Source organism: Loxodonta africana, chromosome 5, assembly GCF_030014295.1.
Source record: "Loxodonta africana isolate mLoxAfr1 chromosome 5, mLoxAfr1.hap2, whole genome shotgun sequence".
Taxonomy (NCBI): domain Eukaryota; kingdom Metazoa; phylum Chordata; class Mammalia; order Proboscidea; family Elephantidae; genus Loxodonta; species Loxodonta africana.
In genome coordinates, this window is record NC_087346.1 from 45,848,665 (window position 1) to 45,992,843 (window position 144,179).

Consider the following 144,179-nt stretch of genomic DNA (forward strand, 5'->3'; position numbering starts at 1 on the left):
TTTTCACTGCTGTTTCCATGAACATTGATTGTGGATCCAAGTAAAATGAAATCCTTGACAACTTCAATCTTTTCCCTGTTTATCATGATGTTGCTTACTGGCCCAGTTGTGGGGATTTTTATTTTCTTTATGTTGAGGTGTAATCCATACTGAAGGCCGTGGTCTTTGATCTTCATCAATAAGTGCTTTAAGTCCTCTTCCCCTTCAGCAAGCAAGGTTGTGTCATCTGCATATCACAGGTTGTTAATGAGTCTTCCTCCAATCCTGATGCCCTGTTCTTCTTCATACAGCCGAACTTCTCGGATTATTTTCTCAGCATACAGATTGAATAAGTATGGTGAAAAGATACAACCCTGACACACACCTTTCCTGACTTTAAACTACGCAGTATCCCCTTGAATTACTCTCTCTTGGTCTATGTACAAGTTCTGCATGAGCACAATTAAGTGTTCTAGAATTCCTGTTCTTCACAATGTTATCCATAATTTGTTATGATTCAGAGAGTCCAATGCCTTTGCATAGTCAATAAAACACAGGGAAACGTCTTTCTGGTATTCTCTGCCTTCAGCCAAGATTCATCTAACATCAGCAATCACATCCCTCATTCCAAGTCCCCTTCTGAACTCAGCTTATTTCTGGCAGTTTCCTGTCTATGTACTGCTGCAACAATTTTTTAATTTTCAGCAAAAATTTACTTTCATGTGATAGTAATGATATTGTTTGATAATTTCTGCATTCTTTTGGATCACCTTTCTTCGGAGTGGGCACAAATATGGATCTCTTCCAGTCAGTTGAGCATTCACACAAATGATTGTAATTTGTATTACATTTATGCAATCAAACCCAGTTTTAGTTCACTATTATCTAATACCTGTTTAAGTCACCTGGGGTATCATGTACAGTTAGCTTCCTGGCATCCTCATACATTTGTACAGGTGCATACACTTCCAGGTTTTAAAAGTAAGAATTCAGGATCCTACTCTAAAAGCTTCTGGTGCGCTAATATTTCCTCTGCCTCTCTCTATACTCCTTCCCTTAGTGGCCCAAGGCTGAGAATTTTGATGTATTTGATGGTTAGAACCCACCAGCCTCTCCACAGGAGAAAGGACTTGGCAATCTGCTCCCCTAAAGATTGTGGCTGTTGTGTACCATCAAGTTGATTCTGACTCATAGTGACCCCACAGGAAACAGTAGAACCACCCCATAGGGTTTCCGAGGCCATAATCTTTACTGGAGCAGATTGCCACGTTTCTCCCACTGAGCAGATGGTGGGTTAGAGCCTCCTACCTTTTGGTTAGCAGCCCAGCACTTAACCACTGTACCACTGGGCTCCATCCCTAAAGATAACAACCTAGGAAACCCTATGGGGCAGTTCTACTCTGTCCTATAGGGTCACTATGAGTCATAATCAACTTCATGGAACACAACGACAACAACATGGTAAAAGAAAGGATGAGAATGAGGAAACCAGCTGACTAAGTTTAGATATTAATAGCAGGATTCAGATTCTAGAGCTACAACGAGCACATTATTCATGAAATTCTTTTAGTGAGGAAACATCCTCCTTAATCATATCTTAAACCTTCCCATTTTTCAAGGCCTAGTGTCTGCTAAGCCTTTCTTTCTTTTTTACTTTTCATTCTATCCTCACAAAGAACTTAAGAGAAATTGACAGAATCTAGTGGGCATAGTATCCCCCTACTCAATTACAGGCTCCCATTTTTCTCTGTACCTCACCTATTCTACTACTCGCACTTGTTTTAGTACATTAAAAAAAAAGTACTGCTAGACTGCAGGCTCCATGGGGACGGAATTCATATCAGCTGCTGGACTGCTGTATCCCTAGTACTTGACAAAGCTCTTAGAAGCAAGTGTACTTGATACATGTCTGAGAAATGACTGAGACAATGAATAAACAATGACCACACAACTGGGATACAGGGAGAGTCTATGTGAGGCAGATCTAAGAAGGAAAGCCATGACCTAGATTGGTCTCTTCCTCTGAAAGAACTCTTTAAGCCCCTTTCATTATCACCACCACCCATTGCTGTCCAGTCAATTCCAACTCATTGTGATCCCATAGAATAAAGTAGTACTGCTCCATAGGCTTTCCAAGGAGTGGCTGGTGGATTTGAACTGCCAACCTTTTGGTTAGCAGGTGTTGTTCTTAACCATTATGCCACCAGGGCTCCATCCTTTCCTTATAAAAAAAAAAAATTTTTTTTTTTTTTTTACCTACTTCTAATTCCATCCTTATTGCTTAGGTTTTTTTGTTGTAACACCTTTGTCCATCTATAAGCCCAATGAAGACAGAACCCAAGGCTTATAATACTCTGTATAGATAAGGAAAGCAACAGTAGGAACTGTAAGAATTTCTTAACAACTAAGTAATTTTACAACTTTAAATATTTCATCAAAATGTACTAAACTGCCTACCTACCACATAATCTATTTTGTAACATTAAGTAAGGAGCTCTGGTGGTGGAGCAGTAGTTAAGCACTGAGCTGCTAATCAAAAGGTCAGAGGTTCAAACTCACCAGCCAACTATTGGGAGAAAGACGTGGCAATCTGATTCAGTAAAGATTATTGCCTTGGAAACTCTGTGGGGACAGTTCTACTCTGTCCTACAGGATTGTTATGAGTTGGAATCAGCTTGATGGCACACAACAACAAAATGTTGAATAAGTGGTATGTGTCACACAAGGGGATTTTTTTTTTTTAATGACCTCTTGGTTTCCTTAGAGAAAAAGAGGTTTTCTTTTGTAACTCAAGTATTTCTAGACGACAAATTGACAGAAAGAAGTGCATTGCCTTTCAAAATGAAATAGTTTAATTTAGAATAAGTAAACAGGAAGTGTGGAATCTTTATAAATTTACCTATTGCATATTTTCACAGGCCTCTCTGGGAAAAAACGGAAATTAATACATTTGATAACTATCGTTTTCAGGATGCATTTATTTCAAAGGAAGGTTGTATCAATATAATTATTATCAGGTTGCCTCAAACTTATTTATATATACTACCCTTTTAGTCATAAAAACTGTAAGAAGGAAAACACTGTTCCTGACCAATCTATGTCCATTTGTGCAATAATCATAGCAGGAGTTTTGAAGACTATGCTCTGAATCTGGAAACTAAAGAATACATACTGTCTACAAATGACAAGCTACCTTCTCTTGAAACAAAATCTATTTTTCCTAAAATTTTTAGGTGAAAAAGCATAATGATAACTTGAAGGATAGATAGGTACTAACATTTATTGAGGTATATTTCCTGCCTGTTTTTATTGATGAAGTCTACTGAAACTACTCAAACCCTTAATTACTCTGTGAATTATATTATTTTTTTTAATCCTCATTTTCAAGTGAGAAAACAAGGGTTCAAGGAGTTCAAGTGTATTCCAAGAGATTGCTGAAAATACATTTAATCCTAATTCCCTATACCTCTGTCCCCAGCAGTTTTTTTTCTCTGGAACACCCTGATAAATCGCCTGTGAGATCAGATCTAAGCAAAGTGTACCACCTCCTCCAGCTTACCCTGCACACAGCACCCTAGCTCACCTGTTTTCAGCTAAAGCTCAGAAGCCAGGCCCACTCATCTACCCTTGGAAATTAAGCTCATTGTTGTGCAGCCTCTCCAGTGTGTTCGGGAGCTCAGTTGAAAACCAAGGCACCAAAGGTTCGGAACCGCATAAATAAGTGGATGTATTTAGAGTCACTCACAGGATACGTTCATCCTAGAAAAACGAAGAAATCCAAGTTTCTTCGCTGTGTTTGAGGAAAACTTGCGTCTTGGGATTTCTGACTCATCCTCAGGGTCTCAGGGCAAGCCAAGAACAATCAGTGGAAACCAAAGTCCCTGCCTGAGGGGAGGCTGAGAGGACTGATTTCTGCGGATTACAGATTACAGGGAGTGGGAAAACAGGTGGACCTAGGAAGTGTAAGCAAGAGGAAGAAGGATCTGAGAATTGAGAATATAAACATAGGAGCAGAAAGTTTAATCAAAAAGCCACTGTTCCCGAAGGGAGAGCGCAGCTCGCTGTGGCCAGAGGCTCCAGCAGGCTAGAGCCACGCAGGCTCTTTGAGAAAAATCCTCTGAACTTCTGCCTTCACCTTACTGGTAAATGAGTTTAACTCACGCAGAAAAACACACAAACAACGTCTGAGAACGAGGACCTCTGCAAAATATTCTGAAGTTAAAACAGGAAAAACAATCTTGGAAAGATTTTCACCAGAGCTGAGAAAACGCAGTCTTCGCCTGCGCGGGTCAGCCCGCCAGCGCTACCTGCAAGGCGATGAAGTAGCGAATGAATGAAATCCGAAGGGCTGGATGGAGGAAGGAGCGTAATCGTAGCCCGCGAAGGGGTTCGTCAGCTCCGCGGCCCCCACGACGTCACCAAAGCTGGGGGATTCACGAGACTATAAAGCGCGCTGCAGCGCCCTAGCTCCAGTGCTCCAGCCGGCGCTCAGAAGCTCTGCGCCCGGCAGGACCCGAGTTCCCCGCTGGGGACAGCCCCTAAGACCTCTCTCTCTCTCTCTCACCATCTCATCCTTCCCGCCTGCCAGAGCTGCAGACTCCTTGGAGAAAGTGTCGCTCTTGCTCCCCATCACCTGCTGGCTCCAAGCATCCCTCAGCCAGCCCAGGACGCGGTATCTTCTCCACTAGCTTCCGGAGGGGGACAGGGGTGCGGAAGACAGCCCCGCACAAAGTGACCAGGAGGCAGAGAAGAACTTCGGAAAACTCGGGTCGGCCTGGCGGCGGGTGAGTAGGGAAGTCCGGGGCTGCAGACCTGCTGCGATGACCTCTGTCCCAGCAGCCGCCAACTGGACCGACAGCGCTGGGGGCATGGGTGCGGACGCCGCGGGAAACCTGAGCTCGGCTCTGGGGGCGGGAGCGGTTGCGGGGACCGCTGAGGCCGAGTGGTTGCAACTGCTGGTCCAAGGCGGCAATCTGTCTGCCTCGTCCTCCTCCGCGCTGGGACTCCCCGCGGCCTCCCTGGCGCCTTCCCAGCCCCGGGCCAACCTCACCAACCAGTTCGTGCAGCCGTCCTGGCGCATCGCGCTCTGGTCCCTGGCGTATGGCATGGTGGTGGCCGTGGCCGTCTTCGGAAACCTCATCGTCATCTGGATCATCCTAGCCCACAAGCGCATGAGGACCGTCACCAACTACTTCCTCGTGAATCTGGCTTTCTCCGACGCCTCCATGGCTGCCTTCAACACCTTGATCAACTTCATCTACGCGCTTCACAGCGAGTGGTACTTCGGCGCCAACTACTGCCGCTTCCAAAACTTCTTTCCCATCACAGCGGTTTTTGCCAGCATTTACTCTATGACAGCCATCGCGGTGGACAGGTGAGTATAAGACGGGGGAGAGGGGGAGCAAGGAGGGAGAAGGGAGCAGTGGGATAGGTTACAAAAGAAATGGACACAGCTTCAATAAAAAGAGATGGCTAAGAAAAAGTTCTTGGAGAAATAAGGTCAGTAGTCCCTGTGTAATCCTCCAATGGGCGAACCAGTTTCTGCTTCCATGGCCTCCCCTGCCCACTGCTGCCCTAAACCCCTGAGACCCATTAAGGGAATCAGAGAGCGACTGGAAAAGGCTGATGATTGGAATTTTGGAATCTGTCATTCCAAGTAGGATAAACTTAAAACTAGGTACAGTAAAACCTGAGAAAGCCAGAACCCGTGTAGGGCGGAAACCTTCAGAGAAGGAAAACGCAAATATTTTCCACTAGTAAAGGACAATAGAAAAATGGTAAGACTCCTCCCTGTCAAAGGCGGAAAGCTTTCTAAACTGAAAAAAAAAAAAAAAAAAAAAAGACAGTTCCTTAGAGTTCCGGCTCTCACAGGTTTCACTGTAGAAACAATACTAGCAAACTTTCTCAACTAACTTCGACCAATTGCTGCCAACTTTATGTTCACTGTGAAATATACTTTTTGGCTTTCTCTCTGTCAGTCATTACACTGGCAGAGAAATGGATGACGAGTTACCTTCCACCTTTCCCTCCTCTCTTTCATCCTCTGGTTCAGCCTCAGGCATCCGCATCCCTTATCTTTGCCCTGAGGCCAACACTGACTTGGCCTCCCAGCTAAGGTTATTGTCAGCCTGCAGTTTTGACTGTGTCCTGGGTTAGGTTTAATTTTCTGTAATAGGCAGGGGCCTTGAAATGGGTAACCCTGTGCCTGGAACGTTTGCATCCACATCTTAATCAACATTAATCCCAAGGAATAAATGGTTTATAAAATAGGCACATTCCTCCACAGTTGACTAAGATAATTTTTTTAAAAATATCTCTACATCTGTTACAGTGGTAATTCTGAGACACTTAAACTCTTGAAAGAGGCTGGGTAAACCTTAGCAATTGTTTCCATGTTCAAGTTTTTAAAAATAAGTGTGTATTTGTTTTGTTATATTAAACAGTATGAAAACTGCATGCTGTGGAAATACAGTGGTGAATTCTCTACCTGTTACTGAAAGTTGATTACACTTTAAATCAGTATAATGCCGAAAATGACTCATACCAGATGGCTCCAGTCTCAGCGTTGTGACTGACACCTGCATGGGGAATGCATGAGGGGGATGCCACTTTAACTTCCAGCCTCCCTCTTCATCTGTGAAAAGAAATAACGCTTTTTTATTTATTCACAAACTTGTTTCAAAATAGATTGAACCTAAATATTCTTACTACTTTCAGCCACCATCATGAAAAAAAAAAAAAAAAAAGTTCTTTCGGTAAGTCCGTCCTCTGTGCTTACTGTTTTGAAATAATGAGTACAGAGGCTTTGAGGACATAGATCTATAAAAAACTATTTTCTTGTGCTAGCCAGATGTTTAAATTGGAGGAGCAGTGGGTAGTTGCCCTGAGTAGAATAAATAAGCACAAATCACACTTCTTAAAAAATCTCTGAAACTGCCAGTCCTCCCTTTCCTCTTTATCTCTGTTCTTCTAAACATATCTTACCTCTTCATTTCTGCTAGAAATACAACTGAGTGAAAAGAACAAACAAAATCAGCCCCAAGCTGGGGAACATTAGAATTACCTTTAATCTTACTCTGCCAAGATAGAAATGAAATGTTCGTTTAATCTGAGCATTTTTTGTTTTATTTAATTTTTGTGTTTTGTTTTGTTTCTTAGTTCTTTTTTAATGTGATCAGAGGGAGAGGCATTAGTACGCTATGTTATAAAATGCTCACAATTTTCTTGAAATGTTAATGATGACTGTGAAATTCCATAAAAATTTTAGTGCATGTCAAATTGGCATTTCTACTTTGAGGAAAAAAAAGGGTATTTTTATAGTATTCTTCTGCCAATACTTATAGAAAATCTGAAGTCATCTTGAAGTTATTTTAAATGACAATGTAATGCTATTATAATACGCCCTTCTCTGAAATTGAACTTATTCTACTACAATATATTATCCAGTCGCTAAAACTTTACAAAACTTATGATGCATACAGTTTGCAGTAAAATCTGAAGCATGCATAAACCAGGTACTGAAATTCACTTTTAAAACTATTATTTAAAGTAATACTCCTATTTGAGCAGATAACTGATAAAAAGAAATGCAGAAATAGAGAAAAACTTGTTTAAAATGAGTTTAGAATCTAAGATTGTACAAATATAACAGTTATTCCAACTCTCAATAGTTCACCAGTCCACAGTCTTTCCATATTTGTGTCTTATCAAACATGAAGTGAAAATAACTGGCCTTCTGATATTTGAAGTCATTTTACAGGTTAAAGTTTGCAAGGCTGACATTTCCTAGGCTGTCTCTTATGCTTGAAGTTCAAGTGAGTCATGCTGCCTTTGGTTATGGTCTCACAGACTTCCTACCTACCACATATAACTGAGAAAATAGTTAACTGCATTTACTCAAAGAAATTACATTTTCCTATATAATTAGTGCTTTATTAAAATGATCATAAAGGTTAACTAGCCTTTATTGAAAAAGGAATACATCATTTGGATTACAACATGAACACTTCCTTATTAAATTGTGTTTTCTATCTCCATTTAATATAAACTGAATTGTATCCTTCTAGACAAAGTGGAAATCACATTCAACTCACTCTGTCTCACCACCTAAAATCAAAAGATTCCTTGAGCTTGAAAACAATTCCAGGTTTGACTCGGATATACATGGCTTTCCTTCAGCTGTAACGAAATGTTTACAACCCGTTATGACTTGTAAAAATTTTAGACCTGAAAAGGATTGTAGCTATCCCCTGTATTCTACAAACGGAGAACCTGAGGTCAATGGCCACGCATTTTGTCGAATAAAAGATATTGAGTTTTCTTTGAAGTGTTCAGTATTCATTCATCTCTAGGAAAGTTGCTTGCTTTATATCTTTATTTTTACCATAATATCAGTAACTCTACTAAAGATTTGAATGTGAGAAGGTAACAGATTTTGTTCTTGTCCTGAATCATGCTACCTTCCACTTTTACTATAAATTCCTGCAAAACTGTTTTCTTAGTAGCCAAGAAGCCTTGTTTCATTTCTATACAACTCCGTTTTCCCTGGAAGGCTACTTATCCCCACCTATAAACACATAAACACATACACACACATACATACACACACCGTGGAGTTAGTTACCAATGAAGGGCTGTTTTTCTCTTTACAAACCTCCCAAAATTCGCCATTATAAAAATATAACATTCAAACGTAATGTTTATCTAAAAGATGCTAAGCTTTCCCAAGATCATGTAGTAGAGCCAGCATGCAAAACACTGCAGTGTGCTTCAGGGCCTTGCTCCTCTTAAAGTTTACACTGTTATGCCACCTAGGAAGTGGATGACTGTAGGTTCAATTAGACGTGATTATTTTTTATTAACTTTAAAGACATTAAAACTCAGCACTTGTACATATAATTCATATGTTAATTGGGGACATAGAAAGTAAAAAATTGTGACTATAACAGTTACTTGAATACAAATATTTTAATTTCAATTCCTTTATGATATATACAACTTGATATATGAGGATACTAGAAGATAGTTAAACATTTCTTCCATTATGTAAGCACATTTTTTAAGTTAAGTTAGAATCTATAGAAAGTTGATTTACATATAGTAAAGGATAATTTCAGGACAAATGGTTCAGTATTGATCTGAATATTGATTTAAGAATTTTACAGATGGCATCACTGTTTCATACTGAGAAACCTTCAGGGAATCATTTATTATGTTTTATCTCATAGTTCAAAAGAATTAACAAAGACAGCAAAAATACTTTAGATGCTTCAAACCCTGATATCCATAATGATCGAAAGTAATATTTAATCTAACTGAACTAAGTAACAATTCTTGGTAAATGGATACAAGTGTATGTTACATGCTACTCTTTGTTTTTTAATTTCTTTAAGAAGATTCTATTTCACTTTTTCACAAAACTGTTATGTATTCATAGGACCTCTGTGGAAAGCTTTTGAAAATTTATTATGAATAAAAATATATGGTGATGAAAAATAGTGAAGCTTCAATCTGGTAACAAATGATCTAAATATATTTTGGTAAATTTGATATCGTTGGTACAGGTATTATAGATATTGTTATCATTAAGGTTGTGTGCCAACTTGGCTGGGCCATGATTCTCATTGGTTTGGCAGTTATGATGTAATTTGGCAGTTGTATAACAATGTAATCAACTCCATGATGAGGTCTGATGTAATGTGATCACTTCCATGAGGGGATCTGCTGTGAGTAGCCAATCATTTAAAAGGGAGTTTCCTTGGAGGCATTGCCTGCATCTAAGGCTCGTGGGCTTTTGTTCACTCTGGATCCTGCAGCTGGCTTCTATTCATCTGACCTTCAGTTCTTGAGACTTGAGGTAGCAGCTTACCCGCCATCTTGTCTGCCCATCTTGGTATTCGTTGGTCTCCTCAGCCTGTGAGCCAGGAGAAGCCTCCAGTCTGACCCACGGACTTGGGACTTTCCAGCCTGTACAACTGTGTGAGCCATTTCCTTGATATGAATCTCTCTATGTATGTGTTTATATGCTTTACTGGTTTTACTTCTTTAGAAAACCCAGACTAAGACAGATAAAAACACTTTAACAAATATTTCAAAATCCTTTACCAGTCTTTAATTTTACTACCCTAAGCCACTCTAATGGAGAGTCATTCCTCTCCACTCTAGGGAGGGTCATGGCCCATGACGTTAATAAACAAGTTAGTGTTTTTTATTAGTGCTACAGTAAGACTTGCATCATTATTTAGCCCAGGTGATGAGCTAGATGAGCTTACCCTAAGATCAGTTGTTTTATATCTTTGAATTCTTCACAAAATAGTTATTAAAACTATGTTTTGGAAGGGTTAGTTTTAGGAAATTTATTATGAACCTTGGATTCTTTCTATAATTTGCAGTTCTTATTTGATAATTAAATAATATCTAATTTCCATCCACTACAAATACTACTGTAGTGAGCTATGACAGTTATTAAAATTATAAAAAATAGTGCAAATTAATTGAAATTAATCAGGAACACAGAGAAAAAGTAGTAAGTATTAGCTGAATGGATGAAATTTAAGATGACCACAGAGTAAGATGTAGTCAGAGGTGGCTCTTATATAACTAGCAGAACTCCAGTTAATATCAAGGTTGCATTAACCACAATAACAAAGAATACGTCAAAAAGAATTTGTAGCATATGTAACAGACATTGTGTCGAAAACCTTAATACATAAAATAATCTAATATACAAATAAAAATTAAAACTCCAATGTAAAAAGAACAAAAGACATGGAATATTTACAAAAGCAGAAATAAAAATGTCTAATATATAAAATTAGGAGTTGCTTATACTCCATGTCTCCGTTTCCTCACCTGCCATTTATAGCTAAAGCCACTTAAATCTGAATTTCTCTCCCAATGCTTTAACCCATGGGTGTATAGCCATACTGTGAAATTCAATGGACATTTCACCCCTTGACTTACTTGACCTTTCAGCAGCCTTTCCCACAGGTGGCTACTGTGTATCTCCTGAAAGCCTCTCCTCTTGGGCTTCAACTTTTCTGGTCTCCTCTTTCCTCCTCAGACTCTCTTTCAAGGCTCCATTTTTGATTCTCTGCCTTGATGTAATTATTGAATACATGGAGTCCTCAATGCTAAATCCTGGGCCTCATTTCCTTCTCACTTCTCTCCCAGGTAATTTCATCTGGACCAATGGCTCCATTTATCACTTTTGGATGAATAGTTAATTTCTTCATCTGTCCAGCTTCATCTCATAACATGATTCAACTGGTCTAATCTCTGAGATTAGCCACTGAGATTCTTTTCGAAATACCTGGATGTATTTATGTATTTATGCTGTCTTTTTACTCTTGAACACATATTGTTCCTTTGCCTCAAATGCTCTTCTTCCAGTTCTTCATTACTTAAATCTATCCTTTTAGATAACAGCTCAAGTGTCACTTTAACAGGGAAACCGTCCATAAGCATCCCAATTTAAATTGGTGTCCCTTTATAGATTCATTTAAAATCTGTGAATCTAATATATGAAAAATATTTTCATAGATTAAATTTAATACTCATATTTAAGAACAGTTGATTAATAATGTCCTCTAATAGACTTGTAATCACCATGAATGCATGTTCGATTCTGTTCTTAGTCTTCTTTATATCCTCAGGCCAGCCACACTGGTTCACACATGGTAAGCACACAACCAATATTGCTGAAAAATGAACCATAGGAGTACTAAAATAAGTAAAAATTAAAGTGATGACATACCACTTGTTATCTATTAAAATTAACAGGTATTGGTAGGTATGCAGGGAAAGGGGATTTTTACACATCCTTTTAGGTTGAACTATATAAAATTATGATTTTGATAGCTTTAAACTGCTAAACACCTATCATTTCATATGTTGTAACCTTATAAAAACCAAAAACCAAACCTGTTGCTCTCGAGTCAATTCTGACTCATGAACTATGAGATGTAACCTAAGAGTTGGTTATAAATTGGCAAAAATCACCTAGGAGTGGAATTTGGCAATGCATATTCCTCTGTGTCATTTATTTTAGTCTTAAGAATTCATCCTAAGACATAGCACTAGATTTTAATAAAAATGTGTGTTCAAGGATGTTCTCAAACCAAAAATAGAAGAATAGAAAACAACTAAAAATCCCCACGAAAGGAACTTATCAAATAAATGATGGGGCATCTATAAAGTGCAATTCTATGTAGAAATAAAAAAATCATGTATTTGAATGTATCTCAAGTCTCCAGGACTATGTGTACAAATGTAATATTAGTATGAACATCCAAATTTCTTTGGTCGGTAATCTATACTTGTAAACCTCTCCCAATTATTTCAAAGAGCCCCCAGAGGGGTCCAATAAGAGTTTATCAGCAGTTCTCTTTAGCACTATCATACTTCCCACTCTATCTCAAACCCCTCAACCCACCCCCAGAAAGAAAAACGAGCAAGGTCAACACTTTGGTAAAGAAGCATGGCAGTTTATCTGAAGGAAGAAGAATCCACCTCCCTCTAAAAGGTGCTGTCTTTTGGTGCAGTGCATCCAAATCTGGAAAACTAACAAGTTACAAATACGACGCCCTCCGTCTGAAATTTTTGCAATGCGTTTTTGTGTTCTAAACAGAACAGGACTTGGAAGAAACCTCTTTTTCCTCATCTTTTGCCCCCCCCCCTTTTTTTTAACCGATTTCTTCGTAGCCACAGTTCCTCAGCTTCTACTTTCAACTGTCTTTCCATGGGTTCAGCTCTAAGCCATGTGTCCAGGATGACGAATTATCCATATTCCCTCTTCCCATGCCTCATCACTCCGAGCGTAAATAATTTTTATTCAGGCTTCTTCACATTAAACAAATGCCGAAAAAATGACGACTGGGGTTTGCATTCCCCCCAACTTCATTAGACACGGTCAGAGTGAATCCTGTTTTAGACTCAGCAGGATCCCTAGCAGGTGAGGAATCTTTAGAACAAGAGTTTAATAGTCTGACATAATTCTATATGTGCAGTAAGGTAAACATGGATTTCATTTGCTCTAAATGGTGAGAGTTTGAGGATTTTTTTTATCCTTTTCTTTTTAAATTTTTCTATAACAAAATTCAATTCTTTTACGTTATTTTATTTTTCTGTTACTTTACAAATAACTTTAAAATATTAATTAATTAAAATAAATACTTTATAAAAACAACAATGACTTGGAGGTGAGTGCAGAAGAGTTTGAACTCCAGAAGAGAACAATTTGATGGAATTTTGTATAGATATCTTGTGGTAGATATTTTATGGCAACATTTTTACATACATTTTTGATGCTGACTTAGAAATGATAAGGACATTTCTGGCAAGAGAGTACTGTGGACATTATAATAGATTATTTTGTAGATTATACCTCTTTCCCAGGAATTGTATAAAAATATCTCACCTGAGTGGGGTAATTTAGAAGCCTGCCTAAAGGTACAGGGATAAATTAGCTCAGTGTTTCTATTAACTTTGGTATGTGACACAGGTTTTTAAATATTGGCTTAAGCTCTCTGTTTCAGTCTTGTATTATAATCTGAGTTTTGTTTTGTTTGCCTTCACCCCTGCTTTAAGCATCTGTGGTCAAATACGTACAGGGACACAACTCACTCTATTTGTTTCTTGAGTACCTTCTAAGTACTAGACATTGTATAATTGGACATACCAGAATAAACAAGCTCATATCTTCATAAAACTGCAGTTCCCACAACTGTATTCCAGAGTCATTCCATAGTCATAAATCCCACAGTCTACTCAATAGCTCCATTTGTGTGTCTAATAGGCATCTCAGACTTCTATGTCCAAAACTCAGTTCCTGACATTGCCCCAGAACTTATTCCTCCTGCAGTCTTCTGATCTCAAAATCTGAGCCCCAGGTCAAAACTCTTGGAAACGTTCTTGCAAATCTCTACTTTCAAAACATCTATGTAGACTCAAATCACTTTTTAAGACCTCTGCTGCCTCCACCCTAATCCAAGTTAGTATCATTTCTCCCCTAATTTAACTACAGTGCTCTTAGCTGGTTTTTCTGCTCCTGCTCTGGTTCTTTATCAGTTTGTTCTCTATACAGCAACCAGAGTGATCCTGTTAAAAATAAGCCAGATCACGTATTCTTTCTATAAATCCTCCAGAGGCTCCCCAGCTCCCTCAGTGTAGAAATCTTAGAATGACCTACAAGAATGTTTAGTAATCAGTCTTTTGTTACCCTCTGACCTCATCTCCTGCTACTCAGCACTCACCACTCTGTTCCACAGTCACTGGTCTCTTCTGTGCACCAATATACTAGACATGTTTTCACCTCAGGGCCTTGCACTCTGTGTGGAACCCTCTTCCTCTAACAGCCATGTTGCTCACTTCCTGTACTCCTGGATTCTGATCACTCTGTTCAAAATTGCTTTACCTTCTTATTTTCCCATGTATCACCTTTCAAAATAGTATATATTTTGCTTATTTGTAATGTTTATTGTGTGTGTGTGTCTCTGCCCACTGGAATGTAAGTTCCATGAGAACAAAACTAGAGCTGTGCCTCAAATGAATGAATGAATAAATGGATGATAAGGCACTATTGAAATGCATAGCAGGGGGACCCACATTTACAGTGTTAGAGCAGAAAAACATAGAAATTTTAGAAATGTTTTTAATGTTCTTCATTTCACAAACATACAAAAGTAGAAATACAGATTATCTAATAAATTGGCTATTGTTAATATTCAAATAAAAATAAAACATTTAAAATACTCTATATTACCCAGTGTATGATGGTCACTTCCACATTAAGCTGAATTATCTATAAAGAAAAATATTTGGGGATTTTCAAATGAGTATAAAAACGATTCTGAAGAAATGAAAAGATGCTATGTATTTAGTATGTACTTACTCCTGAAATTGAATATTTATGTGAATAAGTCATAGTCAGAATACGTTGTTGTTTTTAGGTGCCATCAAGTTGATTTGTGATTCACAGCAACCGCACGTGACAGAGCAGAAGTATCTCCTAGGGTTTTCTAGGCTGTAATCTTTATGGGAACAGATTGCCTGGTCTTTCTCCCGTGGAGCCACGGGGTGGATTCAAACTGCCAACCTTTTGGTTAGCAGCTGAGGACTTAACCGTTGTGCGACCAGGGCTCCTTTCCCAAATGTATATTGCCATTTAAAAGATGTCATAGTACCATATGTATTGATTTTTACCCCCTGAATGATCATATGAAGGGTAGTTTTTTTTCTTTATAAGCTAAATACATGGTATGAGATAAATTCAAAGCTCTTAAACCGTAAGTTTTCATTAGTTTAAAATGTTTTACTTGTAAAATCATAATGATTTGAATATCTCATGTAAAGATTTAGAAAATCTAAATTTCGTGTTGAAGTGTAAAGGGTTTCAGAATCAAACATTAGTGCAATTCAATATTATTTTTAAAAAAGAACAGAAAACATTTGCTATCCAAGAAACTACTGGCAATCCCCAGTCACCAATCACAGAGCCGTTGCTGATGGATATCTGTAATGAACAGGGGTGAAATAGTGTCCTTGGAGACAAATTAAAGGATACCATTTTATAAAATCCTGGCAGCTCACAAATAGAACACAGATGCTAAAGAAAAAATAGATTTACATTTGTGTAAACAGATTATCAATCTTATATAGGCACTCCTCGCTTGCCACTATTCTGATATGCCTGAATTTTAATTACTAATGTTGAGTTAATTAGCATGGTTGTTGGTTGTTGTACGCCATCATGTTGATGCAACTCATAGCAACCCTGTAGAACACAGTGGAACTACCCCGTATGGTTTCCTAGGTTGTAATCTGTGTTTCTCAAAAATGCCGCTCAAGTTTCAGTTACCACGTTATATTAAATGTGAGTTTTTGCATATACTGCAAACTCCCTAGCTAAGCTCTTCAGTCCCCAAACTGCTACACAGATAACAAAAGCACGTCATGATCAGTGACCAGTTACATCCTCTCCTTCAAGGTCTGCCAGTGGTTGGTCACTGAGCACCTGTGATTTAGTTCATGCACAGACAGCAAAGCATGTGGTTACGCTGCCTCCTTTAAACCTACATGACATTTTGCAAAAATGCCAAAAGAGGGAGTTGCCAAGGAAGATGAAAGTGTAATAAAGAAACAAAAAGTGATAATGCTGCAAGAAGATTTCAAATCCAATGGAAATGGAGTTATTATAGAATATTAGACCATGGGAATGTTGACCCTGTCACTGTGAAAGTGACTGTAAATATGCAGCCGGAGGAAATTAGTCAAGGTGAACTTAACATGAATGAAGAAAGTGGTTGTGACAAATGGGTGAAGGGGGTCCAGAGGAAGTGACACCAGCAAATATCTTCACATTAAAAAGAACGCTCAGAGACATTTCACTACTGTGAAATTGCAAAGGTTTGTTTCAGACTTAGAAAGGAGATGACAGTTGGCCAAGGCATAGGAAAGATGTCCACTCTGTATTGTAAGGTATCTGACAAGAAGAAGGCAAACATTGTTCAAACTGCTGATAAAGTTTTTACAAAGAAATAAAGCACTTTAATTCCCAGTGTTTTGAATGGTTTAAATTATTTAGTTTTAAAACTAAATTAATATTAGTTTTAGTTTTTTTTTTTCATTTCCCTATTCTTTTACAACTGAGGGTTTTTAAAATTTTGACAACTTTTTTTTCCAGCACACATCTAGAAATGTTTTAATTAGATTCTGATTCCATAATATTTTTGTTATATGAACAAATGGGGCATCAAAATCCCAGCAACTGCAAAGACAAAGGAGGTTCTTGAGCTCCAGTCTTGTTAGGAAATGGCAATGGCTGATTTTTCAGGCTACATGTTAGTAGGTGGATATGCAAATGCTGTGCTTTTCTTTCTTTTTTTCATTATCTGTTATGCTTTATACTTATCATAGAACACTGGTTATTCTTTCCAGGAAATTTTTGTAATTGGGTTATTAAGTATCAAATGTGCAAAAAAGAATAATAATAACATGCTTAGAAAGGTTTTAATAAGATTGTCACTTTAAAGGAGCACACAGTGTTTAAAAGCCCAATTCTGTGAGGTAATAGTGTCATTAATAGTGCCTGTATTTCACTTTCATGTCATTGCATGGATATGAAGCAGTGAAACTTTGAAGTATTAGCTATCAGCCCATTGTATCTGGGGGGCATTACTCCTAGGATGCTTCTCCAAGCCCATACGCAGAAGTTCAATTAAAGTTAGTGGGAACTAGACACCCAGAGGAGAAGAGATACATGTACTAAGAGAAAAATGTCCATTATCGATGTGATATACACAAGGTCACAGTGTAGTTTGGCCTCTGAAAGCAAGCCGGTGGAGAGAAAGGTTGGCTGGACATCTTCTTGCCTGCCTCTGTCCAGGGAATCCAGGGTACAGGGCCATTTGGAGCAGCCATTCCAGAAAAGCCATCTCCTTTCTATTTCCCCCTGTATTCCGCTTGTGTTCAACATTAAAGAATTAGCTGGGGGATGCCAAGTTGACTGCCCCTGTATTTTGACAGAATTTTTAAAGGTGGTGGAAAAAAATTGTAATCGTTCACATTGATTACCAAGATTGCTTTACAGGGTTTCAATTTGCATGGTCATGTTCCTGTTTCCACACTACTTTGCAAATTGAGGACTAACTGTAGTTCAAATATCAGAACCTAATTGCCTAATAAATAAATGGGTGCTTTTCTCTCAGACAGCTGACCATTATTTAGCTTGTTGACTAATTTAGACCATTATATTAGCCAAATATTATAATTGTTCTGAAAATATATGTGTCAGAGATATGAATTACGTGGCTTTACACATTGAATGGAAAAGGAAAACGGGGAACAAGAACAGCTACTGGGAAAGACAACCAAGAGAAATATGGATGGCTAAATACTGGAAACTGTTAATATGTCATCTGATAAGTAAGCATATAATCATCTAAGTTAACTTTGAAAATGCATCCAAGATAATACAATACTCATTCCTGACAAAATTCTTGGTGAACTACAATATAAAGCATGCTCTTAATACGATAAATAATATCTATCCCCAAACAAAATATGTGAAAGCGGTTTAAAGAAAACTGAAAAGAAAAAAAAATAGTATTGCAACTTGAAAAAATAAAGGACACACAGTAAAGAGACTAAATAGTAAAAATATATCGGTTCTTTTAAGAGTCAATGTAATTTCAGTAAAACTACAGTGGAAGTTAAATAGACCTTGATCAAAATATCTGATGGTTTTCTGAGATTAAGTTGCTGAGACTAACCAAGAAATATTTATAAACATAATAATAATAGTAAATTCGATTATCAGATATAAAAATAATATAAAGTTAAAATAAATGAAAAAGTTTGGTACTAGACCAAGAACCAACAGTTAAATGATTGTTGTTAGCCATCACTGGCTGTTAAGCCGATTCCAACTCATGGTGGCTCCGTGAAAGTATGTGTAATAGAACTTCCTGCATATATGAGTTTATTCGTTGCAAAGAAAGTCTCACAAACCAATAAGAAAAGCATAGATTCCTTGAAATAAGAAATTTGGAATTTAGCTCATTATTAGCAGAAAAACAAAAGAGAGTCTCACTTCACACCATTGTCGTACACTGTTGTTTTTGTTGTTGTTAGCTGCCTCTGAATCAGTTCAAACTTGCGGCGACCTCATATGTGTCAGAGTAAAACAGTGCTCCATAGGGTTTTCAAGGTTATGATCTTTTTCAAAGCTAAGATTGCCAGGCCTGTCTTCCACAGCACCTTCGGGTGGGTTCAAACTGCCAACCTTTCATCTAGTATTAGAGCACTTATTTATTTGCATCCACCCAGGCGCTCTTAATACACTAATATTAGTTTCAGATAAATTAGTTAGAATACAACAATAAAACCGTGGAAAAAGAAAAAGTCTTCTGTTCCACTCCCAGCCCTAGGCAACCACTAAGCAAGTTTCTGTATATATAGGTTTGTCTTTTCTGCAATTTCATATAAGTAGATTCGTACATTATGTAGTCTTTTTGTCTGAAAGGACTTCATATCTTTGTCTCATTTGTAAAATTAGCTTGTATGTCTTCTCTTTAAGTTGCAGAAGTTCTTTTTGTATTCTAGACACAAATCCTTTATCAGGTGTATTTATGATTTGAAAATATTTTCTCCCAGTCTGGTGCTTCTCTTTTTTACTTTCTTAATAGTTTATTTGAAAAGAAAAAGCTTTGCATTATGATGAAGCCAATTTATCTTTTTTTTTTCTCTAATTGCTTGCGATTTTATGGTTATATCTAAGAAAACATTGCCTAACCCAAGACTGTGAAGATTCAATCCTCTGTTTCCTCTGTGACTTTTGGAGTTTTAGATCTTACATATATGTATGCTCCATTTTGAGTTAATTTTTTTGTATGATGTACGCTTAACAGTCTGTCTTAGTCTGGGTTCTCTGGAGGAACAAAACCAGTGAAGAGTATTTAGATATATACACAGAGAGAAATTTACTTCAAGGAAATGGCTCTCTCAATTGTGAGGAAACAGCTCACACAATTGCTAGGGCTGGAAAATCCCAAATCTGTGTATCAGGCGAAAGGCTGAAGACCTCTGCTGGCTCACGTGGTTACAGGGGCTGACAAACCCCAAATCTGCTGGTCAGGCAGTGGGCTAGAAGCCTCTATTGGATCATGGGGTTATGAGGGTTGGCAGATGCAAAATCTACATGTTAGGTGGCAGGCTAGAGACTTCCGCAGGCTTGTGTCCCAAGAACTGGAGGTCATGTGACAAGGTAAGTGCAGAGTCGAGAAAAGGTGCAGCTTTGCCAGAGAATCCATTTGTATATAGGAGGCAGGCTACACCCCCAAGGAAACTCCCCTTTCAACTAATTGTCTGCTCACATCGGATCACAAAATGGAAGGCGATTCCATAGTGTCTGCCAAACCCTTGAGAATCATAACCTAGGCAAGTTGACTCATAAAATTAACCATTACATAGTCTAAATTTGACTTTTTTGAATGTGCATATCCAATTGTCCTAGCACCATTTGTTGAAACAGCTATTGTTTATACCAGTGAATTGCCTTGGCACCTTTGTAAAAAGTAATTGGCCATAAACACAAGGGTTTATATCATTGATATTTCTGGTCCATTTATCAATATCTCTATGCCAGTTCTACGGTTTCTTGATTTTAGTGTAGCTTTGTAGGGAATTTTGAAATGTGAAAGTGTATATCTTTCACTTTTTTCTTCCCCAAAATTGTTTTGGTAATTCTGGGGTCTTTGCATTTCCATTTTTTTTTTTTTTTTGCATTTCCATATTACTTTTAGGATCAACTTTTTTCATTCTGGTCTTGGAATAGGAATTTTGATAAAGGTTATGTTGAATTGTTTGATCAATTTCAGGAGTGTTTTCAGCTTAAAAATATGAATGTTGAACTGAACTTGAACTTTCTCCATTTATTTAGATTTCATTAATTTCTTTCATCAGTGCTTCATGGATTTCCGTGTACACATCTGGCACTACTTTGATTAAATTTATTCCTAAGTAGTTTATTCTTCTTGATGCAGTTGTGAATAGATTTTTCTTTTTTTAGGTTTTGGATAGTTCTTAGCTAGTCTATGAAAGGCAAATTTATCGAACTTGTATCCTGTGACCTTGCTGAACTCATTTATTCACTCTGGTAGGGTTTTTGTGTGTGTGTGTGAGAGTGAGAGAGAGAGAATTCCTTAGACTTTTTCAGCATAGAAGAGTGTGCCATTTGCTAGTAAAGATAGTTTACTTCTTTATAAAAAACTGAATGTCGTTCTATTTTTTATTGTTTTTTTTTTTTTTTTTGAATTTCCTGATTACAGTGTCTAAAACCTCCAGTGAAATATTGAATAGGAGTGGTGAGATTGGATACCCTTGCTTTGTTCTGAATTATACTAGGAAAGCATTCAGTTTTTCACAATTAAGTCTGATATTAACTGTCAGTTTTTTCATAAATGCACTTTATTAGGTTTAGAAACTTCTATTCCTAGTTTGTTCAGAGTGTTTATTATGAAAGGATGTTTGATTTTTGTCAAATACTTTTTCTGCTATTTTATTGAAATAATTATATAATATTTGTCCTTAGTTCTATTTTTTTTTTTTTCATTATATTAATTGATTTTCAGCTCAACCTTGTATTCCAGGGATAAATGCTACTTTGTTATGGTTAATAATTCTTTTCTACATACCTGAATTTTTTTGTTTGATAATATTTTATTTAAGATTTTTACATCTATATTCTTGAATGATGTTGGTCTTTGGCTTACTTTGGCTTTGATATCAAGGTAAGACTAACGTCATACAATGAGATGGTAAGTATTCCCTCTTCTATTTACTGGAAGAGTTTGTGAAAGACTGGCAATATTGTTTATTTAAATGTCTGAAGAAAATCACCAGTAAATCTGGACCGGTTTTTTTTTTGGGGGGGGAGGGTTATTTTATAATAATTTTTAAATTTTATTTCTTTAATTGTTATAGGTATATTCAGATTTTCTATTTTTTCTTAAGTTACTCCCAGTAATCTGTTTCATTCTAGGAATTTCTTTATTCTAGAAAATTTTTAAGTTTTATCAAAGTTGTCTAACTTGTTAGCATAGAGTTGATCAGAGTTGTTGTTTTTGTTGTGAGGTGGCTTCAAGTCATCTCCTAATCATAATGACCTATGTAAAATAGAACAAAACATTGTCTGGTCTTGAGCCATCCTCCCATCTGTTGCCATGTTTCAGCCCATTGTTGTAGCCACTATGTCAGTCCACCTTGTTGAGGGGCTCCATCTTTTTCACTGACCCTCTACCAGGCATGATGTTCTGCTCCAGCATTTGGTCCCTCCTGATGATGTATCCAAAGTAAGCAAGACAAAGTCTTGCCATTCTCGCTTCTAAAGAGCGTTCTGTTTGTACTTCCTCCAAGACTGATTCGTTTGTTTTTCTGGAAGCCCATAGTATAATCCATGTTCTTCCCCAATACTGCAATTTGAATGTGTCATCTGTTCAGTCTTCCTTTGTAATCGTCTAGCTTTCACATGCATATGAGGTGATGGAAAAGACCATGGCTTGGGTCGGGTGCACCTTAGTCATCAAAGTGACATCTTCGCTTTTTAATATTTTAAAGAGGTCTTTGGCTGCAGATTGTCCAATGCAATGTCATTTGATTTCTTTACTGCTACTTCCACGGACGTTGATTGTTGATCCAAGTAGAATAAAATCTTTAACAATGTCAATTTTTTTCACCTTTTATTATGATGTTTATCAGTTCAGTTCAGTTGTGAGGATTTTTGTTTTCTTTATGTTCAGTCGTAATTCATACTGGAGGCTGTAGTCTTTTACCTTCAACAGTAAATGCTTCAAGTTGTCTTCATTTCCGGTAAGAGAGGTCGTGTCATCTGCATATTGCACGTTGTTAATCCTGATGCTATAAAGTCCAGCTCCTTGGATTATTTGCTCAATATACAGATTGAATAAGTAAAGTGAAAGGATATAACACTGCCACACTTCTTTTCCAACTTTAAGCCACACAGTATCCACTTTTCTGTTTGAATGACTACCTCTTCATATATGTACAGATTCTTCTAATCCTGTTAATTTTCATAAGGTCAGTAGTTGTTGTGTGCATGCTGTCGAGTCAATTTTGACTTACAATGACCCCACATGACAGAGCCGAACTACCTCACAAGGTTTTCTAGGCTGTAATCTTTCTGTGGAGACACTGGCTGGGTTTGAACTGCCAACCTTTCAGTTAGTAGATGAGTGCTTAACTGCTGTACCACTAAGGCTCCTTTCCAGATATAATGTTATTGTTGTTAGATGCCTCGAGAATTTTTATTTGTTATTGCACTTTTGAACTAAAAAATTTCCATAATTGATCATTTCTATCTCTATTATAAGTGATTGGCTGATAACTGAAAGATCAGTGGTTCGAACCTACCAGTCACTCCATGGGAGGAAGACATGGGAGTCTGCTTTTGTAAAGATTCACAGCCTTGAAACCCTATGGGGCAGTTCTACACTCTGTCCTATAGGATCATGATGAGTCACAATCAACTCAATGGAAACCGTTTTTTTTTTGTTTTATCCCTATTATAGTTTCTATTTGATGAATCGTTATCACTACACTTTTATTTAATTCTCAAACATGGTTTTCTTTAGTTCTCTGAATATATTTATAATAATTGCCTTGAAGTACTTGTCTGCTAATTGTAACTTCTAGGTATCTTCAAAAACAATTTCCAATGCCTACTTTTATTCCTGTGTAGAGGTCACATTTTCCCGTTTATTTTTACTTTCAAAGTTCAGAGAGTTTAGAAATCTTCCCTACATTCATTCAAAGTTTGCTGTTGCTGTGTGCCATCAAATCAATTCCAAGTCATAATGACCCTATATGACATCCCATAGGGCTTTGTAGGGTGCAGTCTTTACAGGAGCAGATCACCAGGTCTTTTCTCCAGCAGAACCGCTGGTGTGCCCGAACTGCTGACTTTTCAGTTAGAAGCCCAGTGCTTAACCATTGCGCCACCAGGGCCCTTACTCAACGTTTTCTTGTTGTTGTTAGGTGCCTTTGGGTCGGGCCCAATTCATGGCAACCCTATGTACTATAGAATGAAACACTGCCTGGTCCTGCAAGATGCTCAGTTATTGCTGTGTTTCAGCCCATGCAGCCACTGTGTCAATGGCCTTCCTCTTTTTCACTAACCCTCAACCTTACAAAGCATGAGGTCCTTCTACAGAGACTAGTCCATCCTGAGGACATGCCTCGGATCCTGGCTTCCAAGGAGCACTGAGGCTGTACTTCTTCCAAGACAGACTTGTTCATTCTTCTGGCAGTCCATGGTATATTCAGTATTCTTTGCCAACACCATAATTCAAAGGAATAAACTCTTCTTCAGTTTTCCTTACTCATTGCCCAGCTCTCACACGCATACGAGGTGATTGAAAATATCATAGCCTGGGTCAGGCCCACCTTAGTCCTCAGTGACATCTTTGCTTTTCAACACTTTAAAGAGGGCTTTTGCAGCAGATTTTCCCAATGCAATACGTCGTTTGATTTCTTGACCACTGTTTCCACGGGCATTGATTGTGTATCCAAGGAAAATGAAATACTTGCCAACTTCAATCTTTTCTCATTTAATTATGATGTTGCTTATTGGTCCAGTTGTGAGGATTTTTGTTTTCTTCATGATGAGGTGTAATCTATAATAAAGGCTGTAGTCTTTGATCTTCATCAGTAAGTGCTTCAAGTCCTCTTCACTTTCACCAAGCAAGGTTGTGTCATCTACATATCGCAGGTTGTTAATGAGTCTCCTTCCAATACTGATGCCGTGTTCTTCTTCATATAGTCCATCTTCTCAGATTATTAGGTCAGCATACAGATTGAATAAGTATGGTAAAAGGGTACAACCCTGACGCACACCTTTCCTGACTTTAAACCAGGCATCATCCTCTTGTTCTGTTTGAATGACTGCTCTTGGTTTATGTACAAGTTCTGTATGGGCACAATTAAGTGTTCTGGAATTTCCATTTTTGTGATGTTATCCATAATTTATTATGACCTACACAGTTGGATGCCTTTGCACAGTCAATAAAACACGGAGAAACAGCTTTCACGTACTCTCTGCTTTCAGCCAAGATCCATCTGACAGCAGTGATTGCCCTAATTCCCTATTCTCTTCGGAATCCAGTTTGAATTTCTGACAGTTGTCTGTCAATGTACAGCTGCAACTATTTTTTAATTATCTTCAGCAAAATTTTGTGTGTGATAGTAATGATACTGTTCAATAATTTATGCATTCTGTTGGATCACCTTTCTTTGTAATGGACACACATACAGATCTCTTTCAGTCAGTTGGCTAGGTAAACTGTCTTCCAAATTTCTTAGCAGAGATGAGTGAGCACCTCCTGCAAAGCATCTTTTTGTTGAAACATCTCAATTGGTATTCTGTCAATTCTTGGATCCTTGTTTTTCACCATTCCCTTCAGTGCAGCTTGGACTTCTTCCTCTAGTACAGTCAGTTCTTGATCATATGCTACCTCCTGAAATGGTTGAATGTTAACCAACTCTTTTTGGTACAGGGACTCTGTGTATCCTTTCATCTTCTTTTTTTTTTTTTTAATTAACTTTTATTAAGCTTCAAGTGAACATTTACAATTCCAATCAGTCTGTCACATGTAAGTTTACATACATCTTACTCCCTTCTCCCACTTGCTCTCCCCCTATTGAGTCAGCCCTTTCAGTCTCTCGTTTCGTGCCAATTTTGCCATCTTCCCTCTCTCTCTATCTTCCCATCCCCCCTCCAGTCAAGAGTTGCCAACACACTCTCCAGTGTCCACCTGATTTAATTAGCTCACTCTTCATCAGCATCTCTCTCCCCTCCGCTGACCAGTCCCTTTCATGTCTAATGAGTTGTCTTCGGGGATGGTTCCTGTCCTGTGCCAACAGAAGGTCTGGGGAGCATTGCCACCGGGATTCCTCTAGTCGCAGTCAGACCATTAAGTATGGTCTTTTTATGAGAATTTGGGGTCTGTATCCCACTGATCTCCTGCTCCCTCTGTTGTGCTCCCAGGAGTTCTCTGTTGTGCTCCCTGACAGGGCAGTCATTGATTGTGGCCGGGCACCAACTAGTTCTTCTGGTCTCAGGATGATGTAGGTCTATGGTTCATGTGGCCCTTTCTGTCTTTTGGGTTCTTAGTTATTGTGTGACCTTGGTGTTCTTCATTTTCCTTTGCTCCAGGTGGGTTGAGACCAACTGATGTATCTTAGATGGCTGCTTGTTAGCATTTAGGACCCCAGACGCCACATTTCAAAGTGGGATGCAGAATGTTTTCATAATAGAATTATTTTGCCAATTGACTTAGAAGTCCCCTCAAACCATGTTCCCCAGACCCCCGCCCCTGCTCCGCTGACCTTTGAAGCATTCATTTTATCCCGGAAACCTCTTTGCTTTTAGTCCAGTCCAATTGGGCTGACCTTCATTGTATTGAGTGTTGTCTTTCCCTTCACCCAAAGCAGTTCTTATCTACTGATTGATCAATAAAAAACCCTCTCCCTCCCTCCCTCCCTCCCTCCCCCCTTCGTAACCACAAAAGTGTGTCTTCTTCTCAGTTTTTTCTATTTCTCAAGATCTTATAATAGTGGTCTTATACAATATTTGTCCTTTTGCCTCTGACTCATTTCGTTCAGCATAATGCCCTCCAGGTTCCTCCACGTTATGAAATGTTTCACAGATTCGTCACTGTTCTTTATCGATGCGTAGTATTCCATTGTGTGAATATACCACAATTTATTTAGCCATTCATCCGTTGACGGACACCTTGGTTGCTTCCAGCTTTTTGCTATTGTAAACACAGCTGCAATAAACATGGGTGTGCATATATCTGTTTGTGTGAAGGCTCTTGTATCTCTAGGGTATATTCCTAGAAGTGGGATTTCTGGGTTGTATGGTAGTTCTATTTCTAACTGTTTAAGATAACGCCAGATGGATTTCCAAAGTGGTTATACCATTTTACAATCCCACCAGCAGTGTATGAGAGTTCCAATCTCTCCACAGCCTCTCCAACATTTATTATTTTGTGTTTTTTGGATTAATGCCAGTCTAGTTGGGGTGAGATGGAATCTCATCGTAGTTTTAATTTGCATTTCTCTAATGGCTAATGATCGAGAGCATTTTCTCATGTATCTGTTGGCTGCCTGAATATCTGCTTTAGTGAAATGTGTGTTCATATCCTTTGCCCACTTCTTGATTGGGTTGTTTGTCTTTTTGTGGTTGAGTTTTGACAGAATCATGTAGATTTTAGAGATCAGGCACTGGTCGGAGATGTCATAGCTGAAAATTCTTTCCCAGTCTGTAGGTGGTCTTTTTACTCTTTTGGTGAAGTCTTTAGATGAGCATAGGTGTTTGATTTTTAGGAGCTCCCAGTTATCTGGTTTCTCTTCATCATTTTTGGTAATGTTTTGTATTCTGTTTATGCCCTGTATTAGGGCTCCTAGGGTTGTCCCTATTTTTTCTTCCATGATCTTTATCGTTTTAGTCTTTATGTTTAAGTTTTTGATCCACTTGGAGTTAGTTTTTGTGCATGGTGTGAGGTATGGGTCCTGTTTCATTTTTTTGCAAATGGATATCCAGTTATGCCAGCACCATTTGTTAAAAAGACTATCTTTCCCCAATTAACTGACACTGGTCCTTTGTCAAATATCAGCTGCTCATACATGGATGGATTTATATCTGGGTTCTCAATTCTGTTCCATTGGTCTATGTGCCTGTTGTTGTACCAGTACCAGGCTGTTTTGACTACTGTGGCTGTATAATAGCTTCTGAAATCAGGTAGAGTGAGGCCTCCCACTTTCTTCTTCTTTTTCAGTCATGCTTTGCTTATCCGGGGCTTCTTTCCCTTCCATATGAAATTGGTGATTTGTTTCTCTATCCCCTTAAAATATGACATTGGAATTTGGATCGGAAGTGCATTAAATGTATAGATGGCTTTTGGTAGAATAGACATTTTTACTATGTTAAGTCTTCCTATCCATGAGCAGGGTATGTTTTTCCACTTAAGTATGTCCTTCTGAATTTCTTGTAGTAGAGCTTTGTAGTTTTCTTTGTATAGGTCTTTTACATCCTTGGTAAGATTTATTCCTAAGTATTTTATCTTCTTGGGGGCTCCTGTGAATGGTATTGATTTGGTTATTTCCTCTTCGGTGTTCTTTTTGTTGATGTAGAGGAATTCAAGTGATTTTTGTATGTTTATTTTATAACCTGAGACTCTGCCAAACTCATCTATTAGTTTCAGTAGTTTTCTGGAGGATTCCTTAGGGTTTTCCGTGTATACGATCATGTCATCTGCAAATTGTGATAGCTTTACTTCCTCCTTGCCAATCCGGATACCCTTTATTTCTTTGTCTAGCCTAATTGCCCTGTCTAGCACTTCAAGTACGATGTTGAATAAGAGTGGTGATAAAGGGCATCCTTGTCTGGTTCCCGTTCTCAAGGGAAATGCTTTCAGGTTCTCTCCATTTAGAGTGATATTGGCTGTTGGCTTTGCATAGATGCCCTTTATTATGTTGAGGAATTTTCCTTCAATTCCTATTTTGGTAAGAGTTTTTATCATAAATGGGTGTTGGACTTTGTCAAATGCCTTTTCTGCATCTATTGGTAAGATCATGTGGTTTTTATCTTTTGTTTTATTTATGTAATGGATTACATTAATGGTTTTTCTGATATTAAACCAGCCTTGCATTACTGGTATAAATCCCACTTGATCAGGGTGAATTATTTTTTTGATGTGTTGTTGAATTCTATTGGCTAGAATTTTGTTGAGGATTTTTGCATCTATGTTCATGAGAGATATAGGTCTATAATTTTCTTTTTTTGTAATGTCTTTACCTGGTTTTGGTATCAGGGAGATGGTAGCTTCATAGAATGAGTTGGGTAGTATTCCGTCTTTTTCTATGCTTTGAAATACCTTCAGTAGTAGTGGTGTTAAGTCTTCTCTGAAGGTTTGGTAGAACTCTGCAGTGAAGCCGTTCGGGCCAGGACTTTTTTTTGTTGGAAGTTTTTTGATTACCGTTTCAATCTATTCTTTTGTTATGGGTCTATTTAGTTGTTCTACTTCTGAATGTGTTAGTTTAGGTAGGTAGTGTTTTTCCAAGAATTTATCCATTTCTTCTAGGTTTTCAAATTTGTGAGAGTACAATTTTTCGTAGTAATCTGAAATGATTCTTTTAATTTCATTTGGCTCTGTTGTGATGTGGTCCTTCTCGTTTCTTATTCGGGTTATTTGTTTCCTTTCCTGTATTTCTTTAGTCAGTCTAGCCAATGGTTTATCAATTTTGTTAATTTTTTCAAAGAACCAGCTTTTGGCTTGGTTAATTCTTTCAATTGTTTTTCTGTTCTTTTTTTAATTCATTTAGTTCAGCTCTAATTTTTATTATTTGTTTTCTTCTGGTGCCTGATGGGTTCTTTTGTTGCTCACTTTCTATTTGTTCAAGTTGTCGGGACAGTTCTCTGATTTTGGCTCTTTCTTCTTTTTGTATGTGTGCATTTATCGATATAAATTGGCCTCTGAGCACTGCTTTTGCTGTGTCCCAGAGGTTTTGATAGGAAGTATTTTCATTCTCGTTGCTTTCTAAGAATTTCCTTATTCCCTCCTTGATGTCTTCTATAACCCAGTCTTTTTTCAGGAGGGTATTGTTCAGTTTCCAAGTATTTGATTTCTTTTCCCTAGTTTTTCTGTCATTGATTTCTAGTTTTATTGCCTTGTGGTCTGAGAAGATGCTTTGTAGTATTTCAATGTTTTGGACTCTGCAAAGATTTGTTTTATGACCTAATATGTGGTCTATTCTAGAGAATGTTCCATGTGCACTAGAAAAAAAAGTATATTTGGCAGCAGTTGGGTGGAGAGTTCTGTATAAATCAATGAGGTCAAGTTGGTTGATTGTTGTAAGTAGGTCTTCCGTGTCTCTACTGAGCTTCTTACTGGATGTCCTGTCCTTCTCCGAAAGTGGTGTGTTGAAGTCTCCTACTATAAATGTGGAGGTGTCTATCTCACTTTTCAATTCTGTTAAAATTTGATTTATGTATCTTGCAGCCCTGTCATTGGGTGCATAAATATTTAATATGGTTATGTCTTCCTGATCAATTGTTCCTTTTATCGTTATATAGTGTCCTTCTTTATCCTTTGTGGTGGATTTAAGTCTAAAGTCTATTTTGTCAGAAATTACTATTGCTACTCCTCTTCTTTTTTGCTTATTGTTTGCTTGATATATTTTTTTCCATCCTTTGAGTTTTAGTTTGTTTGTGTCTCTAAGTCTAAGGTGTGTCTCTTGTAGGCAGCATATAGATGGATCGTGTTTCTTTATCCAGTCTGTGACTCTCTGTCTCTTTATTGGTGCATTTAGTCCATTTACATTCAGAGTAATTATAGATAAATAAGTTTTTAGTGCTGTCATTTTGATGCCTTTTCATGTGTGTCGTTGGCCATTTCATTTTTCCTCATACTTTTTTGTGCTGAGACGTTTTTCTTAGTAGATTGTGAGATCTTCATTTTCATAATGTTTAACTTTATGTTAGTTGAGTCGTTACTTTTTTCTTGGCTTTTTTCTTGAGTTATGGAGTTGATATTCCTTTTTGTGGTTACCTTATCATTTACCCCTATTTTTCTAAGTAAAAACCTAACTTGTATCGTTCTATATCTCCTTGTATCACTCTCCATCTGGCAGTTCAGTGCCTCCTTTATTTAGTCCCTCTTTTTGATTATTGTGATCTTTTATCTATTGATTTCCATGATTCCCTGTTATGTGTATTATTTTGTTTATTTATTTATTTTTTAGAATTAATCTTAATTTGTTTGTTTTTGTGCTTTCTCTATTTGAGTTGATATCAGGACGTTCTGTTTTGTGACCTTGTATTGTGCTGGTACCTGATATTATTGGTCATCTGAACAAACAATCTCCTTTAGCATTTCTTGTAGCCTTGGTTTGGTTTTTGCAAATTCTCTAAACTTGTGTTTATCTGTAAATATCTTAATTTCTCCTTCATATTTCAGAGAGAGTTTTGCTGGATATATGATCCTTGGTTGGCAGTTTTTCTCCTTCAGTGTTCTGTATATGTCGTCCCATTCCCTTCTTGCCTGCATGGTTTCTGCTGAGTAGTCTGAACTTATTCTTATTGATTCTCCCTTGAAGGAAACCTTTCTTTTCTCCCTGGCTGCTTTTAAAATTTTCTGTTTATCTTTGGTTTTGGCCAGTTTGATGATAATATGTCTTGGTGTTTTTCTTTTTGGATCAATCTTAAATGGGGTTCGATGAGCATCTTGGGTAGATATCCTTTCGTCTTTCATGATGTCAGGGAAGTTTTGTGTCAGGAGTTCTTCAACTATTTTCTCTGTGTTTTCTGTCCCCCCTCCCTGTTCTGGGACTCCAATCACTCGCAAGTTATCCTTTTTGATAGAGCCTCACATGATTCTTAGGGTTTCTTCATTTTTTTTAATTCTTTTATCTGATTTTTTTTCAGCTATGTTGGTGTTGATTCCCTGGTCCTCCAGATGTCCCAGTCTGCATTCTAATTGCTCGAGTCTGCTCCTCTGACTTCATATTGCATTGTCTAATTCTGTAATTTTATTGTTAATCTTTTGGATTTCTACATGCTGTCTCTCTATGGATTCTTGCAACTTATTAATTTTTCCACTATGTTCTTGAATAATCTTTTTGAGTTCTTCAACAGTTTTATCAGTGTGTTCCTTGGCTTTTTCTGCAGTTAGTCTAATTTCATTTGTGATGTCTTGAAGCATTCTGTAAATTAGTTTTTTATATTCTCTATCTGATAATTCCAGGATTGTATCTTCATTTGGGAAAGATTTTGATTCTTTTGTTTGGGGGGTTGGAGAAGCTGTCATGGTCTGCTTCTTTATGTGGTTTGATATGGACTGCTGTCTCCGAGCCATCACTGGGAAACTAGTTTTTCCAGAAAATCTGCTAAAAAAAATGCAGTCAGATCCCCATCAGAGTTCTCCCTCTGGCTCAGGCTATTAGGATGTTAATGGAGCCGCCTGGGGAGGGTGGGGGAGGGATCAGAGACCTAGGAGTGTAGCACCTCAGAATATAGCCAGAGTTGTTTGTCTTACTTGGAATGCCTCTTATATCTGAGATTTCCACGGGGCACGTCACCTATATGTACCGGCTGTGTGGAGATTGCCCCTCAGGGGTTCTGGCCTGCTGGCGTCACGGTCAGATCCTCCGCTGTCAGCCCCACCCCCAAGGTTAAGGCTCCCCTACTGGGACGGTGCACTCCCGTCTCCAAAATCAGTCGCTGCCTCCCGGGGACTCCCCGTCCCGCCAGCTGCGTTGCGCGCCGCTCCCGCGAACCGGGTGGGCTCCCCCTCCCCAGGGTCAGCTCAGGAGAATGGAGCAGCTCCCCGCGCCTGAGTCACGACTGCGCGTCCGGGTTGGGATGCCGCTCTCCCCGCTCCAAGACCAGCCACTGCCTCCCGGGGACTTCTTCCACCGGCTGCTCCGTCACACCGCTCGCGCGAACCAGCTGGGCCCGCCCGAACCGGTTGGGACCGCCCTGGGGTCAATTCAGGGGAATGTAGCTGATCCCCGTGCTCACGCCCCGCCTGCGCCCGCCAAAATCCCGGCGGGACGGCTCCCCAGCTGGGACGCCGCTCTCCCCGCTCCAAGACCAGTCACTTCCTCCCGGGGACTTCACCCTCCGGCGCACCGCACTGCTCGCGCGAACTGGGTGGGCGCCGCCCGCACGAATGGCTGGGCCCCCCCCAGGGTCAATTCAGGGAAATGTAGCTGGTCCCCGCGCTCGCGCCACGCCCACTCCCTGCCAAACTCCCGGCGGGTCGGCTCCCGGCTGGGACGCTGCTCTCCCCGCTCCAAGACCTGTCACTTCCTCCCGGGGACTTCTCCCTCCGGCGCGCCACGCCACCCGCGCCAACTGGCTGGGATCCCTCCCGGGATGAGTTCGGGGGCTAGGGCTGGGCCCCTTGTCTGTGCCCTCTGCCCCCCTGGGCTCTGCCTCAAATCGGGCTCCGAAGGTCACCTGCCTGGTACGCTGGCTCCTGGCTGTCTCCCCATATTTGTTCATTCTCCGTCTCTAAATCTGTGTTTGTTGTTCAGAGTTCGTAGATTGTTATGTATGTGATTGATTCACTTGTTTTTCCGAGTCTTTGTTGCAAGAGGGATCCGCGGTAGCGTCCACCTAGTCCGCCATCTTGGCCCCGCCTCCCTTTCATCTTCTTTTGATGCTACCTGCGCCACTCAATATTTTGGCCATAGAATTTTTCAGTATTGCAACTCGAGGACTGAATTTTTTTCTTCATTCCTTTCAGCTTGAGAAGTGCTGAATGTGTTCTTCTCTTGCGGTTTTCTAACTCCAGGTCTTTGCACATTTCATTATAATACCTTACCTTGTCTTCTCAAAGTGCCCTTTGAAATCTTCTGTTCAGCTCTTTTACTTCATCATTTCTTCCTTTTCCTTTAGCTACTCTAGGTTTAAGAACCAGTTTCAGAGTCTCTTCAGATATCCACTTTGGTCTTTTCTTTCTTTCCTGTCTTTTTAATGATTTCTTGCTGTCTTCATGTATGATGTCCTTGATGTCATCCCACAGTTCTTCTGGCCTTCAGTAATTAGTGTTCACTGTGTCGAATATATTCTTGAGATGGTCTCCAAATTCAGGTGGGGTATGCTCAAGGCTGAATTTTGGTTCTTCATATTGAACTTGCATAATAGCAATTGATAGTCAGCTCCACCGTCAGCCACTTGCCTTGTTCTGACTGATGATCTTGAGCTTTTCTATCATCTTTTTCCACAGAGTAGTCTATTTGATTCATGTATTTTCCATCCAGTGAGATCCACATATATAGTCGCCATTTATGTTGTTGAAAAAAGGTGTTTGCAATGAATGTCGTTGGTCTTGCAAAATTCTATCATGCAATCTCCAGTGTTGTTTCTATCATCAAGGCCATATTTTGCACAATCTGATCCTTCTGTTTTTGCAACTTTTGTGTTCCAGACACCGTAATTATCAATTCATCTTGATTTGATTGCACGTTTGATCAATTTCATACTGCAGAAGTTGGTAAAAATCTTTAATTTTCTCATCTTTTGCGTTAGTGGTTGGTGTATACATTTGAATAATAGTGATATTAACTGGTCTTCCTTGTCGTTGCTGTTTGGTGCTGTTGAGTTGGCTCTGATTCATAGCAACCCTATGTGCAATAGAATGAAAAATGCCTGGTCCTGCACCATCCTCATGATCATTGTTATGCATGAGCCCATTGCTGAAGCCACTGTGTCAATCCATCTCATCCAGGGTCTTCCTCTTTTTTGCTGACCCTCCACTTTACCAAGCATGATATCCTTCTCCAGGGACTGGTCCCTCCTGATATCATGTCCAAAGTATGTGAGATGAAGTCTCATCATCCTTGCTTCTAAGGTGCATTCTAGCTGTACTTCTTCCAAGACAGATTTGTTTATTTTTTTGACAGTCCATGGTATATTCAATATTCCTCACCAACACCACAACTGAAAGGCATCAATTATTCATTCTTCCTTATTCATTGTCCAGCTTTCACATGCATATGAGGTAATTGAAAACACCATGGCTTTTGTCAGGGCATCTTAGTCTTTAAAGTGACAGCTTTGCTTTTTTACACTTTAAAAACATCTTTTGCAGTTGATTTGCCCAATGCAACGCAACCCTTGATTTCTTGACTGCTGCTTCCATGGGTGTTGATTGTGGATCCTAGTAAAATGAAATCCCTGATGACTTCAATCTTTTCTCTATTTATCATGATGTTGCTTATTGGCCCAATTGTGAGGATTTTTCCTATCACTGACAGTGTTGTACTTCAGGATAGATCCTGAGATGTTCTTTTGACAATTAATGCAATGCCATTTCTCTTCAATTTGTCATTCCTGGCATAGTAGACCATATCGTTGTCTGATTCAAAATGGCCAATACCAGTCCATTTCAGCTTGCTTATGCCTTTATGCTTTCTATTTCATTTTTGACAACTTTCAATTTTCCTAGATTCATACTTTATGCATTCTACGTTCTGATTATTAATGGATATTTGTAACTCTTTCTTCGCATTTTGAGTCATGCCACATCAGCAGTTGAAGATTCCAAAATCTTTACTCCATCCACGTCATTGAGGTCAACTCTACTTTCAGAAGGCAGCTGTTCCCTGGTCGTATTTTGAGTGCCTTCCAACCTGAGGGGCTCATCTTCTGACACTGTATCAGGCAGTGTTCTACTGCTATTCATCAGGTTTTCACTGGCCAGTTTTCTTCAGCAGTATTTTTTTTTTTTTTTTTTTATAGCACCAGCGTCTTGCTCCTAGTCTGTCTTACTCTGGAATCTCTGTTGAAATCTGTCCACCATGGGCGACACTGCTAGTATTTGAAATACAAGTGACATAGCTTCCAATATCAGAGCAACACACAAGACAACACAGTATGACAAACTGTGCATGGTGGTCAATGTTTGGTAGCTGTGAAAGGTTCTTTCTGGTCTCTCCTAAGTGGACATAGCCCTGAGCATGCACACAGCCTTCCAGACCACCTGGATTATGTGTGGTATTAAGAAGGACTTGTTTGGTTGTCTCTTTTCCTGGATTACCCTGTGCGTTGCTTTTTTCAACTAGTATTGCCATAATGTTAGCCTTCCCTGATTATTTGCCACTGAAATCTCAGTTGTTTGCAACAAAAACCCCAGGCATGGGTTTTTCCATGCCCTATTCTAAATAAAGTCAGCCCGCTCTGTCAGGGTAACAAAGTTAATATCTTTACAGATATCTTTACCCATACAGGGGCAGAACTTCCACTCTGCTGTAGATTGAATTGTGTCCCCCCAAAATATATGTTATTAGTCCTAATGCCTATACCTGCAGTTTTAATCCCATTTAATGGGTTTTCTTTGTTATGTTAATGAGGCCCTATTAGTATAGGATGTGTTTTAAGTCAGTCTCCTTTGAGATATAAAAAAGCAGATTAAGAAAGCAAGCAAGCACAAAAGCAGGGGAAGGTATCCACCGCATGTTTGCCAAAGAACCTAGGAATAGAAGCTGAAGAGACAGGGAGCTTCCCTCAGAGTGGGGGGAAAGAGAGAGTGAGCCTTCCTCTAGAGCTGGCAACCTGAATTCAGACTTCTGGCCTCCTAAACAGTGAGAAAATAAATTCCTGTTTGTTAAAGCCACCCACTGATTGTATTGCTGTTATAACAGCAGTAGGTAACTAAGACACACACCGTGGAGCTGGGAAGGGGGAAACCATAGGCTCCAAATGATGTTACTGAGGTACAGTAGATTTTCTTGAATAAATGCTTCTTAACTTGTTGTTTGACCTTTGGTCAATTTCCAAAGAAATTGGTTAATTTTGACAATTGCGCCTTTTTTTAATTGTTTTTTGGGGATTGCATTTCTGGAGTTCCTCATATAATCATTCTTGGGAGTATACATTATTATTGAGTTTTCAGAGTTCTTTATATATTACAGATATAAGTCCTTTGTCAGGCATGTGATTTGTAGATATCTCCCAGTATGTAGCTTGTTTTATTTTCTTCACAGTGTCTTTTTTAGGGAAAGGAAAATTTTAATTTTGACAAAAGGCCAATTTATCAATGTGTTTTCTTATATGGATCATGTTTTCAGTGTCATGTCTAGGATTTCTTTGCTTAAACCCAGGTTACAAAGATTTTCCCCTATATTTTCTTCTAAAAATTTTAATTTGTTTTACAGTCAGATCAATGATCCTTTTTCTGTTCATTTTTGTGTGAGGTTTAACTCAAGGTCATTATTGTTATTAGTTTTTACATGTGGATGTGTAATAGTTAAAGAAAGATTTGTTAAAAAAAAAAAAGCTATCATTTATCCATAAATTACCTTTGCACCTTTCTCAAAAATCAATTGGCCATATTTCTGTACGTCTATTTCTGGACTCTGTTTTGTTTCATTGACCTTTGTCTCTATCCTTCAACCACATCTACACTGTGTTTATTATGTAGCATATAATTGTCCTAAAATGAACAGTGTGATTCCTCCAAATTCATTCTTCATTTGCAAAGTTTTATTTGCTCTACTTTTTGGTTTTTCATATACATTTTAGAATAATCTTGCATGTATCTTCAAAAACCTTATCTGGATTTTTAATTGGAGTTGCTTTAAATCTTTGCATAGCCCTGGTGGTGCTGTGGTTAAGCATTAGGCTGCTAACCCAAAAGTAAGCAATTCAAATCCACCAGCTAGCTCCTTGGAAACCCTATAGGGCAGTTCTTCTCTGTCATATAGTGTGATCTGAGCCAGAATCAACTTGATGGCAAGGGGTTTGGTTCTAGTTCGGTTTTAAATCTTTAGGTCCATTTGGGAATTATCAACATCGTTATTACATTGAGTCCTTCAAATTGTGACCATGGCATGCCTTTTTCTCCAATTATTTAGGTCTTTTTTTTTTTAATCACCATTTTGCAGTTTTCAGCATAAAGATACCATACATATTTTGTCTCAGTTATGTCTAAATGTTTCATATTTTGAGCTAGTGTAAATGTTTTATTTCAGTTTCAAAATTTTCATTGCTAATATATGAAAATATTATAGACTTATGTTGCTGACCCTATTTTCTGCATCTGAGCTGAACTCACTTATTAGTTGTGTGTGTGTGTGTGTGTGTGTGTGTGTGTGTGTGCTGTAGACTTATTAGGATTATCTACATGGGTTGCCATGAGTTGGAATTGACTTGAGGGCAACTAGCAACAACAACAATCTACATACACAATCTTCTAGTCTGGGAATAGGGATATTTTTATCTCTTTTTTTTTTAATCTGTATGTCTTTTTAATTCTTTTTGATTCATTCTCCTGACCTATTGCCCAGGCTAGAGGTTCCAGTATGATGTTGAATAGTGTTGTTGAAAGTAAGCATCCTTAACTGTAGTCTCAGCCTTCAGGAGAATACATTCAGTCTGTCATCATTAAGTAAGATTTTTTTCTAGGTTACTTTTAGATTCTCTTTATTTGATTGAGAAAATTTCATTCTATTTTAATTTTATAAGAGTTTTGTAATGAATGGATGTTGAAATTTGTTACATTCTTTCTCTGAATGAATTGATATGACCATGTAGTTATAGTAGATTAAATTGATTTATTTTAAATATTAAGATATTTGTATATTTAATTTTATATTGAATATTAAAGCCAGCCTCAAATTCCGTGAATAAACACCACTTGGTGTTGATGTATGGATAGCTTTATATCTATATATATGTCTGTGTGTATATGTATATATATACAGAGAGAGAGAGAGCCCTGGTGGCACAGTGGTTAAGCACTTGGCTGCTAACCAAAAGGTTGATAGTTCAAATTCACCAGTCTCTCTGGGGAAGAAAGATGTGACAGTCTACTTGTGTAAAGACTAAAAAAGACTACAACCTTGGAAACTATATCGGGCGGTTCTACTCTGACCTATAGGGTTGCTGTGAGTTAGAATCAACCTGACGTCCGTAAGTATGTGTACATACATATATAGAGAAAATTTTTTTTCTTTTTTTATTGTACTTTAAATGAGGGTTTACAGAACAAAGTAGTTTCTCGTTAAACAGTTAATACACATATTGTTTTATGACATTGGTTAACAACCGCATAACATGTCAATACTCTCCCTTCTCAACCTTGCCTTCCCTATTACCAGCTCTCCTGTCCCCTCCTGCCTACTAGTCCTTTCCCCAGGGCTGGTGTGCCCCTTTAGTCTTGTTTTGTTTTATGGGCCTGTCCACTCTTTGGCTGAAGGGCGAAGAAGAGAGAAAGATCTTTAATACTTCCATTAGAATTTTTGTGTCTATGATTATAAAGGATATTAGCCTGTACTTTTCTCTCTCTCTCTCTTTTTTTTTTTTTTTTTGTACTATAGTTGTCTGGTTTTCGTATCAGGGAAATACTTCCCTCAAAAATGAATAGGGAGACATGAGAAAATAGAGACACAATCTCTATTTTCTGGAGAGATTGTGTAATTTTTTATTTTATTTAAATATTTAGTAGACTTCACCAGTGAAACCATCTCTTTCTGAGGTTTTTTTTTTTTTTTTTGGAAGTTTTTAACTACAAATTCCAACTTTTACATAGGTATGGGACTCAATTTGGGTAAGCTTTTGTAGTTTGTGGGTTTCTAAAAATGGTTCTATTTTATCTAAGAATGTGTGTATATAGAGTTGTTTATAGTATTCCTTATTATTATTTCAAAGCCTATACATCTGTAGTGATATAAACTATTTTATCCCAGATATTGTTAGTGTTTTCTCTCTTTTTTCTTTGTTAATCTTGCTAGAGGACTATCAATTTTTTTAATCTTTTCAAAGCGGCAGCTTTGGAGTCATTGTTTTTTTTTTTTTTTCCTATTTTGAAAATTTCATTGATTTATTATTCGCTGCTGTTTCCTTACTTGGGTTTATTTTGTCCTTTGTTTGTTTGTTAATTTGGAAATTTAGATTCTTGATTCAAGATCTTTCTCATTTTCTAATGTAAACATTTAATCCTGTAGTTCCTCATCTATACACTGATTTTATCTGATACCACAGAGTTTGATATTTGGTATTTTTATTCAGTTCAAAACATTTTCTAATTTTGCTGAGACTTCTTATTTTACGCATGGCATGGCAGACCAACTTTAAGGTAATCTCAATAATCTCTTTTTCCTCTTGTTCATGCCATTATGTAATTACTGCCCCTTGAGTGAGGGCTGGGTACGTGACTGCATTGAACAAATAGAGTGGCTAATATGATGCAATATATTCTTTATTTTGAAGCTCTGTTACTAACAAAATCTCTGAATACTTGCATCAGACAAGTAGATGTGTAGCCATTGCTATTAGAATAATTTCCAGTTGTCTAATAGCCCTACTAAGGGAGAATATAAATAAGAATTCTTATATTAAATAGCTAAAAAGATCCTTCAATGGTGAGAAACCTAAAGCAGAAAAACTATAGTTATCATCAGTAATTTCAGGTGATGGATGTGTTAGATAAAAGGTGCTGAGAAATGAGAAACTGGTCTCCTGAGCAAATTTCTATTAGTTACGTTTTTTTTTTTATGTATTAAGGTCCAGATGAAAAGTTATTACATATGTATCTGATATTGTGTTCCCACTTGGCAATGATGAGAAAAATATAAACCCCAAAATCAAACCCACTGTTGCCAAGTTGATTCTGACTCAGAGCAATCCTTTAGACAGAATAGAACTGCCTCATAGAGTTTTTAATGCTGTAAATCTTTACAGAAGCAGACTGCCACGTATTTCTCGCTGGGACTGGCTGGTGGGTTCCAAACACTGACATTCTGGTTAGCAACCAAATGCTTTAACCACTGTGCCACCAATATATATCCTTTAAATTAATCTGGCAACCATATACTGGATTGTTACCAAAGGAAATTTCCACAACAGTTCCTATTATGATATGTGTTCTTGCATTTCTACTAAGCATGCTCCCATTTCTTTTCCTCATAATCTGGCTTAAATATTTCTCCCTATCTCAATAGAACAAAAATGTCTATAGATTAGATGACATTTTCTCTTTTATGTTCAGTTGGTGTAACTGCTACTTTAATTGGTTAGCTCACCATTCTAATAATAGCAAAAGCATCCAGGCTTCTATGGGCTAATTAACTTTTTCTTTTTTTTCATGTAGTCAACTTCACTCCTAGATTCAGCAGTACCCTTATAAAGGCATCTGGTATCACTTTTGAGTAGCCTTTCTAGCGATGGTCTTATAACTTCCACCCAAATGATTGGGTGATTGGGTGATTCTGTGGTAGGGTAATTGTGGCCCACCAAAGGGATTGGTCAGTTTAGCCATCCTCCTGGGTTTGAAATGAGCCACCCCAGAGGCAGGAAAGAAAGAGCCCCACCACCACCAAGGAAAATCAGCCAGGAGCTAGCACGTCCTTTGGACCAGGATCCCTGCACTGAGAAGCTCCTAGAACCAGGAGACAAAGAGTGAAATGTAACACTGAAGGTAGCAAGACTTGGCAGCAGAAGACAGTGTGGTGGGCTTCCTGGCCCACAGAGAGAGAAAGCTGAGCATAGAATTCTATCTTACTATTTTAAACAGGAATACCAGTGCAGGATTCTGATGGGTCTTTAATGTGCAGAAAGCAATACAAAGGGCAGAATTAAATTCTATAGAACTAAATTTTACTTTCCTGACAGAATAAGGTATCATAGAAGATGATACTTCATGAAGATTATAAAGTGAGAAAATAATGTTCTGAAATTAATGGAGCTCCATTGCATGGGAGATTGATAATCCAGCATTGGAATGAATGCTTTTTAAATTACATGAACTGTAGGGCATCCTCGATTTGCTTCAGTGGATGAAAATGACAGAAAATGACAGAACTGGAGAACACTTGTTCTTTCAAGTCAGATTATGTGACTATTAAATGATTTGCTACCATGAACTCAGTAAGATTTGGGAAGGTAATGGCCCATAAAGTGCAAAGGCTATTAAAATAAAATTGCTGACATATTTTCAGATGTAGTGTGAGTGCTGCGACAGAAAAGCAGCTCTTACAAAGAAATGAACAGCTAACTTTTCATTTTCTCAGTGTATCTCATGTATGAATTCACCACTATATAAAATATCCCCCTGCCATTTTCTATCCACTTTTCTGCCTTATTTTTCTTCATAGTACTTACTACTATCTATTTTATTTACTGCTATAGTAAGAGTATCTAGAATAATGACTGCATATATTTGATGCAAAACACTTACTGAATAAATAAACGAGCTGAAGCAACTTCTTAAACTTGTTTCCCTATTGTCTTAGTTTCCGAGGGCTGCCATAACCAAGTACCACAAAGTGGTTGGTTTTAAAGAATAGAAATGTATTGTCTCACAGTTCTGGAAGCAAGAAGTCCTGATCATGGTATTGGCTGTGGCGTAGATTCCTTCTGAGGGCTCTGACAGTGGAACTGTTCCATGCCTTTCTCCTAGATACTGGTTTCTGCTGGCAGTCTGTAGCATTCCCTTGCTGTAGACCAGTCCTTATGTAGTGACTCCCTCTGTCTGTGTGACTTTCTCTCTCAGTATATGTGCTCTCCATTTATAAGACATCACTCAGAAAGGATTAGGACTAGGACTCATCCTATTCTGATATGGCTTAATTGATAATATCGTCAAGGAAAGATCTGTTTTTCCAAACAAGTTCACTTTCACAGGAACAGGAGTTGAGATTTCTACATGCATTTTGGGGAAAAACAATTTGATCTGTAACACCTATTATCAATTAATCTGTGCTCAAATTAACTTTAACAGAGTATCGTAAAAATATAATTTAAAAGGAGAGCTAGCTAAAGAAAAATCTCCATTTCACATTTTTTAATGTAAGTTTTTGAACAGACCCATAACAAAAGAGGAAATCAAAGAGGTCATTAAAAAAACTCCCAAAATTAAAGGCCCTGGCCCAAACAGCTTCACAGGAGAATTCTATCAAACATTCAGAGAAAAGCTGACACCAGTTTTACTCAAACTATTACAGAACATAGAAAAGGATGAAATACTCCCAAATACGTTCTATTAAGCCAGCATAACCCTGATACCAAATCAGGTAAGGACACCACTAAAATAGAAACTTATAGACCCTCATGAATATAGATGCAGAAATTCCCAACAAAATACTATCCAATAACATACAACAGCATAGCAAAAAAATAATACATCATGACTAAGTGGGATTCATACCAGGTTTGCAAGGATGTTTCAACATTATAAAATCAATCAACATGATCCACCACATAAATAAAAGAACCACATGATCATATCAATCAATGCAGAAAAGGCATTTGATAAAATCCAACACCCATTTCTGATAAAAACTTTCAGCAAGATGGGAATAGAAGAGAAATTCCTCAACTTAATTAAGGGCATAGATACAAAACCAACAACCAACATTATTCTCAATGGAGAGAAACTGAAAGAATTCCCCTTGAGAACAGGAATGAAACAAGGATGCACTTTATCACTAGTCTTATTCAATATTGTAGTGGAAGTCCTAGCTAGAGCAACAAGGCAAGAAAGGAAAATAAAAGGCATCCGAATTTGTAAGGAAAAAGTAAAACTGTCCCTATTTGCAGGTGGTTTTATCCCATACATAGAAAATCCCAGAGATTCTACAAGAAAGCTACTGGAACTAACAGAAGGGTTCAGTACAGTGTCAGGGTACAAGATCAACATACAAAAGTCTGTTGGGTTTCTCTACGCTAACAAAGAGAGCTTCAAAAAAGAAATCAGGAAATAATATGATTTGCAGTAGGCTCACAAAAGATAAAATACTTAGGAATAAATCTAACCAGGGACATAAAAGAGTTATACAAAGAAAACTACAAAACACTACTGCAAGAAACCGAATGGAAAAACATACCATCCTCATGGGTAAATTCACTTAACATTGTGAAAATGTCAATACTATCCAAAGTGGTCTATAGATATAATGAAATCCCCATCCAAATTCCAACAACGATCTTTAATGAGAAGGAAAAGTTAATCACCAACTTTATATGGAAAAGAAAGAGCCCCTGAATAAGTAAAGCATTACTGAAGAAGTACGTAGTAGGGGGCCTCACACTTCCCCATCTCAGAACCTACTATACAGTCATGGTAGTCAAAACAGCCTGGTACTTGTACAATGACAGACACATAAGCTAATGGAACAGAATCGAGAACACAGAAGTAAAGCCATTCACTTACGGACAGTCGATCTTCAACAATGGATGGCAATCCATTAAATGAGGATGAGATAGTCTCTTATCAAACGGTGCTGGCAAAACTGGATATCAATTTGCATAAAAATGAAACAGGATCCATACCTCACACCATACACAAAAACTAACTCAAGATGTGTCAAAGACCTAAATGTAAAACCTAAAACCATATAGAAAATGGAAAAAAAAAAAAAAATGGGCAAACCTTGGGGCCCTAATTTATAGCATAAATAGACTATCAAACATAACTAAAATTGCACAAGCAGAAGAAGATAAACTAGACAATTGGGACCTCCTAAAGATTAAATGAAGCCCTGGTGGCACAGTGGTTAAGAGCTACGGTGTGCTACGGCTGCTAACAAAAGGTCGGCAGTTTGAATCCACCAGCTTCTTGGAAACTATGGAGCAGTTCTATTCCGTCCTAAAGAGGTGTTATGAGTCAGAATCGACTCGATGTCAATAAGTTAAAGATTAAATACTTATGCATATCAAAAGACTTCTCTAAAAGACTAAAAAGAGAACCCATGGACTGGAAAAAAAAATTTTAGCATCAGCATATCTGACAAGGGACTAATCTCTAAAGTTTTTAGAAAATTTTAACACCTCAACAACAAATAGACAAACAATCTAACTAAAAAATGGGCAGAGGACATGAACAGATATTTCACCAAAGAAGATATTCACATGGCCAACAACTACATGAAGAGATGCTCATGATCACTGACAATTAGAGAGATGCAAATCAAAACTGTAGTGAGATACCATCTCACTCCAGCAATAATGGCACTGATCAAAAAACAGAAAACAACAAATGCTGGCAAGGTTGTGGGGAGATTGGAACTCTCATACACTGCTGGTGAGAATGTAAAATGGTACAACCACTTGGAAAATGGTATGGTACTTTCTTAAAAACCTAGAAATAGAAATACCATATTATCCAGAAATCCCACTCCTAGGAATATACCCAAGAGAAATAAGGGCTGTGATGCAAATAGACATATGCCTACCCATGTTTGTTGCAGGATTATTCACACTAGCAAAAAGTTGTAAACAACCTAAGTGCCCATCAACAGATGAATGGATAAACAAACTGTGATACATACATGCAATGGCATACTACACAATGCTAAAGAATAATGATAAATCTGAGAAACATCTCACAAAATGGACGAATCTGGAGGACATTATGCTAAGTGTAATAAGTCAGTCATAAAATGGACAACTATTGTGTGAGACTACTATTATAAAAAGCCAAGAAAAGATTTACACACAAAAAGAAACATTATTTGATGGTTATCAGGATGGGAGGGGGAGGGAGGGGAAAATCACTAAATTTTGGGGAGGGGGGAAGTCATCTCAAAATGACCAGTGTGAAGGAAGACACTGAGAGGTATGCAAGAGTAACGGGCAGCATTGGTAAATACTATTACATATACAATCCTGCATCCACGGAAATAACAAACGATAATTTATGAGTGTATCCATAGGTAGATATGTAAGGTGAACAGGTGTAGGATGGGGTAGGAGAGTGCACCTATGAACATAGACAAGTTTGGCAGTAGATATTTCTACATATATACCTATATGTACTGCAAACATTCATGTATACAACAGAGCACAAAGGCGGCACAGTCATGAAAACTTAACCATAACCAAACACCTCGGTGAATTGAATATATGGACTTGAGGGCTTAGGACCATAGCCTTGGGAGTCATACAGCACAATTAGCATAACACAGTCCATAAAGACAATGTTCTACATCCTACCTTCGTGAGTAGTGACTGGACTCTTAAAAGCTTGTGTGTGACCATTGAAGATATGACAGTTATTCTCTTCCCATTCAGAGCAAAGAAGAGTGAAGAAAACCAAAGACTCAAGGAAACAATTAGTCCAAAGAATTAATGAACCACAGCCCCGAGACCAGAAGAACTAGATGGTGCCTAGCTACCAATACAGACCACTCTGACCAGGATCACAACAGTAGGTCCTGGAGAGAGGGGGAGAAAAATGTAAAACAAAATTTAAATTCATAATTAAGACCTAATTTACAGGTCTGATAGAGCCTGGTGGAACCTCCAAGATTATGGCTCTTAGACAGTCCTCAAACTTGGAACCGAACTCACTCCCAGAGATCACATTTTAGCCAAACAATAGACAGGCCTATAAAGTGAACAATAGCACCTGAGAGGAAGGTGCACCTCAGAACAATCAACTATATGAGACCAAAAGGACACCATTTTCCTAAAAAAATAGTTCAGAAGGCAGGTCAGTGCAGGGAAAGATGGGCAAAAGGAAACAAAGATCCCAGGAAGGAAGGGGGGAGATCGCTTGCACATGGAGGGAATTGCAACCAATGCCATGAAATAAGCTATGTATAAGTTGTTAAATGGGAAACTTATTTGCTCTGTAAACTTTCACCTAAATCACAACACAGTTTTATTAAAACAAAGACTAATAGCCCACACCCACCACTTATTTATTAGAAAGAAACACACTCTCAAGAGACCCGCTGAGATAGGAGGGGACCATGGCAGACAGATGTCAATGAAGGTGTTGAAGTGATACGGGCTTCATAGATTAAACAACCTGGAGTGTGGGTGCCCTCCTGACCCTGAGTGAACTTTATTTCCAGCTGGCACGTCCTCATGTACTAGAAAAAAAAAAAAAAACACTGGAGCTGGTATCAATTTCATTTAGTGCCCTGCCAGCTCTCTTCCACTGCGGCACTTGCTTTTCCTTGTGTCCTGTCTGCTTAACATCTGTGGGTCTTTGCTTTGGATAACTGGTGCCCCTGTTTCGCTGATGCCCGAAGTAGGTGCTTACCTTGCTTATTGGATAATCTGCCCCTGTTGGAATTACATTTGCTAGGGAAGACTTTCATGATGGACAATCTAAAATGTGGCCTTCTTAGCAAATGCATTTGTATGGCTATGCGCTTTGCCTTTGTAATCACAGTTGTAATCATAAACTTATTGGGTAGATTATTTGATTAATGTCTCTCTAACTCACTATACTATCTGCTTTCCGAAGGCCACATTTGCTCACTGTTGCATCGCTACAGTGTTTGGAACTTCAGAGTAGGAATTTAATCAGTGTTTTGTTGAATGGATGAGTAATGATCAGGCTAGAATTGACAGAAATGCCAGATTGAGATTTCAAAATTTCTATTCTTACTAAAGTGTTACTTAATGAGAACATCAATTGATTGTTTCCGTATAATTCAAATAAAACAATATTTTATCTGTCAGGAAATCACTTCTATAACATTAGATTAATTGGCCAAAAGAATCAATAGAGAATTTGCAGTTTGTTTTGAATTTCCCATGCTGCAGTAGCCAGACAGGACTCTAACCATGCTCATGTCATGCAACTTCTCTTTTTAATATCAAAAAATCAACTGTCCAAATGTTAAAGCTGCCTTCATAAAGTTCCAGGACAAGCAAAAAGAAAAAAATTACAATAGAATTAGAGACCATTCAATTTAGCACAATGAAATTTATTGACAGATGCTGTGCGAGGCTCTAGAAACACCCATGTAGCAATAATTCAATATTTTGTGATAGATTGTATAGTGAGTTACAGTCAGTTGCAATAGAAACAGAAATGCGTATCTGTAATTCTTTCCTTTATATGTCTGACCTTTTTTTTTTTTTTAATATTATGCATTAATGGTGTTTGTGAGTCTTTGGAAGTCATCTACCTTATATGTTTTTCTTTCTCTTTCACAATTCCTTACAGGAACAGTTATAATAAAAGCAAAAAATCTTTATATGGACTCTGAAGACTGACAGAACTGGTTTAGAGTTCCAGCACCCTTCTTACCATCTGAGTCATTTTGGGCAATCTGCTTAATCTCTTAAACCTCAGGTTCCTTTTCTGTAAAATTGTGATGATAATATAACTCGTTTTATTGGATTATTTTGTATATTGTCTGGCAATATCAATAAATGCTGCTATTTTTACTCATCACCAGCATAAGCATGAGATGGTTAAGTTTCAACAGTGTTCAGTTTCAAACATGTGAATTTTATTTTCTTTGTGTGGTTCACTTTATTCTCCTAAACCAAGGGCCTGTCTTTCTACTTATCTTTTCATAGGTCAGGAGTCCTAATGGTGCAGTGGTTAAAGCGCTTGGCTTACCTTGCTTATTGGATAACTGGTGTAGTGGGTAAGCGCTTCCCTGCTAACTGAAAGATCCGAGGTTCAAACCCACCAGCTGCTCCGTGGGAGAAAGATGTGGCAGTCTGCTTCCATAAAGATTACAGCCTTAGAAACCTATGGGGTACTCTGTCCTATAGGGTCGCTGTGAGTCAGAATTGACTCGATGGCAGTGGGTTTGGTTTGGTTTACATAGCTCAAATTCACATTTACCTAAAAGTTGTCATGCTTAATGAATTAATAATATTTCCTTTAAGTAAATTGTGACTACAATTAATATTAAGAATTGTGTATACCTAAGTTCAATTGCAAGGAGCCTTGGTGGTGCAGTGGTTAAGTACTCAGCTGCTAAGTAAGGTCGGCAGTTCAAACTTCAAACCTACCAGTCGCTCCGCCAGAGAAAGACATAACGATCTGCTTCCATAAAGATTTATAGCCTTGGAAACCTATGGAGCAGTTCTACTCTGTCTAAAAGGGTTGCTATGAGTCAGAATCCACTCGAAGGCAACGGGTTTTACAGGTTTAAGTTCAAATATATCTACCAAATATTTAATTCTAATGCATAATTAAAAGTGCAAACAACAATAAGTAAATAGATGAATTGGGCTTATTTTGAAACACATATGCTTAAAGTTAAAACATTTTTGGCCTAAGTAACTCATTTTTTGATTAAAATATTGCATTTGAAAATTTCCATAAATCAAAATATATATGAGAAACACAAAATGACCAACAGTAAAAATATAGCAATTTAAATAATGTGTTTTATTGATAGGAGTCCAAAAACAATCATTAATTTGGCATATATCATTTTCTGCTTTGTACAGTAGCCAGACTTTGACAAGTAGTCATTGTATATCCACTTTAAAATTGGAAAGTGTATCTCCCAGACATACTGCTGTATCTTTACCAAATGGATAAGGCTTGACATTTGTTACTATATTCAGACAGGTCCCAACTTTCCAAAAAGTTGAACTCTGAAAGTCTTATGTTAGTGTGTTTTTTAGAGCATCAAATATATTTTCACATAGCTATGTTATGCACTGCTACATAGGCACCACGAAGAAGATTTTCATGAAACATTATGAATTCAATTTCCGGGCTGCTGGGTTGGGGGAGTGGATTAACAGGAAGGCATAGCCTCAATCAACCTTGATTTATTTGTCCTTATTTGAATCCTAAACTTGTCACTTGTTACTTTTAAATGAATATGTTGATGACATCCTTCAAAAGCGTTCTTCATCTTTGTCAATAATGTAGGTATTATTCACGTTCTTTCTCCAACATTTTCTATTAAGTTAAACATACAGAAGAAAAGTGAACGTTTTTGAGGTTGGTGAGTAGTATTTTTAAGCATGTAGTATGTGTCTTTCCAATCCAATTTGGCATACATTTTTGAACTGTGGTAATGTGCTAAATATTCAGAACCTTTCACTTAACATTATTTCTACTGATCCTCACTTCACCCCTAAGAGGTGGGTGTTCTTATTTCTATTTTAAAGATAATGAATCAGGGTTCAAAAAGGTTACATGAATTTTTTTATTTGAACCTAGATCTGCCTGATTCCTAAGACGATGCCACTTTTATCATTCTACGCTACCTCTACATAAGCAAAATCTTTACCAACTTGTTTACCAGGAGACAACTCTGACCACTGAAAGTTCTTTGGAACTCTATTTTAAACTCCTTTAACAAGAGAACTGACAAGATGGTTTTGTCTTTTTTTTTATAGGTATATGGCCATTATTGATCCCTTGAAGCCCAGACTGTCTGCCACAGCCACCAAGATTGTCATTGGAAGTATTTGGGTTCTAGCATTTCTACTTGCTTTCCCTCAGTGTCTTTACTCCAAAACCAAAGTCATGCCAGGACGTACTCTTTGTTATGTGCAGTGGCCAGAAGGTCCCAAGCAACATTTCATGTAAGTTAATTCTCTCTTATATTTTTCATTCAATTTATCAAACGTTTAGAAAACTATGGGTTGAAAGCAATGATTAAATCAGTATGTCATAGACCCTTCCCTAAACAGCTCACAAATTACTTGGGAGAAGAGATGTGTACAAAATAGGACATGATCAATACATTTGTATGAGTTACAGAAGTTTCCTGTTGGAAAAACATGAAGACTTCTGCATAGGTAGTGCTGGAGAGTTTCCCAGAGGAAGTGACATCTGATCAAAGTTTTAAACGATGAGCAGATCACTGAATTAGGCATTTACGAGATCACTGGAGATAAAAGCATGCACAGAGGAGAGAAGAATTGTTACTGAGAAATGAGTGAGAAGGGAGAAATTTAAGTCCAAAGGTGGTGATTGCTCTTTTAAGAAGCCTGAGTGGGCAAAAGAAGGGGACCCTGGTAGGTTCTTTAATTTTGTTTTGGTTTGATTTGGCGTTTTGTGTTTTAGCATTAAAGAAATCTGGATACTAGATTGAAAAGTAAATAGAAAAGCTACATGATGGAATTTGATATTTCATATTTTAGATCCAGCTTAAGAAAAGCAAAAGGAAAATAAACAATATTGTGTAATAGCTTGCATTTTTTAATCGGATCACTTAAATTTTATTTCAGTAAAATTCCCTTTTTCCTATTTTAGTGGCATTTCACTTTAGAAATGATGAATGATGAAAATGTAATGCTGATCTTTTAAAGCAGCCATTTTATCTAACTCAGCTTTCCAAATTTTAGAAGAAAAATTGTAGGAAGCATTTATTGAAGGGAAAATAAGGCAGCAATTATTAAACTGAGTATTGTATACTATCAATTATTGTTAATAAATCTTAATTTGTATGATATTATTGGCTTTAAAATTAAATTATTTGTTAACTAAATTTCTTCTTCATTGGTTTTAAATCAATACTTAGTGCATAAAAAAAAAAAAAAAAATAGCTACCAGGAAATGGGAAGACATGGAAGTTTAATATAACCTTTACAAAAATGTGCAGGTACTGAGAAGGACTATTATAACAAACTCTAATTAAAGTTTCCAAAGACAGTGGAAGCCACACAAGTTTGTAAAAATTCCGTTTGGGCTGTTATGTTTTTTTCTTTTAATCCTTCCTGATTACATCCTTATACTTTTGATTGAAAGCTATGAAATCTCACAATTTAATTTAATAGTATGTAATAGCATGTCTTTTGTGTGACTAATAGGTCTGCATGTTACTTATCAAATTAGCGATGTAATCAATAGCACTATTACTTTGGAAAATGCATGTGAACATCTTTACCTGATTTTTTTTTTTTAAATCACTGTTCAATGACTTGTGGAACCAATATGACTCAAGAGTATCTACTTGCATTTTTTTTTCTATTTGGAAGAAAAACAATGTATTTCAAATATTTATGATATTGCTGAGATATAAAGAATCGTCCTACATGAAGACTTGTCAGTTGATTAGTTTATTCTGTTTCATCCATTTTCCTCTGATCATAAATTTTATTGGCTTAGCTCAGCATTTACCAAGCAGAGAAAAAGCCCTCATCCTGGACCTCCAGGTAAAGGGAACATGTGTAGTTTAAGGAGTACTTCAGTTCAGTTACAGTTTCCATATACAACATAAAGCTTGGCAAAGATCAACTGGAAGCATTTGGAAGTGACTGTAGGTAATAACAGGATTTTTGACAGAGTTGTAAAATTAGAACACAGAGATAATATTTTGACATTTTAAATTAGGATATGAAACTGAATGAATTCAAAGTCCCACATATTTCATCCCAATACACTGTTCGGCATGTGTCTTTTATTTCTTGCAGTTACCATATTATTGTCATTATACTGGTGTACTTTTTCCCATTGCTTATCATGAGTATCACATACACCATTGTTGGAATTACTCTCTGGGGAGGAGAGATCCCAGGAGATACCTGTGACAAGTATCGTGAACAACTAAAGGCTAAAAGAAAGGTACTGTACCATATAATTTATCTAACATTTATGAAAATTGTGGCACATCATGTAGGAAAAATCCTAGTTTGGGTATAATGTGATCTGATGCTTCACTCCTGTTTTACCTTTTTTTAAATTTTGTTTCTTTCTTCCTTTTTTGTCTTCTATAAATCACTGTACACATCCAATATCACCCTGTGGTAGAACACTTTCTTTTTTTTATAAAAAGGCCTGATTTTTAGCGCCTTTAAAAAAAAAAAAAAAAAATTTTTTTTTTTTTCTTTACAGAGCATTCTCATTTACTCCACCGAAATTGCTGAAATTTCACTTTAAGTGGACTCCCAGTTGATTGTATTTCTGCAATTATAGCTATCTCTGTCCTTTACTGAACATAATTTAAGGTGCTCCCTTTGCCTTTGATGTACTCTATAAACTGTCCGAAGCTTGCTGGCTTGTTGCTTGTTTTAGCTCAGTAACGGCATCTCTGTAGTTCTTCATGCTATAATTTCCTATGGCATGGAAAATTGCTATAGGAAATTTCCACTCTCTGTCTCTTCCCTCTGCTTCCATTCATCTCTCTGTCTGTCTATCTGTCTAGCTACTATCATCGATATATCTATCTTTATCTAGATAGACCTGTCTATCCATCTCTTTCTCTACTTTTCCCTCTATTTCTCTCTCTCTCTCCCTCTATAGCTCTCTCTCCATGATCTGGTAGTTTCTACACAGCCATTTAAATGGAATGATAAGAGCTTTATTAATACGGCTGTAAAACTTATTGGGAAACCCTGGTGGCATAGTGGTTAAGAGCTACGGCTGAGAACCAAAAAGTCGGCAGTTCGAACCCACCAGGTACTCTTTGGAAACTCTATGGGGCAGCTCTACTTGGTCCTATAGGGTTGCTATGAATTGGAATAGACTCGATGGCAATGGGTTTGGCAATGGGTTTAAAACTTATTGGGTGACATGAAACAAACCTATTTCTGACTGACTCAAAGTAAGAAGAAAATCATTAAAATTTATTCTATTGGCATTTTACTAGGATAAACTTTTTCATTAAGATTTTTTCCTGACTGCAGTTATGTGGCTCAATGAGTGAGACTTTTCATAAATTCTTGGAGTTGAAAGGAATCTTCACATCATCTATTTTATCCCCTGTCTCCACTTGATGTGTGCCTAATGCATATCAGGGAGGTTTTTGGAAGGATGAGTGAGTCATACTGATTATGCCAATTATTACTAATTCCACTTATGATTCACTTATTTATGTAAAGCTAGTACCAACCACATGAGCGCATCCCTTAAAATACACTCAACAATCTTAAAAACCACTTAACTACAAATACTTACATAACAGTCATCAATTGTGTTTTGAAAACCTAATAAAGAAAATAGATTTAATTTCAATACCAATGTTTTCTCCTCATTATTGACAAATAATGGTATACAGACTTATATCCATTTAACCTTTTGTCATTATCTCTAGTGTTTTTAAGAAAGGTAAGCATGATCTTTTTCGCATCAATTTACTCATTTCATCCTAGAATATATATAATTTAATTTGTATTTGGAAAAAAAATTGTCTTAAAATTGATATGCATAAACACAAAACTTTGCCTTCCACACCTAAAACTAGGAGAACTGCAATAACTTGGTCATTTCATAACAACAGTTTTTCTTTCCCCTTTGTAAAGCCAGAGCCCTGGTGGCACAGTGATTACGAGCAATGGCTGCTAACCAAAAGACTGGCAGTTCAAATCCACCAGCCATTCCTTGCAAACCCTGTGGGCAGTTCTGCTCAGCCCTACAGGGTCACTATGAGTCGGAATCAACTCCACAGCAATGAGTTTTTTGGTTTTGTAAAGCAAACCTAATTTTCTAACATCTTGCTCATATTGCAAGATAACCTTTTTTGGATATTTTCTTATAACTATGCTTTGGGCATCATCATGTTAAACAACAAATCAGATATTTTATCCATTTCAGAAAAATTCCTGTTTTTGTGTTACCCATTTAGTTCCCTGTCTTTCCTTTCATTTCTTTCTTATTGATTTAAGTGTCTTTTTAAAAATACTTTTCCGTTTTAAATTCCAGAAAAAATTAAAGTACATCTGGTAATTGTAGATAATAGCTACTATATATATATGATATTTTTCCAGGATAAAAAATGCAAATGCAATCTTAGTGCTCTTTTTTATTGTTAAGAGTCCAAAGGGAACAAAAGCAAGAGAGAATATTCTTGTCTTTGTCCTGTTGCATAAATATTCCCTTTTGATTTTATTACTATAGAATTCAAAGTAGAAATATCAACTCAAATCATGACAGTATGATCCTTCTAAAATATTTCAAAAAAGTAAGAGACATTTTAATGTTCTAATGCGAATATCTTTCTCACAAAATGACACCCACTCCATAGACTTGCAAAATAAATCACCTCACCCTTGGATTTCTCTCATTGTCCCTTCACAGTTATAAACATCATTATCTAGGCAGCAATGCCCATTTTGTACAAAATTTCAAAATATAGCTAGCTTTTCTCTTAATTTTTTTTCTTTTTTAATGAAAGCAAAAAATCATTCTGATATGGTTTGGAATATAATTATTTGTAGTAATGATGTTTTCTTATTTATCTAGTGCTACCATAACAGAAACACCACAAGTGGTTGCCTTAAAAAACAGAAATTTATTTTCTCACCGTTTGGAGGCTAAAAGTCCAAATCAGGATCTTAGCTGTATTACTTCCTTCTGTGAGCCCTCTCCTAGTTTCCATGTCTGTGAAAATTTCTTGGTATTTCTTTGCCTGTAGACAGATCCTCACATGTCACCTGTCTTCTCCCTGTGTGTTTCTGTGTGTCTATTATGCTCTTTTTATAATTCAGATTTTAGGTTTAGAACCGAATCTATTCTGGTATGACCTCACTAACATAACAAAAAAGAAAAACCCTATTTCCAAACAGGATCATATCCACAGGTACAGGTAGAGGTGCCAGAACTTCAATAAATATGGGGACGGGGCACAGTGCAATCCATGTTGTTGTTGTTGTTGTTATTGTTAGGTGACATTGAGTTGGCTCTGACTCATAGTGACTTTATGCATAACAGAACAAAATATTGCTTGGTCCTGCTCCATCCTCACACTCATTGCTATGTTTGAACCCATTCTTGCAGCCACTGTTGTCAATCCGTCTCATGAAGGTCTCTCTCTTTTCCGCTGACTTTAACAAGCGTGATGCCCTCGTCCAATGATTGATCTCTCCTGATGACATGTCCAAACAAAGCAAGACTAAGTCTCGCCATCCTTGCTTCTAAGGAGCATTTTGGCTGTACTTCTTCCAAGACACATTTGTTCCTTCTGGGTCTCCACGGCATATTCAATATTGTTTGCCAACACAATTCAACTATGTCAATTTTTCTTCAGTCTTCCTTTTTTTATTACCTAGATTTCACATGCATATGAGGTGATGGAAAAGACAAAAGCTTAGGTCAGGCGAACCTTAGTCATCAAAGTGACATCTTTGATTTTTAACACTTCAAAGAGGTCCTTTAGCCCAGATTTGCCCAAAGCAACATGTCATTTGATTTCTTCACTGCTGCTTCCATGGGCATTATTGATCCAAGAAGACTGAAACCCTTGACAACGTCAGTTGCATCGCCATTTATCATGATGTTGTTTAATGGTCCAGTCGTGAGAATTTTTGTTTTCTTTATGTTCAGATGTAGTATTTTACCTTCATCAGTAAGTGCTTCAAGTAGTCTTCAAATTTGGCCAGCAAAGTTGTATAACCTTCATATCTCAGGTTGTTAATGAGTCTTTCTCCAATCATAATTCCACATTCTTCTTCATATAGCCCAGCTTCTCTTCTTGGATTATTTGTTCGGCATAAAGACTGAATAAGTAAGGTGAAAGAATACAATCCTGTCACATACCTCTTCCAATTTTAAACTACATAGTAGTCCCTTGTTTTGTTTGAACAGCTGCCTCTTGATTCATGCAAAGGTTCTGCATGATCCCAATTTAGTATTCTGGAATTCCCATTTGTAATGTTTTCCATAATTTGTTATGATCCCCACAGCGAAATGCCTTTGTGAAGTCAATAAAAGGCAAGTAAACGTCTTTCTGTTATTCTATGCTTTCGGCTAAGATTCATCTGACATCAGCAATGATACCTGGTTCACTCCTCTTCTGAATCTGGCTGGAACTTCTGGAAGTTCCCTGTCTATTTATGTCTACAGCCATTTTTGAATTACCTTAAGCAAAATTTTGCCCGTATGTGATATTAATGCTGTTATGTGATAATTTGCACATTCTGTTCAGTCATCTTTCTTTGGAATGGGCACGAATATGGATCTCTTTGGAAAAGTAGCTGTTTCCCAAATTTCTTGACATAGACAAGTAAGCACTTCTAGCATTACATCTGTTTGTTAAACATCTAGGTTTGTATTCCGTCAATGCCCAGACCCTTGTTTTTCACCAATGCCTTCATTACAGCTTGTACTTCTTTTTTCAGTGCCGGTGGTTCTTGATCCTATGCTACGTCCTGAAATGTTTGAATGTCAACCAATTCTTTTTGGTACAGTGACTTTGTGTATTCTTTCTTTTGATGCTCTCTGCCTCATTCATTTGTTTTTTTTAACCCACACAATACTTCAAGGTTGCTACTCAAGGTCTAATTTTTTTCTTCAGTCCTTTTAGCTTGAGAAATGCAATTGTGTTCCCTTTCAGTTTTCTAGTTCCAGTTATTTGCACATTTCATTAAAATATTTTATCTTGTATTCTTCAGCCACTCTTTGAAATCTGTTGTTTCAGCTCTCCTACTTAACCTTTTCTTCTATTCACTTTAACTAGTATATGCTCCAAAGTCAGTTTCATAGTCTCTTCTGACATCCTTTTGTTTTTTTCTTTCTTTCCTGTCTTTTCAATGACCTTTTACTTTCTTCATATATGATATCCTTAATGTCATCCCACTACTTTTCTGGTCTTTTATTATTAGCGTTCAGTGCATGTGCATCAAATCTATACTTGAGATGATCTCAAAATTCAGGTGGGATGTAGTCAGGCCATACTTTGACTCTCTTGGACTTGCTTTGATTTTTTTCAGCTGAAACTTGAACTTGCATATCAGCAGTTGATGCTCTGTTCCACAGTTGACCCTTGACTTTGTCTTGACTGTTAATATTGAGCTTCTCCATCATCTCTTTCCTCAGAAATAGTTGATGTGATTCCTTTGTAAACCATTCGGTGAGGTTCACATGTAAGCATTTGAGTTGTTGAAAAAAAGTGTTTACGGTGAGTAAGTCATTGGTTCTTGCAGAATTTTATGCAAAGTTCCTATTACCAAGGCTCAATTTTCCAACTACTAATCCTTCTTCTTTGTTTCCAATTTAACATTTCAATCACCAGTAACTATCAATGCATCTTGATGGCAAGTTTGATTATTTTCAGACTGCAGCAATTTGTAAAAATCTTCAATTTCTTCACTTTTAGCATTCGTGGTTGGTGTAGAAATTTAAATAGTCATATTAACTGATCTTCCTTGTAGGCAACAACTCCATAAACAACTCCGAGCCAGCATCTTAGTAATAAAAGAGTACCAAACATTGACTGAACCTATCACTAACAACCACGTACTTCAGTTTAGATCTTGAAATGTTTTCAACCATGATTACAACATTGTTTTTCAATTTTTTATTCCCGACACACCATACCATATGATTGTCAGATTCAAAATGCCCAGTACTAGTCTATTTCAGCACACTAATGCATTCCATTTCATTTTGACAACTTCTGATTTTCCTTGATTGATACTTCTTAAATCCCACATTCTGATTATGAATGGATGTTTACATCTCTTACTTCTCATTTTGAATTGAGCCACTTCAGCAAAAGAAGATTCTGAAGGCTTTACTCCACAAACGTCATTAAGGTTGACTCTGCTCTGAGGTGGCAGCTTTTCCCCAGCAATATTTTGAGTTCTTTCCAATTTGAGGAGCTCATCTTCCAGCACTATATTGGACAGTATTCTATTATCATCCTTAAGGTTTGCATTGGTTAATCTTCAAAAGCGGATTGCCAGCCATTTTTCCTAGTCTGTCTTAGTCTGGAAGCTCTGCTGAAACCTGTCCACCGTGGTGACCCTACTGGTATTTGCGATACAGGTGGGATAGCTTCCACATCATAGCAACATGCAAGCCACCACAATATGAGGAAATGACAGATGGGTGGTAGGTTCATTCCATTATACATGCTATTTTCATATTTTTATATGACTAGGTCATAGGTGTGAGCCCCACCCTAAATGGGACAGCTGAATTTAAGAGATAAAATATGTCTATGGTAGGGCAAATACATCATGGCTTTTGAGGAAAATGACTCTATAAACGACTCTGAACCTGCGTCTTAGTAATGAAAGAATTGTTGTTAGGTGCTGTCAAGTCAGCTCCGACTCATACTGACCCTATGTGCACAGAATGAAACACTGCCGAGTCCTGCGCCATCCTCACAATTGTTATGCTTGAGCCCACTGTTGCAGCCACTGTGTCAGTCCATCTCATTGAGGGTCTTCCTCTTTTTTGCTGACCCTCTACTTTACCAAGCATGATGTCCTTCTCCAGAGACTGGCCCTTCCTGATAACATGCCCAAAGTATGTGAGACAGACTCTCCATCCTTGCTTCTAAGGAACATTCTGGCCGTACTTCTTCTGAGATAGATTTGTTCGTTCTTTTAGCAGTCCGTGGTATATTCAATATTCTTCACTAACACCATAATTCAAAGGCATCAATTCTTCTTCAGTCTTCCTTTTCATTGTCCAGCTTTCGCACACATATGAGGCTATTGAAAACACCATGGCTTGGGGCAGGCACACTTTAGTCCTTAAAGTGACATCTTTGCTTTTTAACATTTTAAAGAGGTCTTTTACAGCAGATTTGGCCAGTGCCATGTGTTGTTTGATTCTTGACTGCTGCTTCCATGGATGTTGATTATGGATTGTAGTAAAATGAAATCCTTACCAACTTCAGTCTTTTCTCCATTTATTATGATGTTGCTTATTGGTCCAGTTGTGAGGATTTTTGTTTTCTTTATGTTGAGGTGTAAAAGAGTAGCAGATGTTAATTGAATCTCCAAATACACATATGCAAGAATAAATAAATGCTGAAAAAGTGTTCATCAGGTCACTAGGAGAAGATTTTTGAAACTATTAAGGAACATTGCATCCGTTTTTCTTCCTTTCAAGATCTTTAGGAATTGTGCTCAGTTTGAAGCCTTGAAAAGTATATTCTTTGAAGAAGAACAAATAGAAATATATTACATTTCCAAGTTATATAGAAACTAGCATGTCTAAAAGGAGCCCTAGTGATGTGGTAGTTAAGCACTTGGCTGCTAACCAAAATGTCAGTGAGTTCATAGGAGAAAGACCTGGCAGTCAGCTTCCATAAAGATTACAGCCAAGAAAACCCTATGGGACAGTTTTATTCTGCCACATGGGGTTGCTATGAGTCAGAATTGACTCTATGGCACAGAAAAACAATAGCATGTCTAAAAGATGAACTAATATGAAACTTGCAGATAATTTCGAATTAACCACTTTCACTAGATCTTTACATATGTACTGCCTAAGTATTTACAATTTGGAAATAATACCACTGCTTCCATCTAGCACCAGGTAAGAATACTGAATATTGATTTTGAGAAACCAGTTGATTCCTCTAGAAATATTTAGTAATCATTAAAATTAGAGTGCTGAGCCTGTTCATCAATATTAAAATTTTATGATTCCAGTGGCTTAATAAGATCTAGGAGTTAATCTGTAGGGAGCGTTCTATCATTTGAGTCACATAGATAGAACTGGGCCTTTCTAGAGAGGTAAGAGTAATAATAAGCCTCTTCTTACATAATGCATTTTACAGTTTCAAAGCCTATGTACACCTCATATGACAAAGACATCTATAATTTATAGTAAATTGTCTATTTAAATAGACATATTTAAAGCCAATGGGTACAGAATATATATATGTATATATATATATAGAATAATAATGTCCCTTTAATGTAACAAGAATGGTTAACTTAAGAATCACTGCAATCTAAATAAAAATAACTGCTATCTAAATGCAAAATATAAAATATAAATTAATATCACACAATCTTCAAAGCCTAAGACTATTTTTATTCTATTCAGTGGAAATTTGTTAATATTCTTTTTCAGAAATGTACGCTATTCAGTACCTTGCTATAATATTCAAATGAAAAATTATATTTTTGTAAATTTTTAGGAGAGAATACTTTTCTAATATTACCCCGTTTACAAGAACATGGTATATTAATGCTTAGGTTCCAGTGTGAGAATAATGTAGTGACACTTGAAGAAACTGATCCTTATATACTTTATTCTACTTATTGATAGATATACTCTCAGATATTAGCTATACTTATTAAAACATTGACTAAAATACTATGTATGAGAATTATTATTAAAATGATCTATTTGATGTCACAAAATTCTAAAACTTGTCACTTAATTTGGAAACCCTGGTGGCGTAGTGGTTAAGTGCTATGGCTGCTAACCAAGAGGTTGGCAGTTCAAATCTGCCAGGTGCTCCTTGGAAACTCTATGGGGCAGTTCTACTCTGTTCTGTAGGGTTGCTATGAGTCAGAATCGACTCAATGGCACTGGGTCTGGGTATCACTTAATTTAACATATGTGTCAGCACAAGAAAAGTCAGATTGTAAAAGGCTAGTGCACAACTCACAAGCCGATTTAAAATACATTTGCAGTTATCAAAAATATATTTTAAAATGATAGATCTGATTGGAACCTAAAATGTCATGAATTCCTTGATTTACCAGTATTCTGGATTAAAACCAAATGTAGCATAAGGAAGAAATGAGTGGCAGGTGCTAAAAAGATCTTGTATTTGGGATATTCTCTTGAAAGAAATTAAATATGCTATTTAAGTACTTTTCAGTCTTGCCAATATCATGCTGTTTCTTTAAGTATCTCTAAGTGAGAAAACCGTAGATATTGTCTCAAAGGTAGCTGTAATGCTCACTAGAGTTAGGATCTTTAAATCCTCATGGCTACAATTCAACTCATTCACCTTGAAAACGGAAAACACATATAGTATTCTTATAAATAAAGTCTACTTTCTTCTCAACTTGGTGAAAAGACAAATGTAGTGACATTCTTTTATAAATGATTTTAAGTCTCCTGGCAAGGACAAAATGTGTCCAAATATAGACATAAATGAGACTGATGAACTCCTGCTGGTATCTTGGCATATCTATGTAGAGCATAAATGCCAGAAGACCAGGGGTTAGCAAGATGGAAGGAAATAAATTATACTAATTAATATGAATTTGACATAAAACACTGCCAATACCTTACATAATTATAATTATTAAATGTATCTGTAAGAGAAAGAAGTGGTAGCTAGATAATGGAAACAATGAGAAGAATTATACCAAGTCAACCTCATTCGAGGTTGTTTACTGAAATTTTCTATTTTAGAAATGCCATAGACAGTGTTTGTATGGATTCAGGTAAAAAAAATTTCCAATCTTGTGATATCCTTATAAATCAGGTAAAGAAAGATGGACTGGTTGCATGCTGTATGAACATTGGTTGAATGAGTACCCCTCAAGAATGCTGATGAAGAGAATGATCTCGGTCTGGAAAGAGGGTTCTCAGGGCATGCCACAAGCTCTGCCTTCTGTCCTATCATGTTCAATAACAGGAATATAAGTTCTGTGATTATGATAATTAAATCTATATTTAACCTGTACCAGTTGCCATCGAGTCAGCTTCAACTTATGACAACCCCATGTGTGTCAGAGTAAAACTGTGCTCCCTAAGGGTTTTCAGTGGCTGATTTTTTGGAAGTAGATCACCAAACCTTTCTTCCCAGGTGCCTCTGGGTGGACCAGAACCACCAATCTTTCTAGTGGCAGCAGAGTGCATTAACCACCTTTGCTACCTAGGAACTCTAAATCTATAGTTCAAAAAAACCAAACCCAGTGCCGTGGAGTCGATTCCGACTCATAGAAACCCTATAGGACAGAGTAGAACTGCCCCACAGAGTTTCCAAGGAGCCCCTGGTGGATTCGAACTGCCAACCCTTTGGCTAGCAGCTGTAGCACTTAACCACTATGCCACCAGGGTTTCCAAATCTATAGTTTGGGACAGAATATTATTAGATGACTAAATTAGGAACTGAGAGAACAAGAGCACAGTGCTATGTGTATGATATAGGGTCTCGGACCCCTGAGTGACTGGAAAGAGAGAGGTCCTAGAGGTCAAACTTTGCATGATAGTCTTGTTTTATCTAGGTGTAATCTTAGATATATCACTTTAACTTTCTTGGGCCCTGTTTACTGAAAATTGTACAAGTTTGAGGAAGGTCATATGTAAGGTCCTTTTGGAATTAAAATCCCCTCATTCTAATGCTTAGCACTGTGCCTTTTACATAGCAGGCCTTTCATCCATGTTGATATTTCCTTTTCCTCATGCCAGTTTGTACCTTTTTCAATATGAAGAACCTAAATTTGAACGCAGAATTTATGCCCAGATATCAGATTCTTATTTTTCTCCTTTAACTGATGAAGAATTTGTACTTAGGATGGCTGTAAATTTTACCAAGGTTTGTAGTCAAGGTAAATTACATTAAGACTGAAATCAGATTCCGCATGCCCTAAGGTTTCTTGGTTTTCTATGCATTAATTGTAACAATAAAAGTAAATGACAAATTGCCTGTGTGACATTTAACCATAGTAACAATAGCAACGACCTCCCCCCACCCTGCACACACACACACACACACACACACAGAATTATTTTTAACCTTTAATTTTAGCCTATATACTCCTAGAAAATATCCGCTAAAGCAAGTGGAATCAAGACATTGATAGCACATTTCCTTCTCTCTATTTTAATATTTACGTCATATTTTATGCTATTAATCTGAATTGCCTAACATTCACCATCCTTCACTGCCCAGCTGCGGCAGTCAAATTACACAACGTGTACACATATTTCTGAAAGAGAGCTCATTGTGCAATATCAGCAGTGGTGAATGTTCAGGGTAATTGAGAATCTGCTGAAATGCATGTCTCTTCCTGCTGGCTTTTTTGACTAGACTAGAATTTTTCTGTCTGACTCTTTCCATAATCAATCTGTTTCATTTTTACGTACTTCCCTTCCTTTGTTGGGGAGCCCTAGTGGCACAGTGGTTAAGAGTTCGGCTGCTAACCAAAAAGTCAGCAGCTTGAATCCACCAGCTGCTTCTTGGAAACCTTATGGGGCAGTTCTACTCTGTCCTGTAGGGCAGCAATTAGTCAGACTCAACTCAATGGCAATGAGTTTGGTTTTGGTTTTCCATTGTTGCTATAAAAAAATAAACTTGAGGGCTATCCATACAACTTAGACTTCAGATAATAATACATTGTGTTAGCCATTCAAGCTTAGATATAACACGGTTGTGACTTATGTTTCTTTTTGCACCTGTCTCATTTCTGTACTTCCACAATATATTTCATTCATTGTCACACAATATTTTCCCTGATAATTTGTCAGAGTAATACCATTACTAATTATACTATTAATCATAAACCCTAATGTCTCCCTTTTAAAAACTCATGCATTCTACTTTCTTTTAAAAGTGTATATTATCATCTAGTTATAAAACTAGCATTTTAATCATAGATATTCTAGGGAAATAGAAGTCAGAATTAGAAAATATCTTTCCTAAGTTTCTGTCATGTTTCATAAATATCACAAATATTTATATTTTGACTGCAAATATATGGATATCATTAGAACATATCTGCCTGATATTTTTCAGAAATTATATAAATTACAGAAGGATGTGATAAAATTTAATCTAGGTCTTTAAGAGTCTTATAGACAAAGCAAAACAAAGTAAAATTAAAAAAGCAACATAAACCTATTAAAAGAAAAAATCCGTTGCCATCGAGTCGATTCAGACTCATAGCGACCCTAGAGGACAGAGTAGAACTGCTCCACAGAGTTTCCAAGGAGCACCTGGTGGATTTGAAACCTATGGTGGATATGATTAATATAACAATAAGTGCTTCTAATTGAAACACTGAAACCTAAAAATAATTAACAGCTGTTCATTCACTCTAGTTAACTCCTTCAACCTTCCCCCATGCTACAGCCTGCACTTAGGAGAGCCTACTACCCTTGAGCTTTGAATTGATTGCCAATACCATTGGCTTTAAAGTCTTTGCTTAAATGTTCTCCCTGCTTTCTATGGGTGACAGTGGATGAGAATCTGTTTGAAAAACCTAGAAACATTTCTAAGTTTCATTTTGGCTTGCCAGTAATATTAAGAAGTGGAAGTGTTCATTCCTTTTTTAAAAGATAACATGAGACAAGATGAGCACTTTAGGAAGAAACATCTACAGCCTTTGACTTGCCTTTCAATTACTTAAAAAGTTTTCTTTATGGAATACTCATAAATATTACTCACTGTGCAATTACTGGTGCAGAGAACATCTGGACCAAGTTCAGGCTTCATGGATTTCTGGCAGGAAAATGAAGTTTAGCATATAAAATCTATAACAATTGCCATAAAAAAAAAACTTTTTTTTTATAACAATTGCCATAGTTCTCAATAATTCAGAATATATTTTATACATATATATGCAGCATATAGTGTATATATTTACAGTATACATATTTATTTTTTTTAATATATATTTACATTTGAGAGTTGGAGTAATTATTGTAGCTTTTTTAAAATCACTGTCTATATGGATAGATTAGATTTAATCAGACTCTTCTAGTAGTTTCATGATGTATTTGTTCCTTTGTTCATTTGTTTGTTTAAAATTTGGATCCATCTTAAATTTATTTGTACAAATTGTGAGATGAGGCTCCAATTTTATTTCTTCTGGGTACTTTCCTGTTATCCCCACCACCATTTATTAAATAATTCATCTTTTCCAACTGATTTAAAAATGTGACATGTACCATATTCGAGTTTTTAAATGTGTTTGGGATTGTCAGGATTTCTGTCCTGTTTCTTTGACCTATTTATGCACTATCACCCAGACTGCTTAAATTAATAAATCTTTATCACATATTTCAATATCTGACAGATAAGCCTTCCACCTCTACTTACTTTTTTTTCAGAATTTTCTTAGCTATTCTTGCTTGTTTACTTTTAAATATAAAATTTATAATCATCTTGTCTACTTAAAAAGTGATGAGTTGGATTATACCTATTAACCTAGGGGAACTGGACAATGAATGTTAATAGAATGCGGAATAGATTGATGAAAGGTTAAGTGGCATTATTTTATGTTATTCTTAGATAGTGGAGTGTAGTGACTGGGGATAGAGGCTCTCAGTAAATGGTCCATGCTCAAATGCTCTGATACATACCTTGGGCAATGTAATCTATCTGAATCTTAGAGAGGTTACAGTTCAGGTAAATGGAAATAAAAATAATAGTGCATAGTCATGTGGCTGTGCAGAGATTAAATTAGGTAATACATGTTGTACACTTAGTGCCTAGCGCATAGAATTGTACTCAATAAATGCCATACATTATTATTATTATTTTAGACACTTTACTGTGAATATGCACACAAGTATTGTGGGGGTGAGAAAGCATCATGTGATAGAAAATTTAAGAGATATAAACTAGCTATTTATCTTTTTAAACATAATATTGACTTACATTTTATAGTATTTCATAGTTTGCAAAGAACTTCCCCATATATGTTATTTAAAATCACAATGTCTATGTGAAATTTTCTTAGTTTACAGAAAAAATCAACTGACTCTCGAACTTAATAGAATTTATAAGTGGCAGGGCCTGGACTTAAGTCCTGAACACAAATTTTTAGCATTGCATTCTTTCGGAGATGTAGTTCAAAGGACCAGATATGAGAATGATACCTTACATCTGAATATTATTTGTAATATACAAGGAGCTTTCTCATATATTGTCTATACTGATCCTCACAATAAGACTGGGAGGTATACCTGTGTCTGTTCCATTGAACAAATCAGGGAACTGCAACTCTGGGAAAGTGAAAGTTGTCCACATTCATACAGCTAGTTATTGTGCAACTGGAGTCCATTTCAGTCCTGTAGAATGGAAGACTACTGTTCTTTCTACTACACTGGCTGTGTTATAGATTGATTCACGTCCCCCCAAAACATGTGTTGAAGTCCTAACCTCTGTCTCTGTAAACATGACTCTGTTTGGAAATAGGGGTTTCCTTTTTTTATGTTAATTAGATTATACCAGAGTAGGGTGGGTCCTAAACCTAATCACTTCAGAATTATAAAAAGCATAATAGACACAGAAACACTCACGGGAGGAGGGGAAAACAGATGATCCATCTGGTAGATGCATCTACAAGCCAAGGAATGCCAAAGATTGCTGGCAGCTACTAAATGCTGAAACAAGGAAGACCCTCCCCCTAGAGCCACATCCTGAATTCTGACTTCTAGCCTTCTGAACTGTGAGAAAATAAACTTCTGTTCTTTGAAGCTACCCACTTTTGGTATTTCTGTTATAGCAACACTAGGTAACTAAAACAAGCTGCAAAGAATTGATGTCTACTTCTAGTCAATCTCTTGCCCATTAAAATTCCCTGCTCCATCCCTTCCATTGCACATCCTGACTTACTCTAGAACAGCGCTGTTCAACAGAAATTTCCATGATGATAGAAATGTTCCCTATCTGGGCAGTTCAATATAGTAGCCACTACACGTATATGGCTATTGGACACTTGAAATGCTTAGTGCAACTTAGGAACTGTATTTTATTTTACTTGAACTAATTTAAGTTTAAATTTAAATAGCCACACGTGGGTAGTGGCTACAGTCTTGGTCAGTGCTACTCTAAAAAGACATAACAACAATAAACCAGGTCCAGTGGTTATTGCACAACCAGTGTTTACTCTTCTATATTGTGATAATGTAGTGAGAATTGAAGAAAATCAATAAATCTACCTCCAAATTTTTACAAAAGTTAGAATTAGTTTAACATTTTGCTCATAGAGACACTTTTTCTCTGTTCTTGATTCTCATTGCGTGTCATGTGTATTTCAACTGAATTCTTATTGTTAAGTTCCCTGACCCATCAGGAAAGATTTTCTTTGCAAGAAAAGTGGTATCATAACATCCTTGCATTTCTGATCTCATATTTAACTCAATTGTATCCTCACATACTTTATACACTAGGAAACATGAACTGTGGAGTCCCTGGTTGCCACTTACTGCCTCCCTGACCTCTTGATATCTCAGCCTCCTTTTTCTCATTTATAAAAGATTGAAATAATGTTTCTTTTATTGTAATTTTTTAGTGAGGCCTAATCAAGATAATGTATGTGTCAAAGTGTCTGGAACCTAATAGATGATCCTAACTACGCAATTCCAATCTTCCCTTCCTTTGTTCTACTTGTGAGACAAAAATAAATCTAATTGTGATCAATAATGAAAAGAATAATTTTTGCAATAGCTCTAGAAAAGCAATTAGCATTTATTGGTGCTTACTATGTGTCAGACACTTGACTTAAGTGCTTTAATAGGTTAGCCAGTTGAATCCTGACAACATGAGGAAAACACTATTGCCATTTTCATTTTACGGATAAAGTCTTTACGTTGGTTAAGTAACTTGCTCAGTCTGTTCAATGATAGATAGAGTCAGGTCTGGAACCCAGAATGTCTGATTCTAGAAAATGTCTGATTCTAGAAGTACTGATCATTTCTGTACTTGGCTCAAGAGTGAGGGGGAATAAATGAGATAAAGTAATTCTTTTTCTATTTGTTTAATTATCAGTAGTGGAACTGAATTGTATTATTGTAGTATTTATGCTACATTATGAGCTAAAAGGCCTTTGTTAAGTTAAACTACCAAGATTTCTAATATAATTCCTAAGGGGGAAAAAAAATGGTCTCCAGTACCAGCAGTAAACTTAAAAATTTATTCTTAGAAAACAACTCATGGGTAAACTGAGACTACACATACTTACCGAAGTCAGGGGGCATCCATTTTAGATATATACAAATGGGTACTAATGTAAAAACTGCTTTTTGATTGTTAAAAATTATAAACCAGCTCTCTATATAGCACTGTTTGCTTTCAGTTCGGGTGAGTTTGTTCTTTTAACATTCTAAAACTTCTCTTAAGACATGCTAAATAAAAACTATACACAAATCCCCTTAACAATTTCTGTGTAGTTAATATAACACCTTAAAGCATATTAATGTTCATAAGGGGAATTTGCTGCAACTAAAACAATTACATTGCTAAATCTCAGTAGACACACATACATATAATAGGTTCTTATTCTTTGGAGGGAAAAATGGATTTGTAAAGCCGAACGAGCGAAAAGTTGTGTGCACGTGTGAGGAGAGAGTAAGTGTGCTAGGGAGGAGAGTGATGGGATGATGCAAAACAAAAAAGGTGACGAGTTTTAAAATGCAGTGGAAGGTGTGCACTGGGACTCAGAATTGTCTTGATCCAACCACCGTTTCTCTCCATACTCCTTGTTCTATTTGTAAAATGAGAAGATTGAACTAGATGATCTCTAAGGTCCCCTCCAAATATAAAGATCTATCATTGAGATTCATCAAATATTTCTTCACCATCTAATGTGTCCCAGTTATTGTACACAAACGATTTTATTTACAGCTTACAAAAATCCTATAAAAAAAGATATATTTCATGTAAGAAATATTATTGGGCCAGGCTCATAGGAAGTTTTCTGATGTGCTTTGATTTCGGTTTGAGCCAAAGTTTTCTCTCACACCTTTAACTCCATGCAAGCAGCCAGAGTTGCCCACATTATGCTAAATGCAGGAAGACTTAGAAGAATCCTTCATGGTTAGACTGTGGGTTTTCTGCACACTTAAGGTATGGAGCCTCTCCATTAAGAAATGAAACTTATTCTTCTTTCAACTTGGAAGACACAGTCCCTACATTTCTTTCTTGCCGTTCTCAGCAACCCCTCCACCTCCTTCTTCTTCTACCCCAGCCCTAGTCTTATCTAGTTGGAGAACAGAGAATATATGCACTTTGACTTATGCTTTGGCAAGTGTTTCTTAGGAGTACTAGTAGGAGAAAAAATGTGAAAGGAAATCACAGGAAACATTGATACTTATGGTATCAATTTATATGATAGTGCAATGTCATGTTATTTATATTTTTAGGTCTCCATTTATATAAATATGCTTATACGTAGGTACACATGTAATAGATATAAATGTACATACACATATACATGTACATATACATATACATATAAATGACGATATCGATATAACTATAGATACAGGTGCAAATACAGATGTAGATATAAATGGGAGTCTGAGGGTAGTGCAAATGGTTAAATGCTCTGCTGCTAACTGAAAGGTAGAGAGACAGAGGGAGCAAGGCAGGGAGAGAGAGAGATGGGTTTATGCGGTGGCTGCAACAATGGGCTCAAGCATAACAATGATTGTGAAGATGGTGCAGGACCAGGCAGTGTTTCATTCTGTTGTACATAGGGTCGATATGAGTCGGAACTGACTCGATGGCACCTGGTGATATAGGTGATGTATGTAATGTATTTGTGTTCACAACAGTGAAGCACCAAGTAGGGAAGCAGGGCAGCCATAATGGAGTCAGAAACCAGCTCAGAATCTGTAAGGTAAAAAATCCCCAACTCTATAGACCTTTAAAGCACAGATTTATAGATATTATTTTATTTGACAATCACGATAATATTTTGAGATAGAGAGGGAAGATATCATTATCTTAACTTTAGAGATAAGCAAGTATAAAAATATTGGAGCTGAAGAGTGTAAAGGTGCAATAGGAAGGGATCAATGTAGAAAGCTTTAAAAATAATCATCAGTATTTAGTGACTGATTAGGTATGAAGACTGAGAGGAAATTTCAACTGCAGAGGAAATAAAGACACCAAAATAAATAAATAAATAAGGAAACCCTGGTTGCGTAGTGGTTAAGAGCTACTGCTGTTAACCAAAAGTTCCTTAGTTCGAATCCACCAGGTGCTCCTTGGAAACCCTGTGGGGCAGTTCCACTCTGTCCTATAGGGTCGCTATGAGTCAGAATCGACTCTATGGCAACAGGTTTTGTTGTCATTGTTGTTATTATTGACAGAAAATAAGGAGACTGTGAGAAAATCCAACAGTTTTTGAATGAAGAAGATAGACTCATTTTAGCAATACAGCAAGTTGGAAAGGTCCGTATGCAGCTGGAGATACGTTTATGCCGAACAGGCCGCCAAGATGTTATGACTGCAGAAACCCTTTCTCACATCTAGGAGAAGACTCATACCAGCCCATTCTCTATCCTGATTGGAAATTTCCTAAGCATGGTCTGTAACACCCTCTGAACTACACAACATCAGAGCACAGGTGCACCACCTACTGAGTACTTTGAGGACAAATTCCTCCGCCACCACTCATGCTCCTTCCGCCCAGTCTTCACACCCTCAAAATCCTGCAGCCCATGCCAGGGGAGCAGAGAAAAATCCTTTTGACGGAACTGTCAGCTTTTGTTTATATTTTATTATTTCTTACTTTTATTTCTAAGTTAGTAAAAACAAGATTTTCAGCCAATGGAAAAAAAAATTCCATAAATAACATTGTTTACCCTTACAAAAATATATCGTTAATAAAACATTTCTTTGGAAAAGAAGGGTTGATAAACAACTGAGTTCATACAGCTATTTTTGTGCTCTCCAAAGTAAGAGAATTGGTACCACCTGCCTTCTTTTCTTCCATTCCTGTTTAATTTTACATCATAATTATACCACTGGTGTTAATAATAGCAGGTCGTCTTTTAGTTTCTGACCCTTTGTCAGCAGGCCATGCATTTGTAGCAGTTTATTCAGCGCTGGTGAGGGATTGACTGTTACTGATTTACATTATAATACTGACATACATATTCTAACTCCATTTTTTTTTTTTTTTTTACCAGCTATACAGACCTAGGGAAATCTGTGGTCAAGAAAACCGAACTATAGGGTCACTCTGAGTCGGAATCGACTCCACGGCACTGGGTTTGGTTTTGGTTTTGGGTGGTCAAGAAACAGAGCAAATACAACTAACCTATAGAGGTGTTAAACACTAAGACAATGAGCTCAAGAAATCATTTGGATAATCTTTAAATGATTTAACCTAAGATAGAAATCAGCTCACTTAAATTCATAGTTAATAAACTATCCCACAAACCTCTGTTGATATATTCATTTATTAAGAAGTGATCATTAGAATTATAAAATTTGAATATGTTTCCCTACGGATGCTTTAAGCAGCCCTGGTGGTACAGTGGTTAAGCACTCGGCTGCTAACCAAAAGGTCGGCTGTTCAAATCCACCAACAGCTCCCTGGGAGAAAGACCTGGAGATCTGCTTTCATAAAGATTGCAGCCTAGGAAACCCTATGGGACAGTTCTACTCTATCGTATGGAGTTGCTATAAGTCAGAATCGACTCAAGGGTACCTAACAACAACAGCATGACAACAAATGCTTCAATTTTTTTTTTATATATTTAACTATTTTAATGTTAATTATCATAAGATAATTATGACTACCAATATACCTCAGCAGTGTTGGTCACATATATTATCTCATTTAATAACCTTATTAACCCTATGAGGTATTATATTATTTAACTGATGATGTAACCAAGGCTTAGAGGGATTAACTTGCTTAAAATTAGGTGTCAAGGGGAATTTGGTGTGGATCCCAATCTAACACTGAAGTCAAGGAAATAACCCAATGTCTTTCTATCTCCTTTTTGCAGTTAAAAAGCATTATAGATAATGTCAATAAAAAAGTTAAAATGGGGAAATAATTCATAGCACCATTATTCTAACACATTTTAGTCTTTTCTACAACGTATAATTCAATGCATAAATTTTAAGAAAACAAGATTCTTCTTATAAACTAAACTCCTCTAGTTCTATTCATGTAACTCCTATTACATCTTATTACTTTAATTATCTATGAATAATTATGGCTACATTCAGACAGGCTATTGTTAGATTTTTTTTATTTAATCATAAAATTATCTTTTACCATTCTGTATGGAATCTCTTATCTGAAAACAGTTCGGTCCTTGTTCTTCAATGTATTATTCTTTGCCCATAAGCTTTCACCCAGCTTTCAATGGCGCTTTTAGGCTGATGAATGCATTTCAAAGTCTTTCACATTTTATCTGACAGAGTAAATCCCCACATGCGTGACTGTCTCTTCCCTCTCTTAGGACTAATGCCCATTTCTAAATGTTATCCATATACTCCTACTTCACTTACCTCACGGTTGTTTTAATATAAACTTATTTTTAACTAGGCTATTTGTGAAAATTTGAAATAGTCCCTTTTAGCAAAATAATGATTTATTGCTTAGTAACCACCATTTACGATTCTCAGTTTACAATTAACCTCATTTAAAAACAGGTTAAAATTGCTGTTGTTCTTGTTGTGTGCTGTGGAGTCAATTCTGACTTGTAATGACCCCGCAAGACAGAGTAGAACTGCCTCATAGAGTTTCCTAGGCTGTAATTTTTAGGGCAGAGATCACGAAGTCTTTTCTCCAAAAGAGCAGCTGTTTAATATGAACTACTGAGCATTCAGTTAGCAACCCAGCACTTAACCGTTGCGCCACCAGGACTCCTTAAAGTTGCTATTAGAGGGGACTGATTAAGAAATAAAGGAGGAAAGAATAAAATGGATTAAAAGTACTTTATATTAAAATCCTGCTTAGTAGTGTTGCTAAGAAAAGGGGAGTATTTCATCAGTAGAAAATTCTCAGATCTGTTGTAGGACACCGGGCAAGAGCTATGCCTTATCATCCGATACGCAGTGTCTGGCACAGTGCCTTCTGTGTGGATGGATGGATGGACGGATGGACGGATGGACGGATGGACGGGTGGACGGGTGGATGGGTGGATGGGTGGATGGGTGGATGGGTGGATGGGTGGATGGGTAGGTGGATGGGTAGGTGGATGGATAGGTGGATAGGTAGGTGGATGGGTAGGTGGATGGGTAGTTGGATGGGTAGGTGGATGGGTAGGTGGATGGGTAGGTGGATGGATGGATGAAATAGGGGCTTGTGAATCAGCTGCCTCCTCATTTTGTAGATGAGGAAATACATAGTCACATGGTCTAACTCTTTCAAAGTCAGAATTATTAAAAGGGAGAGCAGTTCTAGAATTGGGGTTTCCTGATTTTCTGCCTGGTACTGCGTCCTTGGTCCTGGCACACGTGGGAATGATTTTAGACTGAATCTTCAGGACAAATTGACTGTCTTCAGGACTATATTAATATCCTCAGATTTAAAAATTAGTTCTGTGTAACTTATTACGGAATGAATTAAACTATTCTTGAAAGGTTTTAGTATTTAGTTCAACATTTCATTAAATAAAAAACATATATTTCTTAGCCTGCCACAAGTAAGATAATATATAGGAAACTTCCTATTATATAGACTCTTGATATGATAGTCAAGTAAATCAGAAAGTTTATACCCTGCATATATTGTTCATTCTGAATTTAACCCCCAAATTCCTTTAACATTACACTATACTAAGACAATGCTTGCTGGCTTTGCATGGTGGCAAAAGAGGTTTATCTGAGGTGTGGTTATTACCAATGAAAAACAGTACCTGCTTTCTTTCATAGTGGGGAAAACCACTCCAATGCTTTGCAGGACCATCTTTATCGATATGAAACATAAATTGCCTGTCCAAGCATAATTATCTAGAGAGTTCCAGTGAACAAAATGATGAATAGCAGGAAGTATATTGTTAAGCTTAATTATTGCAAATCTCCATGACATATTTACTAGCCTAGCAAATATTTTCATGGAGACCCTAGACAATACGCTTGCCTGCTAACCAAAATGTTGTTGGTTCAAGTCCACCCAGAAGTGCCTTGAAAGGAAAGTCTGGCTATCTACTTCTGAAAAATCAGTCATTAAAAACCATATAGAACACAGTTCAACTCTGGCACACATAGGGTCACCCTGATCTGTAAGCAGCATGATTACAAATAGTTTTCAGTATTTCTACAGGACTGACATTCTGGCCCAGGTCTTTCTTTTTTTCTAAAGACAAAAATCCTTAAAAAAAAAAAAAATCCAAACAATACATGAAGAGCAGGCTTTTCTTTCTTAGTGTCTCTTTGACTGACAACTAAGATAGAGGGGTAGCATATGTCATGGGCCCTCTATCTGTTGGGAGTAAGCTGGAAAAGATATCAGATTAAATTAGCTGTTTCAACCACAGGAGCAGCTACATAAATTAAGTTTGTAAAAGTATATCCCTCACCATGGATTGACCTAGGTTCAGTAACAGAATACAAAAGTCAGTTATATTTCATGATATCTGTCCCATATGATTTAGGGAACGGGTGAGGTGAGAAGGAAAAATGGAAAAAAGGGTCAAGGTTATGCAAGATCTTTAGAAATGAATCTCTTTGATCAAGTCACCAGAACGGTAGCTTTCTGGCTCCAAGGAGAATTCTGTTCTTTTATCAAAATAAGATTTTGTTGGTAAGTGAGCCAAAAAAACGAAACCCATTGCTGCCATTGAGTCAATTCTGACTATAGGACAGAGTAGAACTGCCCCATAGGGTTTCCAAGGAGCAGCTGGTGGATTTGAACTGCTGACCTTTTGGTTAGCAACCAAGCTCTTAACCACTGTACCAGTACTAAATGAGGGACTGAGGTAGACTTCCTGTCCACCTCGTTCTAACAGACTTACCCTATAGCTGAAAAAAAATTGAGGAAATGATTTTTCTGCTTGTTTGACTTGAACATTTTACTTCTCTCTACCATTCCTATTGGCAGTTTGCTTTCGAGAGCCTTTGCTCCACTACTCCTCTTTCTCTATTCCTGCCTTAGAAGAAACAATTTCCTTTTTAAAAAGTATTTCCATCTTTAGATAATCTTTGTAATATAAGGACAAAGCACAATCTTTTAATGTACCCAGGATGACACCTGCCCTTTCCCCAAAATAAAACCCGTTGCCGTAGAGTCGATTCTGACACATAGTGACCCTATAGGACAGATTAGAACTGCTGACCTTTTGATAGCAGCCGTAGCACTTAGCTATTACGCTACCAAGGCTCCCCAAAATAGCACTTTATAAATGACTCTTACTCCCTTAACCCATTGCCAACAGTGGCTAGCAACCCTATGGGACAGAGTAGAACTGTCCCATAGGGTTTCCAAGGGTCAGATGGTGAATTTGAACTGCTGACCTTTTAATTACCAGCTGTAGCTCTTAAGCACTGTACCACCAGGACTCCAAGTAAAGGACAAGGGACGAAATATATGAAAAACATAGATTTTTACTGAGTACTTTTTACATTAGTCTAAAAGGAGAATTTGCTTCTCATAGCATAGAACTCCTTTTGACACTTCTCAAGTCAGCTTCCAGCCAATGATGGGTGTCTCTCTTGCTCTGCTTCTCCCTTTCCACCTTTTCTCTTGCAGCCCCTACTTTATTCATTTCTCTGCTCCAGAAAGAGCATTCACCCACAATTTTTAAAGACAAATTTGGCACTATTCCTATTCCTTGAAACGTAAAAATGCACATCTAAATCCATTATCCTGCTCAGCAAACAAAATATCCTCAGCATACCCAATTTTACTCCCCTTGGTGTCAGGAAGGGATTATAAATAAAAAAAATAATGTTTGTTTGTTTATTGTGTCACACTGTCTTGCACAAACGCTTTATGTGTGTAATTTCAATTACTTGCTCTAAGTCTTTTCAGATGTCTTTCTCTTAGGATTTTCTTTTTTACTTTGTTTCAGAAAAGATTTTGCTTGACTAGTAGGTCCCTAAAGGACTAGAATCCTCTACAGTTCAGTATGTTTTATTTACTGCATTTCCAAATTTATGGCTTTGTCAAATCATTTGTATGCCTCCTAAATCTGTCTTTAATCAGTCTTTTATTTGGAAATAAAAGAATGAAATGAAATAATACATTGTGAATGCTTTGTACCTTTTGATTCCCCAGTATTATCCTCAGATTATTTCTGTCTCCTTAGTTCATCACTTTCTAACAAGATCTGCCAGCATTATACAAATCTCCAGAATAGGAATGTCTAAAGTATTTTGCCATAACCTTCTAAGCCCAGATAAGAAGAATGATTTTCACTGACATTCCAAGGAAACACATTCTTGCTTCATATATTAAATATGCAAAGGAAAGGAACGTCCTGATAGAACTGAAGACAGCAGACAGAATAGTAGTTGTATGCCAATGGGAAATAGCAACTTCAGTATTAGTTAGAATCAACATGGTCCTTCAAATGCTACCCATGCTGACTAAAAGGCAGAAGATCAAGTATAAGATAATAATTATCTTCGTAGAAACAATGCCTCACCGGAAATTGAAAACTGATAATTGGTGACCTACAAACTAATTCAGCTTGAACAGGATAGAGAGTTTTATTTTAAAACAAGGATTTGCGGGTAACTAGGAGGCACCGCTTCCTTCCCAGGCCCCATCATCTCAATACCAGTCTAACTTCTAGCTGTAAGATTTTATGGAGCATCTCCTAGAATGTTTCATTACCAAACTAGGGATTTTTTTTTCTAGGAAAGACTCCACACATAGAGGTCTAAGTCCAGTGCTGTCAGGTAGTAAACTCAGATACATTCATGTAGGAATCACCTGTAATCCACTGAATGGGGGACTGTCTATGTTACAGCTCAATTTCTATTGCTCTGCTGTCTTCCTAAAAAAAAGAAGTATGGACGATTTGAGCAGCTTTGAGAAAAAAGATTCAAAATGCATCTTTTTATCCACATCTTCCTCACATTCCATAGCCTAACATGAGAAGCAGAGTTCAGGAACAGTTTGCTACAGAAATGTCACCAAGGATTTACCAAAACTTGCGTTTCTATGTGCGCAGAATTGACTCGACGGCACTGGGTTTAAATCACACATGGAAGAGGGTCTGCTGGGCCTCTAAGTGTTCATTTTTTTAACATAATTTTAATAATTCAAATTTTTTAATATACATAAGGCATAAAATGGCTTTTCAGTTAACTCCTGCAATGACAGATTAAAAGAAACCTTGCCGTAAGATAAGCAAAAGGAAGGTTTTTCCCACACATGAGGTAAAGATTTTTTTTTAAAGTTTTACAGGAAACTCACAGAGTCTGTCTCTTTAGGTGGTTTAACAGCACAGAACATATTCTCATCTCTCTAAATAAATTATAGATTTGCAGATTTGAATTATAGCTTTCACCTAATTAAAGTACTATGTTATATTAGTTGAGTGGAAAAGGTTTATAGTTTTATTTATGTTGATTTTCAGTGCAGGGAGTAAATATAACCCTATTCATTTTAAATCTTTTTTCTAAGAAAATTTGAAGCACACTCCATTTTAAGACAAGTTGATTCAACAAGTGACCTCACAACATTCTACCTATAATTTTGCCATCCATTTTATTTTGATTAGAACTTCAACCTGGGTATAATTTTATTTTTGCAAGTATGGTTCCTCATCTCTTCTGGGTTGGCTTACTCCTTGCTACTTATCTCCACAGCTCCACAGCAGTGCAGGTCTTCTGTGGTTCCTGAACAATTCCCAGCATTGCATTTGGGTTCACTCCAAAAGAAGGTTTGGGGGTGCAAGTGAACATAGATTGTTGACTAGGCTTACTGTCTGAAGTCTCTTCAAGCTTCTGCTATCTTCTTCTGGTTTCTGTCTCCATTCATACCTTGACCAGGTTGAAGCAATAGTCAGCATTTGATCACCCCTCACTTGACAAGTTCTCCCTTTCCATGGTTTTTTCCTCCTCTCTCCTCAGGCCATTCTTCTTCAGTCTCCTTTGCTCACTTTCCTCCCTCTAACTACCGCTTAAACACTACTCTTTAACCCAGGGTCCCATTCTTCATATTTTTATAATTTTCACATAAAGTCTTACTTGGATAATTGCATCTATTCCCAGGACATCTTATTGTTGTCATTAGTTGCTATGGAGTCAGCAGCAACCTTATGTATAATAGAATGAAAGGTTAACAGGTCTTGTGTCGTCTTCATGATCAGTGGTATGTTTGAGGCCATTGTTGTGGCTACCGTTTCAAATGACTTCTAAATCTACATTTATATTATGGCTATATGTAGACTTTTATGCTGAGGTCCAGGCCTTGAGCTCCAGAATAAAATTCTTTTAAACATCTCTTGCCCCATACCTATATGTAATTGTTTGTTGCTGTTGTTAGTTCCCAGCAAGTCAATCCCTACTCATGGTAACCCAATATGTGTCAGAGTAGAGCTGGGCTCCCTAGGGTTTTCAAGGCTGTGAACTTTGGAAATCAGATGGCCAAGCCTGCCTTCGTAGGTACCTCTCAGTGAGTTCAAACCACCAACCTTTAGGCTAGTAATTGAGTGCTTAACCATTTATGCCACCAAGGGACTCCCCTATGTGTAATGCAAATCTCAAAATCAATTAGTCAAAACTAAACAATCTTTTTTATTTCTGAAATTCTTCTTCCTATTTCATAAAATGTTGCTGTGTATATAAAGTAGCCCAGACAAAAATCCTGAAATATTTTATAACTTCTCTCTTTACTTAATCTATCTCCAATCAATGACTAATTTATAACTTCTCTTTTTCCTTAATCTACCTCCAGTCAATGACAAGGACTTTCAATTTATCCCTAAAAGCACTCAAATAAATTCCTTCTTTCCTAAAACCCTTGTTCTTCTGTTGCCTAGGCCTATATAATTTGTTGCCTGACTTAATACGTTAGCCTACTAATATATCTCCTTCCTTCTTTCTATCCCACTCATATGAAATTCATTCTACACTCCTTTTAAAGTGATCTCCCTACAATCCGAATGTATTAGTACCCTCTTTAAAATCCTTCAACAGTTTGTGTGACCTGTAAACACATATCAGACCTTCATACTCTCACCTCCATCTACCTCCCCCAGATTCATCACCAGGATACTCTATTATATAGTCTGCGTTCAGTCTTTACATTGTGGGTGATATGATGTAAAGACTCTGTATACTATTATTTCCTTCTGAAAAACTGTTGAGCTTTTTCTTAGCAGAAGCTTAACTACTGGAGAATCATGTGGAATTTGTGGAGGTTTGGTTTTATACTTTGTAAAGGTAAGTCTATTTTAGTTTTGTCCTTAGTTTCATGATTAATCTCTCAACCCTGGGTGTCTTAGTTATCTAGTGCTGCTATAACAGAAATACCACAAGTGGATGGCTTTAAGAAAGAGAAATTTATTTTCTCACAGTCTAGTAGGCTACAAGTCCAAATTCAGGGCATCAGTTCCAGGGGAAGTATTTTCTCTCTGTTGACACTGGAGGAAGGTCCTTGTCATCAATCATTGGTCAAGGAGCTTCTCAGCACAGGACCCCGGGTCCACAGGAAACTTCCTCCTTCTGGCATTACTTTCTTGGCACGAGGTCCCCAACTCTCTGCTCACTTCCCTTTCCTTTTATCTCTTGTAGATTAAAAGTGATGAACAGGCCACATCCCAGGGAAACTCCTTTTACATTGGATCAGAGATATGACCAGAGTATGGATGTTATATCCCCTTCTAATCTTCTTTAACATAATCTTTTTTAATCCTGCTTCATTAACCACAGGCCAAGATTAGGATTTACAACACAGAAAAATTACATCAATCACAAAATGGAGGATGACCATACAATACTGGGAATCATGGCCTAACTAAGTTGACATACATTTTGGGGGAACATAATTCAATTTATGACACTGGGGCATAGTATTTACTCCTAAAGCATAGATCTTAGGAAACCCCAAGGTGTTTACCAAGGCCCTCCAGTTTAGTGTGAGCCAAATTCTAATCTCTGTCTCCTCTTTAATGGATATCTCCTGAAGGCTCTGTGTGCTTTCAGCCTTTCAGTTACTGTGTTCCTCCTGGGTTACTCATAGCCTTACCCTGTACATGTGCAGTTCAGAGTCAGCCAAGTATTTAGTTAATGTTTATAAATTTGAGTCTCATCCAGATTGAATTGCCTCCATTTTCAGCCTTTAAGCAGCTTGTAGCTGTTTATATTTTTCCAGAGTTTGTAGTTGTTCTTGCAAGAATTTTAGTCCAATCCCAGCTGATCCGTCATTACTGGGAGCCAGAACCCCTAAATTACTTATGTTGGAAACATCTTTCTAATATGCCCTGCCTTTTCGCTTTGGCTTTTATTTTTGTGCTGTGTAGTGACCCACACACTTGTACTAATGTCTCACTTATACTTTAGTATTCTCTGATATCCTGTCCAGGAGTTTCCTAGACATTACTGGACTATGTGAATCCATAAAATTTAATATCTTAGAATATTCTCAGTTCTCCTGCCATAGTATGGGAAGAGTTAATTTGATGTCTTAAGATATATTTCAGGGATATCTAGAGGGGAGATAATTACTCTTTTGCAGAAAATATTCATCTACCTAAAGGAGGAAATATGTAAACAGATTCTTCTTTTCTTAGGTGAGCTTCACAAACTGGTACAAATTGAGAACATTTAAATATTAATAGGAACATATAATGAGATTTTATTCCTTGAATTAATTTTATGCTCAATATATTACAGTTAACAATAAAACGGCCATTAGAGTCTGTGTCCCTTTATTGTTCAATAAGTTAAAAAAGTTTCACTTTCCTAATTTTCCTGTGGTAGAGCTGAGACAGATATCAGGAACACAATATTTATTATTATTTTCTTCATCTAGTAATCTTCATAATTGTTTTTTTCCAATAGGAAATCTTTTCTATGAACACCTGTTATTTTATGGAAATACATTATATTAGAGAACCAGTGAAGCCACTGTAACTAGAAAATAATTAAGCTGGTCATTTTTTAAGATGCAGTGGAAAACATGCATCTGATGTCACCTGCCTCCATATCTATCTATCTATCTCTCTCTGTCTTACACAAACACACATAAACTCACAGATATCAGGAACTATGGCCAAAAGAAGAACTGATTTTTTTAACTCCTATTGGTTGCACACCTACTGTCACAAAATTTGGCAGAAATATTGGCTCTCCAGCACAAAATTTTCATTTTTCCAACAGTTCCCCAGCCCACCACTACCAAAGCCTTCCATTTCCTTTATAAAAGCATGTTCATCATCAACTTGGGACATAGTACCAATAATTTAAATATGTTTATAAATTACTAGGATCCTGGGTATAAAATAAAAATGAATATATTAGCAAGTCTCAAATATCTTTCATGAGCTTGGCACTCACATCCCATTTACTCCTCATGGTCCCCTGAGTGACAAGTATTCTTGTCTCTTCTTTATAAGGCTATTGATGTTCAGGAAGATTAAATAATTTTCTCAATCATATAGCTATTTATTAGAAGGGCTTACATTTGAAATCAAAGTCTTTGAGTCTAGTGCTATTGATATTGCAGTACTGTACAATGAAGACTCCAAGGTTGGCTTATCCTTTAAGCACATATACACACACTTGTGTGTGAGCACAAATATGTACACCCCACTGATGAACCATTTGATGATCCATTTAAATTATTTGCCTTAACACTAAGTAGAATTAAGTTAATAAAACCTGTATCTTAAAATACCAGGAAAAGAACTTTTAGCAGCTCCCTAAATAAATTGTGTTATTTTCTGTCTCTCCCAATTTGTGAATTAGACTTGCCAGGCCAAACAACAAATTATGACATATTAAAATAAATATTAAAACTAATATCAAAGAAAAAAAAGCATTACTTTCTGGTAAATATCAATACCCAATAAAAACCAGTAGACTTTCCCTTTGAGATATTAGTCATCTATTGATAATAAATATCAACATTTATTTGATGACTAATATCTCAAAGGGAAAGTCTACTGGTGTTTTACAAGCATTAATCCAAACAACCTTCACCACAACTCTATGAAGTTACCCTCATTTTCCATAGGCAGAAGCTGAAGCTTATGGAGATTAAATGACTTGAATAAGATCACACAGATAATTATTAGCAAAACTGGGACTAGAATCCATATCCCTTGGCTCTTAACCCATTCTTTGATCACAACACTGCAAATAATAAATACCTTTCCTATATGAAGAATTATTATGACCAGCATTATCTATGACATAAAAGTATGACTAAAATTATAAAAACTGTTTTTTACAGGGCAAAACTATTCACATATTAATTAGCTTTACACTGTAGAAGGACTCTGAAGAGAAACTTATAATGCTTTCAGCAGTCTGTGTGAGGATAAAGATGTTTTTTATCCAGGACAGCACAGCCTCAGATATTTACGAGAATGCCAGTCATCCCATGTTGGATTACTCATAACTATTCTTTTCATGTACAAACAGTAAACACAGTTGGCTGCCAAACTAAAGGCTGGAGGTTCAAGTCCACCCAGAGGCTCCTAGGAAGATAAGGCCTGGTAATCTACTTCTAAAAAATAAGTCATTGAAAAGCCCATGGAGCACAGTTTTACCCTGGCACGCATGCGGTCACCATGAGTTGGAATTGACTCAGCAGCAACAAAAAATGTATTTATTCGAAGTCAGCCCCATGTGCTGTGTGTATTCTTCTAAGATCTAGAGATATAGGGGTAAACAAGACTGAAATGCTCAAGGCCTTCATGGGATTTACGTTCCAATGAAACAGAGAGACCCCCTGGATAAACAAGATAGGGACAAATTGTAATAGGAGCACTAAAGGAAATAAACAGGGTAATGTGAAAGAGTAACTGTAGCAGAGACTGTCTTTAAATAGGATGGTAGGGAATACCTTTTGGAGAAGATGACTTTAATCTGAGCTCTTATCACTGAGAACAAGTAACACACACAAAGGGAGTCCCTGGATGGTACAAATGGTTAACTTGCTGAAATGATAACTGAAATGTTGGGGGTTTGAAGGCACACAGAGGTCCCTCAGGAATAAGGCCTGGTGATCAATGTCCAAAAAATCAGGCACGGAAAACCCTGTGGAGGACAGTTCTACCCTGACACATGTGGGGTTACCATGAATCAGACTGACTTGACAGCAACTGGTTAAGGCACACAAAGGACTGGAAAAAGAGCATTCCAGGCAGGAGAGACAATGTGAGTAATGCCTGGTTCAGAAATAGAAAGAAGCATGGGTGCTGGAGCATAGCGATATGTAGTAGAGAGATTAGAGAATAAGACAGAAGCCAACTACAGCTGAGGCTTTGAGTAATGGTCATAAAATTTGGTTTTATTCCAGACACAATGAGGAGGCTATTTTAAGTAGCAGGTAATCAATTAAATGTGTTTTTTAAATCATCACTGTGGTTGCTGTTTGGAAGCAGAGTCCAATTAGGTGGTTATTGCAGTTAGTCCAAAAGAAAGATAAAGATGCTTTCTCAGAGATTATAGCAATAGAGATGATAAGAGATTAAAAGTTTTAAGTCATATATTGGTGACTTAGCCAACAGGACTTGCCAAAGAGTTGGATGAGCAGGGGCAGGGAGCAGTAAATATGAAGGAAAAAAAAAAAAAAGCATGACTTCTAAGTTACTGGGCTTCAGCAACTGAGGGAATAGTGGGGCCACTTGACCACTTACAGAGATGGGGAAGTGAACAGAAAGAACCACTTTTTTTGGATAGAGAGGACGAGGTTTTTATATACAGATATCCATAGCCATTGAGTCAATTCCAACTCATAGCAACCCTGTAGAACAGAGTAGAACTGCTCCATGGGGTTTCCAAGGGACTGCTGGTGGATTTGAACTGCTTCTTAGCCACTGAGTCACCAGGGCTTCTTATATATAGATAGACCCCAACTTACATACGACAGATTTGAGTTACGATGAACCGCACCTAGGACTATCCCTCTTTTTTTTGGTACATCTTACCATTAGTAATATGTACTACATACAGTGTTGCAGCATGTAATTTGCTGATGTTGTCATTCCCAGATATAATGTTTCCAACCCCCAAAGACAAATAAAGATTATATTTATAAAGATACTGATAATAAAAGGCAATAATAATGAAAACTAAAAAAAAAAAAAAATTACGAGGTATTCAACTTCAGTCAGAACCAACTTACATCAGAACCAACTTACAACAGAGTAGTTATTGGAACAGAACTCTGTCACAAGCTGGGGGCTACCTGTAAAAAAAACTTTGAAAGGGGTGGGGACAAGATGGTGGAGTAGTCGGATGCTTCTGGTGGTTCCTCATACAACAAAAAATGGAAAAAACAAGTGAATCATTTATATATATGACAAGCTAGAAACCTTAAACATCAAAGGCAAGGTTAAGAAATTGGACTGAGTAACAGGGGGAGGGAGAGATGGTGCAGAAGCAGTGAAGAGTTGCTGGACCTTACTTGGTGAGAGCACCTCAGCCCTAATCCCCAGGTGCAATGGTGGTGGTGCTGGTGGTAGCATTTAGAACATGGCTGCTTCAGCAAAAGAAGGCAAGTGAAGTGGTACAGCCCTGATCCACTGGCACGATCGCGGCAGGGCTGGAGGTGGCATTCAGGACACAGCTGCTTCAGCAAAAGAAGGCAAGGGAAGCTGTGCAGCCCTGATCCCCTGGTGTGAGCACTGTGGGGCCGAGCCAGTGCACAGAATCTAGGGAAATCACAAAAATTAATCAAGATAAAAAAATACTCAAAACAGGGAAAAATGATGTCACTGTGTAAAAGATTACAACATCAAATCAATAAAGAGGGACTAAAGAAAGCAGTCATACATCTTTTATATGGAAAGGAAATCAAGGGGATATAGGCAGATAAAAGGTGGGTTTAAACTTAGGAAAATAGGGGTAAATAATAAGGTAACCACAAACGAAACTAACAATCCTACACATCAAAATAAAACACAAGAAAAGTATAAAGACTCAGCAAAACAAAATCAAAAGCAATGAAAAAGAGGAACACAAAATTTGCAAAGAAAACCTATTCAGCACAAAAAATTAAAGGGAAAAAAGAAGCTGTCAACAACCCACAGAAAAAAACATCAAAATGACAACACTAAACTCATACCTATCTAAAATCACACTAAATGTAAATGGAATGAATGCACCAATAAAGAGACAGAGAGTGGCAGAATAGATAAAAAACCACGACCCTTCTATATGCTGCCTACAAGAGACACACCTTACTCTTAAAGACACAAACAAACTAAAACTCAAAGGATGCAAAAAATATATATCAAGCAAACAACAATCAAAAGAGAGCAGGAGTGGCTATACTAATTCCTGACAAAAGAGACTTCAAAATTAAATCTACCACAAAGGATAAGAAAGGACACTATATAATAATTAAAGGAACAATATACCAGGAGGATATTACCATATTAAATATTTCTGCATCCAGTGACAAGGCTTCAAGATACATAAAACAAACTCTAACAGCATTGAAAAGTGAGATACACAGCTCCACAATAATAGTAGGAGACTTCAACACACCACTTTCACTGAAGGAAAGAACATCCAGAAAAAAGCTTAATAAAGACACATAGGATCTAATGCCACAATCAACCAACTTGACCTCATAGACATATACAGAACATTCCACCCAACAGCAGACAAGTATACTTTCTTTTCCAATACACATGGAACATTCTCTAAAACAGACCACATATTAGGCCATAAAGCAAGCCTTAACAGAATCCAAAGCATCAAAATATTACAAAGCATCTTCCTGACCATAAAGCTATTAAACTAGAAATCAATAACAGAAAAAAAACAGAGAAAAGAAATCTAACACATGGAAACTGAACAACATTTTGCTAAAAAACAGTGAATTATAGAAGAAATTAAGGACAGAATAAAGAAATTCATAAAATCAAGTGAGAATGAAAACTCTTCCTATCAGAACTTTTGGAACACAGATAAAGCAGTGCTCACAGGTCAATTTATATCAATAAATGCACACATCCAAAAAGAAGAAAGGGCCAAAATCAAAGAATTATCCCTACAACTTGAACAAATAGAAAGAGAGCAACAAAAGAAACCCTCAGGCACCAGAAGAAAGAAAATAATAAAAATGAGAGCAAAACTGAATGAAATAGAGAACAGAATAACAATTGAAAGAGTTAACAAGACCAAAAGCTCGTTCTTTGAAGAGATTAACAAAATTGATAAACCATTGTCCAGACTGACAAAAGAAAAACAGGAGATGAAGAAAATAACCGGAATAAGAAATGAGATGGGCAACATCACAAGAGACCCAACTGAAATTAAAAGAATCATAACAGAATACTATGAAAAATTGTACTCTACCAAATTTGAAAACCTAGAGGAAATGGACACATTTCTAGAAACACACTACCTACCTAAACTATCACAAACAAAGGTAGAACAACTAAATAAACCCATAACAAAAGAAGAAATTGAAAAGGTAATTAAAAAACTCCCAACCAAAGAAACTGTGGCCCTGATGGCTTCACTGGAGAATTGTAGCAAACTTTCAGAGATGAGTTAACACCACTAATACTAAAGGGATTCCAGAGCATTGAAAAGGACGGAATTCTCCCAAACTCCTTCTATGAAGCCACCACAGCCCTGATACCAAAACTTGGTAAAGACACCACAAAAAAAATAAAATTACAGAACTGTATCCCACATGAACTGAGATGCAAAAATCCTCAACAAAATTCTAGCCAATAGAATTCAACAACATACCAAAAAAATAATTCACCGCAACCAAGTGGGATTCATACCAGGTGTGCAGGGGTGGTTCAACATTAGAAAAACAATCAATATAATCCATCACATAAGTAAAACAAAGGACAAGAACCACTTGATCTTATCAATTGATGCAGAAAAGGCATTTGACAAAGTCCAACACCCATTCATGATTAAAAAAAAGGCCCTCAGCAAAATAGGAATAGAATGAAAATTCCTCAGCATAATAAAGGGCATTTATGCAAAGCTAACAGCCAACATCATCCTAAACAGTGAGAGACTGAACGCATTCCCCTTGAGAACAGGAACCAGACGAAGATGCCCTTTATCACCACTTTTATTCGACATTGTGCTGGAAGTCCTACCCAGAGCTATTAGGTTAGATAAAGAAATAAAAGACATCCAAATGGGCAAAAAGAAGTAAAGGTATCTCTATTTGCAGATGACATGATTTTACACACGGAAAACCCTAAAGAATCCTTAAGAAAACTACTGAAACTAACAGAAGAGTTTAGCAGAGTATCAGGATACAAGATAAACATACATAAATCAGTTGGATTCCTCTACACCAACAAAGAGAATGTCAAAAAGGAAATCACCAAATCAATAACATTTACAATAGCCCCCAAGAAGATAAAATGCTTAGGAATAAATCTAACCCGAGATGTAAAAGCCCTATTCAAAGAAAATTATAAGACACTGCTGCAAGAAACCAAAAGACCTACACAAGTAGAAAAACATACCTTGGTCTTGGACAGGAAAACTCACCATTGTAAAAATGTCTGCTCTACCCAAAGCCATTTATAGATACAATGCAATCCCAATCCAAATACCAGTGACATTTTTTAATGAGATGGAGAAATAAATCACCAACTTCATATGGAAGTGAAAGAGGCCCCAGATAAGTAAAGCGTTACTGCAAAAGAAGAGTAAAGTTGGAAGCCTCACACTACCTGATTTTAGAACACATTATCCGCAACAGTAGTCAAAACAGCCTGATACTGGTACAACAACAGATACATAGACCAATGGAATGGAATCCAGAATCCAGACATAAATCCATCCACATATGAACAGCTGATATTTGACAAAGGCCAAAGTCATTTAAATGGGGAAAAGACAATCCCTTGAACAAATGGTGCTGGCATAACTAGATATTCATCGACAGAAAAATGAAACAATACCCATACCTCACACCATGCACAAAAACTAACTCAAAATGGATCAAAGACCTAAATATAAAATCTAAAATGATAAAGGTTATGGAAGAAAAAATAGGGACAATGCTAGGAGCCCTAATACACGGCATAAACACTATACAAAATATTACTAATGATGTACAAACACCAGAAGAGAAATTAGATAACTGGGAGCTCCTAAAAGTCAAACACCTGTATTCATCCAAAGGCTTCACCAAAAGAGTAAAAAGATTACCTTCAGACTGGGAAAAAGTTTTTAGCTATTACATTTCCAATCAGCATCTGATCTCTAAAATCTACATGATACTGGAAAAATTCAACAACAAAAAGATAACCCAATTAAAAAATTGGCAAAGGTTATTACCAGGCACTTTACCAGAGAAGACATTCAGGCTGCTAACAGATATATGAGGAAATGCTCACAATCATTAGCCATTAGAGAAATGCAAATCAAAACTACAATGAGATTCCATGTCACCCCAACAAGGCTGGCATTAATCCAAAAAACACAAAATAATAAATGTTGGAGAGGTTGTGGAGAGACTGGAACACTTATACACTTTTGGTGGGAATGTAAAATGGTACAACCACTTTGGAAATCGATTTGGCACTTCCTTAAAAAACCCAGCAATTCCACTCCTTGGAATATACCCTAAAGAAATAAGAGCCTTCACATGAGCAGATATATACACACCCATGTTCATTGCAGCACTGTTTACAATAGCAAAAAAATGGAAGCAACCAAGGTGCCCATCAATGGATGAATGGATAAATAAATTATGGTATAGTCACACAATGGAATACTACGCATCAATAAAGAACAGTGAGGAATCTGTGAAATATTTCATAACGTGGAGGAATCTGGAAGTCATTATCCTGAGTGAAATTCGTCAGTTGCAAAAGCACAAATACTTTCTAAGACCAGTATTATAAGAACTCTAGATAAAGTTTAAACAGAGAAGAAAATATGCTTTGATGACTATGAGAGTGGAGAGGGAGGGAGAGAATATATTCACTAACTAGATAGTAGACAAAAATTATTTTAGGTGAAGGGAAGGGCAACACACAACACAGGAGAAGTCAGTAAACTGGAGTAAACCAAAAGCAGTTTCCTGAATACAACCAAATGCTTCAAAGGCCAGAGTAGCAGGGACGGGGATCTGGGGACCATGGTTTCAGGGAACATCTAGGTCAATTGGAACAACAAGATGTATTAAGAAAACATTCTGCATCCCACTTTGGTGAGAGGCGTCTGGGACCTTAAACACTAGCAAGTGGCCATTTAAGATGCATCAATTGGTCTCAACCTACCTGGAGCATAGGAAAGTGAAGAACACCAAAGACATAAGGTAAAGATGAGCCCAAGAGAGAGAAAGGACCACATAAAATAGAGGCTTCATCAACCTGAGACTGGAAGGACTAGATGGTGCCTGGCTACCACCAATCACTGCCCTGATAGGGAACACAACAGAGAATCCCTGATGGAGCGGAACAGTGGGATGCAGATCTTAAATTCTCGTAAAAACACCAGGCTTAATGGTCTGACTGAGACTGGAGAGACCCTGGTGGTCATTGTCCCCAGACCCTTTGTTAGCCCAAGATTGGAACCATTCCTTGAAGCCAACTCTACAGACAGGGATTGGACTGAACTACAAGATAGAGAATGATACTGGTGAAGAGTGAGCTTCTTGGCTCAAGTAGACACTTCAGACCATGTGGGCAACTCCTGTCTGGTGGCAAGATGAGAAGGAAGAGGGGGAAAGGAGCTGGTTGACCAGACATGGGGAATACAGGGTGGAGATGAGGAATGTGTTGTCTCAGTAGGAGGAGGACATATAGGTATATATAACTTTTTATATGATAGACTGACCTGATTTGTAAACTTTTGCCTAAAGCTAAATAGATGGATGGATGGGTGGGGGGGTGGATGGATGGATGGATGGATGGATGGATGGATGGATGGATGGATGGATGGATGGATGGATGGATGGATGGATGGATGGATGGATGGATCGATTGATGGATCGATGGATCGATGGATGATAAATTAATAAATAAATAACTTTGGGATAACTTTGAAACATCAGATGGATATGTCTATCTGGGGAAAAATAGTATTGCTATAGAGTTCTTCTGAAACTCTGCCATCTCATTTGTCATTATGTAATTTTCCTGAGTGATAAAACAGGTGTGATAGAACAGTGGGCAGAGTTCAGAGGAATGCATGGTGCCCAAGAGCATTGCAGTTAAGGAAAGAAGGGCACAAGATTTTGCTCATCAACCTTGTTTTCCTAAGTCTGTGAAAGTGCTATTGCTTCCACTGGGTACGTATGGGGCAGGCTGTCTTTCTGCCTTCCAATGAAAGTACATGTTTGTCCAACAGGAGAGGAAATGGCTCTGCTTTCTATAACTTGCAGATTTGCAGCCCATAAAAATGAAATATTGAGACTAAAAATGAGATTTTTTAAATTTAAAACTCCAATTGTTGAAAACGGGAACAGTAACAGTTGAGAACTGAAGAAATCTATCAAAACACCAAAAAGTCTGCAAAACACCTTAAGATCAAAAGGGAAGAGGTAACAGAAGTTTAGGAGAGAAGTCTAGGTCAAAGAATAGGAGTACATTTACTTGAGTATCCAAAAATTTACAGTACAAAATGAATTATTTACCTTTACTTCCAGAAACCTTAGTCTCCTCTATTTCTTTTTTATTGAGGTGAAATTCACATAACATTGCCACTTGCTATCACACTTTAACCCTCTCCAGTTTGTATTTTTGCCTTCACAATTATTTTTCTCTGTAGAAATTATCACAAAACTGCTCTTGCTCAGTTCACTACTTGGTCTCCATGTAAACTGTAATTTCTTATCCTACTAAAACTCTGGGCATCATACTGCAGGATGGGCAATCTTCTCTCTTAAAAGAAGAAAAAATTCTTCTCTTGTCTTTACTGACATCACATTCTAGTAGTTTCCTTGCCAAATCTCTGATTGTGCCTTTCTCCTATCTTTTTCAACTCTTTGCTCCTATCTGACCTCAGAATACCTTTTACTCAGGGCTTGGTCTAGACTGCTTCTCACTCTTCACCCTGTGAGTAATTTCATTTATTCACATGACATCAAATATTAACTATAGATCCCTGACTTTGCAATGTATGTTCCAAGTCAGTACTTCCTCTATGAGCTCTAAGTTTATATACTCAGCTGCCTCCTTAACATCTTTAGTTATTTCTCAGTTATTTCAAAATTTTAATATACAAAACAGAACTCTGACTTTACTCCCAACTTCTGGCATGAAAATTGGCTCTTCTTACAGTTTTCCAAATATCAGTAAGTGGTATTTCTGTTCACCAAGATAGTCAAATTAGAAAGAGCCATTCTTGAAACATTCCTTTGCTTCTCACCCTCATTTGATCCATCACTAATTCCTAAAAATTCACCTCCCTAAAAATATTTCACATATCTCTATTTCCCTCCATCTTCTCTGCAATAATTCCCCAAGATATCATCACTAGTCATCAGGTCCACTACAATGTTCTTCTCACAACTAGTCTTTCTAGATCCACTTTTTTCCCTTCAAATTCATTCTTCACACAGCAGCCAAGATGATTTTCTTTTTGAAAAATATTAATTATCTCATGCAGTCTGCATACAATTTTAAGTGGCTTCTCAATGCATTTAAAAAGAAAATTAAAGAAGCTAAAAACCCTGAAATTAATCTACAACGTTAATTTTGCTACCACTTACTCTGCAAACCTAATTCTGCACAACTTTACGACACATGCATTATATTCCAATGACACTGCCTCTTGCTTGAACAGAGCAAACTTTCTGAGCCTTCACTCATGCTGTTATTGCATCCTGGAATGATGGTGCCTTCATTCTTCTGCCTATACATCCTCTAGGTCTCAGCTTAAACGTTGCTTTAACTTCCCTTCAACTTCACAAATCTACATGTGATTATTTTTCTGTATAGAACTTATCACAGTTTGTAATTACATATGTTTCTGTGTTTTCATTTTTTAATGGCTCTCTCTTTAATGAAGTCCGTGGGTCATGCAAGCAATTAATATGCTTGGCTACTAACCAAAAGTTTAGAGGTTTGAGTCTACCCAGAGATGCCTCCGAAGAAAGGCCTTACACTCTAGTTCTGAAAAACCAGCCACTGAAAGCTCTGTGGAGCATAGGTCTGCTCTGACATGCATAGGGTTCCCATAAGTTGGAGTGGGCTCAATGACAACTGGTATCTCTTTAATAGAATGTCATGGAAGTAGATAATACTTTTTTTTTTTTTTAATTCAACATTGTATCCCTAGAGCCCAGGGCATGAATTTCTTTAGCAAATGGTATTATTGTAAAGCAATTGTAATCTAAATGTACAATAGATTAAGTAAGCAAAAAGAATTGTACTTTCTTATGGCTATACCATCACATGGCTCAAACAGCTCTTCTTTGCAACATTAAAGACAATGGTAATTTTATTTTGGTGTGAAATATTTAAAATTAAGTTTGTTTTATTCATTTAAATAATATTTTTGGAATCCTGTTGTGTGCATGATAGAGCTAACACCGGTAATACAAAGATAAATAATGTTTCCTGAATCAAAGAACTCAAAATGAATGGGAAAATCAGACACCCTCAGGCACAGGCATTTACTGAATGTTGAAAACTATAAGTTCTGGGGACACAAAGATAAATATGCATGTGTCCTGATCTTGACTGAAAGAAACAGAAACATGCTTGGCTATAACACGTATCTGTTTTATAAAACATTAATACAGTGTGCTAACTCTAATTAGGAAGTATGTAACCTGCCTGAAGAAATGAAAGCTACTTAGAGAGGTTTTCTTGAGGCACCCTCTCAAAGGATGCATAGAGTATTTTATAGGAAAAGAAATGGGATCAGGGCATTCCAGGCAGAGAAGTAACATGAGCAAATCACATAGATTTATTTCAAGATAACTAAAAATAAGGGCAACAACATTATTTATATACCATGCTTTTCTTAGTTTGTCAGATACTGCACAGAAATATATTAATTTTCAGGGGTTGGTCTTGTTTTCTACTAGATTCAATACAGAAAAGAGAAATCTCAAATATTCTAGATATATGTTTGTTTTAAAGAATGAATGAAGTATGTACCTACCCACCCATTGCTGTAAAATCGATTCTGACCGGTAGAGTTTCCAAGGCTGTATTTTTTTTTTTTTTATTGTGCTTTATATGAAGGTTAACAGAGCAAATTAGATTTTCATTAAACAATGTTTTATGACATTGGTTGCTAACCCGAAGACATGTCAACACTCTACCCTTCTCAACCTTGGGTTCCCCCTTACCAGCTTTTCTGTTCACTCCTGCCTTCTCATTCTTGTCCCTGGGTAGGTATGCCCATTTAGTCTCATTTTATTTTACGGGTCTTTTTCTAATCTTTGGCTGAAGGGTGAGCCTCAGGAGTGACTTCAGTACTGAGTTAAAAGGGTGTCCAGAAACCATATTATCGGGGTTTCTCCAGTCTCTGTCAGGTCAGTAAGTCTGAACTTTTTTTGTGAGTTAGAATTTTGTTCTACATTTTTCTCCTGCTCTGTCCAGGACTCTCTATTGTGATCCCTGTCAGAGCAGTCAGTGGTGGTAGCCAGGCACCATCTAGTTATGCTGGACTCAGTCTCGCGGAGGCTGTGGTAGTTGCAATCCATTAGTCCTTTGGACTAACCTTTCCTTTGTGTCTTTGGTTTTTTTTCATTCTCCCGTGCTTCAGACAGGACCAGTGGAATATCTTAGATGGCCAGTCACAAGCTTTTAAGACCCCAGATGCTACTCACCAAAGTAGGATATCAAACATTTTCTTTACTGTGTTCTTGAAAGGATAAGTTATGTCAACATATAGCAATGCATACAACCTTTTGCTCTGGCAAATGATGTCAGCCTAACCCTCTCCACCTGATTGGGCATATTCTAGACATTCAGAGCTCTCATTGAAACTCCTAGAACAGAGAGGGATGAAAAAACCCTATGCCATGTTGCCAGCAATTTGGCAGTTGATTGCAACTGTTTCCTCTTTTACGTTCTCTTCCCCAGAAGATGTCACTGAGGCAGAAATCCTCTTAACTCTCTTCCCTTCCATGAATGTCCAAGGATATGAGCCCCTGACAGTAACTATTGACTCTTCCTTTCAGGGTTTCAGCAGATCTGCTTTATCACTCCCAGGGGTAGTGAATATATGAGATTGTCAAGGATTTAGAGTTCTCATCCATTTGTCCTTAATAGCACTGTACATAACAAAGAACGAAGAAGTAGGTGTAGGAAATAAGCACAAAAAATATTTGAAGTACTGAGCCCTTATTTAATATTTTTTAGTTTGTATAAATCTGTCCATATTCATGTTAGATTCTTTAACAAAAGAAATTGCCACCAGAATGATAGTAAGGGGAAGTAAGAGGAAATTTTGTGTTTTGAAAGGTAGGAGGAGAAAGTCCTTGAGTAAAGCACAGGATGAAAATTTGAAAACACTGCTTCTAGAATTTATGAAACAGAAATTTGAAAAACTGAGGCAAGAATGTGGTCTCTGCTGTCAAATTACGACATACCACAAAGCTCATCTCTGTAAGTGACAGCAGAAGACATTGATTAAAACCTTTCAGATAATGCCGTTGCCAGCCTACCTTCATGTAATCCACTATGAGTTCAAGTTTTATATATTTTCCCCATATGTAGTGAATACCATACTTTCATTACATTTTTGTGTTAATTTCCTGGATGTAAACATGTAAAATAAGGATCCCTTGTGGCACAACGGTTAAGTGCTCAGCTGCTACCAAAAGGTAGGCAGTTCGAACTCACCCAGTGGCTCTGCAGGAGAAAGACCTGGCAATCTGCTTCTGTAAAGATTATAGCCAAGAAAACCCTGTGGGACAGTTTCTACACTGCCACATGGAATCACTATAAGTCTGAATTGGCTCAACAGCGCCTAACAACAAACCTTCAAAATGGACCACATTTGTATAACCATATTTGTCCATTTCTTCCTTTCTAATATAACAAGATCCTCAAAAACTTGAAGTGGCCCCATTCTTTCTCATGTCAGAGAAAAAAAAAAAAAAAGGTTGTTGTCAAGTAGATTCTGACTCACACTAAATTCTACATTTATCTTAATAAGAATATAAACAAAATTAATTTTGTTTATATTCTTAATTTTCTTCCATTGCCTTCAAGCTGATTCTGACTCATAGAGACCCTGTAAGACAGGGTAGAATGCCCCATAGGATTTTCAAGGCCGTAGGATTAAAAAAAAAAAAAAAAAAAAATTTTTTTTTTTTTTAAATCTTTACAGAAACAGGCTGCCACATCTTCTCCCGAGGAGTGGCTGGTGGGTTGAACCACTGATCTATTGGTTAGCAGCTGAGCACTTTAACCACTGTGCTACAATGGCTTCTTAGCAAGAATATATGCAGTATAAAAGTATTTTTTCAAAGCAAGACTTAAGTCATCATTCATAGTACATGAGAATTTATTTTTTAAAAAAATAGTAATTTAAAAATAACTTCTTTTAAAAAAAGAAATTTTGGGGATGGGAGGATAGAGAGAGTTGGAAGCTGGCAAAATTGTCACGAAAGGAGAGACTAGAAGGGCTGACTCATTACAGGGTGAGCAAGTGGGAGTACGGAGTAAGGTGTCTATAAACTTATATGTGACAGTTTGACTTGATTTGTAAACATTCACTCGAAGCTCAATAAAAGTTAATAAAAAAAAAATCTAAAAAAAAAAAAAAGAAATTCTTATTGAAATCGCTCTTAATCATTTAGATACCAGAAATACTGGTAAATAAATCTTTTGTTTCCATAAACCAGAGAAGATGCTTCTAGCTATTTTTTATCTTAATTTTCTTCCTCTAAAATAAATAAGCCATACCAGCTCTGCTCCTTCAGTGGTTCACACCTAAATAAGGTAACAAAGAAGCCTTTCTTTTAATCAAAGCAGCCTCTCTTCAGCGTAAGCTCGAGTGACAGATTAAATTGGATTTTGAACCATAAAACAACCAAGAAGAATCTATCACTTCACTCAGCAAACAAGCTTTCTGTGTGCTTGTCATTCTTTCTGCTTCAAGGGAATTCACATGGAAAACAGTACTAGTGAGGAAGGCCTTGTGTACCTAAACCCATTGCTGTCGAGTCTATTTTGACTCATGGCGACCCCATGTGTTACAAAGTAGAAATGCTCCATAGGGTTTTTTTGGCTGTAATCTTTATGGAAGCAGATTGCCAGGACTTCTTCCATGACGCTCCTGGGTGGGTTCGAATTACCAATCTTTAGGCTAGTAGACGAGTGCAAACCGTTTGCACCACCCAGAGACCTACATATAATCTAAGAGAGGCTTACTTGAAGGAAAAGGAGATTATTTAGGATAGATTCTTAGTCCATCTCTTGCATACAAGGAAACAATTCTGCAGGCAATCCAAACTGCTCTGGAGATCTCCATCTTCACTGGGACTCTGCACAGTATTTTGCTTCCTGCTTTACTGAAATGAAGCCTGAATCCAGACTGTCATCGACATCTCAAACTTTGTCTCTTTTTCCCATCATTTCCATCTTCCTTAAGACTCAGAGAAAACGGTGTCCTGCCTCTATAAGTTTTTCTCTCTAACCATAATCAATACATTAGTTTTTACCCCCTCCTTGCCTTAAAGTACTTTCTTTTCTAAATACTTTAGAAAAAGTACTTTTCCTTCTCTAAGAAAGTACTTTAAGGCATCAAATCACCCTTTTAGTGGCCGCATTCCTTTCTTTGGCTTTAGATCATTGTAGGCCTAAAAACCTCACCGTATCCAATGGAAATATAAAATTGCATTACAAATAAAGCATGTCCATTGAAATATAAAGAAGCAGAGTACAAATCCAACAAAATACACATTCACACACACACACAATTTTTTTTCCCTTATTTGGTTACAGATACACATAGTCTACTTGTTTGGGCTTGACATAATTTTATATAGGCATCGCTCTAGGCTATTGTTTACTGGATGTACATGTTAGATTTAGCAACGATGTCCAGTTTCTTGGATGACACTGGCGTCATATGCCTAAATACTCACCTCAGTCTGAAATTCCTGTCAAAATTCAACTCATCTTCCAAATCATTCTGTACCTTTTTCTTGGCATTAAAAAAAAAAAGAAAAAAGAACCCAGTGCCGTCAAGTCGATTCCGACTCATAGCAACCCTGTAGGACAGAGTAGAACTGCCCCATAGAGTTTCCAAGGAGCGCCTGGCAGATTTGAACTGCCAACCCTATGGTTAGCAGCCGTAGCACTTAACCACTATGCCACCAGAGTTTCCTTTCATGGTATTACTAGGTTCTTATTCCTCACTTGGGGCTGGAGTTCTCAAGCATAGGCTTTGACAGTAAAGCAGCAAAAGCTGAAATAAATAGCTGGTAAAATAGTGCTGTAAATTTGGATGCTTTTTCTTGAAAGTTTTTTGTTTTTTTCTCTTTTTTTAATAGTATTCTCTTCAGGTTACTGTTTTCATTTGTTAATGTGTGGCTATAAATAAATAGTCCTGTAAATTCTTATGGAACTTGTCTTAAAATAATTTCAAGCCCGCTAATAAATCTAGATGACACAACTTTGGCTGCTGAAAGTGAAAACGACTTGAAGCACTTGCTGATAAAGATCAAAGACTACAGTCTTCAGTGTGGGTTATACCTGTCTTCAGTGTGGGTTACACCTTGACATAAAGAAAACAAAAATCCTCACAACTGGACCAATAGACTACATTATGATAAATGGAGAAAATATTGAAGTTGTAACGGATTTCATTTTACTCGGATTCACAATCAACACTCACGGAAGCAAGAGGCAAGAAATCAAACGACGTATTATATTGGGCAAATCTGCTGAAAAAAATCTCTTTAAAATGTTGAAAAACAAAGATGCTGCTTTGAGGACTAAGGTGTGCCTGACCCAAGCCATGGTTTTTCAATTTCTTCATATGCATGGGAAAGCTGGACAATGAATAAAGAAGACTGAAGAAGAATTTATGCCTTTAAATCCTGGTGTTGGTGAAGAATATTGCATATACCGTGGACTGCCGGAAGAATGAATAAATCTGTCTCGGAAAAACTACAACCACTATGCTCCTTAGGAGCAAGGAAGGCAAGACGTTGTCTCATGCATTTTGGACATGTTATCAGGAAGGACCAGTCCCTGAAGAAGGACATGATGCTTGGTAAAGTAGAAGATCAGCGGAGAGAGGAAGACCCTTAATAAGATGGAGTGACACAGTGGCAGCAACAGTGGGCTCAGAGATAGCAATAATTGTGAGGATGGTGCAGGACCAGGCAGCATTTCATTCTGTTGTACATAGGGTCACTATGAGTCAGAACAACTCAATGGCATCTAACAACAACAACGATAAATCTAGAGAGCCTGTTAAGTCTGTGGTGCATTTTCTTGTCAAGGATTCTTTGACTGCAAGGAAGTCATGTGGGAAGTTATCTTGACGCAGTGGTGGTACCCTCCAAGTATATTACCAGGCAAGTTATCTGAGTGGTCATGGAACAGAAAGGCACACATAACAAATTGAAATGCTTGACTCACACAATCTATTAAATCAATGTAGAATATACAGCAAGAAGCAAGGGGAACCAGATGGAGGAGGTTAACACACTTAAAAGGTAAAAGCAGGATGCTCCCTGAATCCCAAAAGGCTTGCATGTCCTCTCTCTCTCTGCCTTATTGGCTTCCCTGATGATGGTGAGACTATGAGGACCATAGCTCATGGTAAGCAAGGCAAGTCAGCAGATAGTGCCTGGAGGGGACACACGATTGCCATATTGGAGAGATTCAGGGGCATGTCTGCCTGGCCAGAGTTGTAGCTCAACAGTCTGTGTTTTGGGACAGAGTATATGCAGATTCAGAATGGGAACATGATGGTGTTACCAGAGGGTGTCTGATTTAGGGATGACATAGATATCAATCTAGAAGAAAACGATCAGTAACTTATGACTTAGTTTTTTCTATTCTCTTTTTTCATATGTTTAAATTATGAACAGCATACATATGTTCCATTTAGTCTATGTCATTAAAGTGTTTCATATATTTCTAATTATTGTATATGATGAGCACTTCTGATGAGTTTCATCCATACCACTTGTTTTCCTTGTCGTCCATAGCAGAAATGAATATTCTCACACGCGCACACACATACATACATTACGGAAGAACAGAGAAAGCAGTAAGTTAGCTCAAATAATGAGAAGGCACATCCTAAGGATACAGAGGGATCTCACGAATGTAATTGTGAAACGTAAGCTAAACCTCACAGTGAACCAGTAGCCGTGGAGCAGACTCCTCCTTATGGCCATCCCATGGGTGTCAGAGTAGAACTGGGCTTCATGGGGTTTTCATGGCTGATTTTTTTCAGAAGTAGATCACCAGGCCTTTCTCTCATGTCACCTTTAGTTGGACTTGAGTCTCCAACCTTTTGGTTTGCTGCTGAACACAGCTGCAAAATCCAGCACTGAGCTTCACAGTAACTCTCCCTCTCACGTTCCCTGGAGGCTTGCAATCGCTCAACCCTGGAACTCTGCCATTTTCCTGTTTTTTTTTTTTTTTTCTTCTTCTTCTTCCTCTGCAGCCTACCTTTGGTAATCTATTCCATCGTAAATTTACACAAGGCCCATTATAGCCACCAAAGTAGCCTCCTCAGCCCTCATGTAGACATAATTTCTCAGTTCATATAACCATAGCTAAATGTCTCAATCTAAAAATACATTCTAAATTCCCTGGAGAGTGAAAACTCATTGACTCATCTTGAGTCAATTATTCACCTCTACTCCTAGCAACTATGACAGGTATGGACAGATGTTAGCTAGGTCATGTTCTGTAATTCTTGAGCCTAGTCTGATGGTGATGTTGGAGGATGAGAATAAGATGCAATTTTCAGGAAAGAGACTCAGGCATAAAGTTTTTATTATATTCTACACATGCCTGCCCAATCCACCTAACTTAAATCTCTACAATTACAAAGATACCTGTTTAAGTTGATCCAGCTGTTCTATATTCATCCACAAAGGCATTCACGCCCTCTGAAATTTGAAAAAAAAAAAAAAAATCCAAATCACACCGAAACGGCCATTATTCTGGGAGTCCACACTCTTCAGGGCATGCACCTTTCTCTGCTAATTCTGTCAAGCCTTGTCTCACTATTTGGCAACTGTTAATTTAGTGGCAAATTTAACCACCAACTTACTGCAGTATCATCCAGTGACCTGGGCAAGATTGGCCACTGCCCTGGGCCCTGTGTTGTAGAGATTCCCCACTCTGATCTACCTCAAACTACAACCTTCCACATGGGGAGTAGTCCATGGCAGCAAGGCAACATGCCCACCTGAAGCCTTTGCCCTACCTCCAGACATTGCTCCAAGGATTATGGGGGTAAGAAACAAAGATTTGGAAAGTGGTTCATAAGTCTAAGAATGAGAGGCTACAGCCCCAACCTTTCCCATTTGTTCTTGAATCTGTATATTGTCGCTCAATACACTGGTCACTGATTCTGGGCAGTTACCACAGCCTTCAAAAGTATATCCCAACCATAGGTATATTTTCAATAGTTTATTGTTGTGCATGTCAGGATCAACATGGATGTTAGTGCACATTATGAGAGATGTAAATCCCATGAACACCAGGTCATTGCCTCATTTCTTTTACTAAGGAGTGGAATTTCTTAGTTTTTGTCAGTGTTGTACGAAATACCAGGAAAGTGTATCAGGCATTCAGTAAGTCCAAGAACAAAGATAGTAGTGCTGTCAGAGGCATCAAAATCCAGAATAATTGTCTATCTATTAAAAACAATTTTCTACTCCTCACATAATGGGTGGCCTCGTATATATGGCCTGCTGCAAGTAGCTGGCTGCCACACTCAAAATATGGTACAATACAGTGTTCAGGACAGGCTGATGTTGCTTGCAAATTACAAACTTAGTGGGGGTGACAGATCTGTAAAGCTGAACCAGCATATTGTCTCATAGTTACAGAGTGTTGCTGTAACAAAAATTACCACAGTACTTTTTGGCTTTAAAGAACAGAAATTTATTTTCTCACAGTCCAAATTGGGCTCTCAGCTGCCTCAACTCCTTCTGTGGGCCTCTCTTCTAGTTTCCGGTGACTGCCAGTAATCTCTGGCATTCTTTACTTGTTGATGGGTCCTCACATGGCATTTGTGTTCCCCCTGTGTGTGTGTCTCTATCTATTCTGCTTTTTTTTGTAAGACATCACTCAGAGATGATTAGGTTCAGGACCCACCCCACTCTGATTTGGCCTCACCAATATGACAAAAAAAAAAAATCCCTATTTCAAAACAGCGCCATATTTACAGGTAGAGGGGTTTAGACTTCCACATTTCTTTTGGGGGGACACAATTCAATCTGTAACAGCCTGCATCCTGCATGGTGGCTGAGTTCTCATAAACTGAAAAGTGGAAGGGTAGGTTGTAGTCAATGGAACAGTCCCTCAAAATGTAAGTGTTTAGGAAGATATAATCAAAGCAAGAAGTTTCCCGTCATGCAGAGTTGACAATTTCCAGTTCAGACATTTAAAAAGGATAAATCCTGCCCTGGAGAATATGACACTTAATTTTTTTTTTCTTCCCCTGGTTGGCAGCATTTTATTTCCTATATTGATTTTTTTTTTCTTTTATGACAACCTCAAGAGCATTCATCCTATACTATATTTAATATGACAGATCAGACTAGCTGCAGGCATTCCAGGCTAACCTGTATAGAATAATTTATTTTTCCTTTTGATCCATGAAGAAAATGTTCTCAAAGCTTGTCCTTGCTAAAATAAGACGTGCAATTCAATCCTGCATGTAAATTCCCTTCAAGACCTAATTATTTTCTGCTTTAAATTTTTTGTTGGCACCATGTGTTTTCATTAATGCAAGCATGCTGAATCATTGAGTGTGTCTGAATTTTTAGTAGTTAGTATGGTTGTTTTTTTTCTTGCCCCTTCCCACAAGCCTATGCTTAAGAGTCCAGTGGGACACATGGTGTCCCACTAATTCTACCCCCAAGTCCACTGGGACATAAGTGTCTCAAATAAAAATTCTCAGTATTCTTTTTTCCCTAGCGGAAATTCAGACACCTCATATAACACCTCAATAACCCTGTGAAAATAGTAGTTTGCAGTACACAGCCATTTCTTTGGTTTCAAACAGTCATAAAGGCCCTAGCCTTTCAGGAGCATGACTATCAGTGGAAATTCAGTTTTCCAATAAACCTGAGAGGTGGAAAATGTTGGTGGGCAATCACATATCCCAACGGTCATGAATTGGCTATGTGGTTAAAGTGGATTCGTAACTACTGAAAACAGGTGCTGTAACATTGTAAGAGCTACATCACTTATCCCCACCTTCATCCTGCCTCTTCCTATTAAGTTCCTATACCACAGACAGTGGGTGGCCACAACTGTACATATTGCCCTGGAAAATGACCTCCATTGCCTCAGAAGCAGTATATGTCATTCAGTTTCATGGAATACTCAACATCAATCAATCATTATACAAGTTACAATCAAATTTGTCAATACATGTTGAAAGATTTGAATGCTTCTCTCCAGACTTCTATCTTACCTAAAAAAAATCTCAGAAGTTTCAGGAAGTCTATCAACTGATTGCCTTTCCTGCTTAGCATTCATAGCCTGTATGTGCTAGTGCCATTGTCCAGACATGATGACACAGTGAGAAATGCTCACAGCATGTACACGTCAATCATTGCTCAGGATTTGTGCTATGAAGTGCTCTTTTCTTTAGGGTTTTATGATTACAATGTCATGATTTCAGCATCTCACAACGCAAGCCAATTTTTTCCATCCAAGGGCCTACATTCACATTTACACTGAACCCGAGGTTCTAAGACCTTGACATCTCAAATAACTCTGCAATGCTTTGTGAGTAGAGCGGTAAATTAACAGTTAGTGCATATTTTATAGAAATAAATATAAAACATATTATAGCAGTTGTGTCACTGAAATAACCAATTTTCCTAAAAGTCTTCAAATACTTTTCTAAATGCTTTGCATCATAGTTCTAAAGACCCCGTATGAGAGAGTTACGAGTTATCTGAAACTTTTCCTCCATTCCACACTTTTTTTTTTTCTTTCCCTCATGCTTTTCTGCATTTCTTCCATGTTGACGGTTGGAAGCTATATCAGAATCTTTGCAGGTCTTCAAATATTGTTAGAAAACAATTCTATGCTTAGGGAGTCTGTGATCAGTCAGTATAAAAGTACTCAAATAAGCTTTATATAAATTTTCTGGCTATATATTTAACATTTGGTTGAATAATTTCCCCATTTGGTTGGATCACCTTTCTTTGGAATGGGCAAAAATATGGATCTCTTCCTGTGAGTTGGCCAGGTAGCTGTCTTCCAAATTTATTGGCATAGACAAGTGAATTCTTCCAGCCCTGCATTGCTGAAACATCTTAATTGGTATACTGTTAATTCCTGAGACCTTGTTTCTCACCAATGTATTCAGTGCAGCTTGAACTTCTTCCTTCAATACCATTGGTTCTTGGTCATATGCTACCTCCTGGAATGACTGAATGTCTACCAATTATTTCTGGTACAGTGACTCTGTGTATTCCTCCTGTCTTCTTTTGATGCTTTCTGTACTGTTCAGTATTTTGCCAATAGAATCATTTGCTATTACAATGTGAGGCTTGAATTTTCCTTCCAACCGAGTGCAGAAATTATTGAACAACATCATCAATGTCACGCACAAGTAAAAGTTTGCTGAAGATCATTCAAAAGTGGCTGCAGCAGTATATCGACAGGGGGTTGCTATTGAGTATGCAAAGGCATTTGACTGTGTGTATCATAACAAATTATGGATAACTTTGTGAAGAATGGGAATTCCAGAACACTTAATCGTATTCATGAGAAAACTGTACATAGATCAAGAGGCAGTCATTGGAACAGAACAAGGGAGCACTGCATGGTGTAAAGTCAGAAAAGGTGTGTGTCAGGGTTGTATCCTTTCACCATACTTATTCAATCTGTATGCTGAACAAATAATCCGAGAAGCTGGACTATATGAAGAAGAATGTGGCATCAGGATTGGACGAAGACTTGCTAATAACCTGGGATATGCAGATGACACAGCCTTATTTGCTGAAAGAGGACTTGAAGGACTTACTGATGAAGATCAAAGACTACAGCCTTCAGTATTGACTACACCTCAACATAAAGAAAACAAAAATCCTCACAACTGGACCAATGAGCAACATCATGATAAACGGAGAAAAGATTGAAGTTAGGAAGGTTTTCATTTTACCTGATCTACAATCAACACCCGTGCAAACAGCAGTCAAGAAATCAAAGGATAAATTGCACTGGGCAAGTCAGCTGCAAAAGACCTCTTTAAAGTGTTAAAAAGCAAAGATGTCACTTTAAAGACTAAGGTGCACCTGACCCAAGTGATGGTGTTTTCAATTACTTCATATGCATGGGAAATCTGGGCAATGAATAAGGAAGACTGAAGAAGAATTGACGCCTCTGAATTATGGTGTTGGCTAAGAATATTGACTATACACCATGGGGTGCCAAAAGAATGAACAAATCTGTCTTGGAAGAAGTACAGCCAGAATGCTCCTTAGAAGCGAGGATGGCGAGACTTCGTCTCACAAACTTTGGACATGTTATCAAAAGAAATCAGTCCCTGGAGAAGGATATCATGCTTGGTTAAGTAGAGGATCAGCAAAAAAGAGGAAGACCCTCAACGAGATGAATTGACACAGTGACTGCAACAATGGGCTCAAGTACAACAGTGCTTGTGAGGATGGCGCAGCACCAATCAGTTTTCAGTTCTGTTGTATGTAGGGTCTCTGTGAGTCGGAACCCACATAACAACAACAACATTTTTAACACAGCAGCCTTTACAGTGTCTACATGATCATAGATATTTTCTTATTCTTAACATTCATTCCAAATGAAATGTACTGTTCCCATGCGCCCAAAGCAATATTTGGTTATGCTGTTTGTGCACTGATGCCCTTCACCTTAATTTGTTAGCCTTGAAAAGGGGAATAACAATAAATGTAAGGCTTTTTTATATATACACATGCACATTTTAAACTTGAAACACAAATGACATCAGTAATTAATAACTTACTAAAACTATAGACATTTCTTACCCAACTATATGTCTTTTAGTTTCTTTTTGTATTCACTTTCATTTATTCTTTTAAAAATTGAGCACCCATTCTGTTTGAAGCCTAGCATAGGTGACTGGGATACTTCAGTGAATACATCAGTGAACAAGACAAGCAGAACATCCTTGCTCTTTTATATTTTAGCATGAGGAGAAACAAAGTAAAAACCAAGCACAACAAATAAACAGAAAATAAAGTGCAAGATAAGAGATTTGGGGAGTGCTGGAGTGGCAGACTGCAGTTTTAAATAGTTGGTCAGAACAGGATTCACAGAAAAAGTGATAATTGTTGTGCAAAGGCTTAAAAGAGGTGAGAAGGTTAAAAAAAAACCCACTGCCATCGAGTCAATTCTGACTCATAGCGACCCTATAGGAGAAGGTTAGCCCGGGGGAAGTACTGGGGGGAAGAGCCTTCTAGGCAGAGGGAAGAGCCAAGATGAATAATCTAGGGCAGGAGCTTATCTGCTGTGTTCAAAGAATGGTATGAAGTTCCCAAATTCAAGAACGATAATGTCCGTAGAACCCATTTCATTCAGTCTAATACCCCTGAGCCTCCAGTTAGCAACATTCATTGAATAACACTTGTTTACAGTAAACATTCTCTTAAATACTATTTTTAGTTTTATTTACGCATGTGGTATGGATTGATTTGTGTCCCCCCAAAACATGTATTTTAAATCCTAACCTCTACGCATGTGGTTATAATCCCATTTGGGAGTGGGTTGCCTTTGTTATGTTAATGAGGAAGGATTAGTGTAGGGTGTATTTTGAGTCAATCTCTTTTGATTATAAAAAGAAATTAAATAAACAAGGAAAAATCAGAGATGGGGGAAGAAAGATATCAACCTACTTGAAGATTGCCCTGGAGCAGAAGCTCAATGTGACAAGAGCCTTCCTCCAGAGCCTACAAAGAAAGAAAGCCTCCCCCTAGTGCTGGTACCCTGAATTCAGACTTCTAGCCTCCTAAACTGTGAGAAAATAAATTTGTTTGTTAAAGCCACCCACTTGTGGTATTTCTGTTATAGCAGCATTAGATAACTAAGACAACATGTTTATATTTACTAAATTTATATGAATTTTTATAAAATTTTTGCTTTTTTTTTCATTTTGTTTCTTCACAGTGAGGAATTGGCCCCGTCTTCATTACTTTTCCTGTAACTGTTTTCTAGACCCAATAGACACTCACTAAAGATTATTAATGGAAACAGACAAAAAAAAGAAAAAGAAGTAGTTCAGGAGTCTGTGTTGTAAAGACCATAATTTGGTTTCATAAATCAGGGTGTTCAAATCTTTTGGCCATTGCCTCACTTTTTTAATGTGTAATTGAAAGACAATTAATAAGTTATTAAATATGTGATATATTGCATAAATATAAATTATAATAATATATGATCTTATTTATATTCTACAAATATATGAATAAGAAATTAGAGAGACAGATGTAGAAGTCTGAATGTAGTTCTTTGGAAAAAGAATACAGTTTGAAGACCACTGAGAAAAACCAAAAGATTTTACATGGTGTAGACAAAGGTGATATCCTGTGAGCTACTGACCTGGATTTTCAGCTCTCATGGTCAATTTTCCATGAGCTCAATACTAGTCACCTGGATGGTACAGTGATTAGGCCCTTAGGGAAGCGTTGCCTTCCACATTGATCCATTTCATACTTTGTCTTTTTCTAGAATCATGTTTTTCATGACTCTTAACCTTGCCAACTTTTGTCTGAATCTCCAATTTATGGTCAAATGACAAGTTCAGTACATAATAATGTATTTTTATAGTTCTAAGAGATACCTCATAGGCCATTTATGTCAGATTTTCTCTGATTTATGTTCCAATCTGACTGCAGGTAATCATCAAAATGATTTTATTCAACATCTTTTTTTTTTAAACTTTTACCATTTTAAAATTTCCATAGGAGGAGTGAATAGATTTAGTAGACAGATGAGAAATATTAAATGAGGTATAGAATATTATTTTAATTCCCTTTTTTACAGAAAGCCACATAGCTCAGTGTTCAACAACTTTGACTCTATCTTATAGATACAGACAATAGAGCAAATTTTATTTCATTTACACTCACTCAACACATCCTGTCATTCAACTTCCTGTTATGAATTTTATATTGTCATTCATCATTCATTTATACACCAGGGACTGTACTAGAAGCTGGCAATATTCAGATAATTAAGATAGTTCCCCTGCTTTTTTTAAGATTTAAAATCTAGTGAAAGAGGCAGAGAAGCTGACATTCTGCTTTGGCTAGGGTCTCCCTGAATATTATGGTTCAAAATCGTGGAGTCAAAGGAAATGATCCATTCTTAAAAAACTTGAGAACTGATTTATGAACCAGTTGTATAAGCCAGCCAACTGCCTATTTATAAATTTAAAGTTAGTGGTGTTTCCTCAGACTAATGTTAATATGCATAATCACTATTCAGGAAAACCTTTCCCAACTATCAGATTACAGAAAAAATTAAAATAATATTCAGAAACTTGCCTTGTAAGCATAGTATTAAAGAATTTTGAATAGTCTTAACTTATAGTCAGGCTACTATAAATACTGAAGAACCAGCTCAGTCCAGTCCTTACAGCCTAATATACCTCTATAGTGCCTCAACATTTGGTTTCCCTAGATATGATGCCCCCCGCCGCATTGTATAGTGCAGGCTGGTTCAGCCAAATCCTAGCTCCTGCTTCTCTCTTCACCAGGTTCCTTGGGTTTTTGTAAATGCTGATTTTCTTCAGGCCAGGTAAAATATATATTTGCTTATGATTGGGTTAGTGCCATTCACTCACCAAAGTTGGATAGAAACAAGATGGTTATACAAGCATCCTTTCTTTAGACTTACCATAGGTAATTGTCCTTATATCAGCTCACTAATCTTTTAATACTGACTATCCTTTTGGCATACTATGTATTTAACTCTATTGGTAGAAAAATATGATGTATGGGAAGCTGTGGGTTCTTTTATATTTAATGACTTTTTAAAATTTCCAAGAATTACCTCTTTCTTTCTTTCTAGGTTGTAAAAATGATGATTATTGTAGTGGTGACCTTTGCCGTCTGTTGGCTGCCCTATCATATTTACTTCATCCTCACTGCAATCTATCAACAACTGAATAGGTGGAAATACATTCAACAGGTCTACCTGGCTAGTTTTTGGCTGGCAATGAGCTCAACTATGTACAACCCCATCATCTACTGCTGTCTGAATAAGAGGTAAAAACAAAATTACCAAATATCTTGTCACTCCTGCCTTAGTGTGGAAGTTCAGGATGGTGTTCCAGTGTCTTGGTGCAAATAAAAAATACAAAAGGAAAGGAAATTTTAAATTAACTGAAGGGAGCACAGAGTTTGATTTATTTTGGACACCTGCTACTTGGGAAATATTCCACTTTAAAAATTACACCCTCAAAATAATGTTCTTAAAGTTTCTAATGGGACAATTTTTATATGGACTAAATGCTCCTTGCAAACGCTTCAGAAATATACTCACCAAGAAAAAAAAAGAAAGGAAGAAACATACTCACAATTAAAGGAGGTAAGGTAGAAAATTGTTCAAGTCCTCGAAGAAATTAGGACATGTCCTATATATGCATAGAGAATTTGCACAAGGTGGAAAGATGACGGTGTGAGTGGATGCTATTAAAAAAGGATGTTTTGTAAATAGTTTCCAAAATAGAAGATGTTGGGGTGATAGGAAGCTATGGTAAGCATAAGGAGATTTCCAACTCTCCTTCCTGCACAATGACATGGGGTGAGTAAAAGAAGATGCTGCCTCCGTAATGGCTTGAGTATGAGGCTTGCAAATAAGGTAGTGCAACCAGAAAGTGTGGCTGGGTAAAAATTTTGTCTCTTCTGCCTTTTGTACCCATAGATAAGCGTCATAAGTGTATTTCCTGTGTCATACTTAAGGAGCCCTGTTTGGTTTGGCTTTGTTTTTTACATGGAAAACCAGGGTTTCCCCATGTAACCTAATGGAATGTACCAAGAAAAACATCACCAACCAAGGTCTGGTGGTAAAGATGGGTGACCACTAAGCATGGATTCAAGAACCTTAAAAGTTCTGTGCTAACCATGTAATACCAGGTACTATTTCTCAAAATCCATATTACCAACCAAAAATTTAAACACACTCCATGACTCAGCATGCTTCCATTAATGAGAACATGTAGTATAAAAAAAAAAAATTCAAAGCAGAAAATAATTGCACCTTGAAATGGGTTTTAAGTAAGTTTTTTTTAAAGGTATATATGAAGCCAAATTTGAGAATAGAAAAAAGGTAAAATGTGGTTTCCAGATAAAAACACATTGCTGTATGGTCAGCATATGAAAGGGTAGGGTTAAACTTTACAGGAATAGTAATTCTCTTAATGAAAAAAATTATGGTTTCTGTGCAAGTAGAAATGTAACTTCGTCTGAGTAACTGAGTGAGTTGATTCCTAAACTCTTCCCAGATGGGTTTCCACTACCCTGTGCCTTAAGTTTGTTAAATACTTAATCAACCCTTGCTCTTTTTCATTAATCTCATAAGCCATATCTCAATTTGAACGACCCCACAAGCAGTACATCTGTTTTTAATCAACTTAATTTAATGGTTTACAATGCCAAGACTTTGGACTTTCATATATGGCTAGATATAAACCATCAACATTAGCAGTTAATTCTAACATTAAGCAAGACTTTAATATATAAATGTATAATGATTTGTGAAAGAAACTATTCTGAAATATGTCATTTTTAAAGTGCTTTAACCAGCAAGCCTAATTCAATTATACTTATATAAATGTATAAAATCACTATAGAAATGTGCACTGTTTCTTTGGCATGTCGATTACCTGACGCTTGCTTTTACTGTTCCGTGACTTGCCTCTCATTGATGGGAAATTAAGATTCAATTCAAGCAAGAAAAATTTAAAAGACTAATACCAACATTGTGGCATAAATTCTAAGAGTTTCGTTAGAAAATCAAATTTAAAGCCTGAGCTGGCCCAGCTGCCTTAAGTGAAGTTTTCTATGCGAGCTGATAAAAATTTCCACCTGCAAACATGTCTTTTTCTCCTTGTGGCCTGCTTCTCAGGTTTCGAGCTGGCTTCAAGAGAGCATTTCGCTGGTGTCCTTTTATCGAAGTTTCTAGCTATGATGAGCTGGAACTGAAGACCACCAGGTTTCATCCGACTCGGCAAAGCAGCATGTACACCGTGACCAGAATGGAGTCCATGACAGTGGTGTTTGACCCCAGTGATGCAGACAGCTCCAAATCCAGCCGGAAGAAGAGAGGGGCGCCAAGAGATCCGAATTTCAATGGCTGCTCCCGCCGGAATTCCAAATCCACCTCCACCACTTCAAGTTTCATAAGCTCGCCCTATACGTCTGTGGATGAATATTCCTAAATCCACTTCCTGCTGTATAGAGTAGTGTGAGGACATCATAGTGCCAGCACAGACCCCCAGTCTCCTGTCCATGGGTCCTGTCCTATATACCCTCTGCAAAGAGAAGGGCAATCTCTAGGCAGCTATGCGTCAGTTGAGAAAGGTGACATATGAATGCAACAAAAACACTAGTAAAACACTTGCCCCCCCAACAAAAAAAAGGGATTTAAATGTATTCATTGAAAACTTTCAATTACTATGTGCAACCAACTGAAAAATATCTTATGTCCAATTTTTCCTCTTTTAAAATTTGCAGCGTACATATTTGTCATTCAATTGATAGGCAGTTTTTCAAAAAATTCAAGAAGATTTAAAATATAATATTCCGATTGAATAGAAATAAAATCTATACAAAATGGAACTTATTCATCAACTATAAAACAGAAAAAAAGTTAAGTCACTCATTTTCCCATCAGAGTGATGTTCAACATCAAAAAGTAGGAATTATATGAAAAACTTAGTTCTAGAAAATTCACTTGGCAGAATGAAAACTTCTAAAGATTTAAAATTTTTCTCCATGTAGTGAAAAATCTAGTCCAATTACTAGGCAGATGAACATGTCATTCTTTTTATTATTTTCTCTGGAAAGTGACTTAAGAAGAAAAAAATAATCATTTATAACTGAACCAATGCATGTTTTAAAATGGCAAGGTAAGAAATAGTCAAAGTGGGGACTTTAAAAGCTCAAAGAAAATTTTTATGATTGTTTCCTTTATTTTTCACAAATACTGAAAAAAAATACATACATTATAAAACACTAAAGTTGCCTTCTAATGAAGAGAATAGCCCCATTTGTCTTTGAAATTGGCTGTCAGTCTTCAGACAAGAACTAAAGATGGTAATTCATGGTGATGAAGGTAGATAGGAGCATCTTCCAGCTCCAAAGGAAGGTGTGTTTCTCCTCTGTAACCTAAGGAAAAAATTTAAGGTGAACATTGACGTTACCAGCTTTAAGATTGCTTAACTCTGCCCTGCCCTGATTAAAAATGGAGTAAGGACTAGGAGGAAAACTTAGAAAATATCTTCAAATCCAAATTCTTTGGAAAGGAGTTGTGTGACGAAAGGCAATGTGACTGAAAAATATTAGTATGCATATAGGAAAATCAGGCAAGACGTGGCCAGGTAAATCACCTGTTGGAGCAGGCTGGACAATCGTGGGGGTAACTACAAATTCACATCAGCAGAAGATGAGTGTAACATGCCCCCTTCCACAGAGTGGGCTTTCTTTTCATCTGCTTAGATAATTGAGAGCTTCCTCCAAAAAAAAAAAAAAAAATGAGGTAATTATTCTAAAGAAGCACATGTTTTACTACTAGAAATAATTTATGGGCACATTTCTGAGAGACATAAAACAAGTTACACCTATAAGTGTAGCATTTATCTTCCAGACCTCAGTGCTTATAAATCATTTTTCCTTTAATTAGGAATACTGACAGTTCTGCTCAAGAAAGTAGAAACCTTATAAGAATGTACATATATGCATAGAAACTTCTCCTTTAAAATACTCGGTTATGTCTACAAAAATATCCATCTAAAACAATTACTTCTATCACTTTATTTGATTGTTATGTCTCTATTAAAAATAAAAGAATCAACTTTTTTTTAATTTTAGAACAAGATAAAAGCAATCATGCAATAGCAAATTGATTTACTACTACCAGGACATTTAATTTCCCAATACTTTCCCTCTTTCGGAGGCAAAAACAGGAAATACCCAATTGTTACAAAATGTTAAAAGTCTGTACACCCTACCGTATGTGTATGGCTCAAATTTCTTCTGATAAAACAATTACCACAATCTCACATGTGCACACACACACACATGCACACACAAGTGCACAGAACAAAATCATTTTAATGAATGTAATAACTTCAACAAGTTAAATTCAAAGTTGACTGCTCAGATAGCAAGTGGGCATTACAGGGTTGCCACTCACAGCTCAATAAAGACTATGAAGCTTGTGTGCACGTTGATTAGAAAATGTATTATGTAATATTTAATTATTGTAATACAACAATGTTTTTGTGTTCATTCCTAAAAAAATGTAAATGCTTATCTTACAATAGAAAAGTTTCAAGAAATATAAGCAGATACTATTTTCTTCTTAAATTTATAAATGATTATGGGACTTACATTAGTCAATGTTCTAAACTCATGAGACCATATTCAGCTGTAGAATTAAATGCAAAGCTTGGCCTTCAAATTTAATGTAGTCAACCACCACCAAAATGCACTGAAAAATAACTTCAGACCATCATACATGTTAGAGAAATTTAGTAGAATTTTCTGAGACATTTGTAAGGAAAAATATTGTGTTAATCAAATTTGTTTTGTTTTGAGCAGATTTGTTGTTGTTTTGTTTACTGAGCATCATTGTTTCTAGACTGACAGAAATAACCTGAGATCCATGTAATATCAGAAAATTGAGATTATTCATTCAATATTTATGACTCTATAACAAAGGCTTATAAAGCAGAATTCTTTTTAAGTTCAAACATTTGAAATAATAATAAATGAGTACAATAATAGGAAAGGGAAAATTTTAAGGCTTTTGTTCAAACTTTGACACCAAGAAATCGTTTCAGCGGAAGCTATGTCAAATAAAGCTGAGCCAATGTTTTCGTATTTACCAAAGTTTGGAAGAACTTGCCTCCAAAATTCACTCTACCCTCTTTGATGTTAAAGTTCAATGTGAATTTTTTCATTGTTTGCAGGCAAACACTTGTTCAGAAAAACAGGCAGATGGTTTAAAGTTTGTAGATGATTTTGAATTTGCATCAGCACCATAAAAATCCAAAACATTTTAAGAAAAGTCTGGAAGAATCAAAAAGCCTTGCATCATCTTAAGTATTCTCTTACGAAGAAAAGAAAATAAAAAATATACACTGTATTTTGTTTTTTGCATCTGGACAAAGTGCTTTTGAAATTATGTACACAGGGGGAAAAAAAAAGCAAAGATGATTTCTACAGAATCCACTCTAACATCTTCTTATTTTTTAGCAAGCTCAGAACGCTGCTGCATCATTCAGCCCCCCAGCTTCGTGTCAGGGACGTTTTTGACCCAGCAGCCCAATTCCTATTCTTTTCCACATTCTGCCAGTCTCTTACAGGACCAACTTCAGAGTGACTTTCATTCTTACAAAGCACAGAGAAGAGTTCCAAGAAGCTTAGTACCAAACCTCAGAAACACAAAATAAATGTGAAAAATCAATGCTGGACAGCTCTGATTTTGAATTCAATTGTTTTTATGCAGAATTTCCTCAGAAAATCTCTGATTACAGTTTCAGGTAAATTATTGTATCAAATACAAAGGCATAGGGAGTTACAATTTCTTACACTTTAAACAGGAACAATTTCTAGAATGCCAAGACTTAAGGAAATCAAGCATAATGCTAGCCATGTAGAATAATAAAATTTTCATAATTACCCTAGGGCCAGCAGGAATGGAAAATCAAGCCCAATAGTGCTGTACAAAGTCATTAATTGTGTGTTGTAATAGTTCTTGGTGAAAAAATCTGTGTACGTAAGAGATGAATGTATAAAAACTTGATAGCTAGTGAATAAAATCTCACCAAATCAATAAAGCTGTGTTAATTATACTGAATGTGTTTAATAAATTAGCACCCTTTGCACATGTGGTTATATGGGACAAATTTAATTTTCCTTTATTTCTTTAAAAACACTGAAAATTATGTTAAAAATAAAAGGATCCCTAATATTTTCCTTAACAAGACGGACTGGCACAGTGGCAGCAACAATGGGCTTAAACATAGCAACGATCGTGAGGATGGCACAGAACCAGGCATGTTTTGTTCTGTTGTACGCAGGGTCACTATGAGTCAGAACCAACTAGATGGCACTGAACAACAATAATATTTTCCTACTTGCTAGAAAAATGAGTAATACAGGATTCTAGCTTTACCGAATACACTCACCTAACCCTCAAAACCACATTAAAAAGTCTAGCTCTCCTAAGTTACCTTGACTCAGAAAAAGCAGCCTATGGGGAATAAAACTATCAAGTTGTAGAAAAATATTCTGTATAGACAGCAGGTTCAGATGAGTTGGAATATAGAGCAAAAAGTGCACACAGTTGAGTATATAACATAGTATTTCAGAGCTTTGGCATCAGGGTTACATCAACAGATAGACCTGAGTTTAAATCCAAAATGCTATTACAGAACACTGGGCAAATAACTCACTGCTCTGAGCCTCATATAACTCATGAATAAAATAGAGAAAATAATTTCTCAGAGAACTGGCGCTAGGATTAAATGAGCTAATGAATGAAAAGGGCAGAGCCGAGCAGAAAACAAATGTTCACACACATTATTGGTGTTATTGTGTGAATATGGGAGGGTTTTAGGAAAATTCTTTCTTGTCTGGATCGTTCTGCCTCCATCCAAAGCTCTTTGAGGAGCTGTTACATGGTGCAGCAGTTAAAGCACTCGGCTGCTAAACATAGGGTCAGTGGTTCATGCCCACGAGCCAGTCCATTGGAGAAAGACGTGGCAGTCTGCTTCCATAAAGATTATAGCATTGAAAACTCTATGGGGAAGTTCTACTCTGTCCTATAGGCGACTGGTGTGTGGTGCACACAGTCAAGTGCTTGATTACTAGCAGAAAAGTTTGAACCTCTCGGGGCACCACGGAAGTCAGGCCTGGTGATCTGTGTCCTAAAGTTCACAACCTTGAAAACTCTATGGAGCAGTCCTTTTCTACACACATGGGGTCACCATGAGTTGGAATTGGCCCTACAGCTATAAACAACAGAAACAAGTAGTTCCTGGGTGGTGGAAACGGATAAAGCACTGGGCTACTAACTGAAAGGCTGGAAATTAGAGTTTGCCCAGAGGAGTTTACTGGGAAAGCCTGTCTATCTACTTCCAAATTGTCAGCCATTTAAAATCCTATAGCACATAGTTCTACTCGGACACTCATGGAGTCACATTCAGTCAGAATGGACTCAGTGGCAACAGGTATAGCTTCTTCCCACTTAGCTCCAGGCTTTCTTTGAGAGCCTCTGGGAGAACCTCTGCATTGCCTGTGTGTTCTGTCTGCCCCTGGGCCCTGAGTAAGGACATGAAGTGTTATGAGTTGCCAGTCAGGGGAAGGAATGGCTTTTGAACATATGAAACTAAACTCAAACTGCTTTGGAAAGTTGCAATTAAATGGAATTGTTTTAGGTGAAGGAATAAGAGTATTAAACTTTAGAGGGTAATGAACAATGGAAAGCAGAAAGTTTTCTTTTGTGGGGTTTCCTCAACCCTCCACTGACTGCACTTTTGGTGCCTCCTTTCTCATCTTGGAAGAAGAATTCCCAGAGGCATTCCCATGTTGGGTGGCAGCAATAACCTACACTGCATCTCCATTTCCACCAGTCACAAGGGGATATTCTCTGATCCAATCTCTCAACTAGCTCAGGCACAAACTAAGCCCCATCTCACAAACTCATAGCAGGGAAGAGATAAAGAGGCAAGGCATCTTTACGAAAACCTCAGTAAATCTTCTGTTTTGGGTGCCATCGAGTCAATTTTGACTCATAGTGACCCCATATAACAAAGTAGAACTGTCTCATAGGGTTTTCTAGGCTATAATAATTATGGGAGTAGATCACCAGGTTTATCTCCCACGGAGCTGCTGAGTGGGCTTGAACTGGCAACTTTGGGGCTAGCAGCTTAGCACTTAACCATTTGCACTGCTAGGGCTTCTTAGTAAATTGTCTTATCTATTCCAAATATATCCAATATCTTACCCTGCACATTATGTCAACTGCTACAACCCTGATCCAAACAGCCTTCACCTATTGCCTAGATTACAGCATTAGCCTCCACCCCATGCTCTCCCTATAATCTATTTCAATGAAACAGAGTGGTTCCTTTAAAACTGCACCACATCTTGTCACTCCTCCACTCAAAACCCTCTAATGGCTTCCCATTTCATTCACAATGAAAGCCTAAACCCTTACAATGACCTAAAAGGGACTTCATGATATAGTGCTTCTTACCCTTCTTAGGGAAACCCTGGTGGCATAGTGGTTAAGAGCTATGGCTGCTAACCAAAGACTGGCAATTTGAATCTACCAGGTGCTCCTTAGAAACTGTGTGGGGCAGTTCTACTCTGTCTTTTAGGATCACTATGACTTGGAATCGACTCGATGGCAGTGGCTTTGGTTTTGGGTTTACACTTCTTAATTATTCTTCTGTTCTCTCCTGTACTTACTGGGATCTATGGATCCGTATCATGGGCTTCTTACTGATATAGAACTATGCCATGAGTCAGTTTCAGTAATTTGTTTCATTCTAGGAATTTTTCAATTTAATCTAAGTTGTCTAATTTGCAGGTGTAGCATTGTCCAAAGTTGTTGCTGTTGTTAGAAGCTGTCAAGTCAGCTCAGACTCATAGCAACCTCATGTATAACAGAAAGAAAATTGCCGGGTCTTGAGCCATCCTCACAATTATTGCTATGTTTGAGCCCATTGTTGTAGCCACTGTGTCAGTTCATCTCATTAAGTGTCTTCCTCTTTTTCACTGACCCTCTACTTTTACCAAGCATGATGGCTTCCTCCAGTGAATGGTCTCTCCTGGTGACATGTCTAAAGTAAGCAAGATGAAGTTTTGCCATCCTCGCTTCTAAGGAGCATCCCAGCTGTACTTGCTCCAAGACAGATTTATTTGGTCTGCTGGCAGTTCATGGTATATTCAATATTCTTTGCCAACCAACAGCACAATTCCAATGCATCAATTCATCTTTGATGTTCCATTTTCATTGTCCAGCTTTCACATGCATATAAGGTGATTGAAAATTCCATGGCTTGGATCAGACAAAACTTAGTCATCATACAGAATACCAAAAGAAAATGGAAGATGTAAATCCAATAATAATAAAAAAAAAAAGCCCAAACCCATCGCCATCAAGTCGATTCTGACTCATAGCAAACCTATAGGACAGAGTAGAACTGCCCCATAGGGTTTCCAAGGAGATCCCAGTGGATTCAAACTGCCAACCTTTTGGTTAGCAGTCATAGCACTTAACCACTATGTCATCAGGGTTTTCCATAAATCCAATAGCATCAATAATAACATGAAATGTGAATATATTATATGACCCAATCACAAGGCAGACATTGTTAGGATTTAAAACAAAAACGCAATATCCAACACTTTCAACTGAAGATGCAAATAGGTTGAAAAATAAAGGATGGTACAAGATTTGCTATGTAAACAGCACCATAAAAGGATTTAAGTAACCAAACTAAAATCGGGCAAAATAGACTTTAGGACAACATCTGTTACTACAGAAAAAGAAAGACATTTTATAACATAAAAGTGTTGAACAACTAGGGAAGATGATAACCATTATAAACACATCTGTACCTAAGAAGAGAGTTACAGGAACAAGAGAGTTACATGAAAGAACTGAATGGAGAAATGAACAATTCAACAATAATAAGTGGAAAATTCAATATTCCTCTTTCAATAATGGATAGAATAACTAAACAAGAGATCAACAAAGATGTAGAAGACTTGAACAACACTATTGAAAAACCAGACCTAATAAATATCTGTAGAACACTAAACTCAACAATAGCAGAGTACAAATTCTTCTCAAGTGCTCATGGAGCATTCTACACAATAGACCATATTCTAGGCCTAAAGTAAGCCTCAGAAGACTTAAAAGGATTGAAATTATAAAAAGTGTGTCTTTCAACCACAAGGGATTTCAATGTTAAACCAGAATGAGAAAGTATATGAGAAATTCAGAAATATGTAAAATAAAATACACTACTAAATAGCCAAAATAACAAAGAATAAATCACAAATGAAATTAGAAAACATTTAAGTTGGATAAAAATTTTAAAAAGTATATAAAAAAATTATGGGATGCAGGTAAAGTAGTGTTAAAGGGAAATTTATAGCTGTAAAAAATCTAAATTAAAAAAGAAGATCACAAAACAATTACCTAACTTCCACCTTAAAAAAAAAAAACACTGCTATCAAGTCAATTCCGATTCTTAACAACCCCATAGTGTTTCCAAGGCTGTAAATTTTATGAAAGACTGCCACATCTTTCTCCCATGGAGTGGCTGATGGGTTCAAATGACCAAACTTTTGGGTAACAGCCAAAAGCTTTAACCACTGTACCAACAGGGCTCCAACTGAGGAAACTAGGAAAAAAAAAAAAAAAAACTGAGGGAATTGAAAACCAAAGAAAGGAAGTCATAAATATTCAGGGTAAAACCAATAAAATATAAAAGAGACCAAATATTTACCTTGGATGGCCACTTGCAAAGCTTTAAAGATGAGAACCCAGGCACTATGCAAAGGACTAGGAGGTGGAACAGAAGAAACACTAAACATAATATTAGGCCAATTAACTGGGATGTCCCATGGAACCATGACTGTAAACCTCCAAAACAAAAAACTAAATCCTATGCGGTTTTTGGCTGTACGTAAGCAGCCTCATCGTCTGCCCTTTTGTTGTTGCTGTAAATGTACCTATTACACAACTTTTGCCATTGCAACATTTTACAAGTGTTTTAGTCCTGTAGTGCTGCTATAACAGAAATACCACAAGTGCGTGGCTTGAAAAAAGAGAAATTTATTTCTTCACAGTAAAGTAGGCTAAAAGTCCAAATTCAGGGTATCAGCTCCAGGGGAAGACTTTCTCTCTCTGTTAGCCTTCTTATCAATCTTCCCCAGGCCTAGAAAGCTTCTCCGCCCAGGGACCCGGGTCCAAATGAAGCGCTTTGCTCCTAGCACTGCTTTCTTGGTGGTACGAGGTTCCCCACACTCTGTTTGCTTCCCTTTACTTTTATCTCTTGTAAGATAAAAGGTGGTACAGGCCACATCCCAAGGAAAGCCTCTTTACATTGGATCAGGGATGTGACCTTAGTAAGGGTGTTACAATCCCACCCTAATCCTCTTTAACATAAAATTACAATCACAAAATGGAGGACAACCACACAATACTGGGAATCATGGCCCAGCCAAATTGAAATACACATTTTTGGGAGGACATAATTCAATCCATGACAACAGGTGTACAATTTATTGACATCAATTACATTACCATATTTTTACACAAATAATGCACTCGTTACATGGTTTTTGCAAACTGCACAATCCCCCACGCATTTGTTTCTTACGTGTAATACCTGTGTTATTTATATAGGTGCATTATTTGCCTAAAAATATAGTAGCCAGTTATGCAAACTTTACCCTTAAAAAAATGCTCGCAAGCAGCCATCCAAGATACAAAAATTGATCTCTATTTGCCTGGAGCAACAGAACAAGGAGTCAGGAATAGGAGGAGGAAATGGAATGTGTGGCTAACTGCCTCCACGAACAACTTTTACCATGAGACCAGAAGAATGGGATGGTGCCCAGCTACCATTACTGAATGTTTTGATCAAAGATCCTATAGAAGAATCCTGATCAAAAGGGAGGAAATACAAAACAGAATTCTAAATTCTCATAGAATCAAGACTATCTGGAGTCATTGAGGATAGGTGAACCCCTGAAATTGTTTCCCTGAAATAACATTTAATCCTTAAACCAAAAATATCCCCTGAAGTCTTCTTCAAACCAAACAATAAATAGTTTAGCTTAATTAGTAAACAATGTCTGCCTTGAGCATTGTGCTCTTTTAAGAACTATGGGACCAAATTAACAACAGCAACTGGAGAGATTAGACAGCAAACTTAGGAGACAGTGAGTTTGTGTTAATGGCGGAGGAACAATTCAGAAAAGGAGATTGAGTGTGATTGCACAATTTGAAAACTGTAATCAATGTCACTGAATTTTACACTTAGAAATTGTTGAATTGGTGTATTTCTGCAGTGTATATCCCCAATAACAACAAAAATAATATATATATATATATGCATATAAAAGAGAAAAGCATGTACAATATCAATGAAACTGAAAATTGGTTCTTTGGAAATATCAATAAAATTGACAAGCCCTTAACCAAGAAAAAGAGAGAGGAGACTCAAAACATTAAAATTAAGAATAAAAAAGGATGTCACTACCAGCCTTAAAGAAATAAAAGGGTAGAGCCCTGGTAGCAGAGTAACAAAGAGCTCAGCTGCTAACCAAAAGGTTGGCAGTTCAAATCCACCAGCTGCTCCTTGGAAACCCTATAGAGCAGCTCTACTCTGTGCTATAGGGTTGCTGTGAGTTAGAATCAACTCAATAGCAATGGGTTTTTTGTTTTTTTAATAAGAGAATACTATGAAAAACTATATACCAAAAAATAATTAGGATGAAATTGATAAATTCCTAGAGAAATGTGTTAGAAAAAATACTCTGACAAAGCTAATTTTATAGAGTTGATTTGGTTTCAGAAAAAGGTTCATAAATCTGTAGCATAGTCTCAGTGAGACATGCTCTACCAGACAGAAAAAAGGTGGGAGTTTTTATAAGAGATTAAAGCTAGAAAGAAACAGGTGGACAGAGAGAAAGGTAAAAATAAACAAAATAAAATAAAACAAAGCACCTTTCACATATTTTGACGTATCATCAGGTCCTATAAGAGCAGAATGGACAGAATGCCCAGGAATTTAACCTCATTTATTCAAAAGTCTCTTTAATGAATGAATTAAAACTTCTGAGTGAGCAAGTAAAAGTGCAAGCAGAAATGTTGTGTATACCAAGGAAGTCAAAAGGTGATAGGAATTTCATGCAAAAGGACATGGAGGTGGAATTATCTAAGCCTCTTTAAATCTTTTGATGAGCCTCATTAACTCCAGCAAGTCTGGATAATAAAATACAAATTTAATAGTTGCAAATTAATGAAATTAATTCAAGAAAAAATAGAAAAACTGAATAAGCCACATCAGGATAAACAGAGAAAAGACTGAAGTTGTCAAGGATTTCATTTTACTTGGATCCACAATCAACACCCATGGAAGCAGCAGTCAAGAAATCAAAAGATGTATTGCACTGGGCAAATCTGCTGCAAAGGACCTATAAAAAGTAAGCTGTCTGAATTAGTAATTTAAAAACTTCTTAGAGAGAAAAACTCAGGCTCAGATGGATTCACAGGTGAATTCTACCAACCTTTTAAACAAGAATTAACACTAATGCTTCACAAACTCTTCCAAAAAAAATATAAAGAGTGGACGATTTACAATCCAGTCTATGAGACTAGTTAATTAATTACCCTGATACCAAAAAAAGAAAAAACACAAAGGCATCACAAAGAAAGGAAACTGCAGACTAAAGTCTTTTACTAATATGGGTGTAAAAATCCTTAACAAAATGCTAGCAAACCAAATCCAGTAACATACAAAACTGATTATACTCCATGACCAAGTGGGATTTATCTCAGGAATTTAATGTTAGTTTAACATTTAAAATTTAATTAATGTAATATGTTGTGGTTGTTGTGAGCCTTCAAGTTGGTTCTGACTCATAGTGACAATATATGACAAAGTAGAACCACCCCATAGGGCATCCTATGCTGTAATCTTTACAGAAACAGACCCATATGTTTATATCATATTAATAAAATCAAGGACAAAAACTACATGATTATGTCAATATTTGACAAAATCCAAGATCATTTCGTGATAAAAATAAGCAACAAGCTAGAAATAGAAGGAATTCTCTCAAACTGATTAAAATGTATTTCTGAAAAAACTATAGCCAATGCCATACTTAATAGTGAAAGACTGAATGATTTCCTCCTGAGTTGGCAAACACGACAAGGGTATCCACTCTTACCACTTCTATGTAGCATTGTACTAGAGAGTCTGGTTAGGGCAATTAAGCAAGAAAAAGAAATAGAAGGCATCCAGATGTGAGATGAAGAAGTAAAACTATCTGCAGATGATCTAATCTTGTATTTAGAAAACAGATAAACCACTTGAATAGAATTTTCTTTGAAAAAAAAAAAAAGGTAGAAGAATGGCCAAGAGCATGAAAAGATACTCAACATCATGAACTATTATGAAAAAGCGAATCAAAACCACAATGAGATATCACTGACATCTACTAGGATGCTACAAAAGGACAGAAAATGACAAGTGTTGGCATGAATGTAGAGAAAGTAAAACCCTCATATATTGCTTGAGGAATGTAAAATGTTGCAACCACTGTGGAAAACAGTTTGGCAGTTCCTCAAAATGTTAAACATAAAGTTACTGTAGGACATAGTAATTTCACTTCTAGGTATCTACCAGAGGGAAATGAAAACATATATCCACGCAAAATTTGTACACAGATGTTCATAGCAGCATTTTTCACAATAGCCCATAAGTAGAACCAATCCAAATGCTCATTAACTGATGAAAAGATAAACAAAACGTGGTATTTCCTTACAGTAGAATATTATTTGGCAATCAACAAAAAGAAATGAAATATTAATTAGCACTACCACGTGGATGAACTTCAAAACTATTACGCTACGTAAAAGAAGCCAGTCACAAAAGACTACATATTGTATGATTCCGTTTATATTAAATACTTAGAATAGGTACATCTATAGAAAAAGAAAGGAGATTAGTGGTTGCCTTGTGCTAGAGGAGAGGAGGAAAATAGGGGAGGGAGAGAGACTGCTAGTGAGCTTTGGGACGATGAGAATGTTGTAAAATTAGATTATTGTGATGGCTGCACAACTCTACATATACTAAAAACCATTGAATTGTACACTTTAAACAAGTGCAAGTTGTTTAAACAAGTGTAAGTAATAAAAGAATAAGAATTTCATGGAGCAAAAGTTTAATTGGGTTATCAACACCTATCTCAAAAAGAATACTGAGGGGGGGAAAAATCATAAAATCAGCAATAAAACAGTTGAACAGACCTTAAGATGAAACTTCTAAAAAATGGAAGAGTTGATTCTTCTCTTTACGAGTGCAAATGATCCCAAAAACCCATTGCTGTCAAGTCTATTCTGACTCATAGCAACCCTAGAGTACAGAGTAGAACTGCCCCATAGAGTTTCCAAGGCAATAATCTTTGCAAAAGCTGACAACCACATGTTTCTCCCTCAGAGTGACTGGTGGGCTCAAACCCCAACTTTTTGGTTAGCAAACAAGGGCTTAACTGCTACACCACCAGGGCTCCTCACAAATAGAACAGATTCCACTATTAATGTTTGCCCTTATTGAAGCAGGCAGCCTCAGAGTCCAATCCTAAGAGACACCTGCTCTGGTTTATCCTCCTACACCAATAGAATAACCAGCACATTCTTCTAAAATTGTCCTTGACAAGATAACCACAAAATGGGCCACAGATGGGTTCAACCCGCCTCTGGGTGGAGACTTACATCCTAATCAAAGAAAATCAACATCTTCCTCCATCCTAGGGGATTGAACCCTTTTGTAAGGAAAATGCATAGTCATCCCCAAGGTCAATGTTGACTGTTCATGATGAATTTGCATTTCCTTGTCTGCTCTCTGTAAAAGCCCACCTCCCCATGCTCCCCATGCTGCCTTGCAGGCAATCTTAGAGGCAACAGCCCTGATAGCTCCTTTCCTAGTACAACGAAATAAAGGCGCCTTTCTGATCTTCTGATTTCTATAGGGTCACTACGAGTTGGAATCAACTCAATGGCAGTGGGTTTGGTTTTGGGTTTTGGTTCTGATCTCCCCTCTCGGGCTCCTGTTTGTTGGCTGTAATAAGTCACACTGAGCAAAATCTGGGGTTTTCATCCGGCAACATTATTATGGATGTAACTCTGAAATTGAATACAAGAAGTTCCTCTAGAAAATGCTAGCCCACAAACTAGATTTACACTGAACTCAGAAGTATGTTGAAAAATGAGTCCAACCATAAAATTAAAAATAATCCACCAATGCACTATTTTTAGTTGCAAGCAATAGAAACTAACTCCAGTGTGTTAGTTTCCTAGAGCTGCTGTAACAAATTACTATGAAGGGGTTAGATCAATTCTGTCACAGTTCTGGAAAATAGGAGGCCAAATTCAGAGCCGCACTGTCTCTAAAGCTCTAGCGGCCAAATTGTGCAAGACCATGCTCCTTCCAAAGGCTTTAGGGGGAGATCATTCCTGTCTCATTCTGCTTCTAGCAGCCACAGGCATTCCTTAGTTCTGCCCTGTATGTCTGGGTCTGTGTCTTTCAATCTCTGTGTCCCTTCTTCTCTTTATATAAGGACACCAATCATATGGAAGTATGACCCACTCTACTCCCATATGACCTCGTGTTAACAATTTATAACTGCAAAGACCCTATTTCCAAATGAAATCACATTCACAGGTACTGGGTTAGGACTTGAATGTATTTTTGATGAAGGACATAATTCAACTCATAACATCAGGTGATCTTAAAAGAAATTTTATAAAACGTATTAGGTGACTCCCAGAATCTCTTCGCTGGAAGAAAGGCGTGGGGCCATGCAGTCACTGGAAATACACAAATCATATCCCAGACCCTTTTAGGAAGCCACACTGCCACCAGAACCACTGGAGAGAATCACTGTTACTTGCAACACTTTCATCACCAAAAACACTAGATGCTGCTGCTAAAACTGCTGTTGCTTCTGCTTCTGGAAATTGGACATTGGTGCCACACTGCTTCAACCCCACTGGAGAAGATTCTCCTGCGTCTCTGCTACTTTGCTTCATGAACTTTCACTCCCACATCTAGGGATGCTGCCTCAGATTGGTGTAGCCTAGACCATGTGCTTTCTCTTAGTTATGAAACCAGCTGAAAATAAGTATTGGATTTTCTGCTTCTAAAATAGGAGACAGAATCTGCCTCATAAAGTGGAAACTCCCTAAACACAGATGCTGGGTGTTTAATAAGAATGGCAAATGCCTGTTATAGATGCCTAGAGAAAAGAAAATATACAGACATGTTGAGTAGATGTTCTTGGTTAGTAGAAACAGAGTCGAAAATTTTCCTTTTTATTCTTCTGTTTAAACTATATTTTCCTTAATGAGCACTTACTGCATAAGTAATAAAAATGTTTAAAAGAATATCGTTATGAGGAAAAGAGTGAACCATTCCATTTTAACTGAATTCACAGGAAAAGGACCTTGAAAACAATGTCTCCATTGCTCTCCAAAGTTGCTGTTCCCAAGGCTTGCAAACCTGCAAAACAATTGCTACAAGTTTTAAAGGTTAGAGTGTTTTACTATTGAGAGGCAGATGATATTAGGATTAGAGAAAATTAACATAATTACTGCCTAGCTGTAATGTCACAATCACAAAGGCACTGTATAAATTAAAAAAGATCTCCTGTGAGTCTGCCAAGCCACACAAGGAATGATGAAATGCCCAATCTCCTTTTAAACAACTTGAACCTCTTCATGGTCTGAGATTTCAGGGGGACAAGGTAAAGACCTCTTTTAAATAGCTATTCATTTTATTACTGATGAAATATTCTCTTCAGTTTATAACATGTTGCCTGCAGTCCGTGCTAAAATGTATTAAAAATCTGTAGAAAAAGATTTTTCTGCGTAATTGAAAAGTCATCAGAATATAGTTCTATGTTCTGAAACAGAATTCTCTTCTGTACCAAAGATCTCCATTGTTGAGTTTTCTTTTCCCCCAAACTCCAAAAGTAGCCTGGAACTGGGTCTGCATGGGCCTGAGAGGATAAATGAATTCAATTCCTGAACTTGTGTTTATGCACCAGGCTAAGGAAAGAACTGAAACATTTAAAGCTTCTACTTTGTACTCCTAAAAGACTGTTGTTGTGTGTCATCAAGTCAATTCCGATTCAGCAATCCTGTAGGACAGAGCAGAACTTATCCGTAGGTTTTCCTAGGCTATAATCTTTACAGGAGTCGGTTCCCAGGTCCTTTCTCCTGAAGAGCTGCTGGTGGGTTCAAACCTCTGACCTTTTGGTTAGTAGCCGATCACATAACCAGTACATCACCAGGAATCCTTTCTTAAAAGGTAGTGACCCCTAAAGCAAATGGCTCTTTATTTGGCAGAGCACCACGAATTCTTGAATATGCAGAGACTGTTTGCAGGATGCACAGCTGAAAGAACTGATTTCAGAATATGCAACCATAACAACAGCAAATTCTGAGCAGGCATGAGTTTTAACTAAGGAAAGACAATTGAAATCGAACAGCCCAGTGGGGTTCCAGTGGGGGTTCTGGATCAGTGAAGAGTAGTATGAAGGTTTTAGGACAAAGAAATTGACTCAAGTTGCTGGATACTACAGGCAGATTACAGGCAGAACTCAAGCATCTCAAAAACAAATTGGCCTATTTAACAAAATATTTATATATGCAAAGAATTGATGTTAAAATGCAAATATTGCTAAGCATGGCTAAATACTAAAGGATAAAGGGGAATTTTGCAGATTAAACTCTTTCTGCCTATTCAGTAAAGGCAAGAGAGATAAATAAGAGCATAAATTCCCTGGCAAACACTTTTTACCCTTTCATTCCAAGGCCCTGCAACTACAGGCCAAAAGGATGTTGTTTCCTTACTTAAAAATAGTTATCCAGACTAATATGGTCCAAAAATTTAAGACTTTTTTCTCCCTGGTCACCAAAATCATTGTTATTATTGTTAATTGCTGTTCAGTTGATTGTGACTCATGGCAATCCCACGAGTTACAAAGTAGAACTGCTCCATAGGGTTTTCTCGGCTGTAGTTTTAAGGGCCCCCAGGCATCAGTCAGTTTATCATACTGTGGAGGCTTGCATGTTGCTGTGATGTTAGAAACCATGCCACCAGTACTCAAATAACAGCAGGGTCACCCATGGTGGTCAGGTTTCAGCTGAGCATCCAGGCTAAGACAGACTAGGAAGAAGGACCTGGTAGTCTACCTTCAAAAAAAATTCACCAGTGAAAACTTTATGAATAGCAGTGTAACATTGTCTGATATAGTGCAAGACGATGAGCAACTCAGATTGGAATGCACTCAAGATGACTGGGGAAAATGCACCTCCTCAAAGTGGAGTCGACCTTAATGATGTGGACGGAGTCAAGCTTTTGGGACCTTCATTTACTGATGTGACATGACTGAAAATGAGAAGAAACAGCTGGAAACACCTCTTAATAATTGGAGTGTGGAATGTGAGAAGTATGAATCTAGGAAAATTGGAAATGGTCAAAAACGAAATGGAATGCAGAAACATCAATATTGTAGGGATTAGTGAGCTGAAATGGACTGCTATTGGCCATTTTAAATCAGACACTCATGATCTACTATGCTGGAAAGGACAAATTGAATAGGAATGACATTTCATTCATTTTCGAGATCTATCCTGAGGTACAAAGCTGTCAGTTATAGGGCAATATCCATATGCCTACAAGGAAGACCAGTTGATACGACTGTTATTCAAATTTACTCACCAGCCACTAAGGCTAAAGATGAAGAAATTAAAGACTTTTACCAATTTCTGCAGTCTAAAATTGATCTAACATGCAGTCAGGATGCATTGATAGTAACTGGTGATTAGAATTCAACAGCTGGAAACAAAAAAAAGGGATCTGTAAGTGGAAAATATGGCCTTGGTGATAGAAATGACACCTGAGATCTTTGCAAGACTGACTACTTCTTCATTGCAAGCACCTTTTTTCAACAACATAAACAGTGACTCTACATGTAGAACTCACCAGATAGAATGTACAGGAATCAAATCTACTATATCTGTGGAAAGAGACAATGAAAAAGCTCAATGTCATCACTCAGAACAAGGCCAGGAGCCAGCTTTGGAACAGTCAACTGCTCATATTCAAGTTCAAGTTGAAGCTGAAGAAAATTAGAGCAAGTCCACAAGAGTCAAAATACAACTTTGAGCATATCCCATCTGAATTTAGAGACCATTTCAAGAATAGATTTGACTCCTTGAACACTAATGACTAAAGACCAGACAAGTTGTGGAAAGACATCATACATGAAGAAAACAAGAGGTCATTAAAAAGACAGAAGAGAAAGTAAACACCAAAATGGATGTCAGGAGAGACTCTGAAACTTTCTCTTGAAAGCAGAGTAGTCAAAACAAAAGGGAGAAATAATGAAGTAAAAGAGCGGAACAGAAGATTTGAAAGGGTGGCTCAAGAAGCCAAAGTAAAATACTACAATGACATGTGCAAAGACAGAAGTTAGAAAACCAAAAAGGAAGAACACACTTGGCATTTCTCAAGCTGAAAGAACTGAAGAAAAAAATTCAAGACTCAAGTTGCAATACTAAAGGATTCTGTAGGCAAAATATTGAACGATGCAGTACATCGACAGGGAACTTCCAGAAAGTCAAGCAGGATTCAGATGAGGACACGAAACGAGGGACATCATTGCTGATGTCATATGAATCCTGGCTGAAAAAGATAACACCAGAAAGATGTTTATTTGTGCTTTATTGACTACTCAAAGATATTAGACTGTATAGATCGTAACAAATTATGGATAATGTGGCAAAGAATGGGAATTCCAGAACACTTAGTTATGCTTATGAGGAACCTGTACATAGATCAAGAGACAGTCATTCAAACAGAAGAAGGGTATACTGTGTGGTTTAAAGTTAGGAAAGGTGTGCGTCAGGGTTGTCTCCTTTCCTCATACTTATTCAATCTCTATGCTGCGCAAATAATCCAAAAAGCCAGACTATATGAAGAACTTGGTATCAGGATTGGAGGAAGACTCGTTAATAACCTGTGATATGCAGATGACACAACCTTGCTTGATGAAAGTGAAGAGGACGTGAAGCACTTACTGATGAAGATCAAAGACTTCAGTCTTCAGTACGGTTTACACCTCAACATAAAGAAAACAAAAATCCTCACAAATGGACAAATAAGCAATATCATGGTAAATGAAGAAAAGATTGAAGTTGTCAAGAATTTCATTTTACTTGGGTCCACAATCAACTCCCATGGAAGTGCAGTCAAGAAATCCAAAGACACATTGCATTGGCAAATCTGCGGCAAAAGACCTCTTTAAAGTGTTAAAAAGCAAAGATGTCACTTAAAAGGCTAAGGTGGGCCTGACCCAAGCCATGGTGTTTTCAACTGCCTCATATGCATGCGAAAGCTGGGCAATGAATAGGCAAGACTGATGAAGAATTTATGCCTTTGAATTATGGTGTTGGCGAAGAATATTGAATGAACCATGGACTAGCAAAAGAACAGATCTGTCTTAGAAGAAGTATAGCCAGAATTCTTCTTAAAAGCAAGGTTGGTGAGAAGTCTTCTTACATACTTTGGACATGTTATCAGGAGGGACCAGTGCCTGGAGAAGGACAACATGCTTAGTAAAGTAGAAGGTCAGTGAAAAATAGGAAGACCCTCAATGAGACGGAGAGACACAGTGGCTACAACAATTGGTTCAAGCATAACGATCATGAGGATGGCACAGTACCAGACAGTGTTTTATTCTGTTCTACATAGGGTTGCTGTGAGTTGGAAATGACTCAATGGCACCTAACAACAACAACCACAATTTTAATGAAAGCAAATAGCCAGGTCTTTTCTTTCGCAGTACTACTAGGTTTGTTCCAACCATCAACCTTTAGGTTAACAGGCAAGCAAAAACCGTTTGTGCCACCTAGGAACATTTGTTACCAAAGTAGACTCTCCTAAACCAGTTGCCATGGAATTGATTCCTACTCATGGAAACCCCATGTGTTACAGAGTAGAATCATACTCCTTAAGGTTTTCAAGGCTATGACCTTTCGAATACACATCTCCAGACATTTCTTCCAAGTTGCTTCTAGGCAGGTTTGAATTGCCAACTATTTGGTTAGTAAGTCAAATGCTTAAGCATTTGTATTCCAGCTAAAAAAAAAAAAAAAAATCCAGCTACCACATAGGAATTCCATCCCGTCTCTTCATGTTACATCTCATCCATCCCATCCCATCCCATCAACCCTGAGCCACCTCTTGCCACATCAGTGCTCAGTTTTACCCTATCTTTATGCTATTCCAAGGTGGAGTCTTCAGTATTAATAGTGAGAGTGGCAAGGAGATAGCTGTCTGCAAAATCATTCAAAGCTTTAAGAAGAACATAAAGGACAATGATTCTTTTAGTTCTCTATAATTTAAAAGACAAGGTGATAGTATGTAAAACACAGAACCATGATGAATTTTCTGAAGACATCTTAGATATCATAATAAAAAATACGTTGTTTTCAAAATCAGATGTGCCATTCATTTAAAGACAAAAACTGAAAATAGTCTTCTTAAACATATAGTCAATTCAAAGTCACCAAAAAATAAAATTTAAATAGCTACCTTCTTTTGAGAATTTTGATTTCTAAATACCAAACACATATTTGAATGAAAGTAATGATCAATTAAAAGTTTAATGCTAAACAAGTATAATATCTTAAAGTAGACAGAAATTTAGTTTTCACACAAAGTCCAAGGATAGAATTTCTGCTCTTAGAAGAGATGTTTCTTCTCCAAGACCTGGGACAATGAACTGGTCTCTTTCTCCTTTGTGGTTGTGGTATCAAAAAACTCATCTTCCATGATGAGTGTTTTCCTCAATCAAAACATAAGAGAAAAAAACATAAAAAAGGTACACCTGATTCTTGAGTTTGTAATCTGAGTTTGTAATTATAGTTACCCTGTCCCTTCTCCACCGTTGTATGTTGAATGTGGGGTGGGACAGATAATGTAATTTTTTTTTCAGTTTTATATCCGACTAATTAAAGAGCTCTGGTGGTGCAATGGGTAAACGCTTGGCTGTTAACAGAAAGGTTGTAGGTTTGAGCCCACCCAGCAGCTCCACAGGAGAAAAACCTGGCAATCTGCTTCTGTAAAGATTAAAGCCAAGAAAACCCTATGGGGCAGTTATGATGAAAACCCTGGGGTCTACTCTGTCACATGAGGTCGCTTTGAATTGGACTTGACTCAAGGGCACCCAACAACAATAAAAATGTCTTACTATTTAGGTTTCCTCACAACTGGACCAATAAGCAACATCATGATAAACAGGGAAAAGATTGAGATTATCAAGGATTTCATTTTACTTGGATCCACAATCAACACCTACGAAGGCAGCAGCCAAGAAATCAAAAGATGCATTGAATTGGGCAAATTGGCTGCAAGAGATCTCTCCAAAGTGTTAAAAAGCAAAGACGTCACCTTGAGGACTAACATGCACCTGACCCAAGCCATGGTGTTTTTCGTGGCCTCACATGCATGCGAAAGGTGGACAATGAATAAGGAAGACTGAAGAACTGAAGCTTTTGAATTGTGGTGTTAGTGAAGAATATCGAATATACCATGGACTGCCAAAAGAAGGAATAAATCCGTCTTGGAAGAAGTACAACCAGAATGCTCCTCAGAAGCAAGGATGGTGAGACTGTGTCTTACATACTTTGGACATGTTGTCAGGAGGGATCAGTCCCTGGAGAAAGACATCATGCTTGGTAAAGTAGAGGGTCAGCAAAAAAGAGGAAGATCCTCAATGAGATGGACTGACACAGTGGCTTCAAAAATGGGCTCAAGCATAGCAACAATTATGAGGATGGCACAAGACCAGGCAGTGTGTCATTCTGTGGTGCATGGGACGCTATGAGTCTGAACCGACCTAATGACAACAACAGTTGCGTTTCGGAAGCAGCTGCTTTTGCTAACAACTTTAGGCTCTTGATCTCTGGATAATTTCTCTTCCACAAATCAAGATCAGACAATTCTTTCCTCGGCCTATTTATATTTTATAAGTCTATGTCAGGTGGCATAGTGGTTAAGTGCTACGGCTGCTGACCAAAAGGTCGGCAGTTCGAATCCAGCAGGCTCTCCTTGGAAACTCTATGGGGCAGTTCTACTCTGTCCTGTAACGTCTCTATGAGTTGGAATCGACTTGATGGCACTGGGTTTGGTTTGGTTTATGTCAGTGACAGTCATTAATAACTAAATAACATATATTAGCATACTGGCTTTTTCCTACCATTTTCCCTAGAGCTACAAGTTCAGTAAAGAATTGCCTACCTTGAAAATTATTGTAGGAAAACATTTTACCAAATGTTTGCCACTGTATAATATGGATTAGTGGCTTTGCAGTCTGCAACATCTGTATCTCATTTCCTACTATCCCACTCCACCACCTGTTTGTCAGTTTGTCATTCTGTGGTGATTTGTTTTTTGCTATGATGCTAGAAGCTATGTCACCAGTATTTCAAACACCAGCAGAGTCACCCATGGTGGACAGGTTTCAGCAGAGCTTCCAGACTAAGACAGACTAGGGAAAAAGGCCTGATTGACTACTTCAAAAAAATCAACCAGTGAAAACCTCATGGATCACAGAATACTGTGCAGTTCGTTTGTTTTGGAAATGTCTTCTGAAGGGATCAATCGCTAGAGGAGGACATTATGTTTGATGAAGTAGAGAGCCATTGAGGGCATTGGAGACCTTTGGTAAGATAAATTCTCAATTAGCCACAGAGATGGCTCAAACATACTGGCAATTGTGGGTATAGCACAGGACCAGGTAATGTTTCATTCTGTAGTACATAGGGTTACAATGAGTAGGAGTCAATTTTACTGCAGCTAGCAACCACAACATGAATAAAAAAACATGAATAGCCTCCCACTAATCCAATGTTACATTCTGAGAGGTTTTGTTGTGATAGCATTGTTTATTATGAAGTAATATCTGTATTAGTGAAGGCAATGTTAGTAGCTTGTCACAAGCATACCAAAAAAAAAAAAAATTGAGTGATTCAGACATAGTAGAAGTTTATTTCTTGCTCATGTAAAGACCAAATGCATTGCTATTGTTTGGTGTAAAACTGTAATTCAAAAATCCATGTGGTAATTCAGGAACCCTGACATACTTTCATCTTTTCATCCCACCCTCTTGAATTTGTAGATTTCAGAGTGACCCTGAGAATCATCTCCTTTCAGGCCATTAGGAAGAAGAAAATCACTGTGAAGGTACATCCACATTAGACCAGAAAAGACACATCACTTATGCTTCCTTTCCATTAACATAAACATGACCCTGCTTTTATCCATAAGTTGGAGATGGAAGATTGCTGGAAAATATATTCCTAGTCAGACACTGGAAGCCCTGGTGGTGTAGTGGTTAAGTGCTACGGCTGCTAACCAAAGGGTCAGCAGTTTGAATCCACCAGGGGCTTCTTGGAAACTCTAAGGGGCAGTTCTACTCTGTCCTATAGGGTCGCTATGAGTTGGAGTCAACTCGACAGCATTAGGTTTGGTTTTTTTGTTGTTTTTTAGTCAGACACTTACTCCCAACTTTGGTAGATAGTAGACATCATGGCTGTGCATGGTATCCTCATTTATAAAATATATACTTCTTTAGCAGAGTTATTGCACCTTTATACATAAATTATCCTTTAAATAATGATTCTTAAAATATTATCATAGTTAGGCAGGCAACTATTTTAAGATTGATTTTGTTTCTTCCAAAAGTTCTTGGTTTGATAGAAAGCAACATTATCAGAAAAAATAAAAGTGAAGTTGTTAGTTGCTGTCCTCTCCAACTCACAGCAACCTTACGTGTAACAACAAAACTTGGCCCTATCCTCTGCCATCTTCATTATTGCTGGTATTTAAGAGTTCACTGTAGTGGCAATTATGTCTATCCATCTCATTGAGGGCCTCCTCTGTTTTCGCTGACCCTTTACCACTATTATGAATTGAATTGTGTTCCCGCAAAATATGTGTTGTAAAACCTAACCTCTATGCCTGTGGTTATAATTCCATTTGGGAATGAATTGTCTTTGTTATGTTAATGAGGCAGGATTAGTGTAGGTTGTATCTTGAGTCAATCTCTTTTGAGATGTAAAAGAAGATTAAGTGAAAGCTAGCAAGCATAGAAGAGCAAAGAGATGCCAAGCCCCATGAAGACTGCCCAGGAGTAGAAGCTCAGAGGAGACAAGGACCTTCCCCCAGAGCCAACAGGGAAAGAAAACCTTTCCTTGGAGCTGGTGCCCTGAATATGGACTTCTAACCTCCTAAATGATGAGAAAATAAATTTCTGTTTGTTAAAGCCACTCTTTTATGGTATTTCCCTTACAGTTTTTTTTTTTTTTTTTTAGCACTAGATAACTGAGACAGAATTTGGTACCAGAAGAGTGAAGTGCTACTCTAACAGATACCTAAGATGTAGAAGCAGTTTCAGAATTGGAGAATGGGTAGAAGCTGAAGAGTTTTAAGATGCCCAGTAGTAAAAGCCTACATTGGATTGAAGAGACTGTTGGTAGAATTATGGATGTCAAAGACAATTCTGGTGAGGGCTCAGAAGGAAGTGAAGAGAGCTATAGAGAAAATCTCTATCATCTTAGAGAATACATATGGCACCGGCAACAGAATGTTGTTAGAAAACTGAATGTTGAATGTGCTTCTGGTGAGGCTTTAAAAGAAAATGAAGAACACGTGATTGGACAATGGAAGAAGGGCAATGCTTTTTATGCAGTGGCAAAGAACTTGTCTGAATTATGTTCGAATGTTAGGTGGAAGGTAGAACTTGTAAGAGATGAACTTGGATATTTAGCTGATGACATTTCTAAGCAAGATCTTAAAGGGGCTGCATGGTTTCTCCTTGCTGCTTAAAGTAAAACGAGAGAGGAAAGAGATGGGCTTAAAAATGAACTGTGCAAAATGAAAACAAAAACTTAAAGATTTGGAAAATTCTGTTGTACAAACTAAAGACACAGTCCTAGAATGTTCACCAAGGATGTGGCTCCACAATCTTTTAAGAGATTAAGCCTGTGAATGATGGATCTAATCAACTACCACCACAGAAAACCCATCAGCTTAGACTGAAGGGCACAGAAAAAGAATGAAAGGAAAGAACGCTGTCTGCCTCTTGGAATTCTACAGACAGGAAACAGGCCAAAAGAGATTGATCTGTTGTACTCCAAGAAAAGAAAAAGACCATCCCTGGAGCAGCTTGGAAATCAACAGAACTATTCAAAGGAGCACAGGAAACAGGGCCTTCTTGGTTTCGATGGGTGGGGCCATGATATCCTGGATCTCAAAGGGCAGGGCCACAGGCTCTCAGGTTTCGAAAAGTTGGATCTTGTCAACTCCTGTCTGGAGTGTGGGAATGCCATTAAGATGTGCCAGGGGTGGGGGTCCACCACCCAAAGCTGAGAATGTGGGGCTGCCATGCCCAAGGGGCAGAAGAATGGAGCCTGCCGGGGCCAAGGGTGTAGGCTCATCACTACTCAGATGAACTAAGACAATGGGGCTGCCTAAAGTACAGGGAGCAGAGTTACCATCCCAGAGGGCCTGGGAGGCAGAGCTGAAGCCCAGGGCTAAGGAGCCTCCACCCAGAATCCAGACAGCATGGCCAATACCCAGAGTCTGGAGGGCAGGTCCATTGCCCAGATGGTTTCAGAGAACAGAGGATTGTTTTCAAACCTTGAGAGCAGATGTAAATTGTTCTGCTGGGTTTGAGCCTTGCTTGGTGCCTATTATTCCATTTGTCTCTCCAATTTCTCCCATCTGTAATGGAAATGTCTACCTTGTGTCTGTTCCACCATTGTACTTTGAAAACAGGTAACTTGTAGTCTAGATTTCACAGGTTCACAGATGAAGAGGGATTTTGTGCTAGGATGGAATACACCTAAAGTCTCACTCATATTTGATTTAGATGATTCAGAAGATGAAATTTAGAGCTTGGAGTTAATACTTCTGGGATGATGTGATGGGGTGAATGTGTCTGGCAAGTGGCAAGGACGTTAATGGGGGGGCAAAGGATAGAATACTTTAGATTGAATTGTGTCCCCCCAAAATTTGTGTTGTAAATCCTAACCTCTATGCCTTGGTTATAATCCCATTTGGGAATAGGTTGTCTTTGTTATGTTAACAAGGCAGGATTAGTGTAGGGTGTATCTTGAGTCAATGTTTTTTTAGATATAAAAGAAACTAAAATGCAAGCTAGCAAGGAGAAATGGGGAAGAGAGATGGCAAGCACATAAAAGTTGCCCAGGAGCAGAAGTTCGGAAGAGACAAGGAACTTCCTCCAGAGCTGAGAGGGAGAGAGAGATTTCCCCTAGAGCCAGCACCTTGAATTCAGACTCTAGCCTCCTAAACTGTGAGAAAATTAATTTCTGTTTTTCAGAGCCACCTGTTATAGCAACACTGGATAACTAACACACCAACTTTGATGACCTTTTCTAGCGATTGGTCTTTCCTGATGACATGTCCAAAGTAAGCAAACTGAAATCTCACCATCCTTGCTTCTAAGAGGCATTTCTTCTATAAAAAAAACAAATCTGTTGCCATTAAATTGATTTCTACTCATAGCAACCCTATAGGTCAGAGTAATACTGCCCCATAGAATTTCCAAGAAGCAGTTGTTGGATTCGAACTGAAAACCTTTTGGTTAGCAGCTGAGTTCTTAACTGCTGTGCCACCAGGGCTCCATTTCATCTATAAGGCCTCTCAATTGATCATTCGTAAAATGAGGATAATAGCACTATGTACCTTGCAGTACTGGTGTGATAACTCATGTATACTACTTAGCACAGTGCCTGACACATCTTGAATACCTGATTTTCAGTTGCTAAGTTCTTTTCCTTGAGAGCACTGCCAGGTCACTATTGTTGTATGCACCACAAGTTATAAGGGTTTTTTCTGTTAACATTTCATCAAAAGCATTTCTGATTTGTGGTTAGCTAGAAGGCCTGTGAGAGTTTTTATTCCTCTGATTGACTCTGCTCTCTCTGCTTCTGATAACAGCAGGACTGTTACCCCTGAAGCTAGAGAAAGGGTCAGGACCCCTGTGACATATTCACTTTTTGACTTTTCAGTATACCAGAACAAAAAGAAATACCAAATTACAGTGTCAGAAATACAGACCATCTTAAGTATTTACATTGAAAAAATGCTTACCCAGGAAAAATGTTATAAATGGATCTTAACCAAGAAAAATATATCTGAGTTCTATATGAGACAAAGACACAACTTATGAAAATATTCATTCTTCGTGCATTTACAGGCAAAGCGATGACTAAGGCACTGGGTAACAAGATAGTCAATTAAGTGAGGAGTAGGTGTATTTGTAGAAAATGTCAAAGATTAAATTTAAGACCATTTGTGAACATGTGTCCTATCCTAGTCACCTACTGCTGCTATAACAGAAATACCACAAGTGAATGTTTTTAACAAACAGAAGTTTATTCTCTCACAGTTTAGGAGACTGGAAGTCCAAATTCAGAGCAGCAGCTCCAGGGGAGGGCTTTCTCTCTCTGTTGGTGCTGGGAGAAGGTCCTTGTCATCAATCTTCCAGTGGTCTAGGAGCCTCTCAGCACAGGAACCTTAGGCCCAAATGATGTGCTCCACTTCCAGCACTTCTTTCTTGGTGGTAGGAGGTCCCTCTCCTCTCTGCACCAGTCTCTCTTTTACACTCTCAAAAGGGAGTGACTCAAAATACAACCTAATCCTGTAGATTGAATCCTACCTCATTACCATAACTGCCTCTAATCCTGCCTCATTAACGTCATAGAGGTTAGGATTTACAACACAGAGGAAATTACATCAGATCACAAAATGGTGGACAATCACACAATACTGGGAATCACGGCCTAGCCAAGTTGACACACATTTTGGGGGAACACAGTTCAATCCATAACATGTCCCAATTTATAAGATTTTCAGAGTTCCTTTAATGAAGGACTTGCCTCACCTAGAATTCCTTCCTTTAGTACTAATTACTAGATAAAATACTTTCCTTCAAAATACTTCAATAAAACACAGCAATTTCTGTGAAGTTTGGTGACAAGGAGTAGAGAGATAAAGAGATAGCTACGTACGCCATAACACTAACCTAGTGTGAAATCCTAAAAAAAAAAAAATTTTTTTTTCCTAGCACAGGCAAAATATAAAATTCAGAAGCTAAGACTTTGTCAGTTGTAGCTCTGTCAAGTGCCAATTAAGAGCTTCTGCTAAAACCAAGTAATTTGGTTTTAGCAGATGAATCACTGCTAAGTTGTATACTCTTGAGGAATTCATTTTACCGCTCTGAGCCTGTTTGTAAATTTATAAAGTAGAAAGATTAGCTGTGTCTCCCAGGACCATGATTTTTGAAAGGTACAAATAGGGTTTATCTAGACTGCAAGTAAAGATGATTTCATCTATGCCAATGGTTGCCAAATTCTTTGGAAAATTCAAACATATGCATCGCATATGCATATGAATTCTATGTACATCCATAATATATGTAAAATATTTATTTAGACACTTAATGCTTATACCGTTGATCCTTAAAAAAATATATAAACAAAACTGAATTGTTTTATAAAATCAGAAAAAAAGAAACATTGGAAGTACGTTTTACTTAATTTTTTGTTACAATTACCTCTCACTAAAAAAAATACATAACATTAAGCATATATATATATTTTTTAATTTTGTTTAACTTTGATATACAATGATTAAAAGGTCTTTGCAGGACTATTTTTCTGATCCTGTTGGGAGGATGGGGCTTCTAGGAATTGACCTAGAAAATTGGCTTTGTTATGTTACATTTTATACTGTTGCTATTGTTAGGTGTGGTTGAGTCAGTTCAGAGTCAGAAACATAATAAACAACAGAATGAAACACTGCCCAGCCTGGAACCGCCCTCACAGTGGTTGCTGTGCTTGAGCCCATCTTTGCAGCCACTGTGTCAATCCATCTCATTGAAGGTCTTCCTTTCTTCCATGGACACTCCACTTTACCAAGCGTGATGTCCTTCTCTAGGGACTGGTCCTCCTGATAACATGTCCAAAGTACGTGGGATGAAGTCTTGACATCCTTGCTTCCGAGGAGTATTCTGGCTGTACTTCCTTCAAGGCAGATCTGTTTGTTCTTCTGGCAGTCAATAGTATGTTCAATATTTCTCCTCAACACCATAATTCAAAGACATCAATTCTTTTTCAGGCTTCCTTATTCATTGTCCAGCTTTCACATGTATATGAGGCAATTAAAAATACCATTACTCAGGTCAGGAACTCCATAGTTCTCAAAGTGCTTTCCAACACTTTAAAGAGGTCTTTTAAAGCATATTTGGCCAAGGTAATATTTCTCTGATTTCTTGACTGCTGCTTCCATGGACGTTGATTGTGGATCCAAGTAAAATGAACTCCTTGACAACTTCAATCTTTTCTCCGTTTACCAGGATGTTGCTTATTGGTCCAGTTGTGAGGATTTTTGTTTTCTTTATGTTGACGTGTAATCCATACTGAAGGCTGTGTCTTTGATCTTCATTGGTAAGTGTTTCAAGTTCACTTCAACAAGCAAGGTTGTGCCATCTGCATGTTGCAAGGTGTTAGCGAGTCTTCCTCCAATCCTCAGGCCACATTCTTCTTCATATAGTCCAGTTTCTAGGAAAATTTTCTCAGCATACAGATTGAACAAGTATGCTGAAAAAGTACAACCCTGACTGACACCTTTTCTGATTTTAAAACGTGCAGTATCCCTTTATTCTGTTGGTCTATGTACAGGTTTCTCGTAAGCACAATTAAGTGCTATGGAATTCTCATTTTTCACAATGTTACTCATACTTCATTATGATCTACACAGTCAAATACCTTTGCATAGTCAATTAAACACGAGTAAACATCTTTCTGGTATTCTCTGCTTTCAGCCAATACCCATCTGACATCAGCAATGATATCCCTTGTCCATGTTCTCTTCTGAATCTGGCTTGAATTTTGGCAGCTCCTTGTCGATGTACTGCTTTAACCACTTTTAAATTATTTTCAGCAAAATTTTACTTGCATGTGATATTAATGATATTGTTTGATAATTTCCACATTCTGTTGGATCACATTTCTTTAGAACGGGCACAAGTACAGATCTCTTCCAGTCGGTTGGCCAGCTGTCTTCCAAATTTCTTGATAGAGATGTGTGAGTACCTCCAGCACTGCATCATTTTGTTGAAACATCTCAATTGTATTCCATCAACTCCTGGAGCTTCGTTTTTCACAAATGCCTTAGTGTAGCTTGGACTTCTTCCTTCAATACCAATGATTTTTTATCATATGCTACCTCCTGAAATGGTTGAATGTTGATCAATTCTTTTTGGTACAGTGACTCCGTGTGTTCCTTTCATCTTCTTTTGATGCTTCCTGTATTGTTCAATATTTTGCCCATAGAATCCTTCACTGTTGCGACTCAAGGCTTGAATTTTTTCTTCAGTTCTTTCAGCTTGAGAAATACTGAGCTTGTTCTTCCCTTTTGGTTTACAAAGTCCAACTCTTTGCACATGTCGTTATAACCTTTTAATTTGTCTTCTCAAACCACCCTTTGAAATCTTCTGTTAAGCTTTTTCACTTCATCATTTCTTTCATTTGCTTTAGCTGCTCTATGTTCAAGAGCAAGTTTCAGAGTCCCTCTGACATCCATTTTGGTCTTTTCTTTCTTTCCCATCTTTTTAATGACCTTTTCTTTCTTCATGTATGATGTCCTTTACATCATTCTACAACTTGCCTGGTCTTCAGTTGTTAATGTTCAATGCTTCAAATCTATTCTTGAGACGGTCTCTAAATTCAGGCGGGATACCCTCGAGGTCATATTTTGGCTCTCGTGGACTTGTTCTAATTTTCTTCAGCTTCAATTTCACCTTGCAGATGAACAATTGATGATCTGTTCTGCAGTCAGCCTCTGCCTTGTTCTGATTGATGATACTGAGCTTCTCCACTATCTCTTTTCACAGATGTAGTTGCTTTGATTCCTGTGTATTACACATAGTGAGGTCCACATGTATAGTCACTGTTCATGTTGTTGAAAAAAGGTATTTGTAATGAATAAATTGTTGGTCTTGCAAAATTCTGTCATGCAATCTCTAGCATCTTTCTATCACCAAGGTCATATTTTCCAACTACCAATACCTCTTCTTTGTTTCTTTCATATTCCAAACAGCAATAATTAATAATCTTGATTGCATGTTTAATTAATTTCAGAGTACAAAAGTTGGCAAAAATCTTTAATTTCTTCAACTTTGGCATTAATGATTCATTCATAAATTTGAATAATAGTCATTTTAACTCATAGGAGTAGGGATATTATCCTATCACTGACAGCCTTACAGTGTTGGACTTCAGGTTAAATCTCAAAATGTTCTTTGATTAATGTGATGTCATTCCTCTTCAGTTTATCATTCCCGGCCTAGTAGACCAGTTTACTGATTCAAAATGGCCAGTACCACTCCATATCAACTCACTAATGCCTAGGATACGGATCTTTATGTATTCTATTTCATTTTTGATGACTTCCAATTTTTCTTGATTCATACTTCATACATTCCATATTCTGATTACAAATGGATGTTTGCAGTTGTTTGTGCCACATCAGTAAATGAGAGTCCTGAAAGTTTGACTCCATCCACTGCATTAACATATACTCTACTTTCAGGGGGCAGCTCTTCCCCAGTCATCTTTTGAGTACCTTCCAACCTGAGGGGCTCATCTTCTAGTACTATATCAGACAATGTTCTGATGCTATTCATAAGGTTCTCACATGCCAATTTTTTTCAAAAATAGACCACAACATCCTTCTTCCTAATCTGTCTTAGCGTGGAAGCCCTGCTGAAATCCATCCACCATGAATGACCCTACTGGTATCTGAAATACCAGTGGCATGGCTTTCAACATCACAGCAGCATGCAAGCTGCTGCAGTTCAAACTGATGGATGAGTGGTCTCATAGTAGACAACCAACAAAACAAACAACAAGCAACCAACGGGATGGTTGTTAACCTCTTGCTTGAACCTGGTAGGCACATAGCTGGTCTACAGAATAGTCCTGAGAGCCAACAGGATACAAAATCCTTCCTGAGAATGGTAAAGATTGCTTCTCAAAGGATCTTGTTGGGTCTTTACCTGGATCAGATGGGATCTTTGGCCATAGAATACATTTGTCAGAACATGAAAGCCAGGTGGTTCCCCCTCCACAACAGGAAGTCCAGGGGGTAAGTAGGATTATTCACTGACATTAGTGAAACTCATCACCTCTGCCTGTGCCTTGTGACATTTTTCCATCAAACACCATTGTCCTGTGAAAAGAGCACAACCTATTACCTAAGCTCAACTTATTTCAATATCTATTTTAATGGCTATTGTATCTGTAAACACATACATCACAAAGATGTGTGTAGATGCAAATGGGAAAAGCATATATGATCAGCTTTTGTTACTAATGATTGTGGATATTAAAACATATTAAAAATACTCATATGAGTATAAGCACCCACTATAATTATTAAATCATAACACTCACATTCGACTGTGTGGATCATAACAAATTATGGATAACATTGAGAAGAATGGGAATTCCAGAACGCTTAATTGTGCTCATGGGAAACCTTCATATAGATCAAGAGGCAGTTGTTCGTACAGAACAAGGGGATACTGATTGGTTTAAAGTCGGGAAACGTGTGTGTGTCAGGGTTGTATCCTTTCACCATACCTATTCAATCTGTATCCTGAGCAAATACTCAAAGAAGCTGTACTATATGAAGAGCAGGGCATCAGGATTGGAGGAAGACTCTTAACAACCTGTGTTACGCAGATGAGGCAACCTTCCTTGCTGAAAGTGAAGAGGACTTGAAGCATTTACTGGTGAAGATCAAAGACCACAGCCTTCAGTATGGATTGCGCCTCAACATTAAAAAAAAAAAAAACCCGTTGCCGTCGAGTCGATTCCAACTCATAGCGACCCTATAGGACAGAGTGGAACTGCACCATAGAGTTTCCAAGGAGCACCTGGCGGATTTGAACTGCCAACCTTTAGGTTAGCAGCCGTAGCACTTAACCACTATGCCACCAGGGTTTCCCCTCAACATAAAGAAAACACAAATCCTCACAACTGGACCAATGAGCAACATCATGATAAACGGAGAAAAGATTGAAGTTGTCAAGGATTTCATTTTACTTGGATCCATAATCAACACCCATGGAAGCAGCAGTCAAGAAATCAAAAGACTCATTGCATTGGGCAAATCTCCTGCAAGGGATCTCTTTAAAGTGTTGAAAAGCAAAGATGTCACCTTGAAGACTAAGGTGTGCCTGACCCAAGCCATGATATTTTCAATTGCATCTTATGCATGTGAAAGCTAGACAATGAATAAGGAAGACCGAAGAAGAATTGAAGCCATTGAATTGTGGCGTTGGCGAAGAATATTGACTATACCATGGACTGTCAAAAGAACAAACAAATCTGTCTCGGAAGAAATACAACCAGAATGCTCCTTAGAAGCAAGGATGGCAAGACTGTGACTTACATACTTTGGATGTGTTGTCAGGAGAAATCAGTCCCTGGAGAAGGACATCATGCTTGGTAAAGTCCAGGGTCAGCGGAAAAGAGGAAGACCCTCAGCGAGGTGGATTGACACAGTGGCTCAACAATGAGCTTAAGAACAACAATGATTATAAGGATGGCACAGGACCAGGCAGTGTTTTGTTCTGTTCTGCATAGGGCCACTATGAATGGAAACTGACTCGAAGGCACCTAACAACAACTATACTCATACTTCATTAATTATGCAAAAGTTTTTCTTAGTATTCTGGCCTATAATTTTCATAATTCTCCAGGTGATTAACAAACCTTTTTGCACATCTTACATAAACATTTATGAATGAAAATTTTAATATAGAAGATTTAGAATATTTTAGAAAATTCTGTTTTCAGGTTTTGTAAGTACGCATATAAAAAAGATTTTTTAGAAAATATCCTTCTTTGTCCTTGTATTACAGTAAATCTTCTTTCAGGTTTGGAGCTCCAAATTCAAACTGATACAAAATCATGCAAACACTTCGAAAGTTGTTTTGACCCTGTGTGTATGACACACGCTAGCTGTTCTCCTCAGGCTGAAATACCTATTGCCCCATTTTAAGTTCAAAGAGATGGCTACTTCCTCTCTATGCTACAACATCTCTTAGATTTCACCTCCTGGTTTCTCTCAGGAATCGAAGGAACTTCTGTGACACAAACTAACCATTTCCCTCTTATGTTTGTCAGAATCAATGGAGATCATGGTCAAGTATAAAATGCAGTCCACCTACCTCATATGGTAACAGAAGAGCAAACTATTAAAGACAGCCCTTTATAGATAAAAAGAAAAGCAACTAAAAATATATAAACACTGTACAATTGCACTATTAATAGTCTTCTGTGATCATACGAAATTTCGCTGGTCAAAGTGAGGTTAGACAATTGCAATGCTTCAACTTATTATTATCCTCAGATAATGTGAATGTATATATAGAATAATAGGGCCATAGAGCATTCACCAAACTGGTAAACCAAACCTGTTGCCATGATGTCAGCCTCATGTGTACAGAGAAAAACTATTCCATAGGGTTTTCTTGGCTGCAGTCTTTACAGAAGCAGATTGTCAGGCCTTTCTTCTGTGATGCCAGTGGCTGGGTTTGAACTGCCAACGTTTAGGTTAGTAGTCAAGCACAAACTCTTTGTGCTCCACACGGGCCAGAGCATTTACAATTGTACCTAATACCAAAGAAATATGGATTTCCTCTCCATGTATTTTTAGGAATTGTCCAGTTTATTCCTCTTATTTTGTCTGGTTTCAAC

The 144,179-nt window shown here is 37.4% G+C and overlaps 1 protein-coding gene across 1 annotated transcript; it reads left to right on the forward strand.

Moving 5' to 3' along the window:
- The first annotated feature begins 4,799 nt into the window (after positions 1-4,799).
- TACR3 (tachykinin receptor 3) lies at positions 4,800-109,751 on the forward strand. The gene is made up of 5 exons (XM_003410364.3): positions 4,800-5,353; positions 49,118-49,306; positions 51,140-51,290; positions 107,340-107,536; positions 109,398-109,751. The coding sequence occupies exons 1-5, from the start codon at positions 4,800-4,802 to the stop codon at positions 109,708-109,710; spliced, it is 1,404 nt and encodes a 467-aa protein (XP_003410412.1). The 3' UTR covers positions 109,711-109,751.
- Positions 109,752-144,179: the final 34,428 nt, after the last annotated feature.

Excerpts from the sequence above, each read along its gene's own strand:
- TACR3 (XM_003410364.3), top strand. The coding sequence starts at position 4,800 with ATGACCTCTGTCCCAGCAGCCGCCAACTGGACCGACAGCGCTGGGGGC. Across the intron at positions 5,354-49,117 it reads ACAGCCATCGCGGTGGACAG|GTATATGGCCATTATTGATC; the intron begins GTGAGTATAAGA and ends TTTTTTTTATAG. Across the intron at positions 107,537-109,397 it reads TACTGCTGTCTGAATAAGAG|GTTTCGAGCTGGCTTCAAGA; the intron begins GTAAAAACAAAA and ends CCTGCTTCTCAG.